This window comes from Leptidea sinapis, chromosome 10 (assembly GCF_905404315.1).
Source record: "Leptidea sinapis chromosome 10, ilLepSina1.1, whole genome shotgun sequence".
NCBI lineage: Eukaryota > Metazoa > Arthropoda > Insecta > Lepidoptera > Pieridae > Leptidea > Leptidea sinapis.
The window spans coordinates 14,655,036-14,799,214 of NC_066274.1; the positions used below are offsets into that span (position 1 = coordinate 14,655,036).

Below are 144,179 nucleotides of genomic sequence, written 5' to 3' on the forward strand. Positions count from 1 at the left end.
AATGATTTCAAAATCAAACATTAATGTATCGACGATAATAAATCTGTGTGTGTAATTCCTCCATTAAAAAACTCCCATTCTCTACACAACATTAAAGTCGGAGTGACTTTTTAAGTAGAGTCATGGTATAAATACTTCTAACTTTGATGAATTTATTGATTTATTGTTTTTACATTATTATTATTATATTTTACTAGGTAACCCTTGCGTATACTTTGCACTAGGACTTCCAATACCGCAGTCTATCTCCAATTTCGGTATTTGCGGGAGTGAAAATAATTATCGATCCCGCGGGATCCCGCATTTAGTAACTAATATTATCTAATCTAAGCGATTTTTAGTAGAGCGATGTGGTCTCTACCTACACCTTTTATGTTTGTGTACTTATTCGAACGTAAATATAATATAATTAAATAATAAATAACTTTTTTGTAAATTGTAATGTTATTATGAGATGAAGTTACTTAGAGATCAAATCAAATTAATGTAAGACAAGAAAAGAGTGGATTTAAAAAATCACACATCACCAACATGTGACTGAAAATGTTTACCTAGAAAATATATGTTTGTTCAGGGTTTCATCCGCCAAACTACTCCTTCAACTTTTCTGTAATCCCACAAATACCGCGGGATCCCGCACTCGTATTATCGCATTACGGACTTGAAAATGACGCGGATGTCACCGAGATCTCGCACTACCGAGATTGAAAGCCCTACTGTGCACTGACTGAAAGATTCTCACAAAGCGATACTAGATGGCGCATCCTCAAAACGTCAATAAACGTGATCTAAATTAACAATACAACAAATAACTTGATTAAACTGTCAACAGATTGCACTTTATTTTGTTTTTTGGAAAATCTGTAATTTCAAAATATTTGTAATATAACGGCAGTAACAGCAACAATTATCTTTATAATTAGCGTTTATTTCATTAAAATTAATAGAGAACTACAGATGTTATGTCGTTACGACCGAAAAAATACATTTCAGAAATAATAACTATACATTTATCATAATTAATTGCACCCCACATACTTTTTTTATGTAAATAGTGGAAGTATATCAGGACAGTGGCGAAATAAATCTTTATTATATTATCTCCAAATCTTTCGAGCCTTCTTTAGTGTTTATTCCGCCAATACTCATCTTTGAAAAATTGGACACGTGTTTCGCCTCTACACGAGGCATCTTCAGGAGATGTTGACTCGCCAAACTCTACGAGCCTTATATTATATATTATGGACGATTCAACAAGATTGCATAATATCAGTGAATAATAAAATTATTGAAAGTAGGTCTGACGTGCTATACAATACAAATGATTTGAGTTTTCTTTAGTGTTAATTCCACCAATATTTGTCTTTAAACAATTCGACACGTGTTTTGCCTCTACACGAGGCATCCTCAGGACGTGTTGTCTCGCCAAAATCTGGCACGAGACTCAGTACTATCGTCCATATACTATTTCCACAATAGACAGATAATATAAGTCTCGTGCCAGATTTTGGCGAGACAACACGTCCTGAGGATGCCTCGTGTAGAGGCAAAAGACGTGTCGAATTGTTTAAAGACAAATATTGGTGGAATTAACACTAAAGAAAACTCAAATCATTTGTATAATTATGGATTTTCGCAAAGTAACGCCTACTTCAATAAATTTGCGCTATACAATGTTCTACGTTGATAAGCTTTCAATAATTTTAGTAACCGCTTTTCATAATTTAGCATGTACGTTTATTCTGCTTATATTACGTACTAATTCATTTATTTTTGCCTTCATAATTATAATACAAATACTATGAGGATAGTACCTTACATTATAACTAATGTGTTCAATTGTCATTTATAAAACAATTCGTAGAAATAATATAATTTTCTATTCATTTATATAGTGCAGTATTTAAAATTTGAACTAACCTTTGAATTACATTGAATTTATTAGAATACTAGCTGACCCAACAAACGTTGTATTGCCGTTATTAAAATCGCGATACAAAAGTAACTGTTGATCGTAGATGGGTGAAATTTTGAAGTTGTATGTATTTTTTAATGCTGATTCATAATCAAACAAATAAAAAAAAAATGGTGTGGACCACCCCTAACACTTAGGGGGATCAAAAATAGATGTTGTCCGATTCTCAGATCTAACCAATATGCACTCAAAATGTCATAAGAAACGGTCAAGCCGTTTCGAAGGAGTTTTACTACAAACACCGCGACATGAGAGTTTTATATATTAGATTTATGACATAATTATATATATTATCTCAAATGCAAGAAAAAGGGTGCCATATTTGAAGCACACGAAGCTTTGAGCTGTATTAGAGTTTATATCCACATCGAAATTATTAATTATTTTATTCACTTTATTACTAATATTTTGTCCAAAATAGTCCCTTGTTAAATTGATGTAGGTTTTGTTCTTCCGGGAATTATTATTAATATAGGAAGCGGAGTATATTTCGGTTACGTCCGTTAGTAGTTCCTTATCATCTTCATCGTCTGAACTCTCAGCTGAACCGAACTGGTTATCGGGACCTTCCATTGGAGTTGAAAAGTCATCACTTTTTGATGAAGGACTTGTGATTTTAATGAAATCACGGGTTATTCCTGCAACCAAGGCATATTATAATTAACTAAACAATAAAATATACGGGTCATCTCTCCTATAAGGCGGTAGAGTTGTTGCGCGTTATATAAAACTGGTGTTGTAACCAGAGTACTGTATAGCGCGTTTTTACGACCTCATAATTCGTAATAATAATAATAATTCACAATTCCTAACAAGTATTTCTAATTGTTTGCCTATTTTTACTATTTTATTAAAGTTTTATTAGTAACACATTTGACAAACGAGCAGTGGCCAATTGCAAAGGTACGTGAAGCTAATTATGATCTGTACAAATCATTATAAATTTCACATTACAGAAATATGTATGTGGGAATTCCCCGCGTTATATGGGGTAGTGCCCGTGTTATAAGGGCGTACATAAATCAAGCAATATGACGCTATAGTCTCTTATAAGGCTACCACATTATAGGGTGTCTAATTATTAAATACTAGCTCACCCGACAGGCGTTGCTCTGTTAAAAAAAAAGAATCAATTTACTATCTAAGCCTGGCGGTGTGCGAGCTGTCTCTCACGGTTAACGTACTGACAGTTATTTCATATAATTTTTAATTCTCTGCGTCTTTCTTTTTGTTAAATGCAAGAGCATGAACCTTATACGAAAAATTAGATAACATTTATAATAAGATGAATGAAATCGGTAAAGCCGTTATCAAGTTATAGCGTGACCAGGAAAAATAGGGGTTAATTTTGATATACGATTGTATACATAATTAATAAACATATATATGTATATAGAATATAGATATAAAGAAAAGCTCATTATAATATTGTACTTTAACGTAATTTATAAATTTTTAATTGTACATCTATTTTTTTTCTCATTTATACGTTTTAATTCAAATATTTTTATTCATAAAAGGATCCAAAATTATTTATTGAACGTCAAAAACTACCACCCATTTGAAATAGACTGCCCCAGACCTGAGAAGAACGGGCGCAAGAAACTCGGCGGGCTTTTTTTAAACATGGATTACAACGTAATATTAATAAAAAATAATAATTACAGAGCCTGAGGGTATTCACTGATTTCCCAGTCCGCGGTAAGGATTAAGGAAATCATTTATGTTCTAATATCATTTACCACACAAACATCTTTTAACAATTGTTTTTGTACATTTTCTAGGATCTTGTTGTGAAAGCATATTAATCGCCCCACAAAAGCCTTACTAACTCGACTTAGTTATAATAAGTTAATGTGCCTATGTACATACTATATATATAACGTTATCAAGAATATATTGAGAGGCAGCAGTTCAGATGTTTATTCTTAAATTTTGCTCTGAATGATTCTTTATAGACCGGAACACCGTTTTAGCATCACTTTATCTACGTGTAAATAGAATAAGAGAATCCCTAATCTTACCATATAGACGAATAGTGCCGTCGACTTCGCCTAGAGAGTTCTTCGCAATACATCTGTATCCTCCGAGGTCTGCTGTCGACAGCCGTCTCACAGTAAGAGTCATTCGACTCTCGAAGGAACTGAGCACTGTGTTGACAACTTCATACTTGCTGGAAGATATCACCATCTCATCTAAGTGTAGAGATAAAAATATTTTAGTAAAATCAAAGAAATTATAATACTTCCAAAGTTAGTATGACTATATTAGTAAAAATTAGGTTTATATAGCTTACAAGACACATACACACGAGTTGGTATATAGATAGTAAGTTTATGAAGTATAGGTACTTCTCAATTTTGTCGAGGAATCACTGACCCCGAAGATACAGTTTTAACTAGTTTCGGGGTCAGAGGTCAACCTCTTTTAATATCACTGCAAAACCGTTTTTCAATGTTCAATGTATTGTTACAAGTAGCGATAAAAAGATGTTAATAATTGGTATTATGTAATAAATATTGTATATTTAGTAATTTAAGTTATTTGCAGTGAGTGTAAAAGAAAATGAAATAAAGTATTATTATTATTAATGAAAGTCCGGTATAAATAATGTAATACGAATTATAATGTCATTTATATTATAGGAACCTTTATATACACTTTCCTTTGAATTACAAACAGCACATTTTATTACACATACATTATATAATATACTAGCTTTTACCCGCGACTCCGTCCGCGTGGAATAGTTACTATGGGCAGCATTATTTATTTGTTAGGATGTCAGATGATGTCATTGTTGACAGTCTCTTTAATAGTATTTTCCTGCGAACTTTTTCATCCCCATGTAGGTGACAGTTTCAAAAATGCTCGAACAAATGATTATAAATTACTTTTTATCAAGTGCCTTAATACAAAGTTTCTTGTTTTATCTCCGAAAATAACGAATTCCCATGCAAGCTTTCATCCCTTATTTCAACCTGATTATTCCCTAATTTACAAAAAAATAGTAGCTTATGTCCTTTACCAAGGTCTAGTCTATTTTTGTACCAAACATAATCAAAATTGAATTCGGAGTTGGGTGTGAAAGCATGACGTTGTTTGTAATTATTAAACCCCTATTACACAGGTCGAAATTTTAAAAACGATAGACTAAATATTTATAAACATCTCATCAAGTACCCAAATACAAATTTTAAGGTGTCATCTTCGACAAACAAACAAACTTTCATCCCCTATTTCAAACCCTCCATATATTTTTTCACAATAAAACGTAGTCTCCTTTTCTAAGCTCAATTCTATCTCTGTACTAAATTTCATCAAAATCGGTTCGGTGGTTTAGGCATGAAAGCCTAACAAACAAACTTACATTCACGTTTAGTGTTAAAAATGTTTTATTTATAATAAAGTGTTTGCTTTAACTATATTTAAGTATATATACTTAAGTATAATAATGGTTTCGCTTACAACTCAACAGTAAAATAACGTAAAGAGAAAAACAGCAGAAGCCAATAATATGTAAATATATTTATACTATGTTCGACAAATACAAAAGAAAATGCTTAATATTTTTGATATTATCATGAAAATATTACTGAGAAAATAGCATCTACTTATAACTATCTAATATATAAAATTCTCGTGTCACGGTGTCACGGGACCGAACTCCTCCGAAACGGCTTGACCGATTCTCATGAAATTTTGAGTGCATATTGGGTAGGTCTGAGAATCGGACAACATCTATTTTTCATCCCCCTAAATGTTAAGGGTGGTCCACGGATTTTTTTTTAAATATTTTGACATTTTTTTTTAATTTGTTTGATTATGAGTCAGCATTAAAAAATACATACAACTTCAAATTTTCACTCATCTACGATCAAGAGTTACTTTTGTATCGCGATTTTAATATCGGCAATACAACATTTGCCGGGTCAGCTAGTATTTCTATATTATTATTAAGTAGTTGTTTGAGTTAAAACTCTGCAAACATTTATAGGTTTCGTTAAAACAATTCAGAGCGCTTAGTCGTCAGAACACAGCCTCAATGTTGGTCGCCAGAGCTTCGTAAGCTTCTACGTCCGTTGTCCGCAAATGATAAAGCGAACCTCCGTTTAGACGAATGCTGCTCATTTCAAATCGTTATTGTAAATCTTTGTACAACGCGTAGTGCATTTACTACTACAAAAGTGCTTCTGAACTATAATTAGGTCATTCGGTAGTTCATATTATTGTTTTTGTTATTCAGTTTTCATTTTCTGTAATATAATTTAACAATAACAATATGCCAGTATTACTCTAGTACATTATATAATTAAGAAGAGTTCGGGAATTAGTTAGCACTTTTATTCGAAATAATAGGATATGAAATCACTTCCCCAGGGCTAAAGCCCTTGAAAATGATAAAAAGGGTAAAAATAATCCTAAAATGAAATCCATTGCAAAAGGAGATTTTAACAAAAAATAAATATTTCAAATAAAAAAAAATACAGTGTGCTTGGGACATAAAAACGAAAGTTTTCACCAAATTTAGATTTAGATTTTTTTTAATCAAAAATAAAAAACAAAAAACTTGGTTTATGTGAAAAAAGTGGAAAGACAAAAATTGTAGATCTTTATATTACTTAAAACTTTGCTATATATAGATATATTATATAAAATATATATATCTTGCACCAATACATTATATATATAGTGTTTGCACCACATTTACACCACATATTGAACGCACGTCGTTGGCTATGCAGTTCTGTAGAGCATTTGAAAATATTGCAACCGTCATCATCTTCCTAAATGTTTAATTATTATAACATCTAAATAGAAATAATAACAATTAAATAAATAAAAATATTATATGAAACTAGCTGACCCAGCAAAGTTGTATTGCCGATATTAAAATCGCGATACAAAAGTAACTGTTGATCGTAGATGGGTGAAAATTTGAAGTTGTATGTATTAATGCTGACTCATAAGAAACAAATTTCAAAAAATTAAAATAAATAATTCGTGTGGGCCGGGCCACCCTTAACATCTAGGGGGATGAAAAATAGATGTTATCCGATTCTCAGACCTACCCAATAAGCTTTCAATAATTTTAGTAACCGCTTTTCATAATTTAGCATGTACGTTTATTCTGCTTATATTACGTACTAATTCATTTATTTTTGCCTTCATAATTATAATACAAATACTATGAGGATAGTACCTTACATTATAACTAATGTGTTCAATTGTCATTTATAAAACAATTCGTAGAAATAATATAATTTTCTATTCATTTATTTAGTGCAGTATTTAAAATTTGAACTAACCTTTGAATTACATTGAATTTATTAGAATACTAGCTGACCCAACAAACGTTGTATTGCCGATATTAAAATCGCGATACAAAAGTAACTGTTGATCGTAGATGGGTGAAAATTTGAAGTTGTATGTATTAATGCTGACTCATAATCAAACAAATTTCAAAAAATTAAAATAAATAATTCGTGTGGGCCGGGCCACCCTTAACATCTAGGGGGATGAAAAATAGATGTTATCCGATTCTCAGACCTACCCAATATGCACTCAAAATTTCATGAGAATCGGTCAAGGCGTTTCGGAGGAGTTCAAATTTTAACACCATGACACGACAATTTTATATATTAGATAATATAATTTTCTGTGAAACAAGAAAACCTATTACATTGAAAATCGTTTAACTTGTACGTGAATAGATGGAGCATTATAATTTTATCGCAAGCCGAAATCAGATGTCAAACTTGAAGGAAGCGATAAGAGCGCCGATGTTTTGTCTAATCTTAATTTCGATCGAAACTTCAGTTTGTTTACTCTCAAATGTTCGGCTTTACATTCGGCACAGATGGCCTTCGAACGAAATTACTTAACAAGGCCACACCCCGCGCCACTGGCTTCATTATAACAAGAAATTTCATCTCAATTAATGTCTAAAATAACACTGTAACACTCTTAATTACGCACGAGTGCTTAATTAACACTTACATGTCAGAGGCCCTAACATAGATTGATGACAAACGAAAATGACATCCGTGTTTCATTCGCTGCTGGATTTGAGTTTGGGTCGAGTTGGGAGTCGGGGAGTGGAACTGTGCTGAACGCCAGTCATTGTGTACGAGTTTGCGATAAAACAAAGGCTTGATCGACGGCTTACCACGCTCTATCGCAAACTTTCCACGCTAAAATATTTTAATAATTAGCTAATTGATCCTTTGATTAATTACTGGATCGTGTGACAGCTAAAATATTATAGTACGTAATTATTCTTATTATTTCAAAAGTAGTGTATACATTTTTATATTACAACATTTATTTATAAGATCAGTGGGCCTACCATGAACTCTTATTGCGATTCAATTGACAACCTAAAATGAACTGCTTTGCTATTTCGAACCACGACGTGATTAAAACTATCTGATTTAGGTTGACGTCAAATCACCTGATTAAGTCGCAATGATGTCAATTGATTGTCAAAAATTATATCAATTGAATTGCAAACTGATTTAGTTAGTTCACTCATTCCTACTTTTTTCCTTCTTTTCAAATTCGTATCGTGATTTTATAATTTTTGCTTTATTTTATAGAATTGTTTTCTTGGTGTCACGGAAGCAAAGACTGTGCATGTTGTGACACCTTAATTTGTTGTACATTCAACTCATTATTTGTTAATATTTGATATATTTTAAGCATATTAGAATGTAACAACTACTGGTTGTCCTATAAATAAATAAATAAATAAATACCATGAGGTAATATTTCAACCTAAACTGGATAGCTTATGCGTCAAAGTAAGCAATTCGAAAAAAGTTCCTACTTCCTTAGAGGAAAGTGAATCGTGTTGTTAATAACTTTTAAAAAATAATGAAAACATAAAAAAAAGGAAAATTTTATTGATGAAAGATGAGATGAGATAAATACCAAAAATGAAAATACTAAAGAAGAGGCAGTAAGGGCCCGGACTATAGCCTGTTCGCAAGAACGAATTAAAAAAAATGTACTCTGTGGTCATGTCAAATCAAACATCAATAGAGGTGTGTTCATAACTCGTTATTTTTACGAAAACACATAAGCAAACATTTAATTTGTAATTCAAAGAACTACATTCATTTATATTACTATTATTTAATAAGTACAAAAAAGGGCTTAATAGTTTATAATTTGACGCTATAAAGCGCAATATTAAAATGTATTGTTAATATTTCCTATGCAAAAAAAAAAAACGCTAAAATATTTATCATTTTAGTTTTCAAAACGCAACGCATATGGTTCGAGTAGGAGAGTCAAACTTATGCAACGAGTGTAGAGCGTCATCTCTTTCTCACACCGCGGACCACAGATAAATTTATTTCGTTCATTCTTAATAAGCGATCCAAGCGCCATTCAGTAAAAGGCACTTCATGGTGCATTTTAGTGATTCAGTTTAGGTACCTAAACTAAATTGCATCGGAATCGCATCGCTTATTAAAAGTTGATGGTAGGCCCTCTGGTCTAGATCACCGTCATACGTTGGATGAGGGCAGCGCATGGTCGATCGTCGTGTAGTACTTTGGGGGAGGCCTTTGTCCAGTAGTGGATGTCTTTTGGCTGATGATGATGATATAAAAATTGAATGTACTATATCTTTTTCTACATATTTAAGAAATGAATGTACTCAAGTTTAAGTGCAAATAAAAAATTTAAAGTTTCATACCTCGAATACAAATAAAAGGAAGCCTCATAAAATCAATTCTGAAATAAAGATCAATTGAGGGCCTGACCTTCAATAGACGCTGTTTCTTTTTATCTATATTCCTTTAATTTTTATAATATTTTTTTTAATAGTAAGCAAGTCTAAATGCTATTAAAATTTATTATCTTGATAAAAAAAATACCAAAATAGATATGATGTGAAGTTATCATTTCAAAATTAAAAAAATTATACATTGCGCATAAGTAAGTAATAGTGCGCAAAACCGTTAATAGCTTTTAGCGGTTTTGCGCACTTCCTGTTCTCTTTTACTTTGTATTGGGTTGAAACTTTGAGTTATTTTATTCTTAATATTTATATTTCATTTTCAGCCATAGAAACCAGGAGCCTATCTAAAGTAAAACTCTTAAAAAAAGTAAAATCCCATTACAAGTTCTCGCTTGAATTACATATACAAGTTTATTCATTTACCTAAAAAAAAATAGTTATTTTATTATAATAATAATTTAAAAAAATAATTGCCGCTTGAACGATGGTATAGTATAATTGAAGATATTAAGCTCCAAATATTCATGTGTGATTTTGAAAATAAACTCCTCTGGAAAAAATAAGTTTTTTGAAAAAATAATTGTTTCTCGCGATTACAGTTGGCACTCGTTTCTCTATAAAAAATCGATTAAATTCCAGACTATGTTCTAGGTATTTATTGATTACATAACTAATGTGCAAGTACCCTAAATATTTCTAGTAATATGACTACGATTATTTATGTTACAAAATATATCCTAAAAAGAAATCATAATATAAAAAACTGGACTGTATACAGTGCAGATCTCATAAAATACTAAATAATGAGTTAATTAAGCTTCCATAACTTCACATGTGTGAATATACAAATGGCACACAAATACATAGATATATTAACATACAGAGCGCGCAATGCGATGTTTAGTGTAATGTGGAACAGCGAGCTTCCACTTCCAGTAGGTGTGAACACTAGGCTCGAGGTAAGTATCGGCCATTCAAGTTGTTATGACTGTAACGAGCTGCCGAGTGTTTTGCAACTCTATAAACTGTGTCACGTAATGCTATAAGGGAAAATGATGCCATCTGAATGCTATGTAATCTGTTGTAATTTTTCTGTGTGTTATTTTTTTTTATTACAGGCATTGCGTAGTTCATCTTTAGGTCTCAGAGACACAGGCGAAGCACTGTGTGCGAAGTTGTTTCGCGGTCTCTATTAGTCGATAGTGTTGCATTATCACCATTGAATAAACAACTAGACTCATAATCCCACTCAAATATTGTTTGAAACAAAACTCTGCCTACGCGTCTGCTAGGCAGAGTTTTTAAAACTGTGCAAAGAACAGCCTATCCAAACTTAAAAATGATGTAGTGTCGTATTTCAGAAGAAGAAGTTTCTTATGGCACGATGCGGTCTTGGCGGATGGGGGCTAGGCCGAATATTTTTTTTTGTCACAACCCAGTCCCAGCGGCCCGCGGAGTAGTGGTGCAGTTAAATCACAAATTGCAATTGCAAAAGTCGGGTTGAAACATTGACATATTAACACATACTTATATATTTTTTTTAACCACATTCTTACAATTTTTTTTCTGAAACTTATCTCATTTGTAACTAATTCATTTTAGTATGGTATAATAGGTGTGTATAGTATTGTATAACTTATAAAGCTTGTAATTAGTTGTTAATTTGTATTACTTTTGTTTTGTGGTTTTTATCTTACCGTTGTTTACCTTTTAACTAAAAGTGTCGTATAAATTGTTGGAAACTTCACTGGTGAAAGTGTAAGTTTTAAGATTTGATAATATTTAAGTATCATAATACTGTTTGTTTTCTATACATGAATAAATAAATAAATAAATAAAATAAATAAATATATAAAATTGTATAAGGAAATACTTAAATGTATAGATAGATAGGTGTAAAGAAAAAAGTTCTAAATTAAAAATAATATAGAAAACATTTGTGAGTTTTTTTTTGTAGTGAAATCTTCTTTAGCGGCATTGGGCACTTTTCTTGGGATGGATATACAATGTTAAACGTGGCCAGATCGAGAATTCGTGAGGATGCAAGATTTATACTTGTAACTAATAATAGTTCAGCTATTTCATCTTAATAATCATACGGTCATTGGACCAGTGGTTGAATCATTGTGATTGCGAAGCTAAAATGTATGAAGCTAAATGCTCAGCCGTGAAGTATTTTTACAGTTTATTCATTTGATTTCTAAGCTTTGTCACTAGCGAAGAATTAGGGAACCCTAAGGCGATATTTATACTTGTATTTCTTTGTTACTTATTATTTTGTTTAATTATTTTGTTTCTTATTTCATCTACCATAAACCTATTGAGTCAGTTTTAGAGATTGGCAAAAACGATGCTGGTAATGAAGAGTCGTTGAAACAATGGATGAAAGTTGATTTTTCTGAGGGATAAACTTTTTGATGTAAAATAATTGCAATCGTTCTAAAGTGTTAAATATTTTATGTAAAATGAATTGTCATTTTTGTGTACGATAGCCCAATGAATGAGTATTGTATTCAACAACATACATTCTAGTACATTTATACTGATAAATAAAGCAATTCGTGCGAAATTATTCCCAAACCATTCCAAAATTTTCACAAATTCAAAACGTTAATGTTCAAGTTATCACTTCTGCCGGCACTCCCGGAGTGCAACCCGTATTTTATTTCTTTATATTATTTTGCTGATATTAATTATTTTATGAATGAAAAATTTACTTGCATCGTGGTTTCGTAAAACCATACAATTGCTTTCTTAATTGGTCTCAGACGCTATTAACTCATGAATTTCTAGTTATGAATTTCTTTGAATTTAAATAAGAAAAGATTACAAAAAGTTGATAGTTTTTGCCTAGACTGATAGGCGAAGATTCTTCCATTTGCCACCCTGATTTATCGTTCATCTGGGTAAGTTGGGGTACAGTGTATATCTCGATAATTATTTAAAGTTGTTTCTTATTTGTGTCACACAAAAATCAACCAGCGCAATGCTTCGATAGACAGACTGCTGACTGAAGCAGAATAGTTTTCAAGTTATTTAAATTATCCGGACTTACCCTATAACTGAAGTTATCATGATGCACCTTATATACTTGTCTGGTTTCTTCCACTAGCATCAAACTTAAGCTATTATATTTATAGCTTATCTTTGAATAAACGTATGATTTTGATTCATTTTAAACAATGAACTTTTTTACCTAATAATAATTTTTTATTAACCGACTTCAAAAAATGAAGAGGTTCTGCATTCGCCGGTATGTTTAATTTTGTTAACTTTGGACTGGGTGAACCGATTTTGATATTTTTTTTTTTTTTGAAAGCTGGTGCTTCCCGTGTGGACCCACTGTATATATAACAAAGAATCGTTAGTAGAATTAGATTGTGTAAAAATACGCAAATATTTTTCTACTTTTTAGTGCATAATCATTTATTATATCTATTGTTTTGGAATAGTGATTTTTAAGTCGGTTGTTTTTTTGTTATTTTTTTTTATATCGAAGTTACAGTAATAATTCAATAAGCATATCCAACCTTATTCATCTTTTTATTGATTATGGAAATAGTTTTGACTCTTTAAGTATCCTACTATTAGAATTATGAGAAATCTAGATACTTCTAGAACATCTTCAATCATAGCCCATAGCCGCTTGAATCACTCGTAAATCATGATTACTTTGTTAGAATCTTCGGGGCTTATATGATTGTTCGCTGACATAAGCTTCTTTACGAATTATACAAACTCAAAGTTGGAAAATCCCACAGAATCTAATTTCTTTCATCTTCATCGTCACACTGAATCGAGGTTCGTTAAAATAATGCGTCTCGCTTGACCGCGTTGACTTAACGAAACCCTTGAGAACTTTACACTCTTGTAAGCTATTACATTAAAGTGATCTCATCTAGTATTGTCACTAAAATATAGAGTTAAGAACAAATAGAGCGATTGATATTCTAGTAGTGTCACTTATTAATAGTTTTTAGATTATGATTCTATATAATATTATGATAAAAACGATATTTCTAATCATAACATTATAAAGATATAATATTTACTCATTTTTTAATTCTAATAACAATAATGAGAAGAATACTTTGAATAAAGTTTAATACAGCTCCCGAGAACGAAGTATATGTTTTATCAACTATTATTTTCTCAAAATTGATTCCTATACAATTCTTTTTGATGTTATTTTTAATATACTAGACACTACTACCGCTTCGGAAACACTCCGAGAGAAAAGAAGCGGTGCAAGAAACTCCCCAGCATTCTCTTTTTTTGCGCTCTTTTTAATGAAATATACAATATTGTACTGTCATTGCTATTGCTAATTAATAATCAAAATCTAGTCCCAAGATGTCCGATCTCATAGAGCTGTGGAGTGGTAATTACTAAAACAATTAAATTTATTTATAGATACTGCCTGAACAGTGGCCGGAACCTTATTATAAAAGTGTAAAGATTTACCCTTAAAGCTATTATGTATCTTATATCTACTAGAATTAAGAGTTACAAGCAATCCCTAATTTCTAGTGTATAATGTATAATAAGGAAAATCACTATTAAGAGCAAAAAGGTGACGATTTTTGTGAACATATATTAAATTTTCATTAATGTACTGACATTGAACAGTCATAATTAACTCACAGATTACTATTATCAATCTCTTTCTTATGCTAGAGGAGCACATACGAGCATATATTCATGTTATTGATATTGATTCTATAAAACTGCAGCCAGAAATTTATTCTGGAAAGTGACTGCTAGGAAATACGTTTGTAGAATGCCAGACAGCAACATGGTGCGGGTGCATTCCTCGTGATAAATGCGGCAGAAGATGCAGAGAAAACCCACATCTCTTCGCACCATACACCATTAGGTAAAAGTCCTAACTGTGGACGTCTAGGGACGGACTCTCGAGGAGTTCTTAGTCTAGTTCAATCCTGGTTCGTATTTTTATCCGTGTTGTCATTTGTGTCTAGGGGTAGGTCTCCGGATAGCCCATAGACTGAAGAATCTCAGCTTCAGAGCCGTTATTTCACGTCAGTTTCCATTATCCAATTCGTTCACTTAGGATGCAACATGACACTACAAATCAAAATTCATTTAACGGCCGTTTTCAATAACCTATCTATCTTTAACTTACTAGACGTAGACAAATCTATCCTTTTACGCTTACTTACGTTTCAATGACCTATTGACAGATGGCATTGGAATATAACAATATTATATAATAACTATGGATAGATAGGATCGTGTCAATAAACGGTGACAGCAATGTATCCGTAAGTTGAACTAAGGATAGAAAGGTTTTTGAAAACGGCCGTAAATGAATATTGCTCCACCCACACTTATAATTGTCAATTATATATAGATTTACTATTGTTATTGTTTATTTATAACAAAAACTGTAAGTATATTATGTGAAACAGCGCCTATTTCAATTTATGAATTATTATTTCTTTCATACATTCAACAAAACATATAAACTGAGTACAATTGAAAATTAACCCGTAAATTTTACGCTACAACTGTTGTGCTGAGAACTTTCTGGAACCGCCGTCGGCTATGCGAAGAAATATGAAGTAAAAGGCTTTAATCTGTAGTGCGGATTGTTACTAATATTTTTTTGTTCCCCTCACGAAGATACTAATCACTTGGTAAGAATTTATCGTTCATTCGTATAAAATTAAAATAAATATTAATCTAAATTGTGGATTTTTTATCTATAATTTGTTACTTGAATTTATGTTGGGATTCGAGTGCATTGATTCCAAAATGTTCATTGAATATCTCTTAAATTTATAAAATTATTCATTACTATTGTAACCCCCGCGCGTTAAGATGAGGATAGGCCGACATCTCATATATGTAATAGTAACATCATGCAGACATTAATAAGATAATCAGTCTTGATGCACAGCACAAGGTTTATCCAACATCTTTATAGATACATTTCCAAGATACTGCACGAGTTCCATTCGTACGTGTATGTTTTTTTTTAAGAAAGAGGAGAGCAAATGAGCATATGGGTCACCTGATATTAAGTGATCACCGCCGCCCACATTCTCTTGCAATACCAGAGGAATCACAGGAGCGTTACTGCATTTAAGGAAGGTGTACGCGCTTTTCTTGAAGGTACCCATGTCGTATCGTCCCAGAAACACCGCACAAGGAAGCTCATTCCAGCTTTGTTGTACGTGGAAGAAAGTTTGAAAACCGCACTGTGGAGGAACGCTGCAACATCCAAATGCTGGGGATGATCCTTATTTGCAGCGCTTCGTACGAAGGTGAAATTCAAGGCAAGGAATCAGGTTGAAAAGCTCTTCGGAACACCCCCCGTGATAAATGCGGTAGAAGACACATAATGAACGTCACGTCATGCGCTAGTCGTTCACAGAGCACTGGGTCCCCGACAATTCTAGCAGCTCTGAGTTGCACTCAGTCAAATGGTTCGAGCTGATACTGGGGTGGGCCAGACCAGAGATGACAGCAATACTCCATGTGTGGCCGGAAGATTTTTTTCAGAATATATTATCCACTAAATGAATTCAATGTCAAGAAAGTAGTGCTCTGCGAACGGCTGGATCACTTGGCGTTGCGTAGAGACGTCGCTTCATTGTGTGTCTTCTACAGCATTTATCACGGGGAGTGTTCCGAAGAGCTGTTTAACCTGATTTCCTGCCGCCTAATTCCACCTTCGCACGACTCGCCACAAATTAAGATATCATCCCCACCATCTGGATGTGTCCTCCACAGTGCGGTTTTCAAGGAGCTTTCTTCCGTGTACTACAACGCTGTGGAATGAGGTTCCTTGTGCGGTGTTTCCGGGACGATACGACATGACATACCTTCAAAAAAAGCGCGTACACCCTCCTTAAAGGCCGGCAACGCTCTTGTGATTCCTCTGGTGTTGCAAGAGAATGTGGGCGGCGGTGATCACTTAACACCAAGTGACACGTACGCTCGTTTGTCGTCCTATTCCATAAAAAAAAAACGAAATAGACTCTGCAACTATAATAATGTAATTTTATAACTTTAGTTGGCATATTTTACACTCGAATAGGTGCTAATGGATATTTCACAGTGAATCCGTAGTGAAGTTTTATTACAATTCCACACTGGTACCGCGTTGTACTTCACTGTGTTATTGAAACACATTTTCGTTTTATGCACCCGAGATTACGGACCGGAGCTTTCGTGACTAGTTAGATTATTGAACCATCAACATTTTATAGATCTACGTTTCATCTGAACTATGTCCTAGATACTGCTCGTAATACGAGTATACCAGTATATTGTATCTTAAGGATCTGTTCATATGAATTCAATTTATTTTTTCTTCTTCACGGTTTGAGATTGTTTTTTTTCTTCATCTTCTTTCAAAAGTTTATTTGTTAAATCAAAATAAATAAAATACCAGAAGAGAAACAGTCGGACTAGCACTGCGAGGGTTCCATATATTTTTTTTTTGATTTTATAACATCTTAATAATCTTTATATTTATATTTCTTGTGTGCGTGTGTATGTCACTGAACTCCTCCTAGACGGCTGGACCGATTCTAATGAAACTTTCTGTGTGTATTCAGGTGGATTCGAGAATGGTTTAGATTCACAATTGAACTACCTCCTAAACGGCTCGACTGATTTTGATGATTTTTTTTGTTTGTTCCAGTGAATTTTAGATTGGTGTGTGTCTTCAGGTGGATTCGAGAATGGTATAGATTCACAATTGAACTCCCTCCTAAACGGCTGGACTGATTTTGATGATTTATTTGTTTGTTCCAGTGAATTTGAGATTGGTGTGTGTCTTCAGGTGGATTCGAGAATGGTTTAGATTCACAATTGAACTACCTCCTAAACGGCTGGACTGATTTTGATGATTTTTTTGTTTGTTCCAGTGAATTTGAGATTTGTGTGTGTCTTCAGGTAGATTCGAGAATGGTTTAGATTCACGATTGAACTACCTACTAAACGGCTGGACCGATTTTTCAAATTTAAGACGTGTATACGTGGACAACGTCTGCCGGGTCCACTAGTATTATATATTTTTCAGATTTGCCTATACTTGTAGTATGAGATGGTATTACATATAGTTCTAGGTCAAAGGAAAATACCTGATAAATTTTGATAAAATTGAGAGTGTCGAAATATTTGTTTTCTGTGACATAAACGGGCATATCTTTTTTAAGTTAACTCACAAGTTTGATTTTTTCACATATTTAAGACACTGAAGACCTGAGTATATAGTTTTAATTTCAACTTGATACCTCCACATGTTGCCGAGATAAAAATGTCTTGACAGACATACATACAGACAAGGAAAATTGCATTAAACTACTTCAGCATTTGTATTGTTTTTGGAGCACACAAATAGTATTCTTAAAAAATATTCAATGTACAATTTATACATTTTTAATATATTATTATATAACGTGTATATATTAATAATTGTCAATACCGACTAAAGCAGACGGATTTTAAAAATTAAAAACAATCATAACAGATTAAAATATTAAAAGTTATTCTTATTTTAAAAACCACATACATTGAAACATCTGGCGGATTGTTTCAAATTACTATAGTTTTTTGGCAAGCGTCGATCTCGGGCGGAGCGAAGCTTGCAAGTAATGAGATATTAAGATTTAATTTACGAGTAAGACATTTAAGCCTTAAGAAAAGTGACCTATTGTGGTAAAATAAGACAATGATTGTTAGTTACACTTCAGTGATCACGGCTTTTACGACTGCCATGGCAACCAACAATGCTTTTGGTAATTATTCATATCTAAAGAATGTCTTCATAGACTTTCATTACGTTTCTATTGAGGGAATCTTGAATATTAAATTAAAATCGAGCGACTACAACGTAAGCGGGCATATCAAGATTTTTGAACGATACGTCACTCAAACGGTTGGGTCAGTGGAAGAGCGCTCGCACGGAACAGAGTGGAGTCCCGCATCGTTGATAAATAGTGTTTACAAATTTAATTTGTGTCATTAACCCAGAAGTGAGGGTTATCATTTTTAACGTACACATTTTGGTAAGAACAAATTGATCCTTATATCAAAATATATACTTTTATCGCATAGTGTAGTTAAAGTAGATAATCTTTGTCTTTTATACTTCATTATTTGAAAAAATATTTGATAAGTTACGACGATGACGATATATAACCGAGTGCGCGATATTATGGTGCGGTCCAGTGGGGGGCAGACGGGCTTGCGGGCGATAGGATGACTGCAGGTGGGGCAGTAATTAATTTTCAACGCCTGCAGTTACAATTAAAAGTTGCATTTTCAGTGAATATCAACACATCGCAGAATCAAAGTAACCTTCAAAGAAGCAGGCATACATTTGGGAATGTCTTGTTTTTCCCAAGGCCTACTCTACATGGCTTGTTCACGCGTTTCTAAATCGCAATATCATAAGTTTATAGGAGCATATTGCAGTAGTGACCTATAACATTTGCATTACCTTCAATCATAGCGTTTATAATTATATTATTAGTGAGACCATCATAAAAATACTTAGTTCAAATAAAAAAAAATACGTACATTACACAATATATTTGTTCGAACACATAAGTGTTATAAATACCTTATATATCTTGAGAAAGGCTGGACTGATTTTCAAGATTTTGAATTTGTTGGATTTGTCTCATTTGAACTCTCAACATTGAAAAATTTACGAAATAATTAAATATTTCTTCCTCAATCAGTATGACAATTTTCTAGAGGCTAATCTTTTTTTATGGAAAAGGAGGACTAACGAGCATACGGGCCTGATGTTAATGATCACCGCTACCGACATTCTCTTGAAACAAAAGAATCACAGGAGCGTTGCCGGCCTTTATTTATAGATATATTCTTTAGATCCAGAGATCTACTGAACCAATTTTGAATAATCTGTTACCAACAGGAAGCCACATTTTTTGTGTCATATATATCTATAGAAAAGACCTATTTTGTACTATTACAGGCGAAGAGACTGGACCTCATGACACAGGGCATCCTAGTGTGAGGCCAGAATACTTGTAAAATTAAAGTTACTTACTTTAAACCAACGTATACTCTGTAACAGATATTTTGTAAATCTATCTAACTAATATGGTAATGTAATAAATTATTATAATTAATAATAATAGTCTTTATTAATAGGTATAAACCCAATACAACGCATTTAGCTTAAAAATTAAATAAAAATAAAAATCAATAATAAAAATTGCCGATGGCATTAAGCTTATCATAATTAATATTTTGTCGTCTCTATTCATGCAAATTGTCGTACCTGTTTGGTACCTGTTGTATCACGGTTATTTTTTCTTCGATTCCCGGTGCACTGGAAGTGAAAATGGAACAAATCCTCCGCCAAATATATGCTACATACTAACCCGAAAAATTAAAAGACATTTTCGTGGTGGTCGGATTTGTAAAGTACGTCGGAGAAAAAACAGTCGAACACTAAAACTAATAATTTAGATGTCAAAATAACGTTTTCCGGGTCTGCTGGTAATATCTTAATATATATAAATTACGTGACACGTTGTTTGTCCGCGACGGACTCCTAAACTAATGAACGGATTTGAATGGGGATTACTTCATGGAGTGCAATTTAGTCAAACTTGAGAGATAGGATAATTTTTATTTCGATTTACCCACAGTTATTTTTATTTCCAATATTTGTTTTGTATAGACATATTTTCTATGAGAGAATTGATTGACGCACGGTTTGACACGGTTTGTGAAGCAATTTCATTGAAACAACAAGGGCGCATATTTTACGAAATAATTCTTATTGTTAAGAAATATTATTGACAAAATATTCATAAAAAACATGATTTTTATTTATTATGTACAGAACAACGTCTGTCATGTCAGCTAGTAATATTACATTATGTGTGTATACTTAGTTTGAATACCGAAATGAAGTTCTGGAATCTCAAAGTTTCAACGTCAGTTCAAACATTTACTAAACTACGTGGGAGTTTTTGATCAAAGTTAGCATTCAACTGAACAGACCAACAGGTTTACTATTGAATTCAAATCAAAGACACGAACTTACAAATACATTCCATTCATTATTCATTGAATATTAAAACAGACGAGACAAAATTTTATATCATGACAACGAGCAATGGAAAGTATTAAGCGAAAAAAACCGTATTATTATTTTAATGAAGGAAAACGGAAGGTTAAATTATTTAAATGCAAATTAAATTTGCAGTAATTACTAGAATTAAAATGCAATTTCTAAACACTATTATTTTTAGAGATATATTATAGTGAAAATATACCTTATGCTGAGATGGTTTGGACATGTCGAGAGAATGAATGAAGAACGATTGACGAAGAAAGTGTATAAGGCCAGTGTGAATGAAAGTGTTGGAAGGGGAAGACTTAGGCGGACGTTTCAAGATCAAATCAGGGACGTCTTGAAAAAAGGCCAGGTCAAGAGAACCCTAAACCGGAGAGCATGTATGAAAGGAATAATGAAAGTGGACGAAGCGAAACAAGTATGTAAGGATCGTAGCAAGTGGAAAGAAGTGGTCTCTGCCTACCCCTACGGGAAAGAGGCGTGATTTTATGTATGTATGTATGTAAATATACCCTAGTAAATACTGCTTTTATTCATTATACGAATATTTTCATTAAAAACTTGAAAAAAAGAAAATTTGATAATTTAGTAGAATAATAAATAATACTGCTATTTAAATTAAATTGATATTAATGTGACCAATGATTTAGTAATGTTTAATGTAAAATTTTCACGTCATAAATGTGGCAAACACATACTTTATAATATTTACGTAGCATCAATCTGACATGTTTTGTTTACAAATAAAACTTTGACTTTTACGATATTAATTTGTGAAACAATATTAATTATCATTCAAGTATTAAACTCCTTATAGATTTTTTTTTTTTAAAATCGACCAATCAAATCAAATATACTGGTGTATTCTAAATTCAAACAGCAAAAGTGCTTTCTAATCACTTTTTTCAGTGAATAAATAAGATTTTTATAGGAGGAATGAATTAAATTTATATTTAAACTGAAACTAGTTATCTTATTCCCTTATATTATGTTAGTTCAATTTATTATTTATTGTATATTTAACTATTGAGACTATCTTGTTCGTCTTTACTCTTATTTTAATATTTTGCCTAAAGCCTTACGATATTAATTTTTATTCTGTATTAATAAAGTACCTATAATCGTATACATAATTATACTTTTATTCCCTTAATCATCCTATATTCGCTAGGCATGACAGCTCAATATCATTAAATAGTAATCAGCGCTCAGCGAGTCTAAAGAAGTTTTCGCTTAAGAAAGTCATTTATGTTATAGTAACCTTTACCACACAAACGTTTTTATGGTTCCGTAGCCAAATGGCAAAAAAGGAACTCTTATAGATTTGTCATGTCTGTCTGTATATCCGTGTATGTCACAGCCACTTTTTTTCAAAAACTATAAGAACTATACTCTAGAAACTTGCTAAGTAGATGTATTCCATGAACCGCATTATCATTTTTACACAAAAATAGAAAAAAAAACAATAAATTTTGGGGGTTGATACTTAGAACTGAAACTTAAAAAATTTTTTCATCAAACCCATACGTGTGGGGTATCTATGGATAGGTTTTAAAAATGATATATGATATAAAAATGATAGGTTTCTAATATCACTTTTTTCTAATCTGAATAGTTTGCGCGAGAGACAATTCCAAAGTGGTAAAATGAGCGACCCCCCCGTCACTTCTAAAATAAGAAAATGATAAAACTAAAAAAAAATATATGATGTACATTACCATGAAAACTTCCATCAAAGATTGGTTTGAACGAGATCTAGTAGTTTTAAGTAGTAAGTAGTTTTTTTTAATACGTATAAATGATGAGAGCTCATTTGCACTGTATGATTTTAAGCAAAGATTTTTTGCCTGTTGCATTTAGTTAATTTAATATCATTTTCCTTTCTATATAAATTTTATATTATGTTACTTGCTGCTACGGAAACCTTCATGGGCTAGTCCGACTCGCACTTGGCCGCTTTTAAAACAGTACTTTCGAATTTCGTAATACATTTGTTTTGAACATTTTCTGAGATCTTGTTGTAAAGCATACATGTATATTATACTAGTTGACCCGGCAAACGTTGTTTTGCCATATAAATTGTATTGATCTTGTGCTTGCTAGTTGATAAGAGATGGCGCTAGTTGTATTCATTAGTAACAATCACACTTCTTTTATATTTTGTATAATTCACACTATAGTTTTATAAATTATAGCCTATTTGTTATTCTGGTGTGTAAGCTATATTATTGTAAAGTTTCATCAAAATCTATTCAGTAGATTTTGCGTTAAAGAAGTTCAAACATACATCCAGACATACAAACTTTCACATTTATAATATTATGTCTAAGTACAGACGTGGTCTGAACTTCTTAGGATCCAGCGAGATTCCCTGAGGTCCTATAAGCTAACACTTCCTAATGAAGTTGAATGTAAAGTGGACTCTTTAGACCAATCATTATAATTGTTAAAGTTTCGTAATATAAGGGAGTGTTGCTAGAGACACACATACAAAATATCATCAACAAACTATGTCTACTTTTAACACTCGCATGTCATTATCTTATAGATGTAACTTATATTACTTATAAATCTGGCTTTACTCAGGTTTGTCGGTGTCGGTACCGACTAGTTTCGAACCATTTGGAGTACCTTCATCAGGGTGAGTGTGGAGGGTTCGCGATAACGTCCCGTCTCTTACTGCGGACTCGGTATCGACACCGATAAAACGTGAGTAAAGCCGGATTTATAAATAATTTAATAATGACTCACGAAAGTTTTAATAAATAACATAAACTTGTTTTTGGAGCAACCCAGGTTTTACTTCTAATTCTTTTAAATTACTTTCGAAGTAAAAATTTTATTATTACATACTTATGAATGACTAGCTAATGCCCGAGACTTCGTCGGCGCACACACATTTTAAATGAAGATATGGCAAGAATTAAAACTTAGATGAAGCCACAACCTGAGAGTTGAACATAGCATACAAGATTTTATCAACGATATCAACGTTGGAAGAGCACTCGCACGGAACGCGAGAGGTAGCGGGTTCGTGTCCCACATCGTTCATAAAATTATGTTTTCAAATTTTATTTGTGTATATTTACCTATCATTTTATATACTGGGTGGCCGTGAAGTTGACGTCCAAAGCTAAAATTTGAATTTGGCTCATTTTATTGGCCAATGTTCTGGGAAGTTTTTAAAAATAGAAGCCACATTAAAAATAATTCTCCTAAACTACGCAAAATCGTAGAACATAACATAGGGGTGATTCGGATACTCATCACCATGAGGCTTTTAAATTTTAGCTTTGGACGTCAACTTCTCGGCCATCCTGTATATAGATTATAGATAAATAACAGGTGTTTACACAGACATACCAACTGACAAAATCTACCAACCATTCATATACCTAGATAATATAATAATAAGAAGATTGACTTATGATATATATATATATATATATATATATATATATATATATATATATATAAATATATTTATATATTATAAAAATTGAAGAGTTCATAGGGAACATACACAGACACAATACGTCGATATTCATACAAGAAAGACTAAAAGGCATAAAAAGGCATATATTTTCTCAAAATTGATTCCTTTAGAATTCTTTTTGATGTCATTTCTAATATACTAGAAACTACTACCGCTTCGGAAGCAAATGGTGCTCTGAGAGAGAAGAAGCGACGCAAAAAAACTGTCCCAGCATGATTTTTGTAGGCACTTTTTAATGAAATATACAATATCTTATTGTCATGGCTATTGCTACAAAAAAATCATAATCTAGTACCAGGCTGTCGGATCACTTAGATATCAGCTATGGAGTAGTAGGATTTACGACAGAGCCATTATTTTAATACAACTTTAATTTTATTTATAGATAATGTCTGAACATTGGCTTGGAATTTATTATGAAAGTGTATACATTTACCCTTAAAACTATTATGAATCTTATGAAGCCTACTAAACTAAGTTACAAGCAATCCCTTATTTCTAGTGTTATAATAATGAAAACAATATTAAGAGCAATAAAGTGATTAATATGTTTACATACTTGACTCCTTAACCCAGTAGTTAATAGATTTTGGTGATGCCTCGACGTAGCACTCCAGGGTTACGTCAGTTCCAAGCGGAGCTCCCACTAACTGATTAGGGACTTGTATCACCGGGTGAACTGCGGAACAAATATCGTCTTCTATATTGTATTTTAAATAAAATTTAAACAAAATTGCTACAATTTTTTTCACAACGCACAACGGCATTTTTAAAATATTTTATTGCGACGCAAACTGATCTGTCACAGACGATGGCAAATCTTATAATGGGAGTGTTACGAAGAGCTGTTTAACCTGATTCCTGCCGCCGAATTCCACCTTCGCACGACACGCCACAAGTAAGGATATCATCCCAACCATCTGGATGTGTGGCGGTCCTCCACAGTGCGGTTTTCAAGGAGCTTTCTTCCACGCACTACAAAGCTTTGGAATAGCTTCCTTGTACGGTGTTTCCGGGACGATATGACATGGGTACCTTCATAAAAAGCGCGTACTCCTTCCTTACAGGCCGGCAACTCTCCTGTGGTTCCTCTGGTGTTGCAAAAGATTGTGATCACTTAACACCAGGTGACCATACGGGTCACCTGGTGCTCGTTTGTCCTACTTTTCCATAAAAAATAAATGGCGGCCGATTGGCTTGTATTAGTGTAAGTGTGTGCGTTGGGTTAAATATTTATACGTTTACCGGCTTGTTTTGGTGCTTCACTGTTATGTAAGGTGACACGGAGTGCTTCTTTTTTTACTCGTCCGTGTACAGCCATTGTAAAATACTCTATTGATTGAAAAGAGTGGCCGTTGAGTTTCTTGCACGTTCTTCTCACGAGCTCTACGTTTTCCGAACATAATGGATAGATTCAGAAATTTAAAAGAAATATTTATATGATGACTCGAAAGCTATTTATTATATGTGATTAAGGAGTTGTTCCAAGATTGTCTTTGTACGTTTACTAGATATAGCATCAGATTACGCTAAAATCTTAGGATTATTATAAATGATTAAATGCTTAGATAATTTGTTCGACTAGATAGTGCCTTTTGCTGCTAAGCAACCGATGAAAACATCTTCTTGGTCGGTTTCTTCATTTCTGAAGGTCGTGTCCGTATTTCAAGATTTTCGTAACGTTGGTCACTAAAGCTTTCCATTCCTTTCGGCCTTCCTTATTGCAATGAAAACAGGCCAGGTTTCTTACTTAAGTGTGCGCGAGCTACATCTTATACTCCCGATTTTATATCATTTTGTGTTAGTGTGTGTGTTCTGCTTAATATAGAGGCTACATGTCGACCTCAAATATTTTGACGTTTTCACAGCTTTCACAGTCTATTTAGACGTATAACTGATGTAAGGTTATTTGTTTGAAGATTGTCCTATTCGCGCCAAAACGCCATATTTTTTAAATAATTGCAAATGTCGCCTTCATTTATTGCTATATTAAAAAAAACACAAACTAGGTGTATTTTAGTGGAATTTATATTCTATAAATCCTTTATATTTTAAACTGATCTTTCTCGTGTCCAACTAACTAAACTACAACGTCGGAGTGGTCATGCTATGATTTAAATGTGTGCAAATAGAATTTTATGTAAAAATACAGACAAACATAAATTCTCTTTTATGAATGAAGATTCTAAAAATATGCCGTGTTGTACTATTAAAGTCGATTTTTGTCAATTTTATTTATTTCAGATTCATATTTCTGCTTAAAGAAGACTCGGTATAAAAGACATGCAATTTATTTTAATGGCCGACTTGATCTTAAGGATTATCTCCAAGAAACTGTACACTTATATTTACTTACAGTGAACCTTTACTACTATTCTCTTGCTCACAGAAGGGGGGACACCATTGCTTGCGATGCAAAGATATGCGCCCATGTCCGAACGGGAAATCTTATTCAACGTCAGCACCTCATCTTCATGTGTGTGAACTAAAAAAATATTGCATATCAAGAGAAATACAACAATCACGTAGGTTTTAAAATAATGATATTTAATAACACGTTATTTAACTCAATTTCGCAGTATAATAATATTTTCATTGGATGTATTTTATACCTATACATACATTTTATTTATAATTTTATTATTAAAAAATAATATTATACTAATAATAATATGACTTAATAATTAATAACGCTATTTATATAAAAAGGTGCCCATGAAGCTGGCAACGTGTACTTTGTATAGCCAAACTTATCCTTTGACAGAGTATCAGATCTTGGATCACCTGTTAAATCGGTTAGACGCCTGGATAGCTCTTTTATGAGTTTTTGTGCCGCTGAACCCCAAGGACCCATCGTCTCCACCAAAAGGGAACAAATATGTATCCATCACCGAGTGATGCATATTTCCTCCGCTTTAGGTTTTCGGCAGTTTCCGCCGCTGCACCTCCCGCTCTAGATGAATGTTCAATATGAGAGGGGGCTAGCGTGTCCACACAAGTCGCATCCCACACCAATGGCTTTCCACGACTCCAAGAAATCAACGTCATTCCATCAGGCCTCTTACCATCATCACGTGAAATTCCATTCGGCTCTAGGATAGCCGGCACGTTGACGATAGTAAAGGCCCGACGCAAGACGTCGTTTAAGGCGGCATGGCGTGAGAGACGGCCCGCACTGCGGCGGCAAGATAAGGCTGTCTACATTGCCTCCGCAACGGCACATACGGGGAACTGTTCTAGGGATACCCAGGCGTAAACCAACTGCGATTGAGAAGCTGGAATTATCGAGAAGTGTCCCTATGTTACTCGAAGGAGTGGCGTTGGTTATTAAAACTTTCGTGAGTCATTTTTAAATTATTTATTAATACAGCTTTACTCAATCATTCTGGAGAGCCCTGGCGTCTACGCAATTCCATGCGAGTGCGGCAATGTAGCTAAAATTGGTGAAACGGGACTCAACATATAAACCAGACTCACCGAGCACATCCGCAGTGTACGTAAGTTAGATAGCAATACATCGGCAGAGGCAGAGCATGCTCTAAACTCCGACACATCACATTATATTAGGTTCGATAGGTTGAAAGTATCGGCTCGTAATAAAACTTTGTATCTCACAAGCTGTTGGAAGCCATAGAAATTGACCGTCGACCTAATTTTAATTGAGACAAGGATTGGGCTCTGCCACCAACTTGGAAACCAGTGTTACAAAACGCGTCTCGCATTAAGACCCATAGTGCCGATGATCACGTAGTGGACATTGTGAGTACATTCTTTATCTTTATTAAAATATGAAAACAACCATTATACAGCTTCTTAATCTATACAATTAACTAAACACAATATAACTAATTATTATTCAAAGTTAACTTTCATTATTATAGGTAACTTAGTGAATGTCATTAAACTGATTAACCCTATCGTTTCGTACTAGTAAAAACTGTATCACGAAAGGATAGTATTCATCGTCCTTAGATCAGCGGTAGGTGCGTGTACTTGAAATTAGCAAACTAATACAAACTAGGTATTTGATTGTGTTCAAAATCGATCAAGTATTATATTATATTTACGTTATGACTGTTATGTGTGTATGGTGAATGTGTCGGGATGTGTGTATGTGTGAAGGGTGATGTGTGTACTGTATTTATGTACCCGAGGGGAAGAAATGCCTTTGTGCCTACTGGTCAAATAAGATTTTTCATTCTGTGCACCCTTGGATACCAATAGTGATGCAGGGTCAGTGATACCGTGCTCGTCATCACCGGCGCATCCCGCGCTCCCCGCCCTGTCCAGCCGCGCACTATGAGCCAAAGTCCGCAGTAAGAGGTGGGACGTTATCGCGAACCCACCACACTCACCCTGATGAAGGAGCTCCAAATGGTCCGAAATTAGTCGGTACCGAAACCGACTAAAGCGCTAGTAAAGCCGTATTAATAAATAATGACGTAGGTATTATTATTTACTACCCGGTAACATTATCTCTGGATATTATATCCTGACACCGATGACGTCACAACGTCGCTTTGTTTCGGTGTGCAAATCAAGCATCACTAAATAATATCCTAATATTGTTATTAATAAATAAACAAGGATTTATTGTGTTGTGATGCTGATATTATAATGATGAAACAACAATCAAAACATCTAGGTTAAGTACAAAGAGAATTTATTTTTTGACAGACCATAAACAACAAAAGTCAAAACGTAACAATAAAAACTCCAAAACATAGCAGTGATAGCACGTAAATATTACAACATATATGTAACGGAAATGAAACTGCAAACCCTACTGACGCAACAGAACGAGCGCGGGGGGCCGAAAGGGGAACGGGAGGGGGGCATTACGTTCCAGTGAAGTCCAGAGATAATGTGGCCATATAGTACAATTAGACATCGTTTTTGATTCACAAATAAATCTTGAAAACAAAATTTAATGAACGATGAGCGACTCGAACCCACGACCTATCGCGTTCCGTGCGAGTACTCTTCCAACTGAGCCTACCGTTCGAGTGACGTATCATCATAAAATCTTGTATGCTTTGTTCAACTCTCAGGTTGTGGCTTCATCTACAGGATCTACTTTACAGTTACCGATCAACCCCAGTATTTATAGAAATATAGATTAGGAAATTGACTTGAGATGTCGGTCTTGCAAATCTAAACAATTTGTTATGGAAGCCACAACCTAAGAGTTGAACAAAGCATACAAGATTTTATGATGAAACCTCACTCAAACGGGTAGTTCAGTTGGAAGCACTCGCACGGAATGCGAGAGGTCGTGGGTTCGAGTACCGCATCGTTCCTAAAATTTTGTTTTCAAATTTTATTTGTGTATTAATCCTAGAAGTGAGGGTCATCACGTCTTTAAAAACATAACAAATCATTTTGATTACCTTTAGATTTAGTACCATTTGGATGTCTCAGGACTATTTCAGAGCCGTCTTCTCGCCTCCACAAGACACGTGGTGCAGGTTGACCTCGAGCTCGACATGATAATTTTGCCATGTCTCCTTCAGGTATCATGACGTCACCGGAAGTCTCTTCACTTACGAAGTCGGGAGGAACTACCACATCAAGATAGCCCATCTAAAAATGAAAATCCTTTTAGAATTAATATAAATCGATAATTTTCTTGATTTATTGATTGTTTTGATTGGATTATCATTGTTCAAAATTAGAATTTCGAATTTTTATTTTAATTGAATTTCGTAATTCTACAATTTTTTTTCTCTTACCTCTGTCACTCTATTTTAACTTGTATTATTTTGTATGTTTTTTTTGTTATTAATAAAGTTTTTATTGATTAATTAAATTTTTCAAAAGTCATTCATCATCGACAGCATGAACAGAATGAGTGGCAACTCCTTTGCACAGGATGCCGGCTAGATATGCAATAATGTGTAAGCATTACTGTGTTTCGGTCTGAAAAGCGCCGTAGCTAGTGAAATTACTGGGCAAATGAGACTTGACATCTTATGTCTCAAGGCGACGAGCGCAGTTGTAGTGCCGCTCAGAACACATTTCGTCAAGTGGCATCATGCCGTGGCGACATCGCCGAAGCTTGCAGTTGCACAGTCGGCTTGGGAATTTATGCCGTTATCAGAACAGAGTACAAATTACAACACAGAGCAATAATTTTGGAGTAATAAAGTGATTTTGAATTGATTTCATTGAATGTCCTATGATTAAAATTACTATTACTCTAAACAATTTGTTATTTTTTAAGTGATAACCCTGAGTGAGTATATGTCACGGTTATCATTTTAAAAATAACAAATTGTTTGGATTTAAAAAAGAGCGACATCTCAAGTCAATTTAATATTATGCAAATACTGGGGTTTAGCAGGTTATCAACTGTAAAGTCGATCCTGTAGAGGAAGCCACAACCTGAGAATTGAACAATTCATATACGAGATATATCAACGATACGCCACTCGAACGGTTGGCTCAGTGAAAGAGAATTCGCACAGAACGTGAGAATTCGCGGGTTTGAGTCCCGCATCGTTTATAAATTTTGTTAACGTAACGTTGTTGTCGTAAACAAAGCTTTCGAGCACCGTCCAATAAATTGATCGCTTCGGATATTTTTTGAAACACATTTCGTCAAGTGGCGTCATGCCGTGGCGACGTCGCCGAAGCTTGCAGCTGCACTGTCGGCGCTGGGAATTTATGCCGTTATCAGAACAGAGTAAAAATTACACCACAGAGAAATAATTTAGGAGTAATAAAGTGATTTTGAATTGATTTGATTGAATGTCCTATCAATAAAATAACAAACTGTTTAGATGTGAAAGAGCGACATTTCAAGTCGATTTCCTAATATACAAATGTTGGAGTTGAGCAGGTTATCAACTGTAAAGTAGATCCTGTAGATGAATCCACAACCTGAGAATTGAACAATTCATATACGAGATTTATTTATTTATTATTTACGTATTACTTTAGACGCAAAACACCAATGGCGTCCACATATAGCTGGTTTGGCGAATAGACTTGGTTCTGCAGCATTTGCTGTAAGGAAAATTCGCCAGCTCACAAACGAAGACACGGCACGTGTCGTATATTTTAGTTATTTCCATACTGTTATGTCTTACGGTATATTACTGTGGGGACACGTTAGTGATATTCAAACGATTTTTGTGCTGCAGAAAAGAGCTGTTCGAGCAATCTACAATCTGTCCAGAAGACATTCGTTGAGAGATAAATTTAAGGAGATCAACATATTAACAGTACCATGTCAATACATATTTGAAAACCTAATATTTGTGCATAAAAATATAGATCGTTTTAAAAAAAACAGTGACATTCATAACTGCAACACTAGAAATAAACATAATCTTGCTCTGATTCACACAAGGCTAACGAAAATAGACAAATCATTCAGAGGACAATGTGTCCGTTTTTATAATAAAATCCCTGAAGAAATTTGCAAACTACAATTAAAAAAGTTTAAAATATTTGTTAAACAGAAACTTTTGAAAAAAGGTTATTATACAATTAAAGATTATATAACAGATAAAAGTGCATGGGATTAAAGCAATGTAAATAATATTATAATAATTTAGCAGTAGGACTGTATTATTCTATTATTTGTATATTTTCTTGACTTCAAAAAGTGATTCGGTTATCCTATTTTGAGAAATAAACTATTTGAATTTGAATTTGAAATTTATCAACGATACGTCACTCGAACGGTTGGAAGAGCATTCGCACAGAACGATAGATGTCGCGGGTTCGAGTTCCGCATCGGTTATAAATTTTGTCAACTTAACGTTGTTGTCGTAAACAAAGCCATCGAACACAATCCGATAAATAGATCGCTTCGGATATTTTTTGAAACACATTTTGTCAAGTGGCGTCATGCCGTGGCGACGTCGCCGAAGCTTGCAGCTGCACTGTCGGCGCTGGGAATTTATGCCGTTATCAGAACAGAGTATAAATTACAATACAGAGCAATAATTTAGGAGTACTATACACGAATCATTACCCGCTGCGATCGCTTACTCGCTAGACGGGAGTTAAATTCAGTTTATCTCCATTACGGTTACTATTATCGTCGTTTTAATTTCAATCATTCGGCCATTGCTAATATACAGGGTGGTTTTTTGAGAAAGGCGGTGATGGCCAAGTTGGAAACTACGAGTCTTAGAGAAAAGTCGTGAAAGGAGTCATGCCCCCGATTTATAAGAAAACAATAACTGCATATTTCTTTTTAATAATCTTGAACTTTTGACGGAAATCGACCCGAATGATTTAAAAAAATATCCTGTATTATTGTATCACTGCACCAATGGACTCTGTCGCTGATAAGGATCAATCTTTGCAATGAAATGTATTACTAAAATTGAAAGGAAATACCAAATTTGTTTGTTTTATTATTTTTACACTGAAGAAAACTCACCTCCTATTCAAACTCATGTCATTAAGGTCGTGTAAACTTATGCATTGGAGTGAAAGGAAACCATTTTGAGCAACTTGTTAGTTAGGTAAAAGTGAGATATGAATAAAAAGATGTAAATTTTTTCAATTTCCTTTCATTTTTAGTATAACATAATATCTTTACAAAAATTGATCTTTATCAACAACAGAGTCAATTGGTTCAATAATACAGGATGTAACCTTTTTTTGAAAAATCATTCGGGTGGATTTCCCTCAAAGTTCAGGAAATTTTAAAATACTAAATATGCAGCTATTGGTTTCTTATCAATCTAGAGCATCATTCCTGACACGACTTTTCTCTAAGTCTCATAGTTTCCGACTTAGCCATCACCCTTCTTAAAAAAACACCCTGTGTATATCTTCATTCTTTTGTTAACTGTTTAATGCATTTTGTTTATGCAAATATACTATAGAAATATAAAATTATTTACTTGCATATAAATAAATATAAATATTTTTACACAACTTATCTTGCCCCAAACTAGACATAGCCTGTACTATGGGTAAAAAAGACAACGACATATTTAATACAGTATACTCACTTAAACATACATAAATACAAATAAACATTCATGACTCGGAAACAAACATTCATATTCATCATATAATTGTTTGCAACTACCGGGATTTGAACCCGGGACCAGCAGGCAGTATTTCGCTCAGTAGGCCACCACTGGGCTATAGGGTCGTCGTATTGTAATATCGTAACACATAGATTTACAAATTTAAATTAAAACTCTGTAACTTTTATCTATTTAAAATAATAGACAGTTATTATCTTTATTATATCTATACATAATTTTAATTAACGAATATATTTATAAGAATAAGCACAAATAATATTTTGAAAATTTTCAATGGTAAAATGTTTCAATGGTAAAATTTAATTTGTGTGATTTGGATGATAATGTGAAAATAGGTAATCAATCACCAATCTTTTATTGCAACAAATATAAAATATTTTTTTTTGTTCTTAACTTTACTTTTACCTAGCTATTTTAATTTATAATGTAGTTCTTACACGTTATATTTAAATGAGTGCGTTTTGATATATCTTTATAAATAAAAATTTAGGATTTATACGAAAGCAGATATAATATTCAATATTTTGTTTTTTCAGTGATAACCGTTACTCATTTATATACATAGAACACAGAAAGATAGTTGATATATTCGTATAAGAGTTATTTTTCTGTAAGGAGCTAGACAGAGTGACATGTGGGGTGGAGCACTGCAAGCTAGTAATATTTGGTACTATAAACTAATACAAGCCTTATGGACTTTAAGCGTAAGTATCAATTTACCGTAATTCTGTATTTTATTTTGGCACTAGCTGTTGGCTAGGCCAATTAGTCCGAATTTCATATGCTTAGATTAAGGATTGGTCTCCTCTGCGCTCCAACTATATACCGCAGGCGTAGTCGCAAAGTGCGGCAACCGATACTACGCCCAAGTGGGCGTAATGGAGCCAGTCTGGAACAGTGTGTGAAGTTAAAGTGCCACATTTTCTGTTAAACTTTGTTAATAATTGAAACTAAAATGCCGGTCTGTGTAGTAAAACATAAAAAAAATACTACAAGAAATAAGAAATACTGGGATCTCATATCATCAGTAAGTATTTTGTATTTTATTAATTTCAATGTAAAATAACACGAAGCTTATGTTACAAAATTTGAAAGATGCCATTGAGTGTCAAGATGCCACGCACACAAGCATCTAATAGATGCCCTAATAAAAAAGCTATTGCTATCGTCCTTGGATAGTGCGGTATCTAGTTGGAGCGCAGCGGAGACCAATCCTTAATCCATGTTCATATGTGTATTATGAGATATAATGTTTATATGTGTGAATTTGGGTGCGCTGGTTTTCATGTCATTCATAATGTGACACTACTTCTACTATCTTTCTGTGTTCTGTGTTTATATGTAATAAATACTTTTTCAGGGCTTAGAATTTTAAAGGATCATTCTGAAAACGTGATCCTGCAAAGGTCACGAAACATCGGGTTAAATTAATAAAAACAAAAATGTTACTTTTACGCAATAACCTAATGTAAAAATACTGTGAAAATTAAATGCGGTTTAACCATTAATAAGTATTTTATATAATTAAATTCATATATTGTATAGATTAACATGTTTGTACACCGAGAAGTATAAATAATGTCTAAAATATATATATCTAAGACCTACAAGACTAGTTGGCCATGACAACAGTAATAAAATATTCTCGAGCGGAATTAATAAGATTCTTGGCATAAAAAAGGTTAAGATGGATGAAAAGTATTACCAGGAAATTAAAAGTCGCTGGAAGAATTATAGCACTTACAAATTCATATTGTGGGCTTGGACTATGAACGAAATGACCGTTGTATTCCTTCCAGTCGATACGTCACATAATGGCCTTTACGTCCACGTAGTTATACATACTGTGGCCGCTATTATTGTGGGCATACCTTTAGTTTATTCTGAGATATGTCTTGCACAGTACACAAACTACAACGTGATAAAAATTTGGGATTTCTTTCCAATCTTTCGGAGTGTCGGATACGCAACAATATATTTAGTGATATTAAAGACAATATACATGATAGTGCTAACGGTATGGTATCTGAATTATACATTCTATGCAGCATTTGATCCGCCGACGTGGTCTAGCTGTGAAGATTTTACGCACGAAAAATGTATGGTGAAGAGAATAAATATATCGATATTCCAACACTGCTTGGAAGCCCAGGCATTGTTCGATGATGATTGTGGAATGAAAACAGCAAGTAGCTGTTTCTTCGACAGAGAAATCGGTGATCATAATACAGTGAAAAGCAACTGTTTTCGTATTTGGAAGTTCGTTATAGCCAGTTGCTTGATTGGTGCGATACTTTTTCTATTTACAATCAGAATTGAGAAATTTCTCAAGCTAACAACGAAATTTTTAGTAATTTTCGTGTGTTTGGTGTTGTTTATATTATTTTGCGTTTCAATGTCATCTAATGGCAGTTGGTACTCGACTAGGATATCTATGAATTGGGGCCAGTTTACCTACAAACATTGTTTCTATATATTTACAAGAGGTGTGCTCTCTTGCGGAACAGGATGTGGTATTATTGGATTTTTGTCTCGAGATGTTCCATTCCGAAGTCCGGCTACAATGACGTCAATCACAGTGACACTGTTTTCTGTATTTGTTTCAACAATTCTTGCACTTGTATTATTTAGCGGAATCAAAACAATGTCTTATCGCCACGGTGAGGAAGAAAATGTCTTGGAAATGGGACAGAGTCCGTTTTTCGAAGTGTTTGCTTCTGTGTCTGAAATAATGAGTTACTACGACAGAACTTCAATATGGGGATTTCTTTGGTATATCACAGTATTTATATGTCTGGTAGTAAATTTGTGGATTTTACTTCTGTTTTTGTATGATACTGTGATAACTTATATTCAAGCTGCTGAAAAACGCCGCAATTGGAGTATAGCTATATTGTTATTGATTTGTTGTATCGTTTCGTGTCCGTTCTACTGTTCGGATATCACAGAATCTCTTTTAGATGCGACTGAGATTATTCAAATCACGAACAGTTTGTTTTTCTCTGTTTCACTTTATTGGATATATGGATATCATAAACACAGTGTCGATATTATATTTATGATTGGTGTAAAGGCAAGTTATTTCTGGAAATTAGCTTGGATTGCAAATCCTTTAATGCTTCTTTTACTTTTGTACATTAAAGTTTCAAATTTGAATTTGAAATATTTTGATAACTCTTATGTTATATCGTTAATATCAATGCGTGTTGATCTTCTATTGTGTTATATTTGGTTAGGAATTTATGTTACAATTCTACTTCTTGGTACCATTTTAGAATTAAGAAAGTATCGGACTAAAATATCTTTACATATGATTTTCTGTCCATGTGACGATTGGGGTCCGTCCGATCACACATTATTCAGAAGTCGTAAAATGTTTGTTCCGGAAATTATGACACGAGAGTTTCTATATCGACAAGTGAGAATTAAAGGATATGGACGAAAGAAGAAGATTATAAAAAAAGAAAGCGATGAAAAAAATTCAATCGATTCTTCAATAGATAAAGTGGAATGGAGTGCACTTACTTCTAATTAAAGATGTTTTTACATTATGTGACTTTATTTTACAGTGTAAGCGATCCGTTTGTACTTTATTGAGTTACAGAACAATCTAAATTGATGCAATGTTACTAAATGTTTATCTAAATGAAATGGCTATTTAATTCCTTTAAGTAAAAGACTCGCAATATGTGACTTTCTTTTACAATCGTATGCGATTCGTTTGCAATTGAGTTACGAAACAATCTTAATTTATAATACAATATTATGTTATTGAATTAGATTTATCTACAGGATGTGTATCTAAATGATATTTAATTCCTTTAAGGCAAAGACTTGCTGAAGTGTACCGCGCGTTATACACCTAAATATCTTGATTATATCTAAGATTGGAAGACCTTACTTCTGCAAGCTTGTATCCCAGTATTAGTGGTTTTACATTTTTAGGTGTTACATTTTTATATATAGGGTTAAGAGGAACAGTGCTAAGTTATTAAAGGCATGCAAGGTATTTATTTACTCTAAATTGATTCTTTTAGAATTCTTTTTGACACCATTACTAATATAAAAAATACTACCACCGCTTCGGAAACAAATGGTGCTCTGAGAGAGTAGAAGGGTCGCAAGAAACTCTCCCAGCATTCATTTTTTGCGCTCTTTTTAATAAAATATACAATATTATACTGTCATTGCTATTGCTATAAAATAATCATAATCTAGTCCCAGGCTATCCGATCACTTAGCTATTCAGCTGTTGAGTAGTAGGATTTACCTACGACAGAGCCATTTTTTTATAAAACATTTTTTTTATAGATAATCCCTGAACAGTGGCTGGGACTTTATTATAAAAGTGTATACATTTACCCTTAAAGCTATTATGTATCAAGAAGCCGACTAGAACTAGTTATAAGCAATCCCTTATTTCTTGTATTACAAAAATGAAACTTATATTTAGAGCAAAATTGACGATTTTTGTGAACGTATATTAAATTTTTATACATGTACTGACAATGAACAGTCATAATATTTATTTCTTTAAATTTTTCTTTGAGAGACTGTCTATAACCAAGCTGATATATGTATAGCACGACCCTCTTTTGCAGAGCAAACGAAAAGATTGTAATCGTGTGCTTTAGTCTACGATTACCCTTGTAATGTTCATCGTTTGCTCACGAGTGAAACAACTAATCTTTCCTATATAGCACTACACCCGGATACGTCCACACGCAACCATAAGCCGATTAGAACTGGCCTTCCGCTGTACTGTGCATTCCTTATATAACACTCAACGTCACACGGTTATTGTCACTGTCGATGTCGTGACAGTGACAATGATAGTTAACACATACTCTGTTAAGACTACATGTCAGTACACTACAACGCTGCTTGTGTGTTTTTACTCATAATACATTGGAATACATATACGAGCAGATGATTCCGCTTTAGGTGAGGTCGGTCATCAGCGCGTTACGTCACTAATTCCCATTTTTATGGAAGAGGAGGACAATCGAGCATACGGGTCACCTAATGGTGAGTGATCACTGCAGACCAAACTCTCTTGTAACACCATGTGATTCCTCCGGTGAGAGCTTCCCATCCTCTCATTTCATGAGCGTACTTACCCGTTAATTTCAAGGTTCATATCCTCGTCTAGTAGAAGTAGATAAATTACTGAATAATCTAACATTGATGTAGAATCTAATAATTACTGGATTGTCATGCTCAATCGAACCTAACAATGTTATATTACTTTTTTTATGGAATATGAGGACAAACGAGCGTACGGATCACCTGTTGTTAAGTGATCACCGCCGCCCACAATCTCTTGGAAACACAGGAGCGTTGCCGGCCTTTAAGGAAGGTGTACGCGCTTTTTTTGAAGGTACCCATGTCGTATCGTCTCGGAAACACCGCACAAGGAAGTTCATTCCACAGCTTTGTGGAAGAAAGCTCCTTCAAAACCGCACTGTGGAAGACGGCCACAAATCCAGATGGTGGGGATGATACCCTAACTTGTGGCGTGTCGTGCGAAGGTGGAATTCGGCGGCAGGAAGCAGGTTAAACAGCTCTTCGGAGTGTACATGTAAGTGTTCCTGGTGAATCTAAGCTTTAGCTCACAAACCTGACTTTTCATAGGGTCGGTATTAATCTGACACATATATTGACCCCGGTCGTCTTCCTGGACGTTCCTGATGTGTAGATTCCACGCGTACTGCCCGTTGTGGGACACTGCTACTCTGTGGTTGTTTGTGATCACATGCACGTGAATTGCCTGTATTGCTTTCGTATCTGCCTTCACCCATCCAACCTGCGAAAAAATCATGAATGATACACACTCACAAAACAGGAAAAGTCCGGTCAAAGACATTCACCTATTATATGGTTTTTAAACTTTCATCATTGCGGAACTTTAACATTGTAATTATTATGACAGGTACTTTATAACACCGCGAATCTCCTCTCGTTCTAAGATTACTTTTTATGTATCACCTTATAAAACCAATTATGCAGGAAATACATTTGTGAGGCGCTCTCGTAGTTTTTAGAATATACATCTTACTGAAATTGATATATTTTCATTAAATATACATTATATAAGAAAATAGTGGGTGATATTATACTCAATGTAAAAAATTGTTAATTCTAAATAATGAAATCATTGTTGTTGTGACCTTAACTATAACTTATAACTCTTATAACTGTTAAAATTTTTTGTTTTGTATGTTGTAATTTTGTAGTTTCAGTTTTGGTTTAAAATATCTTTGTTGTTTTTTGTTTTGCATTATTGTCCATTGTAGACATAATTAGTATTTAATTTATGGAACTGTTTTGTCTTCAAGTTTATTTATATTTGTAAACTTAGTATTGTAAAAGATAATAAACATATTTTATTGATTTGATGCCGATATTTCGATTCCCGCCGTGACCACGATTCATAGAATTAGATCGAAATATCAGCATTAAATCACTTAAATATATATCGTGAGTTCCAGTCATAATAATTACAATAGACATATTAGATATAGACAGACAAAACATAGACTTATAAGACATAAACATATTTTTATTTCACATAACACAAAAACAAACAGTAGAACAAAACCAATAAAATTTGAAAAAAAAAATCCCTTATAAGAATTAAACATATTAGAAATAATTGTTATAAGTACTTTCAATGTAATTTTAGTGAGACTGTAAACCTCTAATTTGTTACAAAAAAAAAACTTTATTAATTTAGGTCAAAAAATAACACGTCATTTAGTTGAAGAATGTTACAGGTGGTAAATTATACCATTTAACACCACTTAATTGGAAAAGGTTAAGCTTTGATAAAAAAAAAGTGTCGTGAAACTTATTGCCATTGCTTTGAATTAATATTTACAGCCCAAGCTGACATTAACAAGACAACAGAAAATGGCGCGTTCTTGTAACTGGACTTTTTTTTACAACACACTAGGCAACTGAATCGTATAAATCGGAATAAATTTTTGATAAATGTTGATGTGAAAATATTCAAATTAAAAAAATATTAAATATAAACAAACAATAAAAAGAATGTTAAGACTTCAATATGTCTGGGACTTACAGACTCATTGCTCGTTTAAAATTTATCTGATTTTATTCTATGCATGAAACTTTAAAATTTGAATCAAAACCTTAAATTGAATTATAAATTTAAACTATTCTTGAAAAACTCAAATATTCTGAGTGGCACTACAATTGCGCTCGTATCTTGAGACATAAGATGTTAAGTCTCATTTGCCCAGTAATTTCACTAGCTATGGCGTCCTTCAGACCGAAACACAGTAATATTTACACATTACTGCTTCACAGAAGAAATAGTCGCCGTTGTGGTACCCGTAATCTAGACGGCTTCCTGTGCAAAGGAGCCACTGGTATGTACTGCTACTCTTGCGCCCATTCTTCTCAGGGATGAGGCATAAATTTTCGAATGCGTTATAGTTTTTGACTTTCAATAAGTTTATTTATATCTTATTTAAACAATTTGTTATATTTTTAAAGTGATAACCCTCACTTCTAGGATTAATACACAAATAAAATTTTGAAAAACAAAATTTTATGAACGATGCGGGATTCAAACCCACGACCTCCGGCGTTCCGTGCCGGTGCTCTAAACCACTGAGCTAACCGTTCGATGGCCGCCTCGTTATAAAATTCTGTTTGCTTTGTTCAACTCTCAGGTTGTGGCTTCATCTACAGGATCTACTTTACAGTTGATAACCTGCTAAACCCCAATATTTGCATATTAGAAAAATTGACTTTAGATGTCGCTCTTGTAAATCTAAACAATATGTTATGTTTTTAAAGTGATAACCCTCACTTCTAGGATTAATACACAAATAAAATTTGAAAAACAAAATCGCATCCTTCATAAAATTTTTGTTTTTCAAATTTTATTTGTGTATATCTTATTTTGTATTAATAATATTTGCGACAATGCAGTGCAGGAATTACAAACTTTCTCATAGGATTCTAATGTTCATATTGGTCCTTAAAGTCTAAGGCAATTCGATAGTATAAATTATGTATACGTACTCTATATCCTCCTAAGTTATGTACAAGACAATGGAATGTAGCATCTCTTCCAACAGAAACTGTCAAGTTACCGATGGGTTCTGCGAATTCTGGTTGAAATGCTTCACCTGTTTAAAAATAAAACATATTATACTAAAAATTAAGACGAAAGATTTTTCACAGCGAAATTCCCAATATATATTTTTGAAGTGATAACTTCTTATGGGAGGGTAAACCGCTGCGTATCATAACGCGTTACAGCGCTAGATTGTCTGACTTCCCTTTCACTCTCGCATATGGCAGAGGTAGGCACGCTCCTCCTCTCTCACTCTAACCAATTCTTATTTTTATAGGATTAAATAATGCTACTAATAATGTACATACATAAAATTCTAAAATTCGAGAATTGTAACTAATAATAAAATATATTTCGTAATCAGTAAAAGATTTAATTAATAAATAAGTAAGCATTTTTCAAGTAAAACCATAGTTTAAGTAATCACTTATGTCGGGCGTCACGAGACGCACCCTTTTTTTAATGAGTTAAGTTAGCCAGTGTTTCACAATAACTCGCATTATTATTTCTTTATTATTACGAGAGATGTGAAAAGTGAATTTTCTTTGGAACAATAGGTGTCCTAAATTATGGAAATTCATTAAAAATTTTTGTAATACTGTTTTTAAAGTGAAACTTTTATTACATCGTCTCAAACTTTTTCGTCTGTGTGTTGCATGTCGCGTGACGGTCGGGCGGCGGCTATAGTTCGCAGCAGCTGACCGTGTAGTGTATAGACTATTACCCATTCGTGCCAGTGCTCCACGCTATTTTGTTTGTTTTTATTATTTCCCATTATCATTCCAATTTTCCAAGTATAAAATTAAGTTTGATAAAGCGATTTTTATACCCTTAATGGCATATTATTCCAAAACTGTTTAGTTAAATGTCTCTAATGTGAAAAAAAGTTTCACTTTTACCGTGGTTTCATGAAACCACATAATCCTTTTTTGTAATTTATATGAAGCAAAGACACTCTCTCCTTTAAAAGTGGCAGCATTATAAATTAATTAACTAATTCAATATGTATGGCTTTTTGTAGGAGGGAGGCTCCTTTGCACAGGATGCCGGCTAGATTATGGGTACCACAACAGCGCCTATTTCTGCCGTGAAGCAGTAATGTGTAAGCATTACTGTGTTTCGGTCTGAAGGGCACCGTAGCTAGCGAAATTACTGGGTAAATGAGACTTAACATCTTATATCTCAAGGTGACGAGCGCAGTTGTAGTGCCGCACAGAATTTTTGGGGTTTTTCAAGAGGCACTGCATTGTAATGGGCGGGGCGCATCAATTACCATCAACTGAACGTCCTGCTCGTCTCGTCCCTTAGTTTCATAAAAAAGGTGCTGTCTGCATAAAAAATTGTTATAGGAATCTTTGAAAAGTAGCGTGGTGAAGGATTGGTGTAGCACCGGTATTGGAAGTGGTAATCACTTAGTATAAAGTTAGACCTGATAATAAACCTAAAATATACAAAATGTTTACAAATAGACATTTTGCATATGATTGGTTTATTTGGACGTATAACGTTTCCCGCGTTTATTTGCAAGGCTGCTTGACATTGGTAAGATTTCAGAATTATCATTTTATTGGCATTGTTGTCAGTGAAATAGTTAACATTATGCATATTCTTGGTTTAATCTCAGGTATAATTTTAAACCAAGTTTATTTGTAAGGCCGTTACAGTTTAGCTAGTTTCGTTTTGTATAGCTTTTTAGGTTAGTACGCATTTAATAGTACTAGAACTAACAGTTTTTGGTGAATTGGTCCGACTACTACCATAAGTTTCTCTGCCAGCAAACAGCAGTTTTATTCTGTTTTAGGACAGCCGTCAAAAAAGTACCAATATCTACGTATCCCTAGACAAAAACATAAGAGAGAACCCAGTGTCTTTCCTATTTCTAATAGTATTATTTTTAAAAAGTTTTACTACGCATCCCGGCATTTTAGTTTCAATTATTAGCAAACTTTAACAGAACATGTGGTACGTCAACGTCACACGTTCGAAACTGCTTCGAGTACATCCACTTGGGCGTAGTATTAGTTGCCACACTTTGACCCATCCTTAATCTAAGATCAGCATCATAATACCTTTATCCAATATGACATCTGGCCGAACCTAACCGCATAACTGTTTGTTTACATTTCGTGATGAAGAACGATTTACTATTCCAAAAAATTTAAATTCTGACGAAGCCACGCGTCATTATATGAGTTATATTTTCGTGCATCTTTACGCGATATTGGCACGGTGAATGAAAATATACCCAAGTATATTATTACAAGCCAACATACTACACTATGAAATATTGATGCATAAATAAGTGTAGCGACACACCTGCTGAACGTACGGCGCCGATACTTTCGAAACTGAATTTTTGTCAGTCGTAGTATTCGGTTGGTGTGACACATCATACGCGCCGAACTATCAGACGGGACGCCAGCGTTTTGTTCATCGCATTACGCGATAAAACATTACGTGGCGTCGTCGTCAGTCGAGTATCGTCACTTTGTGGAGTGTGGTTATGACGTGTTGAATTGAATTGGCCCAAAAATTATTTTATTACAATACTCACTATTATAGAGGGCTTAGAACGACTACGCACACCGAACTTGAGGTCGCGTAACGCGTCGCGTGATATGTCGCTTGCAATGCAAAATAATTTGAATGCATTCTAGCCAGAAATTCAGTAAATGTGTCAAGCAATGATTTGAAGCTCTAAAGGTTGATGCATTCAATATACGATAATTTATATTTATACAGTTAATTCTTTATTACTTTTAATGAAATAATTTATATTATTTAAACACGATTTATACATTGGATGAAGCACCTTACACATTTATTTGTTATGTATATTACAGCCATTGTAAAATACTCTACTTGTTTGTAAAGAGTGGCCGTTGAGTTTCAAATATGTTCTTCTCATGTGTTCAACTTATTTTGGTAAATTCAGTCATTTAAAAAAATATTTGTAGTGACGGTTCAAAAGCGCTTAGCTTAAGCCTAATTCAATAGAGTTTATTTGAGTTTGACTTTGTGATAACATATGAAACATTCCAAGCGTATTGAACCGAACATTCGGTGCTGTACTTTCGGCAGGTGTGTCATTACACTAAGGCTTACCTGCTAGTTTAGAGTCAAGTCCCAACATGAAGACGCCCAGCAGGTACAGTGACGACCAAGAATGCATATTGGCAGTCACGTAACCACTGCATCAGAGCCGAGGTTATCCATGTGATGCTGTTCAAGAATATTTTATTAGTCTCTAATTATATTATAACGAGATAAAGTTTCTGAGCTTTTGTGAGTTATTTAACACCTTTATTGATTTCAATAATTTTATTTTTATTTTCATCAAAATTCAAAAGTACACAAATTATAATTGTACATGTTCTAAAAAAAACAGTAAAATTAAGAAAATCAAGCGTTTTTATTACAATAAATATAATATCTAGATATCTTAATTGCTTTATAGAAAACTCTAATCTATACTATACTGTAAAAAGGTAATATTTGTGAAGTTGTAGGCGGTAATCCCTGAATCTACTGAACCGATTATGAAAATTCTGCTACCAATAGAAAGCCACATTGTTTGTGAGTGTCATAAGTGTTATATTAACCCGAAAAATTAAAAGACTTTTTTATGATAGACGGATTTGCAAAGTAAGTCAGAGAATAAAACAAAGTTTCTTGTGAACACTGCCTTAACGATGAGAGAAATATGATTATTTTGTATATATATTATCAGATCATAATATGATTTATTAATATCACTGTTTTCATTGTTATATTGACGGTATTTCTAGCAAGTTGATTTTTTACTTTTATTACTGGAACTCAAATTCCTCGCACAGTGTGTTGGATTCAATAAATTAAGCGCGTACACCTTCCTTAAAGGCTCTGGTGTTGCAAGGGCGGTGGTGATCACTTTATTCCAGGTGACCCTCGTTTGTCCTCCTTTTCCATGAAAAAAATACAAAGTATGCCTCCGACCTGAGAAGAAAGGGCGCAAGAAACTCAGCGTGCTTCTTTTTTTTATAAAATATGGTAACAATGTAATGTCGTAGAATAAACCCGGTGACCAGTACGCTCGTTTGTACTCCTATTCCATAAAAAAAAAATGTGAAAACTATTAAAACTAACAAATATTTTTTCAAAGATACCTCGCGTGTCAGAGTGGTGCATATTTAATTTACATTGATCATAATATCATCACATTCGAGTAGGCAGTTCCAATTTTTATCTGATTGCGTTCTAGCATTCGCAAGAATTTTCTAGTCATGCTATCTACTTAAAGATTCGTTGTTGGACTGACTAAGTCGTTCATGCACGACTTCATCCGCGTGGAATAGTTACTTTGGGCAGCATTCATTTTTTTGGATACTTTGCAAATAATACATTCTATGATACAACGGATATCCCTTCTCATTGTGGACATTCTGTTTAACAATATTTCCCTGAGAACTTTAATATTCTATTTCATCCCCATGTCGGTCAAAGTTTTAAAAATGCTCGAACAAATGTTTATAAATTAGTACTTATCAAGTAAATAAAAAGGGTCAGAGAAACAGACAATATTGTAAAAATCTTGCAACGATGGCTTTGACAATTAATTATTAAATAACGAATACTACTGTACGGGCTTGAACCCTTTACCTATCGTAGTAATGGAAGAAGAAACCAAAAAAATAAATAACGAATGTCGCAAACGTCAGAAAATTTTAAGAACCAACTTCACCCTGTTACTTTTGTGTTACAGTGAACTGCGCGTATCTTAGAATTTCACTCTTGTCATTTTATAATAACCTAAAGGGAATTTTATAACATAAAAAGATCTACGATTAAATACCGAATACTCTTCTCTGAAATCGATATTTCTCACCATTCATAGTGTACTTTTAAACATAGTAATATGGCTACACAAAATATTACACAGTTATTATCATCCCTTAGATATTTTTCACGTCTAGATAGAGCCTCTTGTTGCTAGATAACCGATTAAAACAGGCCAGATTTATTTCTTTAGTGTGCGTGACAAGCCACGTCTTACACTCGCGATTTCTTTGTCACTTTGTGTTAGTGTGCGTGCATTGCTCAAAATAGAGGTTAATTGTCAACCTAAATTTTCGGCAACGTTTCACAACTGTCACAGTCTATCTGTCTAGTCTATTTATTGACTTTAGATTAAGGATTGGTCTCCGTTGCGCTCCAACTAGATAAGTACCGCACTACCTAAGAACAATAACTTTTTTACTAAGCCATCTTGACACTCAATGGCATACTTCAAATTTTGTAACATACGCTTCGTGTTATTTTACATTAAAATTAATAAAATACAAAATACTTACTTATGATATGTGATCCCAGCGTCATTGTTACCCTTCTACTTCACCCCACAGAACATGTGACAAGTCAACGTCACACATTGTTCGAGACTAGCTCATACGCCCACTTGGGCGTAGCATTAGTTGCCGCACTCTGCGACTACGCCTGCGGTATCTAGTTTGAGCGCAGCGGATACCAATCCTTTATCTTAGATCGTGACGTATAAATGTCATTCATAATAGCATTATATTCAGTTATACATAAATACAATTCAAAGAGCAGAATTTCAAACATTATGCAGTAATTTTCACAATATCTGACATTATTAAACAACATTTTTCATTTCACTTAACATTGAAAGCATAAAAAAGCGATTTGCGAGCTCTTTCCATGACATAAGCGATTTGATCAGTCAATAATGACTCAATGCTGAACCCATCTACCTGTGCATATTTACAATATTCAGACATAAGTGAGCCGTTGTCGTGTATTGATTGCATTTGGAAAAGGAGCTATTGTGAACCGGTAAGTGTTTCACCGAGCAACACGATAATGTTTGAGAAAAATTCTTGCAACACAACCTTATCTCGTCATGAAGGTCTGTGAACATATTGCTTCTGTAACGGTCTCGTTACCACCAAACCTCTATTGTAAAAGATCTTGTGAATATGTAATACATGGATACTAAGTGCTAAGATAAAGTTTATACTCTTGAACTTGAGTTACTAGAAGGTAGTATAAAGTATAATATCCGTACGACCGAGCCTTGCTCGAATTTTTAAAAATGTACAAAATTGAACAAAAAAAGAACGAGTAGGCCATCTGTATTCGAACCGGGGTTTCTGCTTTCCGGATAACCCAATGTCCCATCTGAGCTATTATAGTCTTGTATATAGTGGCGAAATTTACCTTTGTATTCTAATGTTATTCTTAACAGATTCTTATTAAAAAACCGATATTAATACATTTTTTTAAATTGAAACCTAGTTAGATCGATTTATCGCCCCCGAAATCCCATATATACTCAATTTTATGAAAATGGCTTGAGCCGTTTCTGAGATTCAAATTATATACATATATATGTATATTACTAGCTGACCCCAGCAAACGTTGTATTGCCGATATTAAAATCGCGATACAAAAGTAACTGTTGATCGTAGATGGGTGAAAATTTGAAGTTGTATGTATTTTTTAATGCTGACTCATAATCAAACAAATATAAAAAAAATGTCAAAAAAATTAAAAAAAAAAAAAAAATCTTGTGGACCCTTAACATTTAGGGGGATGAAAAAGTCCGATTGAGTCCGATGAAGTCGATGTTGTCCGATTCTCAGACCTACCCAATATGCACTCAAAATTTCATGAGAATCGGTCAAGCCGTTTCGGAGTACTTCAATGTTTAACACCATGACACGAGAATTTTATATTATAGATATATATAGATATATATATATTATTAAATTTTCTCGTTTATAGATATAAGATAAAATTTCTTACTAATAATTTAATACTTTTAAATGATCCCTCACTTGTGGGATTAATTGAATTAAATTTTGGTTCATAGTGAGGGATATCACATTAAAAATAACAAATTAGTCAGTATTGAAAGGGCAACATCTCAAGTTAATTTCCTAATATGCAATTATTGGGGTTAAGCAGGTTATCGACTGTAAAGTAGATCCTGTAGAAGGAGCCACAACCTGAACAAAACATATTAAGATTTACGAAACATACGTCAATCGAACGGTTGGCTCATTTGGACGAGCGCTCCGACAGAACTGAGAGGTCGCGGGTTCGAGTCCCACATCATTCATTAATTTTGTTAACAAATTTGTAACGAAAATTTAATGTCCTACAAAGCTTTATATCTTAAAAATTTATTACTGATCAATCTTCTGAATTGCGTACTGAAAAAGTTTTCGTAGGTATTATGCTAATTTCAATAAGGGATGTGCGATTTTGAGAGGGGAAAGTTTACTTTATGTTAATTATTATTTTACGTTATTGGTGCCAAACATTTTCACTCCTAAAACTAAATTCGACCGATTTAAAAAAGTATTAGTTTTATTTAAATAGATCATTATTTAATTAGATTCAAATCTAATAGGCACCTAAGTGACAGTGTAGATGACAAAGAAAAACTATATTTTCCATAAGACGAATTTATAAAACAGCTACAGATTATATTCTAAAGAAAATTTATTGAAATAGGCGTTACTTTGCGGAAATCCATAATTATACAAATGATTTGAGTTTTGACTTTAGTGTTAATTCCGCCAATATTTGTCTTTAAACAATTCGACACGTGTTTCGCCTCTACACGAGGCATCCTCAGGACGTGTTGTCTCGCCAAACTCTGGCACGAGACTATATTGGCGGAATTAATTTGTATATATATTCTTAAGTAAAAAAGTTATGTTTTATAATAGAACAACACACGCATCAGAAGTTGAATATAAATTTAAATTAATTTATTTAAAATTCTTTATAGTTTTTTTTTTTAAATTGTTAAACAGTTGATTTTATAGACTTAGAAGCTAGATAGTTCCATATTTAAAAAGAATATTTTATACGTTTTGTAGGGTGTGCTATATAGGGTATTATCTATTATAATTGAATAGCAATTGATTATAAAATTAATGGAAAAGTACATATAATAACTGTTTGTCTGCCGATCTATCTTCTATATACATACATATATATATATATATATATATATAAGAGATTTCCACGTATATACTCATATACTATATACTCATCACGATATCTCTGGAACCATTAGAGCTAAAGACTTAAATTTGGTAGGAATATTCTTTTCATCGAGTAGAGGTCAGCTAAGAACGGATTTTCCAAAATTCCATCCGCATTTTTTTTATCATGAACAGAACAACGTCTGTCGGGTCAGCTAGTATATATAAGAGATTTCCACGTATATAGTCACTCATCACAATATCTCTGGAACCATTAGAGCTAAAGACTTGAAAGTTGGTAGGAATATTCTTTTCACCGAGTAGAGGTCAGCTAAGAACGAATTTTCCAGAATTCCATCCGTAAGATTTTTTTTTAATATGAACAGAACAACGTCTGTCGTGTCAGCTAGTATTTTATAAAGCACTTGATAGTCAAATACGATGACTAATTCGAAAGAATATAGTTCCTCAGATCTGAGTAGAATAGAATCCTGGCTTTCTGGTTTCTGTACCCGTAATATCATTACTAAGACACTGTTCAATCCAGTTCATCAATCCGTCTATATTCATCATCATTCATCTAAGCAGACCGTACTTTATAAATTGTAATAGCAAACCTTAGTTGATTGATACGTCTAGATAGACTACCAGTGAGAGGCTTTTTTGCATAGGATGCCGGCTAGACTATGGGTAATAAGTAAACTTTATCGCGTTTCGGTCTGAAGGGCGCCGTAGCTGGTGTAATTACTGGGCAACTGAGATTTAACATCTTATATATCAAGGTGACGAGCGCAATTGAAGTGCCGCTCAGTTTTTTTTGGTTTTTCAAGAATCTTGAACGGCACTGCATTGTAATGGGCAGGGCGTATCAATTACCATCAGCTGAACGTCCAGCTCGTCTCCTCTAGTCTCATTTGCTCAGTAATCTCACCAGCCTGGCCACAAAGGAGCCTCCCACTGGTAAAACGTTGGTTGCGAATTACCCGTATGCTCGTTTGTCTATGTCTTCCTTAAATAAAGGTCCTCTTTATCATTAGGTGATAGAGGTCGGGAATTGGGAAATGGGGGGTGTTTAAGGGTAATAAACGGCTTATATCGATTTACGGCGAAACTAAAAGTCCTATGGAAAATAGTTAAACAGCAAAGTTTTAGGATAAAAAAAAATCTACAAATTTTGATTTTACACTCATTTGATATTTCACTCCTCAAAATTTATGTGAAAAATTCAAATTACAAAAATTTTGGTTTTTTATTTTTACCTTTTACAAAAAAAAAACAATTCCTCGAAATTTGATGAAAAGTTACATTTTTACATCCCAGACGCACTGTAATTCTTTTGATTTGGAATATTTATTTTTTCACCTTATTTTGACTTGATATCGAAAAATAACCTTTAATTTTAAATCGACAACTCTCAGTTCAAAATATCGGTGGGCTTTTTAGCCTTTGTAATCTCTTCTTTTTAATGGTGTAAAAAAATTACAATGCTACGATAAATGTACTCGGAAATGCAAAGAAACGAAAAATCTTAGAGATTTTTCCGATTTTTATTATGTACAATTTTGAGATATTTATTAAAATTTACACTTTAATTACTTGAAAACGTATGATTCTATGCAACATTGATAACAAAAATACCCTTAAACAGCCCCCCCTTTCCATTTCCCGACCTCAGATCGCCCGTAATTAATTTTCCCTTTCATTTTTGTTATACTCTCTTCCTTTTTCAATGGGATTCATAGCATGATTATATTTTTTGGTTTAAAAAATGATTGATCCTGGTCTAATACTAAAGTTTATTTTGTAATCAACATTATTTTGGAACCTTTCTAACTGACGCACACTTGACCGATTTTGTTTGAAATAAGTTCAGTATTAAATATTAAATATACAATAAGATAATAGTAAAAATGTTTTTTTTTTTTTATATTTTACTATTAAAATAAAAATATATCAGATATACTTGATACTCACACTCCGGAACTTTATAATAATAATAATAATAATATTGACACACTTTTACACAAATTATCTTGCCCCAAATTAGGCACAGCCCGTGCTATGCGTTGCAAGAAATATAGATATATTTAATATGATATACTTACATAAACATACATATAAACAGACTCGCAAACAAACACCCATATTCATCATATTATAAATGTTTGTATTTTTTAAATATATTTTTTTATACTTTACTAGCTGACACGATAGACGTTGTTCTGTAGATAATGAAAAAATACTGTTTTATAGGAATTTGCCAATAATATTTCAAAACATCAATAATTATTTCGTAAAAAATGCCCCCTGTTGTTGTAATGAAATTTTTTCACAGCGTTCCGCTGTGAAAAAATTTTGCTGTCAAACCGTGCGTCACTAAATTCTCTCATAGAAAATATGTCCATACAAAACAAATATTGCAAAAAAAATATTTATGGGTCCTAAATCGAAATAAAAACTACCCTATCTCTCAAGTTGAACCAAACTGCACTCCATGAAGTAATCACCATTAAAATCCGTTCATTAGTTTAGGAGTCCATTGAGGACAAACAACGTGTCACGTAATTTATATATATTAAGATATGCTCGTATATCAATATTCCACAAGAGATTCTTCATCTTAAGGCGTACCTACAGAGCTATAATTACCATAATTAAAAATAAACAATAAGTGTTTACATAATTCATAACCCATAGATACATTGCTTCATGTAAAGCGGATGGTCTAATTGTCTAAACTCATCTTGAACCAAAGTTACCGGCAATGCATACAATTAACACAAGAACCGTTCAATTTTACCGGAAGCAATGTTTTGTTACTAATTAACGTGTAGTAAAATTCTTTTTCTAAACATTTCCAATTAATCACATAATAATATTGTTAAATACAATTTCTAAATTTAATTAGTTTTCATGTCATCAGTATTAACATAATATACATATTAAAAGCTCATGTAATGGGTTGTTCTAAGGCAGCATAGCCTACTAATAAGTGCTTTCTACTTTTAAAAATGAAAATAAGTACAAAAAGTCTATTATTATTAAGTACGATAAATTAATTTTATAAAAAAATAACTTGAGATTTTCTAAGCACTATTATTTAATATTCTTAACAAGTGTTTTCTACTCTTGAAAATGAAAATCAGTACAAAACATATATTATTATTAAGTACATTAAATTAATTATATAAAATATAATTTGAAAAATTCTAAGTACTATAATTTAATATTCTTGTTTAATGTTAATGAATGTGAATCAATCTACTGTGTACGATTGAAAGCATAAAACTTATGTTAAATTATGTTACCATTATCGTAAATATTAGGTAAAAACCAATAAACAAAAGCTCTTTGGATTTCTTACGAAAAATATAAAACCACTAAAAGTGATTGTGATTTGAAAACTTACCCATAAATTGATGTATTTTAGATTATGTTACTGCATAGTTATCCTATCGTGGTAAACTTCAGTTTTGCGAGTTAAGTTAAGCACGTGATAAGTTGGGGGTCTCCCTAAGGAGCGTGCGTTCTCTATTGAGTACGCGGTATACACTGTAGCGTAGTACTGGCTCGGGTTACGGATTCAACAAAATCCTCGCATATTCTTACTCCGTTATCGACACGAGAGTTACACAAAAAGTCAATCAACTATGAAATTTTAACTTTGGTAAGTGATAATTAATAAGTGTGAAGACTATATGAGATGCAAGTCTCATATAACACAAGAAATAACGTCTTTTATCTAATTCTAGTAGGATTCATAAGATACATAATAATTTTAAGGGTAAATGTATACACTTTTATAATAAAGTCCCAGTCGCTGTTCAGGCATTATCTATAAATAAATTTAAATGTTTTATTAAAAAAAGGCTCTGTCGTAAATCCTTCATCCTCCATCATGATTATTTTATAGTAATAACAATGACAGTACAATATTGTATATTTAATTTAAAAGAGCGCAAAAAGAATGCTGGGAGAATTTCTGGCGCCGTTTCTTCTTTCACAGAGCATCATTTTTTCCGAATAGGTAGTAGTGTTTGAACTGATTTTAAAATGAATTCGAAAGAAATCAATATTAAGAAAATATATTCGTTTTATGCCTGCCTCATTAAATTCTTACAGTAGTCATATACACATTGTAATTTGTAAATATTGAAGTTTAAAGATTTACAAAGAATTGAACGTACATTTTAAATAGCAGATTATATATATTTCGACAGCAAATATTTAATATCGTTCAAGGTTAGCGAATGTGCCTGTATTGATCCCTAAGCTATTGGAAGCTGGTTCAGGGTTTTTTTATTGTAATTGCAAAGACTACACTAACTGTTTTAATAGTTATCTGACCTTTTTAAAAATTAAGATGGTGTTTCAAACAAGTTCAAGTTATATTTTATAACTAATAACAAAATGGTATTATCTCAAAAAGTGTGACTTCTGATATTAATATCTTTTTTACAGTATTTATTCTTTCTGTATGTATTTTGCCTTGTTTATTAGATGTTTTTGTGCGTGCCATCTTGACACTCAATGGCATCTTTCAAATTTTGTAACATACGCTTCGTATTATTTTACATTGAAATTAATAAAATATAAAATACTTACTGATGATATGTGATTCTAGTGTCTTTCTTATTTCTTGTAGTATTATTTTTACAAAGTTACTACGCAACCTGGCACTTTAGTTTCAATTATTAGCAAAGTTTATCAGAACATGTGGTACGTCAACATCACACATTGTTCGAGACTTAATTGCCGCACTTTGCGACTACGCCTGCGATATCTAGTTAGAGCGCAGCGGAGACCAATCTGATTAACATTAAAATTAGGAAATCGCGTAATTCAAATAAAATCAATGTTACATTTTATAATCTATATATATAAAAAATAATTGCCGTTCGTTAGTCTCGCTAAAACTCGAGAACGGCTTGACCGATTTTGCTAATTTTGGTCTTGAATTATTTGTGGAAGTCCAGAGAAGGGGAATAAATATGAAAATTCTCGGAAAAAAAATAAATAAAAACAAAAATTTTGTTTTTCCTTTCATGTGTTCCTGTCGTTCAGAAATCAAATGGAAAGAGTAGTTTAATATGAATAACTAATTAGAATCTTTATATCGTACTAACTTTCTCAGGAGTTAAAAAATAAACTTAATTTTAGGTAACTATAGTTGGTAGATTAACTAAAGTTGTTAACTATCTATCAGATTATTTTTAAGTTGATTGATAAATCATAAGATTATATTATTTTGACCTTTTTTTAATGTTTATTTTATTATGATTAAGCATTGAAAAATACATACAACTTCAATTTCTCACCCACCTACGATGAACACCTATTTTTGTATCGCGATATTTATATTATTCTGTTCCATCCACAGATCCGCAATAGGGTTGCAAGATGGCAATAGAATACAATAATTGAAGTACGATAAATTATATGTACGATATATTTGGTAGGTCTGAGAACCAGTTGTATTCTATTTTTTATACCTCAATTTTTTTTTATTAATTAATTGGCAATAAAATGTTTGCTGGGTCAGCTAGTTAATAATAAAAAGACAGTACAATATCTCAAAACGGGTAATTAAGTTTTTTTTTTATGGAATAGGAGGACAAATGAGCGTACGGGCGTACCTGTTGTTAAGTGATCACCGCCGCCCACAATCTCTTGCAACACCAGAGGAATCACAGGAGCGTTGCCGGCCTTTAAGGTATCCAATTATACAAATGATTTAGGTTTTCTTTAGTGTTAATTAAAGGATTCCGCTTAAATGTGTTAGAGCAATTAGAAATAATAAAACACAAAAATAACATGTTTACATTGTTGAATGAACAAACAAATTTAGTCCCATCACCTTTGTTACGTGTCTCTTCCGGGGGTAATACGTCACAACAGCCGACCAATCACAGCGCGTCATTTCATGGGACGAGGGTATAAAAGTTAATAAAATTTTGGCGAGACAACACGTCCTGAGGATGCCTCGTGTAGAGGCGAAACACGTGTCGAATTGATTTTAAAAAACAAATATTGGCGGAATTAACACTAAAGAAAACCTAAATCATTTGTATAATTATGGATTTCCGCAAAGTAACGCCTAATTCAATAAATTTTCTGGTATTCAATTATTTTAAAAATTGGTTACAAAATATCGGGCTGTCACATAGTATGTACTAAGTCAATAATTTTTAATTTCCTTATGGGTGTGATGAGCATACTTCTTGCATGTCATTATTTATCAGGTTACTTTATTAGCCGCCTATTTGAGGTAATGGCCGACAACAGCGGTAGAATAATTAGCCTTTTCCCGCTAATTGCATGGTTATTAATTGGAAGAACGTTTAAAGGACCGTCATCTGGATAATATTGACTGGAAGCTGGGTGCTAATCTGATTCAAGATCATATCTTTTGCCAAACGAAGTATTTGTTAGATTGGGTATTGTTTGATATTTTAAGAAGTAATTCCATATTTTTTTTATGGAATAGGAGGACAAGCACAGGAGGTCTTGTTTTGAAGGTACCCATGTCGTATCGTCCCGGAAACACCGCACAAGGAAGTTCATTCCACAGCTTTGTAGTGTGTGTACGTATAGTACGAGTGTACGTGAACAAAGCTCCTTGTAAACCGCACTGTGGAGGACCGCCACACATCCAGATGGTGGGGCTGATATCCTTACTTGAGTCGTGTCGTGCGAAGGTGGAATTCGGCGGCAGGAATCAGGTTAAACAGCTCTTCGGAACACTCCCCGTGATAAATGCGGTAGAAGACACACAATGAAGCGACGTCTCTACGCAACGCCAAGTGATCCAGCCGTTCACAGAGCACTGGGAATATGTATATTCTATAAAAGGCATAAAAGGCATTTATTTTCTCAAAATTGATTCCTTTAGAATTCTTTTTGATGACATTTCTAATATACTAGATACTACTACCGCTTCGGAAACAATTGGCGCTCTGAGAGAGAAGAAGCGGCGCAAGAAGCTCTACTAGCAGAAACTATATAGTCAAAGTCAAATAAACTTCATTCAAATAAGCTTAAAATAGGCGCTTTTGAATCGTCACTATAAATATTTCTTTTAAATTACTGAATTTACCATATTGTGTTCGTAAGAAGTTGAGCTCGCGAGAAGAACATGTTAGAAACTCAACGGCCACTCTTTTCAATCAAACAGTATTTTACAATGGCTGTAATATACACAACAAATTAGTTTGTAAGGTGCTGCATCCAATATATGAGTCGTTTTTAAATAATATAAATTTCATGAAAAGTAAGAAATTTAAATTTAGTCCCATCACCTTTGTTACGTGTCGCTTCCGGGGGTAATACGTCACAAGAGCCGACCAATCACAGCGCGTCATTTCATGGGACGAGGGTAAAAAAGAGCGGCTTCCGGCTCATTTGATTCAGTCTCGTGCCAGATTTTGGCGAGACAATACGTCCTGAGGATGCCTCGTGTAGAGGCGAAACACGTGTCGAATTGTTTTAAAAACAAATAATGGCGGAATTAACACTAAAGAAAACTTAAATAATTTGTATAAGTAAGAAATAATCAAATTTATAAATATAATTTATGGTATGTTGGATGCTCCTACTCACTTAGATTTTACGAAGTATCTTAACTATATCAAGTCAGAATATGTTATGTTACTTAAGATAATTAATTTATGAAGGTAGAAGTATCATAGAATACATTCATAAATACTAGTCAAATATTTTGAAAACTGTTTTTTTTTATTATTTTTTATGGGAAAGGAGCCGTTTTTCTTGTTTGCTAGAATGAATCATTTGGGGTTTTTATTGAATTTATATTGGCTTACGATTAACAAAGAATAATATTAAAAAATAATAATCGCTACTAATATTATGTTTGTTTGTAACGCTTTTACGACAGATCCACGGAACCGATTTTAATGAAATTTAGTACAACGATAGACTAGAGCCTGGGAAGGACATAAAGGACTTCCTCGAAATAAGATTCACATAAAGTTTTTCTTAAATAAAAAGGAAAAAATATTTTACAGGATCCAACACTGGGAGGTAACGTGTTAATTGAAATGGCTAATGGTGACGGTATATGTATGTACATTTTTGATTTATGCTGAAATTATCTTCTTTAATGAACTTTCAAAAATTTTTACAATATAAAAATGATAATAATATCTTAGATTAAGGATTGCTCTCTGATGCGACCCAACTAGATACCGCAGGCGCAGTCGCGAAGTGCGGCAACTAATCTACGCCTAAGTGGGCGTACTCGAGCCAGTCTCGAACAATGTGTGACGTTGACGTGCCATATGTTCTGTTAAACTTTGCGAAATAATTGAAAATAAATTTGTTGCGTAGTAAAATTTTGTATAAATAATACCTACTACAAGAAATAAGAAAGACATCATATATTTTGTATTTTATTAATTTCAATGTAAAATAACACGAACCGTAAGTTAAAATTTGAAAGATGCCACGCACACAAGCATCTTATAGTTAAAAAAGCAATTTTTCAAACCAATCCTTAATCTAAGAATAATACAATGTGTGACTCAATTGCTGAATAAGTTTATTTCTCTACTTTTACAGGCTTTGGGTTATTATATCCCTCGTGAAAATTCTTGAGGTAGTTCCAAGGTGATTCTAATTTGTACCGTCTATACTCCTGGGCATACTCCACTGGCTCGTATACTATCTTCTTAAGCTCATCATCATAACGAACCTCGATATAACCAGTCAACGGAAAATCTTTCCTCAAGGGATGACCAGTAAACCCATAATCCGTGAGAATTCTTCTCAAATCCGGATGATTAAAAAAAATTATTCCAAACATGTCGTAGATTTCTCTCTCCATCCAATTGCAACTTTTCCAAAGGGAATAAGCTGACTCAAGTGGGGTTAGTTCATCTGTGTAAGACAACACCCTTATCCTACTGGAAAATCTCAAACTTAATAGGGAATACATGACCTGGAATCTAAATTCTCTACTGGGAACGTCTAGGGCTGTTGCAGCAGGGCACTGATTGAAGCATGCATGGTGATGGAGTTTCATGAAACTGAGGACCGGGTAGAGGCCTTCTGGTGCTGTAAGTATTTCTAATTCATCCGTATGTTGCATTTGAATCTTTTGTACAAACTTTGGCATGCAAGCAGCAACGTATAAACCGAACTCGTAGAGTTGTTGTCGTTCTTCATTCTCATGTCTTCTAAGAACTCGACTCTCATATTCGATTGGTTTCAAACAAAATGGATTACTAGTTTGCACCTTAGTTTTATCTTCTTCTTTATTATAAACCCTGTAATTTGTATGTATTTTACTTTTGTATTGTATAACTAAACTACGTAATAAATTATTATATTTATTCATTGTGTAAAAACACAGAGAAATGACAATTAACTATTGACGTTTTCAAATTGTTTCATTCTGTGATTTGCATTTGTTGCCAATAACATTAAAGTCATATAGTTTATTGAGGTTTTACTATGATTAATGATAATAATTTGAATTATAATAGTTATAAAATTATCTGGAAGGGTGGAAGTGCTCAGTCAAATAGAATGGACAAAGTTAGCCGGACAATAAGGCTTAGATCTATAGAGCGCACTCAAACTTTGCTCAGAATTTCCTCACGTAAAACATAACTAATAATTGTAAGCTTAGTATAATCTTTTATTTCCTTTTTTAGTCATTTGACAGCTCAAAATTACACTGAGCTTAAACTAAGACACATCACGGGCTAGTAAAAAAATAAGGACTCCGTGTCACCTTACATGACAGTTTTGCACCAAAACAAGCCGATTAACGGCCATTATGAGAATTGTCATCGTGTGTGACAGATCAGATTGCGTCTCAATAAAATATTTAAAAAATACCGTCGTGCGCTTGCTAATATCACAGCGCGGAGTCCTTCTTTTTTTAACTCATCCGTGAGAGACATATGTAATCTTTTTTTCTTTGAGATAACTAAAACGTTTCCCTAGTTAAAACTGTTTAACTTGGCTTAGGTCCATCTTAAAATTAACAAAGGAAACCTTAAAATTAGATCAAATTTATATTAATGTAACTGTTGATATAAGAATATACATATTTGTATAGTACAGTTAACTATCGATAGAAATTATGGATTGATTACAACCCTTATATAATTGGTTTACTATATTGGCAGCTCTGCTATTACATGATTCGGTGATTGTGTTGGTATCAAGGTTTAGTACGCGTTTCGTATAAGCGAAATTTATCATCATTTTCTATGGCGCTCTCGTCTTTTGAACGTAGTGTTTAAATTCTCTTAGCTAAGACAGCCGGATATAAAAGTCAAGTTCGCGTTCTATCACAATCAGCAAAGTTTTGTATATGTAAAGTCTGAGCAAAGTCTAAATTTACTCTTTAGATCTCAGCCTAAGGGTCCTTGAATCGAGACCTAGAGCGAGCACTAGGGTAGGACAAAACCACCACAAGACGCTAGTGGTTGCGTCGATGAAATTGGAACTGCGTAGACGAGGTGTGGAGTACATTAGGCAGGAATAAGAAAGAAGTGTAAGAAAAGGGTTCTACTTTAATTATTGGACCACAATTATGTGCTATCTTCTTGCAGCTCCCCAACAGGTGGCAATGCAGCATATAGACTTCTGTCTGAAGACTAGCATATGTATTTATTGGTTCGTAAACATTTCTTTTGGTATTCACCATATTTCAGCTCCTTACTTGGTTAGCTACTCTATATCGGTTAATCCATCCCTATAAAAATTGATATATTTGAACACAGAGAACGTATTTGCTGTGGTATTATAGCAGGACGTCGTTTGCCAGGGTCAGTTAATACATAAATAATTAATTATTCAATGAAACATGGTAAAGATCTTTTTAAAGTGAAACTTTTATTACATCGTCTCAAACTTATTCGTCTGTGTGTTGCATGTCGCGTGATGGTCGGGCGGCGCCTATAGTTCGCAGCAGCTGACCGTGTAGTGTATAGACTATTACTCATTTGTGCCAGTGTTCCACGCTATTTTGTTTGTTTTTGTCAGTGTTTAATGTAAATGATGTTTGTCAGTGATCTGATGAAATGATAGATATTCCAAAAATTTTTAGTTAAATGTCTATAATGTGGAAAAAAGTTTCACTTTTACCGTGGTTTCATAAAACCACACAATCATTTTTTATCGTTTAATATCGATTGCTTGAGGATGACATGGTTATGTATTTTTATCTTCCTCTCTATCTTTCATTCTATTCTATCTCCTTTCCTGCAGATAAATAAATGTATCTTCTTTTTGATTTAATAGATGATTTAATTAGAAATGTATAGTTTTCATACTTTTCCTTATACTTGTAGTATAAGGAAAAGTATGAAATATATGAATACGGTATTATAATAAAATAATAATAATAATAATAATAAACTTTATTGGCAACATATTTACACTGCTAAAATAGGTCATAGTTTATAATATAATAACTTTAACAAATTATTACTCTGTGGTATTCATTACTTGAAAATTTTATAGTTCTAGGAAATACCCTATAAATTTTGATTCCCTTGAGAATGTCCAAATATACGTTTTTGTGGAATAAACAGCCGTATCTTTCGAGAGACTGTAGACTTAAGTATATCGTTTTAATTTCAATTCGATACATCCATGTGTTCCAAAGATAAACAACGGTCTTGACAGACAGACGTCCAGACAGACAACAAGGTCATCCTAAAAGGATTCCTTTTTTACTTTATGAGGTACAGAACCCTAAAAATATTCAAAATGGCGGAGATATGACTTAGCTTCCTCACTTTTGCAGTCGGTTGAATAATAATAATAATATTGACACACTTTGACACAAATTATCTTATTCAAATGATTTGAGTTTTCTTTAGTGTTAATTCCGCCAATATTTGTATTTAAGTAATTTGAAAATCTGACACGAGACATCTCAGTCTCGAATCAGATTTAGAATTGTTTAAAGACAAATATTGGCAGAATTAATACTAAAGAAATCTGAAATCATTTGGATAATTATGGGTTTCCGCAAAGCAACAAAGTACTACAATAAATGTTCACAAATTATCTTGCTCCAAACTAGGCATAGTCTGTACTATGGGTACAAGACAACGATATATTTAATACAATATACTTACTTAAACATACATCAATACACATAGGTAAACATCCATGACTCGGAAACAAACATCGATATTCATCTTAATATAAATGATTGCACCTACCGGGATTCGAATCTGGGACCTCTAGCGTAGTAGTCAGGGTCACTAACAATTCGGCTATATTTTTTTTTTATGGAATAGGAGGACAAACGAGCGTACGGGTCACCTGGTGTTAAGTGATCACTGCCGCCCACGTTCTCATGCAACACCAGAGGAATCACAAGAGCGTTGCCGGCCTTTAAATATGGGTCGACATAACCCATAAGTTTTGAAGAGTTCTCTCAATTACTCATAGATTCCAATACCAGATCTATTCATCGATGTTATGTTTTTAAAGTGGTAACCCTCACTTCTAGGATAAATTCACAAAAAAAATTGCAAAACTAAATTTTATGAACGATGCGGGACTCGAATCCAGAAACTCCGGCGTTCCGTGCCGGTGCTCTAACCAACTGAGCCAACTGTTCGAGTAACGCATCTGTATAAAATCTTGTTTGCTTTGTTCAACTCTCAGGTTGTGGCTTCATCTACAGGATCTACTTTAAAGTTGATAACCTGCTCTACCCCAATACCCGCATATTAGGAAATTGACTTGAGATGTCGCTCTTGTAAATCTAAACTATATGTTATGTTTTTAAAGTGATAACCTTCACTTCTAGGATTTATACACACCATTCACCAGTTTTGTATTCTTTTATATCCAATTCATGTAAAGCATCAGCCATTGAATGAGCAGGTTGTAAGAAACAAGGTTCTCCACTAAGAGGGAGTTTTCAAACAGAACTTTCGACATATGTCCCACACGAATTTCGCTCCGCATTCGAATCCACATATGCGTATATATTTTGGAAATATCCGAATACTTTCTAACATATTTGTTGTGTAACTTTGTTTTGAAGAAATTCACGAAGATTGGAAATATTTATTTGTTTCAATTTGTGGCCTTAACTTTGAGGTATTTGAATGTATTAAATAAAATAAAAATAAAACTTTGTTTTTAAATTAAGATTTCTTTTCAACAAAAACAAAATTTAAAAAAGCAAGTAAATGACATTTTAAGTGAACAGGATTAATATTTTTTTTATGTTAAATCTCATTAGGTATCTCTTTTGTTTAAATGTAATGTAATTTTGTAAATAATTTAGTTCTAAGACGTCTAATTTTGTATTTCATTCCACTTTTTGTCTGTACATATTACTTTAATTAATGTTAATCTTTTTTATTCATCATGTATTAGATTTGAGTAACAATAAATTTGACCTGTGGACAACGGTGTGGGTTCTCACTAGAAATTAATTAAATATCTACTGGACTTTGAAATTGTTAAATGTATTGTGTGAACTGTTTGTTGTCCCTAAGAAAAAAAAAAGTAATTCTGATCTCTTTGAAGGGAATCATGGCTTTGCTCGTAGTGGCGTCTTGGGATAGGTCATTACCTTTCCTCAGATACTTTTTTCATGACAATAAGGGACGAGATGAGCAGGACGTTCAGCTGGTGGTAAGTGATACGCCCTGCCCATTACAATGCTATGTCGCTTCTATGTATGTTGTTTCCAAGGCGATATATAAATCAATCCAATTTATTTACTTAAATCTAATAAATGACACTCACAATTTTTTTAAATTATACTATTAACCATGTACTACCAGTTTGGAAAAGGTTGAGCTTTACTGAGAAGAAGTAGCAAGAAACTCATTGCCACCCTTTTAAATCAATCTTTACAGTACATCGTTTTAACAATTTATTTTCATTTTAATATATATAAACATGATGCAACAAAAATACTCAAACGAGAAATACTCAATGAAGTTACATAAGTAATTAAAAAAAATGTAAAGTAATAAAAAGACTACCTATAACATAAAAACACGAATAACCTTCAAAAAATCCATTCTGTTTGTGATTTCACTGGTTGTAGCAGAACGTGGGCGGCGGTGATCACTTAACATTAGATGAAAAGGTACCCGAAGTATGGCCAGTATAAACCGACACATTAATGAGTACTATTTCCTAACGAAACTCATTTTTTTTTTTTATGGAATAGGAGGGCAAAAGAGCGTACGGGTCATCTGTTGTTAAGAGATCACCGCCGCCCACAGTCTCTTGCAACACCAGAGTAACAACAGGAGCGTAGCCGGCCTTTAAGGAAGGTGTACGCGCTTTTTTTGAAGGTACCCATGTCGTATCGTCCCGGAAACACCGCACAAGGAAGCTCATTCCACAGCTTTGTAATACGTGGAAGAAAGCTCCTTGAAAACCGTACTGTGGAGGACTCCCACACATCCAGATGGTGAGGATGATATCGTAACTTGTGGCGTGTCGTGCGAAGGTGGAATTCGGCGGCACACTCCCCGTGATAAATGCGGTAGAAGACACACAATGAAGCGACGTCTCTACGCAACGCCAAGTGATCCAGCCCTTCATAGAGCACTGGGTCCGCGAGAATTCGAGCTGCTCTGCGTTGCACGTGGTCCAGAGATGACAGCAATACTCCATGTGTGGCCGGACCTGCGCTTTGTAGAGCGCTAGTATGTGGGCCGGCTTGAAGTATTGCCGTGCTCTATTAATGACGCCCAGTTTCTTTGAAGCCAATTTGGCTTTGCCTTCCAGATGACCACGAAATTGGCAATCGCTCGAGATTTCGAGACCCAGTATTCCGGTACTAGGCGAGGCTTTGAGGGAAGTGTTGTCGAAGAGCGGTGATACGACAAATGGGGTTTTTTAGTGGTAAACGCTTGTATTTTATTATTACAATACAAAATATTAAATCCTTAAGATGATCTAGGTCTGCGAGATATATCTTAAAAGTTCACTCTGCAGATGCTGTAAGTACAATGTTATGAGCTCATATGAAACTGTTACGAGTTCCCGAACTCAAAAATATATTATTCCAGATCGCTCGAACATCGCTATACATCATTCTCGTTCAATATAAAGTTGCCTTTAAGAGATTTTCTCAAATTTATCTTAAAATTAAGAATCTATCAATGCTTTACGCTATTCTGCCGACAAACTACTTACGTAGTTTGGCAGATAGTACTTATGAAATTTGTAATATCTACTTGAATCTATATATATAAAAGAGAATGTATGTTTGTATGTTCCCTAATAACTCCTTAACTTTTCCACCGATCTCAATGAAATTCTTTGTAATAGATTCGTTGTAGCTCAAGGAAGATTTACATTTATAATTTATTAGCTGACCCGGCAAACGTTGTTTTGCCATTTATATTATTTTTAGAAGTAGACCGTTTGTTGGACATTGCTTTATTTTTCTAAAATAAACGTAGCCTAAGTTACTCCTTATTACATCAGCTACCTACCAATAAAATTCGCCGGATTAGACGGAACAAACAGACAGACAGGCAGACAGACAAAAATTGTAAAAAAAAATATTTTAGTGCATATACGGTACGTATATGTATTCATAATATACATTTAGTAAAAAACGGTTATTTCAATATTACAAACATACACTCCAATTTTATTTCAATATATAGATAATTCACACAATATTTTTATAAATTATAGCATATATGTTATTCTGGTATGTAAGCTATATTATTGCAAAGTTTCATCAAAATTAATTCAGTAGTCTTTGCGTTAAAGAAGTTCAAACATCCAGACATACAAACTTTCACATTTTTAATATTAATAAGATTCACACAATATTTTTATAAATTATAGCCTATATGTTATTCTGGTGTGTAAGCTATATTATTGCAAAGTTTCATCAAAATTCATTCAGTAGTCTTTGCGTTAAAGAAGTTCAAACATACTTCCAGACATAGAGTCACAACCGGGGTGCCGACCCCATATAATGATAAAAAAAGATTTTTAATTAGTTACGATTACCTTAAAAATACTTTTACGAGACTGGTTTCAGAGTATGCGATCTTGCCAAAATCGATTTAAATACAAAAACATGATTCGAATCAATAAATGCCAATACTTCCTGAATTATAATCATTTCTTAAACCGCAACATTAAAAGATTGTTGATGCTTTTATTTCCACAAATAAAATTTGAAAAACAAAATTTTATGAACGATGCGGGATTTGAACCCACGACCTCCAGACTGTAAGGTAAGATCCTCTTGATGAAGCCACAACCTTAGAGTTGAACAAAGCAAACACAATTTTTATAACGAGTACCGCTCGAACGGTTCATGGTTCCTTCGGGATTTGTGAAAAACTGAAATTCACGTCGATGAGCTATAACTATACAGATGAAATAAAATTTGAAAACAAAATTTTATGAACGATGCGGGATTCAAACCCACGACCTCCGGCGTTCCGTACCGGTGCTCTAACCAATTGAATGAAGCCACAACCTGAAAGTTGAACAAAGCAAACAGAATTTTATAACGAGGCGGTACTCGAACGGTTAGCTCAGTTGGTTAGCGACACGGAACGCCGGAGGTCGTGCGTTAGAATCCCGCATCGTTCATAAAATTTTATTTGTGTATTAACCTACTAACTGTATAGTTATAGCTAATCGACGTGAATTTCAGTTTTTCACAAATCCCGAGGGATTCATGAATATTACCGGGATAAAATGTAGCCTATTTCCTTTACCAAACTCTTCGCTATCGCTGTACCAACATTCACCGAAATCGGTTCAGAAGCTCTGTCGTAAAAGCGTAACCAACAAACTTACATTCACATTTATAACATTAGTAGGGATCGGTAACATCATAAATACCATTAAAATCCGCTTTGCGAAACTTTACCTTAACATTCACAAAATATTCCCGTATTTATAAGTGCATTTGAAATAGTCCTAAAGTAGTAGGTTAATACTAAAGTAGGGAACGTAACAAAGTAGGATACGCATTAAGAATTATCTCTGGCAACCACGACCACCGCAATAGTTCCATATGAAAACGTGGCCATTTATCTTGTACACTCATACATAAAACAAAGCCGGGCCACTTGATTCAATGTTTCCCAGCGACTCCAGATTGTGCGCCTCTACCGCAACTTCCGGTTTCCGGTGAGACTGCGCCTGTGCGGCAGCGTCCAACTTTCCGGAGATGACGACTGCCTTGTCACTCATGATTAAATCTCGATTTAACTACGAAAATTATAAACGTTTGTATTTGTTATGTTCTTTAATTGATGCACGTTTAATTCATTCAAATTCATTACTAATTTCATTTTTCTGCCATAAGTTAAGAAAATAATTTTAATAAGTCTTCGAGCAAATGTACAAGATTCAGTGTTCATTTCCATAGAAACAAACTTAATCAATAAGCCTTTTTATATTAAAACAGTGCTATTATAAAAGTGAATTTCGTTGCTGTCTTGCAAGTTTAAGTTTCGACTAATGCGTAACGCAAACATAATGGACCCAATTAAGCGACTTGATTGCGGAAACAGGAGCCCCTTTACCATACCATGCATATACCATTTCACATCTATACCATACACATATTATACCATACCTATACCATAATGCATAACTAACATTTGGCCTGTTGCGAAACGATAGCGAACTGAGGTCAATTTAATTACTCATGCAGTGTGACTGTGGCTATTGTGTGCCGAGATTTTTAAGTACGTACAATCAAAACCGTAATAATATAAACTTACCAAAACAAAGACACTCCTTTTGGTAGGTCTCTAGCGCTGATTATTTTTGTAGATAAAGCATACTGTGGTATCTTAAAGCGACCGCACTTTGAACACAAATATCTGGATTCTAGAACATATTAGTTAAAGTCAAGAACATCAGTTTCAATGTACTACTGATAGGAACAGCTTTGATTTTGGTTGGATATCTCGAACATATAATATCATTCGAAACTAAATCTATAACCCTATCTAAATTTACTACGGTAAAAGAAACTCATAGTTTGCTTGGGTTGAATATGGACTAATGGTGAAACTGATTGATTTTATAAACAAAATTAATAAAACAGATGTGTATCACATTATACAAATTAAGCCAAAACAAACAGGGGCTATTTCAACACAATGCTTTGACTTACCAATAATAAACAATAGTAATTCATATAAAATATCATTAAATTTAATTCTTGATAATGTTCTATATGTTCATAAGGACATTAAGGAATTTGCTAGAAACTGTGACAATCATAATGTTAATATGAGGAACAAACATAAACTTGTAACATATATACTTGTTAAGTAAATAAATTTTGTTTAAAGTCTTTTATTGGGCGATGTATATGCTTTTACAACATGATCCCAGAAAATGTTGGTACATTTTCTGGGATCATGTTCACAAATATGTACAAATGTGTTACGAAATTTAAAAGAATTAAAAAAAACGTTTGTGTTTGAAAGGTTATATAAAACATAAATTATATATTTAATGATACCACAGGCTGGGAATGAAGCGGACACCCTCAGGCTCTTAAATTATAAATGTTTATTGTACGATATTACTTTGTTATCCATATTTTAAGAAACAAACCCGCTGATTATCTTACGGTCGTTCGTCTCAGATCTGAGACAGACGATTTTGAATGGGTGATAGTTGTTGACGTTCAAAAAATATAATTTTGAATAAAAATATTTGAATTTGAATTTAAATAATTCACAGAATTAAATACAGACCTAAAATATTTTAGTGAAAAGAATTTGAAAGATTACTTAAACAGAACTTTGAGAGGCATTACTCTTCCAATTTAGGGTTAGCCTTAAAAATTCACGATGAGATTAAAATAAACGAAAGGTGAGTGAGGTGCTTCAAAACTTGGGTAAATCTTTAATTCCAGCCACAAAAAGCCGGTCGAAAGCCTGGCACTTAAACAACGCAAGTATAATTTACAAGTATTAATATTGCACGCTAGGAGAGGATTTGGCACGATCCCATACGTTAAATGTAACAAGAGTAAAACCCATGTAGTATAATGGCTATAAGGAATTTACTTATTGTTGGAAACTTTAATAATATGTACAGTTTGTTTTGGGGAAGATACTTTTCATGTTTTGTTTGTACTTTTAAAAACATGCTTATTTTAAATGCTTTTTTTATGACAATAAGGGACGAGATGAGCAGGACGTTCAGCTGTCGGTAATTGATACGCCCTGTCAATGTTGTGCCGCTCTGGATTCTAGAAAATCCCAAAACATCTGATCAACACTACAATTGCACTCGTCTCCTTAAGACATACGATGTTAAGATTCGTTTGCCCAGTAATTTCTCTAGCTGCGGCGCCCTTCAGACCGAAACACAGTAATGCTTACACATTAGTGCGCTTACACATTAATGCTTGCAAATAGGCGCCGTTGTGGTACCCATAACCTATCCGGCATCCTGTGTAAAGGAGGTACCACTGGTAAAAAAGATAATAATAATCATTATAAAAGCTGTATCCCATTTTTTGTTTTCAAATTTTTGTGTTTAAACGTTTCATTTCGTGGGTAGGTTGCCTAATGAAAGATTAAAATGATCGGAAAACGAATTATCTGATATCGCCTTGAAATTAAATGAAATGAAATTTGTTTATTTGCATCATTTGTGGTTACATAGTCGTTACACAGCACAATTCGATTAATCAAATTCAAATATTTTTATTCAAAATTAATATGAATTCACTGATTGAAACTCAAAAATCTACGACCTATTCGAAAATTTATGGCTCAGACCTGAGAAGAACGGGAAGAAATTAAAATTTAATATATGATTTTAAACTTTATCATCGCGGAAATTTATTAATATAGTAATTATTATGACGGATACCCACGTATCATAAAGTTTAAAGTTTCAAGATTATTATGGAAAAGGAGTACAAACGAGCGCACGGGTCATGTGATGTTAAGTGATCACTGCCCACATTCTCTTGCAACACCAGAGGAATCACAAGAGCGTTGCAAGCCTTTTAGAAGAAATTACGCAGCTTAGGCAACTTTTTAATCCTTGTCCCTATCCTATTCTTATTCTGGTCTACTTAACTTAATCTTCCTCTTACAAGCCGATAAAATCGATTATCGTCGAATGAGGATGACAAAAGGAACTCTATAAAATTTTAATTATTCATTCAACGCAGTTGTAATAGTCTGTGATTGAGAAATCATTGTAACGTCATATTAATAATAATAATAATATTGACACACTTCTTACACAAATTATCTTGCCCCAAGTTAAGCATATAGCCTTTGTTATGGGTTGCAAGACAATGATATATTTAATACAATATACTTACTTAAACATACATAAATTCATATAAACATACATATAATCATACATAAATACATTTAAATATCCATGACTCGGAAACAAACATCCATATTCATCATATAAATGCTTGCACCTACCGGGATACGAACCCGGGACCTCTAGCTTTGTAGGTAGGATCGCTAACCACTCGGCTATACAGGTCGTCTATATTGAATTGTAAGAATTACAGACTTAGACTAAGACTTAGGGTATTTACCAGCGGCATCCTGTGCGAAGAAGGCTTCATACCGGCTAGAGTATATTTGGTACTTACCTACCAACTGCGCCTTTTTCTGACGTGAAGCAGTAATGTGTAGCATTACTGTGTTTCAGTCTGATGAGCGCCGTAGCAAGTGAAATTACTGGGCAGATGAGACTTAACATCTTATGTCTAAAAGTGACGAGCGCAGCTCGTCTCGTCCCTTATTATCATAAGAAAAAAAAATACTCTCAGAATAATTAATAATACGTTTCACCACTTTGTAAAGACAAAAAGTTACTCCTTGTACAAATATTCTTTGATATTAGTGTCAATGCAAACAAATGGAAAATGGAAACAGGACATTTTTAATTTAGACGTCACATTGCTTTTGTGTCCAAGTGTCAAGTGCTGTATTTTTAAACAAGATATCTTATATTAAGGATTTGTCTCCGCTGCGCTCCAACTAGTTACCGTACTAACCTGTGGTACTAACTAAGAACAATAGCTTTTTGATTACGGCAACTATTAGATGCTTGTGTGCATGGCATTTTGACACTCAATGGCATCTTTAAAATTTTCGTGTTATTTTACATTGAAATTAATAAAATACAAAATACTTACTGATGATAATTATGTAATCCTAGTATAGTATTATTTTTACAAAGTATTACTACGCAACCCGGCAGTTTAGTTTCAATTATTAGCAAAGTTTAAAAGTATTAGTTGCCCCACTTTGCGACTACTCCTGCGGTATCTAGTTAGACCAATCCTTAATTTAAGCAATCAATACATAAAAAATGGTTAAAGAACTTTATTCTCATTAAGAACAGAACATATTGACTAACATGAGAAAACAATATAAACATTAGGTATCTTATTCATAGTACTGCGAGTATATACAAAACAAAGTGGGTAGAAATGAAAAAACCGCGTAAACATTATGGTCAACACATGCATTAAGAGCTACTAGATACGGCATGGCACGTCGGGGTAAGTATAGTTTGATATAACTTTTTTTTTTATTTTTTTTTGAATGACACTAATTACGTGTTTGTATTTTATGTCATGTAGAAGAGTAGGGATAGCATTTAAAGTAGATATGTATAGTAAATGTATATGTATGTTTCGGTAAGTTTTGAATTTATTTTTATAGTTGCGTATGTTATTAGTATTAAATTATAATGTTGTTATTAGTATTATAGTATTGTACACATATTAATTAATAATATATGTAGGTTTACATCTAATATAGTGGAAGTACTAAAATTAAGTTGTAAATAACATTGAGTACTTATATTTAATAATTTTAGTAATTTTATGATACGATATTTTTTTCAGATATAAAACTTTATTTTATCTTGCACTGATCATTACAGAAACTTCGGAAACACATACTCAAAGCTTGATAATCTACTTTAAAGTGTTTCTGGCAAATCTGTGGTGTGTGTTTCACAGAAGCCACAGTAGAAAGTATATAGAATAGAAAATAATGGAATAGAATAGAATCTGCAAAGTCGCGCTGCGAATCTGCAAAGGTGTTTAAATTACGTTCAGTTTTCTTTGTGTTTTATTTGCAATTTTCTCAAACGCTGCATTTTTAATAATATTTTTTCTTATTTGCAATTTAATATGCACAATTATGAATCAATGTTCGCTCAGTTATAATGTACTCTAAGCTCTCAGCTGATATACAAATTTTGAAGGAAATAAAGAAAGCAAATATATTTATTTGGTTAAAAAACATATTTACCAACACAAAAGTAATAAACATACACATATACTTTGAACGTTGAAAAGGTCGTCTGCTTTTTTTTTATGATAATAAGGGACGAGACGAACAGGACGTTCAGCTGATGGTAATTGATACGCCATGCCCATTACAATGCAGTGCCGCTCAGGACTCTCAAAAATCCAAAAATTCTGAGTGGCACTACAATTGCGCTCGTCACCTTGAGACATAAGATGTTAAGCCTCATTTGCCCAGCAATTTCACTAGCTACGGCGCCCTTCAGACCGAAACACAGTAATGCTTACACATTACTGCTTCACGGCAGAAATAGGCGCCGTTGTGGTACCCATAATCTAGCCGGCTTCCTGTGCAAAGGAGCCTCCCACTGGTAAAGGCTCAGCTTTAAGTTGTGAAACTACCCACAATGATGGTATTCTGAAAATTAAATTAAATTATGAACAGAAACAAAAAAAATATGCACAAAAATAAAACTGCACGAAAATATAATTATGAAATAATACTCATAGTTTTTAAGTAAACTTAAATAAAACAAGAAATATAACCCAATAGGTAGGTAAATTACTAATAACAAAGAAAAATTAAAAAAAAAACTTGTTAAAAAAATCTGAACGGTAGGTAAATGATATTTAAAATTCGTCATAAAACTTCTTCTTGGGTATCTAATAATTTTTTTTCTAAAATAATTTTCTTTTTGGGTTGATAATTATCAATATAATTATCAATTGTTAATTATAATTAACAAATAAGGAGCTTTAACACCATTTCGATTTTATCTGAGAAATAAGTTAGCTAGAAATAAGTTTAATAAATAGTGGTATTAGAGTTACCCTCGTATAACTTTGTTATTCTCAGGATAAGTAGTTTTGTGAAATGAAGACATGGTTAGCTGAGAGTAAATATGAACTTTATCCTTGGAATAAAACTTATAGAAAAAGTTTGGTGTAATTCGACCTAAATATTACTTTGAGATAATATAATTTTTTTACAGAACCTCGGATTGTTTCGATACCACGGACCCAACGTTGTCATTACTGCAGACGGGACGAGGGCTGACTTTCTTGAAAATAATGCGCTGATTTTTCTCTAGATGTCACTGTCTCGATAGAAGTAGAACACAGATTTAATTGAAATATGAAAAATAGGTACTTTTATAAATATGAAGATACAGACGATATTGAAGATATTATAATAATTTCGATTACAGAATTCTCTACCAAGTAAAACGGCTTATTGGAAATCGTTCCACGAGACTGACAAACAAAATGTAGTTATATATAAAAAGTCTTGTTAAATGTTCAAACTCATTGTTATTTAAAGACAATATTTTTTTTAAAAGTATCGATTTAACAATAAAAATAGATTTATTCTATTGAATCCTTATACATGGGGCACACTAAAAGTTTTGCACTTCTAGCTAATCGGAACTATTTGTATTTCGAATGTTATATTTTTTGAAACGTTGCAACCTTCTTAGTAATAAAATAAAACAATTGGCGGGAAATCATTTGTCAATTGATTTTATCACATATCAAAGTTCTACGTACACAACGAAAATGAAATTAAGTCGAAAAGATTTTAGAGCGATGATTTTTTTATGATTTTAAGAGTTCTCTCCTTCCGAAAGACTATGCCGCTCGTCTTCAATATGCTTTTGGGAAAGAAGCACCTTGCTTGTTCAGCATCGTGAGGCGATGGTTTGTTGAACTTGAGAGAGGCCTTCAAATGCCGTCAACGAAAATAATGTGGCTACTGTTGGTCGGCTAATTGAAGAAAAATCGCGGATTACCTTTGAGACAATTCGAGGACTATTGGGGATTGGAATGAGCCTAATTCAGAAAATTTTACACGATGAATTGAAAGTCCGGAAACTTTGTTGTCGTTGGATCCATCATGATCTGACAGCGATGCCGAAGCAAGGTCGCGCGGAATGGTGCTCACAGATGCTAATGAAGTACGACCACGGACATTCTAATGCTGTTTATGACGTTGTCACAGGAGACGAAACGTGGATTAATTCTATTGAACCCGAAATAAAACAGCAATCTTTTGAATGGGTGTTTGAAAATGAGGACAGGCCAACAAAAGTGAGGCAGGCGAGAAAATTTGGTAAAAAAATGATCACATTTTTTTTCTCAGCTACGGGTCTGCACAATTGCACTTGGAGATTAAAAGAGTGTTAACGCCGAGTGGTATTCTATCATTTTCTTACCCAGGGTGTTAAAAAAAGTTCGCGAAAGACGATCAAAAAGCCGCGTTCTCCTACATCATGACAACGCTTCTTCACACAAAGCCAACAAAACTAAGTCGTTTTTAGTTTCTGAAAAAGTACAACTCGTCATATATACTGCACATAGCCCTAGTCTATTAGCACCCTATGAAGTAAGTATACAAATAAACACAAAAAGTATATTCGAGAGAATACTCAAAATACAGGCAACCTCCGGTCAAATACACTGAATTTCAAAATGAGAAAAAGGAATGTTAATTTGTTAATGGAAGATCTCATATCTCATCTGATTTCTCACCAGTCCATCGCCCTTTGGATACAACGGAACCTTTTTCACAGGATGTCATTAGCAGATTTAATTTACCCTCGGCAAAAACGTATCAGTACAATCTGTATGGGGTGGGCGAAAGACACAGAAATTAAGGTTTTTTTTTTATAGTTACATTGTACCTTATTCAAAATAAAATCTTATAGCTATATTTACAATACTATAATAATAACTAGCTGACCCAGCAAACGTTGTATTTCCGATATTAAAATCGCGATACAAAAGTAACTGTTGATCGTAGATGGGTGAAAATTTGAAGTTGTATGTATTTTTTAATGCTGACTCATAAAGAAACAAATTTAAAACAAAATGTAAAAAAATTTTTAAAAAAATAACTTCGTGTGAACCACCCTTAACATTTAGGGAGATGAAATATAGATGTGGTCCGATTCTCAGACCTACCCAATATGACCTCAAAATTTCATGAGATTCGGTCAAGCCGTTTCGGAGGAGTTCAAAGTTTAACACCATGACACGAGAATTTTATATATTAGATAGTAATAATAATACTGCAATATTTCCGCGTTGGATAGCTAGGCTGATCCGTTGACCGAAATAGTTGCCAGCGCTTGGGTTTCCAGTAGTCCTATTTAAGCGCATAGATAGTACTTAGTACATTCTCTGCACCTCTGGGCCCAACGGGCCAAGTGTCTCGACACCAAACGGCACAAAGATATAAGACTCACTCAGTCCGATATATTTGTGAGGCTTGAAATGAAATGAAATTTTATTTGCAAGAAACATTGTACTAAGGATGAAAATATAATATTATTAATAATCCAATATGCTTCGTCCGTTGTAAAATACTCTATTTGATTGAAAAGAATGACTTCAGAGTTTCTTGTATGTTCTTCTCACGAGCTCAACCTTTTTTCGAAAGTATTAATAAATAAATTGAAATGAAAAATAAGTTATAGAGTTGTCTGCGTCGTGATCTTTACTGACCCAGAATACCTACTTCCCTTTTTTGTATCATTTCGCTAATTGGGCACATTTAACTATGCTTAAAGTACCAACACATTACTGTTAAACTGAAACATGTCGGATTTCACAATGCTGTTATTAATATTAATAAAATAAAGAAATTGTGATTTAAAGATTTAAATATTCAAATGCATTATGTATCCATAAAGTAACAATAACACTGAAGAAAAACAGTAACTAATATACAATTTATCTCCACTTCAAAAAACTTCAGTTAAAATGAAAATAGTAGCCCTCGTGCACTTCTGAATGGCCAAATATTTACAGTTTGAAATGAAAATATATTTACATTTTACAGGTTTGGTTTGAGAATTAAATCTGCAAAATTAATTTTGTAAAATATACTGATATTATCAACAGAACAGGTAAAAGAGATCTCTTTAAACTGTTCTGTGCTATTATCAACAACCGGTATATTTTAAAATTAAAATGTGGTTTCTATTATCATTTTAATAATAATCATTTTTATTCTAATTTCATGCATTTTAGCCTTGGTCTTAATAAATATATAAATAAATAATCTACGAAGTCTACGAAGGCACCATAAGAATCAATCACACTTCTGACAGGGAAATTTTAATAATATAATTGTTACTAAATTATGCGCCTTGGAAAACGAATTTTTACTAAAATTAGACTTAGAATATTGGTTAGAATGTTATGACTGTTTTATTTGATATATGAAACTGACTGCGTTTTTAACGTTTTTATTACAATTTAAGCTCTTATTTAAGCGGAAGACATGTAGTCGGTAGGCTCTATAGAAGGGTTAGTAGACAAGGTAAGTTAGGTTAGCCACCAGTGGGAGGCTCCTTTGCACAGGATTCCGGCTAGATTATGGGTACCACAACGGCGCCTATTTCTGCCGTGAAGCAGTAATGTGTAAACATTACTGTGTTTCGGTCTGAAGGGCGCCGTAGCTATTGAAATTACTGGGCAAATGAGACTTAACATCTTACGTCTAAAGGTGACGAGCTCAATTGTATTGTAGTCAGAATTATTGGGTTTTTCAAGAGTCTTGAGCGGCACTGTATTGTAATGGGCAGGGCGTATCGATCGTCTTGGCGATTTTTGGGGGAGGCCGTTGTCCAGCAGTGGACCTCTTCCGGCACAAATGATGGTGCTGAAAATTATGCTCTTTTGTTTAAATTTTTAATACAAGCCGAGCGGCCGCCATTATGTGATTTGCCATCGTCTGTGACAGATCAGTTTGCGTCGCAATAAAATATTTAAAAAATGCCGCCATGCGTTGTGAAAAAGTGTTAAAACAATAATCTAAAACTATTCGTGGATATATGATTATTTAAGGGAGTTAAAAAATGTGTAACTGGTATATCCCGTAACCGCACACACTAGCATAAAGGTGCTTCACTTGCTAATATCACGGCGCGGAGTCCTTCTTTTTTTACTAGTCCGTGGTTATAACCAAAATTGCTTATTATTATTAAAATGTTTATTGCTTTACAAAATACTCTCCTTTACATTTTAAACATTCTTTCATGCGATCGAACCATTTTTTAAACATGAGGCCACAGATCTGAAAGCATGTTTTCTACGTGCTGATTGAACGCTATCTCTGCTTCTTCGGAATTGGTAAAAGTGAAACCTCTCATCAAATCTTTGATCTTGGCGAAAATACAGAAATCACAGGGTGCTAAGTTGGGGCTATGTGCAGGATGGGTTGTACTTTTTCGGAAGCTCGGAATGCCTTAGTTTTTTTGGCCGTGTGTGAAGAAGCCTTGTCATGACGTAGGAGAACGTGGCTTTTTGATCGTCTTTCGCGAACTTTTTATAACACCCTGGATAAACAAATGGTAGAAAACCACTCGGCATTAACACTCTTTTGATCTTCAAGTAGAATTGTGCAGATATTTCCATTTTCGTTGAGTACGTTGAACTTTGATGTGTGATAAAAAACAATTGACAAATATTAGCCTTCTTAGTATTTTTTTTATTACTAAGAAGGTTGTAACGTTTCAAAGAATATACAATTCGAAATTCAAATAGATCGAAAATATCTATAGTTTTTCAATAGTCGCGTTCGCGTAGGAAGTGGTTACCGGCCCCTGATCCTCGACCTGCAAAACAACAGGATACATCTTAGGCATCGACATATTTGTAAGAAGTGTTTAAACTACAAGCCTTATAAGAAGGCTCATCAAATTTTTATAGCATTTTCTTTGATTCACGCGAGTGTTACACGTTTAAATAAAACACTAAAAAAGGATTAAAACGCATGTAATTGTGACTGTTGTGATAGTTAAACAGACGTTTTAAGACCTTTCTAGATCTCGTTTTCAGCACAGACAATTTAAACAGTTCATTCAGTTTTAAGGAGGACTGCAGATGAAATGAGTCAAGATAGTATTTATCAAAGTTGTAATTATGAAGTTTAGCGCCATTTATTGCCTCGGAGGTGGTATTTGCTGTAGACGGATGGTTTTTGGCCAAATTTACTAACAGTGTCCTCTTCTTTTTTGGTATGTGTAGTTTTGGGTTTTAATTTAGAGATTATGGGACACCAGGTGTTAGATAATAATAGTCACATTTTCAGTTTCAATTTACAAATGGTAATTCAACTTAATTAAACGGTATTCAAATAGAAATGAATGAACTTCAAAAGGAGTATTACATATAAAATACGGGAATTAACGGTACGCGGACGTAGTTTTGGCTCTGAAGCAGCCATGAATAATCCAGCTGTCAGAACCACGCGAGCTAGCTGCTCAATTAAAAACGTACTCTTTCCACGAGTTTTAGCTTAGAATATTGTATAATAACCCAATAAAATACCCCACTTAACGCCTTCAAGGGCCGTCAGCAGTGAAATATGTGCCTCTCTCATTCTCATTACATTTAGCAGAAATGAAATTCATATTTTTCAACACTCTGATATACAATATAACTCTTAGATTTGTCGTCACAGATAATTTAATCATAACTTGAGGAACCTTAAATGAATTGAAGCATATTTATATTATTTTATGCGTCGCTTATTAATAAATGCACTTTACACAAGGATAGTAAACTTTGAAAACTTTGTGCGAGCGCTCTTCCGACTGAGCCGTATCGTTGATAAATCTCGTATGCTTTTTTCAAGTTTTAGATTGTGGCTTGATCTACAGGATCTACTTTACTGTTGATAACCTGCTCAACCACAATATTTGCATATTAGGAATATGACATGAGATGTCGCTCTAATCTAAACAATTTGTTATGTTTTAAAGTGAGAACCCACACTTCTGGGATAAATTATACAAATAAAATTTATAACGATGCGGGACTCGAACCCGCGACCTCTCGCGTTCCATGCGAGCGCTCTTCCAATTGAAGTAAAAGTAAATGTCGCATAGCGTGAAAATATATTAAAAGTTAGCTATACTCAATAAATATTATTAAGTTTTGATTTCTATCGAATATATACGTGAGGTTCTTATTATTTTTTCATCATTATTTGACTTAAAAAGTCACATTTTAATCAATATTACATAAATAGCCGCAAATTAATAATTAAATTACTAATTATTACTAATTTTTATTGATACCAGGTGAACATAAATGAAGAGGAGATATTAATCTGTAATAACAGTGAATACACATACGTGAGGTTTTAATTATTTTTTCATTTTGATTCCACTTAAAAAGTCACGTTTTAATTAATATTACATGTAACAACCGCTAATTAATAATTAAATTTACTATTATGAATTTTATGGGTACCAGGTGAACGGTGTATAAGTGAAGAGAAGATATTAATCTGTATTAACAGTGGATGACCCGTGTCACCTTATATCCTTACGTCAAGCTCATGACTGCCTTCTTCGATGTATACTCCATTGGTACCAGGTGCACATAAATATTATAGTAGTAACACGGCACAAAATGCCTGCGTAACGTCATAACATCGCGCCGCTGAGGGACCATCTCTCACCATAACGAGTGAGTGTAGATATTATATGACATCACAGGAACGTCTATCTCAAGAACTTAACATTTCGGGAATTTAACGACGTATCCAAAGTAGCATTTTTTGGTTAATTATGACCAATTACTTGGTTTATAATTTTAGGACATCTTCAAATAGATTTTTTCGAATGAGACATTACAACAGGTATAAACAAAATAATTATTGTATTGATTGAACTTTACAAATTTCGTTATTAACAAAAAAGATTTGAAATTTTGTTTTTCCTAATGTGGCCAGCACACAGCCATTTCAATGTTAGCCCGTGTATTAGTGCATCTTTCCGTGTATTGGTTTCTTTCTTATGACTTCGCTACGTCCTTTTTGTACTTTCCTGATACGCATTATACTTCTCTCCATTGCTTTTTGGGGTCTTGTACCTCAATTGGGCGGGTCACCGTAGGGCAATATGACCACAACTCTCCAACAACGACGTTGAAGAGGAGGTCGACAATGGCCTGAACTGCTTCAAGTTAAGGATGGTAGGGCCGTGCCGCTTGTTTTTGCTAGATTTGGGGGGGGGGGGGGGGGTCACTGCCGTGTCCTCAGATTTAAAATCAGTTAAATAAGTAACAAGGTATTTAATTTGACAAACCGTTTTTGAAAATACGTATTTGGCATTTGGTTTTGAAAATACTTTTATTTAAAACTATTTCGTATTTCTATTTGAAATAGTAAAGATACAATGCATTTGCATTTTGTATTTAAATACTTTGATCAAAATTATTATTTCACATCACTGGCATATATATTGCAGATTTTTCTCTTATTTATTACAGGAATACATTAAAATACCTAACTTGAGACCATCACGACTTATTGTGACAAAATAGTAGGTATAATATATTTCAAACTATAATAGCTTTGGTGTTTCACAGGATGCACATCTATTCTGTACATTGTTATAACACTTTACATATCATAATAATATTTCATAAGATATGGAACGTTTCCGAGTTACTTATTTCGCCCCAGCAGTTCTAAAAGCTTCTACAAAAGCTTTTTCCGCCCACAACGAAAATTGGCCACTTATGAAAATTTTTACGTCGATTTACGAATACCAAAGAGTGAAGATAACTCATCGACAAATTTACTTACATCTTACACATTCCAAGAAAATTATCAGACACGTATGCTTTGCATGATTGAACTTTCAGTTTCATTTTCTTTTGTGTCTTGCAAAAATTTGGCGATGCTGAAAAGTTTGAACTTGAAATTTCCTCACATATTATATGCTCAAACAAAACTGCAATTCACTAATAATTTGATATTTTACCAGTTGGAGGCTCCTTTGCACCGGATGCCGGCTTGATTATGGGTACCACAACGGGGCCTATCTCAGCCGTGAAGCAGTAATGTGTAAGCATTACTGTGTTACGGTCTAAAGGGCGCCATAGCTAGTGAAATGACTTGGCAATTGAATTTGAATATGAATTATGTCTCTAGGTGACGAGCGCAGCTGGAGTGCCACTCAGAATGTTTGGGTTTTTCAAGAATCCTGAGCGGCACTGCATTGTTATGGACAGGGCGTATTAATTACCATCAGTCTCGTCTGGTCCATATTTGCAAATAATACAGACACTAATTACAATCTGTTTTAAGGTCTTAAAATAATGCTGACATCTAATGAGAACCAAATGATAAGAGCACATCAAATTCAATAAAATAATTTATAGATTTTATCAGAAATAGATTTTGGCTTCTCAAAAAATAAAAAGGGTTAATATTTTTCTCGAAGTATTTCTATTTTCTGTTGTCTTTATTCCAAACATATATTATTATGAATGTTATACTGCAAACTCACCTTGCGAGGGATTTGCCATCGAGCCGATATGACATTGGTGTCTTCAAATAAGCCCGCCACAATCTTATTATCAGCCGATTATCTCAATTGTAAGAAATAATAAGTTTTAACTGTGGAGATGTCATTCTTTGAAAGTATAAGGACCACTGGGTTTTAAGTTAATACCACAAACCAGACTTTGTATTTTTTGTTTGGACTGAATATTACGAAAAGTTTCTAATTTCGTAAAATATAAGCTACAGTAATTTTTTAGTTTCTATAAGTTGCAGTAAACAACAATTTAGTCTCTTAGCATCATCAAAAGGTCTTATAAATAAAATGATTAATTCAAAATGCTAAGTAAGCATATAAGGCTTAAGTAATTAAAATATTGTATTAACATAGTTCCTTGAAACGTGCGCAAATGTTCAAATAAAGCTGACGTCCTGAAGTGAGGTAATTAGATGTACAATGCACCCTTTGTTCTGCACTTAAATTTCTTACATATAAAATTTTCATGTCGCGGTGTTTGTAGTTAATCTCCTTCGAAACGGCTTGACCGATTCTCATGAAATTTTGAGTGCATATTGGGTAGGTCTGAGAATCGGATAACATCTATTTTTCATCCCCTTAAATGCTAAGGGTGGTCCACGCCAAATTTTTTTTAAATTTGTTTGTCTATGAGTCAGCATACAACTTCAAATTTTCTACCATCTACGATCAACAGTTACTTTTGTATCGCTATTTTAATATCGGCAATACAACGTTTGCTGGCTCAGCTAGTATTACAATATCTTTATTATACTCATGACAACAATTTTTACTTTTAACGAACCGGATTAATTTTCAATATATTGTAGTGTGCAGAGAAGATACTTACATTACAAAAAAACTAAATAATAAAAACAACTAAATAGTAATAAACAATTAAAACAGTTATAATTAAAACAATAAAACTAAATAAACCATAATATAAATGAATTTAAATTTAAGAAAATAAAATAAAACAAGAAAAAAAAACAAACTATCATTAAAACTAAAATAGGGTTTTTTAAGTGGTGAACATTTTATTTATGTTGTCATTTAAAAGATGAAGCGGATTGTTGAAAAATATCTAATTTAATAATATATAATCCCTACTCAAAACCTACATAAATATATAAACATCCATGACTTGGACACAAACATAATATTTATCATACAATTGTTTGCACCTCCCGGGATTCGAACCCGGGATCCATAGCTTGGTGGTTAAGGTGACTAACCACTATCAAGCTATGAAGTCTGGCTGCACAACAACATGAAAAGCTGAGTAATTGATAATACTTGAAAGTAATTTCCTGCCAATATAAAAATTTGTTTGATTTTTTTGGCAATGATTTTTTAAACTAAAGGAATGCAGCAATCAAATCGGGGACCCAGTGCTGTGAACGGCTGGATCACTTGGCGTTACGTAGAGACGTCGCTTGTGTGTCTTCTACCGCATTTATCACAGGGTGTGTTACCAAGAGCTGTTATACCGGACTCCTGCCGCCGAATTCCACCTTCACACGACTCTCCAAAATAAGGATATCATCCCCACCATCTGCATGTGTTCTCAACAGTGCGGTTTTCAAGGTACTTTCTGCCACGTACTACAAAGCTGTGGACTGAGCTTCCTTGTGCGGTGTTTCCAGGACGATACGACATGAGTACCTTCAAAAAAAGCGCGTACACCTTCCATAAAGGCCAGCAACGCTCCTGTGATTCCTCTGGTGTTGCAAGAGAATGTGGGTGGTCGTGATCACTTAACACCGGATGAGCCGTACGCTCGTTTGTCCTCCTTTTCTATGGAAAAGAAGCAATTTTAATTTTAAAATGATTCCCAAGCCTATGAACAATGTTTGAAAATAAAATGAATACAAGTATTAATTGTTTGTTATTCCTTATATCGTTATTTAAAACAAGTGGTTAGGTTAAACAAACCCTTCCCTCGAAGCAATAATGTTTGTGTGAATTGTGTACGCCGATAACGTAAACAAACACGTGTTGGATAGTCTGTGCCCTGTTATGGAGGTGATGACACATAACGTGTGATTTCATAACCCAAATATTTTTATAAAAAACGATAGATACCAATGTGAAACATTAAAAAATCGGTGGGAGTTTGGGATCATGTGACATAAGAGAAAGCTTCATTATGATGGGGTTGATAATACGAAATACATTCTCTTATATTTTAATATAATGTAAATAAATGAAATGATAGAGGTTTCATTTGTTTGAGTATAAAAAGGTGTGATTGCAATAAAGTCTCCTAAGTTAAGTTCCTTAAGCACTTGGCTCTAATCTAAAATTATTGTGTTTGGTACTCGCAAACAATGTTGCATAGTTTTTCAAGAAAACAACAATAAGGCTGGTTTCGAAAATTCTCGCGATGTTAAATTATATTGTCTAGTGTATTCTGTACGTCACTATTGACTATTCAATTTGATAGTAGTCACTTACTGCCATTAAGCCGGTGAATGGTGTTATCGATGTTAAAAGTATTTTGGGGAAAAAAGTCTGATATTTTTTAACGTTTTATAATAGTCACTGAAATTTTTTATACATAAAAAGTATTCTCAAAATTGATTCCTTAAAAAATTCATTTTGATGTCACTTCTAACACTACCGCAGTGGTATTGTTAGAAGTGACAAACAACGTGGGCTTCCTATTAAATTAATAAATAAATAGAAAATCTTAGGATAACAATATTTAGTCTATGTTCATCCCCTTAAAATTTTTGATGCAATTAAATTAGGTGAAACAGTTACAGTAATAATTTTCAGTATTCAACAAATTGCAAGCTCTACTATATAAAAATAGAGGATACAACATAAAAACAATAAATATTTGCCTACAGAGTGAAAAGCTTATACCACATCGTTCATTTTAATATAGGAAGCCATGTATTTCATTTTGCATTTCATCAAATTGTGGCTTCACAAACCCACAAATTATTATAACAGCTTAATTTGGTTCAAATTTATAATTCATGTTTTATTTTGTTTCAATACTACTGTATAAGCCGGTAGGTTGTGTGTGTAATTTTAATAATATAAGTTTTCGACGGCCGGACAATATGCGTCTCGCACACCCGCAGAAGCTACCTGCTGACCTGTTTTGGCGCCAAATCCGGCGCCGGCCACTTGAGAAGCTATATCCTGTAGCTAGTGAAATTACTGGGCAAAAGAGACTTAATATCTTATGTCTCAAGGTGACGAGCGCATTTGTATTGACACTCAAAATATTTGTGTTTTTCAAGAATCCTGAGTGGCACTGCATTGTAAGTGGCAGGGCGTATAGATTACCATCAAATGAACGTCCTGCTCGTCTCGTCATGTTACGGGTTGCTAGATAAACAAGCTTGGTTATTGTAAAGAAAAAACGTTATTTATGAAAGCTTCGCACTGTGATATTGCCGCTTTCTCAAAATTGTACGAGAAATTGTGACTATTTTGCTAAACGCGTCAAAATAAAAATACTGCAATTGAATTGTTTGTATTATTTTTATTTAGTGGACACGTTATTTCAAGATAATAATGTTTTTCTAAAAAAAGAATTTAACAAAATAATGTTAACGTTGTATGCTAAACAAAAATGGCCGCCGCCAGCTAAAACCAAAGAAATACTAATATATTTTGTCTTCAAAACCGTTGCGGTTTGTTTTATGGCTCTTAGAACCAAGAGCAATTAATTATAAACCCAGTAAAAAAATCTCTCTGGTGCATTTGTCTAGGGATACGTATATATTGGCAGTTTTTTGACAGCTGTCTTATTGCCGTGTTCACGGGGACACGGTAGCAGAGGACCATAGAAACGCTGTTAAATAGTGTACACTTGTACGCGGCAAACTACTTAACCATTACTATATAGAAAAACTTTCAAAAATAAAATACATAATTCAGATATAAATAGATTTTCCATTATATCATTTCGGAACACCCTGTAAGAAATCTAGAAGGCGCGCGCTAGCGTACGCATTGACACCTACTTTGTGCCGGCTTATGCGATCACGTAAGGTGATAAAAAAATTGTTTCCTAAATTTTTTATTTGTTTGTTTGAAAACTTAGATAAAGGATTGGTCACCGCTGCGCTCCAACTAGATACGTAGATATACTAAGCGTAGTTGCAAAGTGCGGCAGCTAATACTACGCCCACGTGGGCGGACTCGAGCCAGTCTCGAAAGACCCTGGGATCACATATCACCAGTTTTTATTAATTTCAATGTAAAATAACACGAAGCATATGTTACAAAATTTGAAAGATGCCACTGAGTGTCAAAATGCCACGCAGATCTAATTGATGCCGTAATAAAAAAGCTGTTGTAGTGTGGTGTCTAGATTGAGAGCAGCGGAGATCAATCCTTAATGTAATGTTGATTTTTTTTTAAATTTCAACTATTTAAATATTAGAATTAATTTTCAGTGGCCATTATAGGGTCACACGTAGTGAGTGTTATTTACTTAAGGTATTTATTATGTTGAGATAAACAATTTAATAAAGCGAAAGACGTCATTCTTCTTTCTAAAATTTCATGATATTACAATAAATTTAAATTAATATTTGCAGCAAACTTCCGGCTCAGCGAACTAATTTAACGTTCAGAGGCGACTCGAGGAAGCCTGAATTTAAGCATTTCTTACAGAAAACCGGGGCTGGATCTATTTCACGCATATTACGCGGCTGACTTATGAGTTATAATGGCCTGTAGAAACTCAGCACATATCACTTCATTTACTTTTATTTAAATAATTTATATCTCTTTTACTATTGTTGCTATTAATAAATTGTTATTGATAATATTTTAAGGTAAGTATAACTTATTAGAGAATTGTTCCCGTTGTTCAGCAACACCTTTACGTGAAGCTTCTTCCAGGATTTCATGGGCTGCTATGTTTTTAAACTTTTATTATCGCGGAACATTAACATTGTAATTATTATATCGGGTACTCACGATAGTAAAAATAGTATATTTGATGCAGATATTTCGATCCAATTGTATGAATTCTGATCACGGTGGAACTGCGGGGGCGGCGAGAAACACTTGACACTTGACACATTGACATTTGACACATGACACTTTGACACTTGACACATTGACCATTGACACTTGACACATTGACACTTGACACTAATAGTAGGTACATCAATCTGTCCACTTCGCGCCTAGTACGTTTTGGTCTTTGATTCCCTAATTCACGACACACACTACTGACGACGGCCTGTGGTTTCTTCCACATTCAGACAGCCCCTGTACAATGGACTGTCGGTCACGTTAATAAGCGGACAAAAGTGTGGCTCATTGTTGGAAATTATCAATAGATCGCGACAAGTGCATTAAAGAGAGGAGAGAAGAAAAAGGTGAGTCACGGATATTGTACAAATAGGAATGGCCTGTCCAGACTCTTTACAGTTGGTTGTTGTTGCATTTCGGGCATTATTATTATGTATAAACATTATTGTGTTTCGGTCTGCAGGACGCCGTTCCTAGTGAAACTACTGGGCAAATGAGACTTAACATCTTAAGCCTCAAGGTGACGAGCGCAGTTGTAGTGCCGCTCAGAATTTTTGGGGTTATTCAAGAATCCTGAGCGGCACTGCATTGTAATGGTCAGGGCGCATCAATTACAATCAGCTGAACGTCCTGCTCGTCTCGTCCCTTATTTTTACATCTCCGAGAGCTTCTTTGCTTTGGAAGAGGATTGTAAAACAAACATCCTTACTCATATACAAATGAGGACCTATCAGGATTCGAACCAGGGACCTCTTTAGCTCTGTGGGCAGGGTCGCTTCATCATATACGTCGAAAGACGTCCACTGCTGGACAAAGGCCTCCCACAAAGACATTCACGACTATCGGTCCTGCGCTGCCCTAATCCAACCTGTTCCGACGATCTTGACCGGAGCATCGGTCCATCTTGTTGGGGCTAACAACACTGTACCTTCACTTACCACTATATTGATTCAGTAACCTTTATGAAATAATTGGAGTTCCTATATACTCACAAGATAAAAAGCAAAACCATTTCTCAAGTTCGCTTGAATGCTTTGCTAAAATATCCATTGTCTTTGCAACATTAAGTCGAGACATAAGGGCGCCGTGCATCTACGATATACATCTATATGATATTAGTTACATACCGCGGAAAACAATTTCTAAGTATAAGATGTGATAATATTGGAAAATTTTCAGTAAAATCTCAACAGTTGAATCAAATCAAATCAAAATAACTTCATTCATGTAGACCACGGAAATGACACTCTTATAAATGTCTTAAAAAAATTTTTTTTCATATTGAATCTACTGCTACTTCGTAAAGGTTTGAGCTAATGCCAAGAAGTAGCAACAAAGTCATTACTACTCTTTTAAATCAAGATTTACATTTTCATCGTTTTACTAATCATTTCAATTACAATATAATATGTAAAGTGATTTCCGAATATCGTGACCGGTTTCAGGATTGATTGTCAGCTTGGGACTTAAGAATTTCAATCTACCTAAAAAGGAAATATTGGCAGCATTTTTGACATTGCAAATGTTGCCAACCGTTTTCTTCTTTGTTTGTAACCCTAGATCAATAACAGTTTTTGTAAGTGCTGTGGACTTCTTCAAAAAATACATTAATAATATAATAAAATTAAGAGCCTTTATTTTCAATCCTTAATTATGTTCTATTTATTATCATTATTTAGTACAAAGTTATTAAATAATAAAACGACATACGAAATAGTCGAGGATGAAATCCTGATTGTAGAGCCCAGTCGGTTTCGAATCCTGGTAGGTGCAAACATTTATATGGTGAATATGAATGTTTGTTTCCGAGTCATGGATGCTTATATGTATTTAGTAGTACAGGTTATGCCTAGTTTGGGACAAGATAATTTGTGTAAGAGTGTGTCAATATATTATTATACATATATGTATAATGGGAGCTGCAGTTGTTCTATCGCACTATTTATTTACGATTCTGGTGATTGAAATTGTAGAATCCCAGCGGATACTCACAAGTGAGTGCCGCTTGCGCCTCTCTCTCCTCAAGAGAAGATGGCCTTCGATGAAGGCTTAGGTTCACTTGCCTAAAGCCAACCTCAGGTGATGTTTAGTGGGTGGGTTAGTTTAGGTTTTTACGTGAGTCCCACATAACCAACGCAGACTTAGGCTGCGTTGGCAAACGAAACTAATATTTTTTCATTAAATATAAAACAACTTTTGACAAGTATTCACATCCCTTCCTCCGCTTGTCAGAATGAGACAAATGAAAGGACGCGACAAGCACACAGTCAGATGTGAAAACTATAGAGTCACTTTTTTTAAAGGCCCTCAGAAGACAGCTTACAAGAACGTGAACAATTACAAACTAGTGCTATTTACAAGGTATCACAGACGTATCGTAACCTAATGATAATCGATACTTATTTACACCGCCATCTTTTTCAGCTCTTCCGTACACAAGATAGTGAAAGAGAATTGGCGCTAATTGGTAGCAAGAGGGAGATGTGACCAATTTTACAAACCAAATGAGTCAAGTGGCATTTGCTTGAATCATTTCTTCGAGGTGGGTTTATAATATATCAACACTAAAAGTTGTAAGCGGTTAAAAATTCATGCTCATAAAGTGGGATATAAAGTATGATAAAAGTACAAAAATCTTTTTTAACATTAAAAGTATTGAAATCTCTTTTGAAAGTCAATATATTTTGTCAATTTAGTCAAATTAGCCATATTTATAATTTGACAAAAGCTGTCATACCAAGATACTATATTGGTGACACAGTGTAACAGTAGTGTAATACAAATGAAGTGTGTTTCTATAAGGATTTGCTCCGTCTCTTCAGGTGACTTAGTGAAGGTACCATCAGGTTTCCGCAGGGAACCCAGAATTTGTCTGGGTTGACTAGAAAGGACTTTTCTTACCCTGTTTGCCTGGTTTTGGCATTCAATGCCATTGCAGTATTTCCGCCAACTTTCAGATTTTCTATATCTGATGCGTTTTTTGTACTTAGACTTAGTGTCTTTGTAGCTATCCCAATCGCTTTGTTGGCCTGTGTTCATTGCCCGGTTTAAATGTTTCCTCACCTTCCTCCTAAGTCTCTCCAATTCAAGGTCCCCACCATGGTTGGGATTTTGGGTTGTCTGAGGTGGCAAGGGTGAGGGGGCATGTAGAATGATAACAGGTAATCATGATTTCCTTAATTCTTATTGCCTGTTTTTCAATGTTTTCAACTCCAAATATCTTCTCTGGGTTCGTCCCCTCTTTCAGACGCGATTCCATCATCAACTTGTATTCGACGAGGTTCGTTCTGCGGGGGTTCCTTCGAGGAGATAATTTAATAGTGTTTACCTCAAGGTTGAAGAGTATTCATCTGTGGTCTGAGCAGGATGCTTCTCTTGACACATGCCAGTTGGATATAATATTAGACATTCCTTCCGATGCCAGAGTAATGTCAATAATTGTACTGCTCCTCCTATTGATAAAAGTGGGTTCTGACCCTGTGTTTATGATATCTAGGTTAGTAGTAAAGAGATATTCAGCCAATTGCTTACCTCTTTCGTTTGGTGTCTGCATGCCCCACAGCGGGTGGTGTGCGTTGCAGTTTGCAGCCACTAACAACTCGCATTTGGCGGTCTCGCAGTGGTTCACCAGTCTCACGAGTTCATCCGGTGGTGGATCTGTACCGTCGGGCATGTACACCGAGGCGATCACCATCGGTGGCTCATTTGTATTCCTGTCCAGTAATTGTATAGTGCATATATCCCTGGAACAAAAATCTGTTAGTCATCCACTAACAGACTAACACCTGTAGCTTATTTGAAACGAATATACAGGTCCTAGGGTGTTCTGGACCTGAGTCGTGGATAACCTTACCTCCAATATTGGAGAGCTGACATATGCGGCCTCGTCTAACCAATGGCTCCTGGATTAGAGCGAGTGCTGTAGGGTTAACCTCTAACCATTTCCGGAGTTGAGCCGTTGCGGTTTCACTATGGTGGAGGTTTATTTGTATGATGCTGCACTTATGAGAAGGGGATGCCATCTTTGGATAGCAGAACCTCCTCGCCGTCCCCGATGTACAGCTCTTCCAGCTCTTTGGTGCACACAGTGTCATCCTTGGAGCCCGTCGACAGTGTGTCTTCGAGCTCCATCAGGTTGACCAGCGCTTCCTCTGAGGGGCAATTCAAGACGCGCGCACCCGTAGCGGTGGGGTCCTCTAATTGAGCGTCCATCGGTTCTGACTGTGCAGCTTCATTGTCTGTTTTCTCAGCAGAAGAGTCCTCCTGGTTTGTAGACTTGGAGGGAGGGACTTCAATAAATTTTCCCCCCCGGTCACTGCAACTTTATGAATACCGAGCCCAGCATGAAAGATAGACGGCACTCGTGTTCCTTCACTGTAGGGACTTTCTCCTCTGGTACACTGATTATAATGAAGGTATTGTCATTATGATTGGTGAAGTGCGTGTAGCAACCAGCTGTCTACCTCGGCCCAAGAATTTTGAAACCGGAGCATTCCGCCGATTGCTTTGGTGTCTTTCCAAACACCAGGCAGAAGGATGCCGCATCTTATGCGGCTGGGCACTTCTCATATATGTTTGACCGTCAGGTTATCGTTGTTTGATAGTTTGATATCTTGGACAGCATTTTTTAGCCAATCCAGAGTACTCGAATTCGCGCACCACAGTTTCAGGACTCCCCCGTCATAGACGGGTTTGCCAAGAAAGGCTGGCCCATCCCCACCTGAAGCAGCCAGCATGGCGACCATGAGTTTTTCCTCGAGATTCTTCTGGATCAGCTGTACTGACGTGGCATCAATGTGGCCTGTTTTAACTGATGTAATTGCTACAACCAGGTCGTTCTTTGCGGCATCGGCGTATGAGCTAGGTTTGGGCGTGTCGAAAGTCTTGGCCCTTTTGTGGTCTCCCCTCGGAGATTTAGATTCATCTACACGGGGGCGTTTGGACAACACAACGGGCTGGACTACGGCACCAGTTTTGCTGAAGGAAGGCCCTTGGTGGTCGTGGGCCTTCCTGAAGATGGGTACAGTTTGTTTCTTCGCTTCACTAGTACCTCTAGAGGTACTAGGTTGCGGTTCAGGTACCTTAGGCTTAGCAGGAGGTGCTGAGGGCCCAGAATTTGGATCTTTGACTTTCCGCAGACGGGCCGCTATTCTCCTCTGCCTCCTGTTTGGCCGATGGTGTACGGTCTGTGTGGGTACCGATTGCAATTGATTCGGTCCCTCTAGGGGTTTACTTGCTTTCGGCCCTTACGTTCAACAAGGGTCCAACCTGCCTCCAATCTATCGACTGTTTGGACGGACACTGCAGAGGCAGCATCCATGCCCATAGACGGTTGGCTGGGTTTAACCGGAGTCGCACCCTCCCTTTGTTTTGGTGGCTCTTTTGCCAGTATATTCCGTGTGCCATCAGATGCTGAACAATCTCCGGAAGTGTGGGTTACCTTTTTGGATTTCTCCTCCAAGGGCCCAGTTGTGGTACCTTTTGGTTTCCCTCCAGGTCCCATATTGGGGTTTTTTGTGGATCGTTTGGCTTCCATAGTTTAAACCGGGTATGTTTCATTCCCGCCGCTCCCCACCCTCCACGGAGCCCGCACCTGGGGATCATCAACTTGACCATCAGGGCTGCGTCGGGAGTATAGGCCCCAATGGGTGATGCACCTGCGCGACATCAGGAGTTCGAGATGAGTGGCTGGTGGATCGATCCGTTCCACCAGGTCCTCCACCCATTCTTGCCCCGTCAGCATGGTCGGACACCGATCCCAGCCGAACCTCGCCTGTGGCCCTGCCGTTACAGGGACACGAGACCATTACCCACGTGGCGGCTACTCACGGGGCTACCGTTTAGCGTGAAATCAGGGGCAAAGGGAGCGTATTGCGTTACAGGGGTAACTGAACCCCGACCCCTGTCCCGTTCAACTCCCCAGGATTCCGTCATCCCCGCGTATGGCGATCGACTGCGCAGGCCTAGACGCAGGTGGACGCTATAAGATCTTCCGGTTGGCATCCACTAACCGCCGGAAGAGTAGAGCGATATTAGCCATCAGCCAGCAAAAGACAGCCATTGCACAGCGATTAGTGAAAATCGCAGCACAATAACTATCAATCACTGACCAATGTTACCAGGACGCACCGGGGTGGTGAGTGTCGCTCCATTCAGATTGTGGGTAACACTTCTTTACGGAGCGACGCCCCCGCCCACACTTGGAGGTTTCTGCTAAGCGCCCCAACTTAACCGAAAAAAATACACTAATCATCAAATCAAAGTTACAACGAACTACAAGAACTTTTATATTATGTTACTTGCTGCTACGGAACCCTTCATGGGTGAGTCCGACTCGCACTTGGCCGCTTTTAATAACATAGTTAGCTCTTCAAAAACTTTTATACATAACTGTTATGAGTAGTAATTTTTTTGTTCTAATCGATCTACTGATCTCAAATTCATTAGAAGTCCAGTTTGACTATCTCGGGAAGCGTTCAAAATTTAAAAAAATCATGTATCCTATGTCCCTATCACAATTTTGTTATCATTTTTTTTGGAAACGGAAGACAAACGGGCTCACCTGTTGATTGATCACCACTGCCCACATTCTCTTGCAACACCAGAGGAATCACAGGAGTGTTGCCGGCCTTAAAGGATATGTACACGCTTATTTTTATTTTTATATTTATTTATTGGTTACCAAACAACATATATACATGTATTAGTAATTTCAAAATAACGCAAGTTAAAGTAAACCATGATTAATCACGTCAATTAAATGGAAACACTTATGATGGCGTGATATTTAACTTAAATAAATGTAGAGCTATAACTCTAATACAATAGATAATTTTATGTTACTATCACTACTAAGGCAAATACATATAAACGTGTTAATTAAAAAAAATATACATAAATTTAAAACACACGAACTAAAATTATGTTCTAAATATTATCTGTCTTATTCATAATGACTTAGCGGAGATTTAAAACATCGCTAATATACGTTTAAGCACTCGAACGCAGAAAACATGGCCGACATCGATTAGCTGTTCATTAAATAATGTGTTATATAGCTTCCCGCTCAAAGTTGTTGGATATTTGTCATAGATTGACAACCGACAAACTTCAAAACTTTAATTTTTAAAGTTTGAAATTATTTTGACAACTGACAAACCATTGACATTGAAAATATTTCTGTTTCCATTGACAGTTTCTCATTAATTAAGTTAAAATCATGTTTTTTTGTAAGAAATGGCAATATTGCGTACTATAGAGACGTATTAGTTATGCGAGATTTATCTAACGAATATGAATAAGGAATTTTATCGAACGTTCGATAGGCTTAAAACACGTTTTAACTAATATAGTTTTATACCTTCGAAAAGCGTTTTATTATGAATAAGGCAGTATAAGTTTAACATACAATAAGCCAAAACTGATACAAAATACATTAATATGAAGGTGCAGAGTGTCTAAAACTTGTCTAAAATTTTATAGGTATCCATGTCCTATCGTCCCGGAAACACCGCACAAGGAAGCTCATTCCACAGCTTTGTAGTACGTGGGAGAAAGCTCCTTGAAAACCGCACTGTGGAGGACCGCCACACATCTAGATTGTGGGGATGATGTATCTTTTTATAATCTGCTAAGTAGCTAAGTCATGAAAACATACGAAAAAGAAACTCAAATTTATAATATAAAAGAGATCCTTAGTATCCTAATGATCGCATTTTATTAGTGTCTTATATCGATGTGTGCCTATACTTGATGTTCCAATAAAGTTTTGTCTGGGGATCTTACCAGGCACATAATAAAGTATTACAAAGCCACGACCCTCAATGTTACTGATACTTGAATGCGGTTGTATCAGTGGAAAGTCCCTGTTGTTGTACGTTTATTGGTACGAGTTTGCTGGAACGATTCAAGCGAAATTCAACTGGTAAAGTGAAGGGAAAATTATTCCGCATATGACTTCTTAACAAAAACTGATATATTATTATGTAACGCACTATAACTTTAATTGTTTGAGAAAAAATAGTGTATGTTTCAAAAAATTTATGAAAGTATAATTTTTGAATATTCTTATCTTATATATATATAATGAAAATGGTCTTTCTTTGAGACTCAATCACACCTAAACCACTGATCGTATCGACTTGAATCTACCAAAATTCGATGCGAATTTTTTCTTTATTGTATTTGTAATAAGATGAATACAATTTAATATATTTCCTTTTAAAATTCACCTAGCGAAGGGGGCGGGAACGGCTAGTAGAAATATTTCATATCTTCAGCTTAAGCCGAAGCTAAAACACGGGCGTGCGCTTACTAGCCGATGACGTCACACCCCCGGTCATTTAAAAGTCGCGATCTTGTTTGCACGCCCCTGTACAGTAATAATCAAAATAATAAAATTGTCTATCGTAAAAATGGAAAATAAATACTGGCCACAGTGCTTCAATTCAACAGTTAAAACACGTGATAAACTCATTCTGCGGTGAAGCTACATTGTAAATGCCACAGAATATAAAGGCATAAAAGGCATTTATTTTCTCAAAATTGATCATTAGAATTCTTTTTGATGTCATTTCTAATATTCTAGATACTACTACTGCTTCGGAAACAAATGGCGCTCTGAGAGAGAAGAAGCGGCGCAAGAAACTCTACAAGCATTCTTTTTTGTGCGCTCTTTATATACCTACCTTTATGAGCTAGCTAGCTGCGCAGTCTTCACAGGATAAGCTTATTATCTCCTCTTCCTTCTCGTTGCATTGTAAAACACATTGGTAAGATTTTGAATGCACATTGTGTTCTGGAGTTATTCGGCACTTGACGTAACATACGTCTCTCTCTCTTTTTAACTGTAACCCTCTCTATCTCTTCCCGAACTAGAACCATATTATACAAGCATACATACATACATACATATAATCACGCCTCTTTCCCGTAGGTGTAGGCAGAGACCACTTCTTTCCACTTGCTACGATCCTCACATACTTGTTTCGCCTCGTCCACTTTCATTATTCCTTTCATACATGCTCTCCGGTTTAGGGTACTCTTGACCTGGCCTTTTTCCAAGACGTCCCTGATTTGATCTTGAAACGTCCGCCTAGGTCTTCCCCTTCTAACACTTTCATTCACACTGGCCTTCACACTTTCTTCGTCAATCGTGCTTCATTCATTCTATCGACATGTCCAAACCATCTTGCATGCCTTTCTCAATTTTTGTCACAACATTTTTTTTCAGACCACAACGTTTCCTTATCTCACTATTTCTTATCCTGCCACTAATTTTAACTCCTATCATACTTCTCAACGCTCTCATCTCAACTGCATTTATTATGCTTTAATGTTTCTTCTGCCATATCCAAATTTCACTTCCGTACATGAGTGTTGGAACCAACCATTTTATAACATTTTGAAAAAAAAACATACGCAACCTATGTTTTTAATGTACTATTAGAACGTCTTAACCGATTTGATAAAACTTACGGTGTATTTGATAGTAAAATTGTAACCCTCTTGTATTCTTTTTCGTGTCATCATCAATGATAGTTTCATTATTTGAATGTATAAATGTATGGCATAAAATACTTGCAGTATTAATAATTATTATTTGAAATAAATAGAACACATCAAGTACACATTCAAAAGGCAAGGATATTGAATACCATAGAAAGCTAAGCAGCATAGGTATACACAGCAGTATATTTTAAAGAAACATTAAATACCAAATTAGTAGTTACCAAGTATGACGAGATATTTAATATTATATGATACGCACGGAACGCGAGAGGTCGCGAGTTCGAGTCCCGCATCGTTCATAAATTTTGTTTTCTAATTTATTGTAGTTAATCCCAGAATTGAGGGTTTATCACTTAAAAAAGACAAATTGTTACCAATTGATTTGTTTGATGAATCACAAGTACAAAACGTAGCCCATACTCCATAAAGAAATAAACGAGGTAAAAAACTGCCACTTGAAAAATAAATATAAGGTATTAGTTAATAGATACTAAGTATCTAATAATAATATTCATTATTCATAAATATAATAGTTTTCGAAACCATCAACAAAATCATGACTTCTATTCTATGGTTATTCAAATTCCATACCGAAACCTGTTGTTGAAAATTGCATACAGATTCTCTACTAGTACTAAATAAGTATTTGGTATAAAGATAGTGATAGTAATAGATAATGATATTTTATGGGGGGACAGCGCGTACGCAGTCCCCACTAACAAAAATTTCGCGTCCGAGTTATCCGCATTAGGGATAATCGCAAAGGTCAACCCAACCGCAATGCAATGGAAGGGCCCGCTCTGGGGGAACCGCCTTCATGATCACGGTGTCTTCTACGTCAGGTAAGTATGCTTCTAACTTCGTGGTCTTCTCTCGCCGCGCCCACATGGGCGCGGTGGGGGAATGCTGATCAGGACTTTTCGTCCCCTGCAGCAAGGATCACTCGCCGCCCGTTGAAACGGGCGGGTCATTGGGGGTGAGAGTCGTTGCTCTCTGCGGTCGTCTTCTTTAATTTATGGTATGGTTGGGGGAGCGCCCCCCCCCTTTGTGGTCATCTTTTTGGAGCTGAGGGAGCGCCTGTTCCCTCAGCTGAGATCCGGTGATTGTTGCCGGTTTGCGCGGGCCTTGACGATCAGCCCCGAAGAAGAGGGAGGGCGATCAGCCGAGCCGCGCGCAAACACGTCACTCTACATCCTCGTCCCGCACGAGATCACGCGGGTAGCGGCGGCTGTCAGGTGGCCGCGCGTGCCAGGGGGCCAGATCTCGCAGATGATGGAGATCGGACGAGTCGGCACGCGCGAACATGTTGACGGCGAGACGACGAGTGAAGTCGTCCAAGCCCTCGACTCTTAGGTCCCTCTGGATTGTTTGGTTCCTCACGTACCATGGTGCGCCCGTGATGCGGCGGAGGATCTTGTTCTGCACGGTTTGCAACCTTTTCCGGTTAGTTAGATTCACGAGCGCGTACCATGCAGGCGCGGCGTACGTGAGTCGGCTGCGTAGGTGGGTCTTGTACACCAAGACCTTCACCCTCATAGGGAGGCTTGAGGAGAGCACTGGACGAAGTAAGGCCATCGCGACGTTTGTCGACGCGATGGTCTTCGTGACGTGCTCGTTCATGTTGAGCCGGCGGTCGATGGTGACCCCGAGGTACTTTACCGTCGGGGACCACGAAATGTCCTGTCCGTTTAGCTGCAACCTATGCTGGCCAGTGTGCACACTCCCAGTCGCGAGCGCCTGGGTTTTGCCAACGTTCACCGATAGCCGCCACTTCTTGAGCCATTCTGGCAGGGTGTCCAGCTGGCGCTGCATCTTCACGGCGGCGTGCGTTAGGTTGAGTGACGATGTAATATACGCCGCGTCATCTGCATATAGCGCCAGAGTCGCCGACGGTTCGAGCGGGATGTCATTTGTGTATTTTGCGTACAGCAGGGGAGAGAGACAGCTCCCCTGCGGTACGCCAGCAGAGATAATCTTGGAAGCTGAAATGGCATCGTCTACCCTTACTCGAAACCGACGGTTTTCAAGGAAGTTGGCGACTATCCTCACCAGGCGGGGAGGTGTCGAGGTTGCAGCTAACTTGTGCACGAGTCCAGTATGCCAAACACGGTCGAACGCCTTCTCCATGTCCAGGAATACTGCCACAGCTTTCTCTCTTTTGTTGAGAGAAGCGGTGAGGGTGTGCAGTACCCTGGACAGCTGGAGCGTGGTGCTGTGTTCAGCGCGGAATCCAAACTGTTCTTCCCTAAGCTCTATGTAGGGTCTTAGGAGTGACAGCAGGAGAGATTCGAATATCTTAGACTGGGTCGCCAGAAGAGTGATGGGTCGGTAGCTATGTGCTAGTGCGGTGTCTTTCCCCGGCTTCGGGATCATAATGACGAGGCCTTCCTTCCAGATATTTGGAAAGTACCCCGAGCGCAGGATGCCATTAAAGAGTCGCGTCATCGCCGCGATGGTTTGACGCGGCAGATGACGCAGGGCGGCGTTTGTGATACCATCCGCGCCCGGGGCTTTTTTGGGCCTCGTCCGAAGGATGCAACTTCTCACTTTAGTTGGGGAGAAGAACACCGCATCTTCTAGTGCCTCTACCGGCCGTTCTAGATATTCGGCGATCTCTCTCTCAAGTGCTGTCACGTGCGATACGTCGTCAGTTGGATTCGGCTGGAACTGGCGTTCAAGGTGTTCGGCGAAGATGTCGGCACGCTCTGCCGCTGCGTATCTCAAGGTTCCGTCGGGATGACGCAGCGGGCGAGCTGGGGGCGCTAGATTTGTGATTTGGCGGCACAGACGATGAAGAACTGATACATCATCTGCGGCCTCGCCAATCGTTTCCTCCCAGCTCTCGGCGGCATCCTCTTCGAGCTTTTTCTTGACTAGGCTGCCCAGCCTATTAAGACGAGTCTTGAGTGTTGGGCATCTGGTCACCTGCCATCTGCGGCGTAAAGCTCGTTTCTCGAGGATGAGTTGCCGCAGTCTTGCGGGCAACTCCGGCATCTTTCTGGACTCGGTCTCCTTTGTCGCGGTGGCCAGCGACCGCTGGATACTCCCCGTGAGGTCCACGGCGAGGGCTTCGACGTCGGCAGCTGTCTCTAACTTCCGGGATGGAGTGTTGGCTGCCAACTCTTCCGCGAACACCTTCCAGTCAGTGACCCGGCGTGATGGTCGTGATGGTGCTCGCGTTGCGGTGGCGGTTATGGTAAGAAGTACTGGAAGGTGGTCTGACAGAAGCTCATCGATAATAGTTTCCTGAGTCAGCTGGCAGTCCAAGTTCTTGAGGACAGTGAAATCAATCACATCCGGAAGGTATTCATGGTTGTCTGGGTAGTGGGTTGGAACCTCCGGGCCGTGGACCTCGTATCCGTGTTGTAAGGAGTCGTTAAAAAGTGTTCTGCCCGCAGTGTTGGCCATTCTGGCATTCCAGGCAGGGTGCTTGCAGTTCCAGTCCCCGGCGGCGAGAGTTGCTTTCGGGGAGTTAAGTAACTGCCGCACGTCTCCGGGGACGAGCCTTCCGTTTGCCGGCCTGTAAATGGCGAAAATGCGCAAGTCCTGGCCGCTGATCTGGAGCTCAACACCGAGGGCTTGTAGACTATTCAGGTCCACCATCGGGAGCGGTTGGTGAAGCAACCCCCTCCTGACGAGCACGACCAACCCCCTGTACGGACCACGCTCGCCGACTTCATCCTTGCGGTAAGTGATGAAGCCTGAGACCCGAAGTGTGTCCGCCCTCGACATCAGTGTTTCGCTGATGAGGGCGATTTAATAACGCGCATTTATAGCAAAGCCCACAGAATAGGTAAAAGACATTAGAATTGCTATCACGGGTAATTTGTATGGGAACCACTATTGCCACCACAGGCAAAGCCAAACTTAAAAGACAAACATATTTTTAATTATTTTTAGACTTTGTTCGATAGGCATTTGAGGTCCAATCATAATTTATTATTTATAGCAAAGTAGTGAATATACGTGGCAAAGTATTTATTCTAATGTTTAAGGATGACCACGGTATCGCGGGGATAAATTGATGTTTTATTGAAAACAAGATTCAAACCTTTGCTAAAACTAATCTAACCCTAAAAGGTAAAGGTGAAAACTCTTGACGTGCACGTGAAATGATAAGGTAAGTACTGTAGATACCAGGTCCTGTTGCAGTCGTCGTTTAGTCTCGTATTTCGGAGATTTGGCTGTCCTGTAAACTTTCACCACACTCACAGATAGATAATATTGTTCAGAAAGTAGTTTTTTATTATGTTTAGCGGACCTCGAAAGCCCACCCTTCTTATGTTATAATTTTATGTTTCATTAGGAGACGTAGAAGAATCACTCATCAGGCGGCGCCACCGGTTCATAATAGGAAAAAAGCGAAAAGGGTAGGAAATTTAAGCGAGGGTAGTTTGTAAGTCCGTAAAAGGACTTTTTCTACTAAGGGAAGGGTATATTATATCTAGGAACGTAAGCAGCGTAATCTTAAAATTGGGACTGCACCGTTGTAAGTTGTAGCAATAATAATTTCTTTAAATACTTCTTCAGTGGGAGGCTCTTTTCCACAGGATGCCGGCTAGATTATGGGCATTACATATTATATACAACGACGCATTTTTCTGCCATGAAGCAGTAATGTGTAAACATTACTGTATTTCGGACTGAAGGGCGCCGTAGCTAGTGTAATTACTGGGCAGATGATGTTATGTCTCAAGGTGATGAGCACAAATGTAGTGCCGCTCAGAATTTTTGGGTTTTTCAAGAATCCTGAGCGGCAGTGCATCGTAATCAATTAACATCAGCTGAACGTCTTGCTCGTCTCGTCCCTTATTTTCATTAAAAAAATCAACATCTACAAATAAGTAAACATTCGCTTTTAATAGAGTCTATTCTCAAAGTTTCTAGTATTAAATGTATACGAGCAAGTAATCAACTGGATGTAAACGCAGCACAAGTGGTATAGATAAGGTTTTATGAGTTCACGACATTGCTTCTTTTCGTCGAGCAGTGAATATGCGTTTCATTGTTTTGTATAGAAATCCCAATATAATTATGTCTTTTCAAATCCTTTGTACCACATTGTAAATAAAACTTTTTTTAATAATTCATCTGGGTCTACACTTGTATTTATTTTTCATTCTTATATCAAATTTAAAAATATTTTTAATTTAGTTACAATATAATATGTAGTATCTGTGGTATTATTAGCACTTATAAGATTTCTGGTGTCTTATTTAGATTTCTATGAGTTTGAAATACAAGCGAAACGTAAATGTAAACGTAGCGTAAGCATTAATAATAGCTTTAAGGGAAAATGTATACACTTTCATAATAAATTCCAGCCACTGTTCAGGCATTATCTATAAATAAATTTATATGAGCTTCCCCATAAGGCCTCTTAAGAGGAATCTCATTGTCGCTCAGAGGGCAATGGAGTCGGCTATGCTCGGAGTTTCCATGCGAGATCGAATCAGGAGAACCAAAGTCACTGACATAGCCCAAATGATTGTGAAACTAAAGTGGCAGTAGGCAGGGCACATAGTTCGACGGACAGATGGTCGGTGGGGCAGAAAAGTCCTCGAATCGTGACCACGTATCAGAAGACGTAGTGTTGATAGGTCCCCCACAAGCAAGACTGTTGATCTGGTCAAGATCGTCGGAGTCTACGAGGGCAGTGCAGGACCAATCGTCATGGAGATCTTTGGGGGAGGCCTTTGTCCAGTAGTGGACGTCTTCCGGCTGATGATGAAATTTAAATGTTTTAGTAAAAAATGGCTTTGTCGTTAATCCTACTACTCCACAGCTGAATATCTAGAATATATAGTGATCCAACAGCCTGGAACTAGATTATCATTGTGTTATAGCAATAGCAATGACAGTACAATATTGTATATTTCATTAAAAAGAGCGCAAAAGAAGAATGCTGGGAGAGTTTCTTGCTCTACTTCGCTTCTACTCTCTCAGAGCCATTTGTTTCCGAAGGGGTAGTAGTATCCAGTTTATTAGACATGACATCTAATAGAATTCTATAGGAATCAATAAATGCTTTTTATATGCCGTTAATAATTGATTAATTATCTTGAAATTGGGTTTGTCTTGATAATCACTTTGATGTTAAAAAAGACAAGTAAAATTCATAAAAAGATATAAAATGGACATCGAATCACCCCCGTCCGTGTCTGATTTAAATAAAATAACGAGTTATCTGAGTATCTCCGAGCTCGGATGCTGTGTGAAAACCTGAATATGTCACATAAAGGCAGTAATGGATTTCTCATGCTCACTAGGCTGACGGTTTGCGACGGTACTAATACATATTGTACTTTAAATTTGCACCGGTAACGCCCTCGAGCGAACATAGAAGTTTTAGAAAGTTTTAAGCGGATTCAAATGGTTCTAATTTCGAGTTAAGCTAGCATTTAATGATTCTTTTTATACCTCGATTTGAAGGAGATTTTATAAGAAAACTCTAGGAAAGAGCTGTACTCTACTGAAATGTGTTTTCTTCTCCAACTTGAATTTTCCTCAAACTTTTGTATTCTAGATCGCGTTTTAGTGTTGGCGACGTTGAAAATTAAGAACAACAGAATATTTTTAATTTTATATTTATATTTTGACGAATATATTCATCCTATAAATGTAAAACTACAGGTTTTTGAATATATTATATATTACTTCGAAACAACTTCTTTACTTGTAGTCATAAAAAATCTTTTACATTTGAAGGCGAAATTTTGTTGTTATTATTTTTAAGATTAAACATGAGCGGTGTGTTATCACCAGAACTGTGTCTTGTTATAATGTTACCAAACTGAAAATTTATACTTTTAAATAAAAAAATAAAAAAAAGTTGGTTCCATACAAGTTGGAGTTCTACACATTAAAAAAAAAACATTGAGCACCTCCCATGATTTGAAGTTAGATGAAAATATATAAAATGTTTCTATGATATATTAGAAAGTCAAAGTCAATTAAACTTTATTCATATATGCTACAACTAAGCAGTTTTGAATCGTCACTACAAATATTTACCATATGTGTGTCAAAAGTTGAGCTGGTGAGAAAAACATACAAGAAACTCAACGACCACTCTTTTCAATCAAATAGAGTATTTTACAATAGCTGTAATATACATATTATCAAATTAGTATGTAAGGTGCTGCATCTAATATATGAGTCCTGTTTAAATAATATAAATTTCATCTTTTTTCATGAAAAGTAAGGATTATAATATGAATTCAAGGTTTTAAAAAGTGACATTGGACCTTACCATTATAATATCACTGAACATATAATTGACTAACATAATATCATCTAATATATAAAACTCTCATGTCGCGGTGTTTGTAGTTAAACTCCTTCGAAACGGCCTGACCGATTCTCATGAAATTTTGAATGCATATTGGGTAGGTCTGTGAATCGGACAACATCTATTTTGCATCCCACTAAATGTTAAGGGTGGTCCACGCCAATTTTTTTTTTTATTTTTTTGACATTTTTATTTAAATACATACAACTTCAAATTTTCACCCATCTACAATTAACAGTTACTTTTGTATCGCGATTTTAATATCGGCAATACAACGTTTGCTGGGTCAGCTAGTATATTATATATTCTCCATATTGATGTAAAGTTATAACAGTGAATCATAAATTAAAATAAATCGATGCTTTGGAACTGAAACAGCAATTAGAAATACATAATTGAAGCCATCTACCGGGCGATAGATTGACAAAAGAAACCACAACCTGAAACGGGCCATTAAATAGTGATGCTGGCAATCCAAATAGGTGAGCTAATGAGATAGTAGTAGTAGATAAAGGTGAAAAAAATGATTTGAAGAAGGAATAACAAGAGGTCAACACCCAAGTGGTATCCAATTTTGAAACTGAGTTTAATTTGAGATTAATTTTATTTTAAGTATCTTAGAAAAAAATGTGTACGATGGACATTGGATCGAATAAAGGCTTCATTATAATTATTTGTGGAAAAACTAAACTGTATTTTTTTTATTGAACCAACAGCACACAAAAATTAAACTAATAACAAAAATATTATGCGATGGCCGACTGGCAATTAAAGGTTCACACTATTTATTTATTAAACTATGATTAAATCAAAATAAAAAAATTAACTAATAAATATAAAGGTGTGTATGAGTGTATGTGTGTATGAGTGTATGTGTGTATGAGTGTATGTGCGTCTTAAGTCGTTTTCAACTCTTCGATTACAGTATACTTAAAATGATTTCCTTTTTGAAAAAGCTTTTAGTATGGACGAATATATCTGTTGGTAAGAAATGTTTGTATGTAAATCTTTATTATTTTCACAAGAAATATTAAAATATATTCGTTTTTGACTGAGGGAAAAAATTGGCAGTTCCTATGAGGATATACTTTGCAGACATGACTCAAAGCTGAGAACCACAATATCTCTGATAAGATTAATCTCACTTTCTTCATTATATATATTTTTTATTGATAGAGAGGAAAAACGAGCTACGGGTCACCTGTTTTTAAGTGATCACCGCTGTCGACAGTGACGCGCTTTTTTTGAAGGTCCCATGTATCGACCCGGAAACACCGCACACATCTTAATGGTGGGGACCTAATTTGTGGCGTGTCATGCGAAAGTAGAGTTTGGCAGCAGGAATCAGGAGGAAAAATGCGGTAGGAGACACACAATGAAGCCTCTACGCAACGCCAAGTAATCGAGTCGTTCACAGATCACTAATATTGTAACAAATAGCCAAACCAAAAAACTCTCTGTTTCACGCACCACGCTAGAAATCTATTTCAATCAATTTTTCATTAATATTCTGACTATATTAATGACGCTTTAGTGTCTTTGATACTCTTACCACAATCACCTATACCCTCTACCACCAAATTCACCGATATATCCCGGATGATTGCAAAAATAGCTCGACGGATAGATGGCCGTTGCGGCCATTAAAATCCTCAAATGGCGACCACGTACCGGAAGACGTAGTGTTGGTAGGCCCTTTGCAGGATGGACTGATGATCTGATCAAGATCGCTGGAATAGGTCAGATCAGAGCAGCGCAGAACCGATGCAGTAGACTTCTTTCATCTGAAGTGATTAATGACGCAGATTCGACCCTTTTCACATAAATGCAGAGGCTCTTTCTAAGAAAGCTTAAATAAATTTATATTTACAAAAAATAAATTAACTCATATACATAAATAATTAAAAAATAATATATATAATGCTGGAAGAAGGAATGTGATCATTACCATCGGCAAGTATGCTCGTAAAATCTCCGATAAATATCAATAATTTTACCAATTTATTTTAATAGTATTAAACTTGTTAACTGAAACTCTTGTTAAGAGTTTTTTTTTATGAAAATAAGGAACGAGACGAGCAGGACTTTCAGCTGATCGTAATTGATACGCGCTGCCCATTATAATTCAGTGCCGCTCAAAAATTCTTGAAAATCCCAAAAATTCTGATCGACACCACAATTGCGCTCGTCGCCTTGGGATATAAGATGTCAAGTCTCGTTTGCCCAGTAATTTCACATGCTACGGCGCCCTTCAGACCGAAATACAATAATGCTTACACATTACTGCTTCACGGCAGAAATAGGTGCCGTTGTGGTACCCATAATCTAACCGGAATCCTATGCAAAGGAGCCTCCCAGCGATTTTTCATATATATATCTACAATTAGTTGATCGTTTCTCAAAAAATACGAAAACTTATAAACCAAACACAATTAAAACTTAAAAACAAAGGTCGATTCATGTCAGAGAATTCACAACGGCGTAATTTATTATAATTTAGGCTGAACCACAAAAATGTTATCGGGGCATTCAATTAAATCATGAAAGACTTCGGCCAGAGAAATGTTCTTAAAACAAAGGACTGACGAAGCCATTACTGGTAATTAATTGTAGTGGAATTCTTTAGACGACAGAAGCTTTCCTCGCAATTGACGAAGGAGGAAGAATTAGTAATCTTATATATTATTGTTATTGATATAGTAAGGGTAAAGTAAGTAGTTATTCATATCTCATAACGTCTAATATATCTTTAATACTATACATATATTATAAAGAGGAAAGATTTCATTGTTTGTTTGTTTGCAATGAATAGGTTCGGAAACTACTGAATCGATTTGGAAAATTCTTTGTGTTGGACTAAGTATCCCGTAGCACGAATTATGAGGTAAAAAATATTGTAGTTGATGGAGCTTTAGTCCGCGATTATAATAATACCACTCTTATTACAGATAAAATAATGAAAAACAGTTCTAACCTAAAACGGGTAAATCACGTTAATAAAACGATACATGAGCGCTAGCATGGCTTCGAGAGGCTAAAAACTTGCTATTAACTGTCAATTGTACATGAAAAACAGTAAAATGAAACGTAAAAAATAGTCTGGGACAGACTAGACGGCCAAAAGTTGTAATGCGAGTAAAAAAAAACAATAATTATTTTTCTTTTATTTCCCTTATGGTTTACTAACCCAGCAAACGTTGTTTTGCCATATAAATTATTTTTGGTCGAACGTTTCTAGGGATAAATGTAAATGCGTGGGTGAGTGCGTGGGTGGAATCGTGACACGACAAACTATATATGTAAACCTTCCTTGAGCTTCAACGAATCTATTTCAAAAGATTTCATTGATTTCGGTCGAATATTTTAGGAGTTATTAGGGAACATACAAACATACATTCTCTTTTATATATATAGATTCCGTTTTCCTATAATCGTTTCTATCGCAGTTGCGTGAATGTTGGATAGAGAATTGGTTAGGTTATGTTAAAACAATACACGAGCCGAGCGTAGCGTGCCGCGGTAGCGGCCATCGAGTGCCAGAAACGATTGTAGGCGTTTCCCTTTCTTTTCTTCCAATAAAAATGTCCCAACCCATAAAAATTTCATAATTTGAGGTTAGGTTATAATGCTTTTTTCTCTAGAACGGTGCTTTGTATTGTATTAAGAGTATTAGCATTATAATCGTGGACTAAATTTCTATCAATTACAATATTTTTTAACCTCATTATTACGGCTACGCGATACTAAGTATTAACAAATTCTTTTACTGTTGGTAAGCTACACTATCACTGAGACAGGCATATATTATATTTTCAAAGAATTAGGGATCCTTACTAAAACTCCACATATGTAATGTAAGGTGTACAAATATTACCTAAAATATTCTTTACTTCCCGTGCACTGCGAAAAGTATTGATGATAGAATGAAATATACTACGACTTTGCAGAATACATCATTATTCACAAAAAGTGACGGGACGTGGTGTGTGTTCTTTTATTAAAAAAATAATAATTTAAATGTCACTACTACGTCATCAATCCTGTGTGTACGCGGACGAAGTTCCGGGGTATCAGCCATTTTTGTAATTGAGTTTAGAATAACCCCAATTACAACACTGATTTTCAGTCGGTACCTATCAAGTTTATATAAAATTTATTAATGACAATTGAAATGCAATGCAAGAAATAGTAATCAATTAGTTCTTGTGGCTATCAGAAGACAAAATTTCAACCGTATACAGACCAACTTACATCAAGTCTTTTCGATCGATTTATTCTATTTTACAAATTATTAAATCTGAAATCTATCTATCTATATTATATAAATACGAAAAGCGAAAACTTTGTACTTTTTTTTACAGTTAAGTATTGGATAAATAGTGCATAAAGTTATTTTATTAAATACCGTATAAATACATTAAATTTATTAATATAAATATAACACACGCTACTGCTTGATTGATGAATCGGAATACATAACAGAGATAAATTATTTGACAAATTAACCCTTAATTAGTTCAAACTTAAAAATTAAATGAATTATGGTCGAATTTCGACCACTGGACGACCACTAGCACCTATAAATTAATTATTTCAATCGATACAATGCAACATTAATGCAACAGTAATGATTTTTGGAAAATTCACCAGTAAATTGGATACACAACGAAATGCCATTGTTAAAACTCAAAGTTTTATGAAAAATAAAATGTCTATAACATTCCCATTTGTAGTAACACGTTGGTACAACAAAATGGATGGAAAAGCGAAGTTATAAAAATAAACACGACAGTACTCCTCTGTGTTTATTACCGTACATTAGTTATACAGCTTCCGTAGTGTCGTTTCGACATGAAATGGGAACTAATGAGCTTTTGATGTTTTTTTGACTGAGTTTTTATATTTCTTAGAGACTATGCTCGAGATATATACAATATCTAAGTGCTGGTTTGACCTTTCTTTTTTCATACAAATGATTTAAGTTTTCTTTAGTAATTCCGCCAATATTTGTTTTTAAAACAATTCGACACGTGTTTCACCTCTACACGAGGCATACTCAGGGCGTGTTGTCTCGCCAAAATCTAGCATTTGTATAATTATGGATTTCCACAAAGTAACGCCTAATTCAATAAATTTTCTTTCTTTTTTCTTTAAAATACTTTTATATAAATTTTAAATAATTATGTTTTAAAGTTTTTTTTTATTTTATTAAATTTATCTCTTACAATAAAATATTTTTACGTTATTTACTAGTGCCAAGGCCATGGCAGCTATAACTATATATATGACTATAATAATAATAAATCATATGTCTAAACGAGCAATTCTTGTATGTATATACAAAATCTGAATCTCGGAAACGCCTCCAACAATTTTCATAAAATTTTAAAAACGTCCAGGAGGTCTATTACCAAAATCATCAGCCGAAGTTTCGGTCCGAAACGAAAGAACGACGAACTTCAAATTAAATCCCATTACGAAAGTACTTCGGCTCCGAATCGTGCAGACGGATTTCGTTTCGGAATAGACATAAGTAAATTTGAGAATAAGGTAAACGAAAGACACAATGTCTTATCGCGAACTTCTTTCCGATTTTCGGATCCGAAACACTTTCGTAATAGGAAAATGTGCGATCCGTCAACCGAAACTTCGTACTTCGATTTTCGTAATAGGGCTCCAGTCCGTCAATTTGGTCGACGAATGTCATACGAGGTCTCCCGCGACCGACATGCCCACTCATATTTATATCTGCATATATATCGATCCTTAATTTTTAGAAGTTTGGCCAAAAAAAGTGAAACTTCAAATATAATAACACAATATTATCTTTGCATTTAATAACAGTCAAAACACAAAAACAATAGTTTGTTTTATACTCACAGATGTCGAGACCAAACGGCGACATGCGATAAGTAATTAATTAAGAGAAAACAGTTGCATCTAAATATTGCAATTTATATTCTCTTGGATCGCACCGTTCGTGTACTGCATACTCTGGTCCGCTGGCAGGAGTTTTGTTTTACGTTATCTCAACCAACACTGAATATTACATTTTAAGCGAATTTACTAAATTTCAACATTCTACGGGTGATATATATTTTCGTGATATTAAAAATGATTCCTTTAGAATTCACATTGATGTCATTTCAAGTAGGTACTACCACCGCTTTGGAAAATAATGGTGCTCTGAGAGACAAGAAACGGCGTCAGAAACCCTTCCAGTATTTTTTTTCGCTCTTTTTAATTCAATAAAATATACAATATTGTACTGTCATTGCTATTGCTATAAACTAGTCCCTTTAGTCATTTTGATATTCAGCTGTGGAGTAGTTGGATTTACGACATAGCCATTTAAAAAAAACATTTGAATTAATTTTTAGGTAATGCCTGAACAGTGGCTGGAACTTTATAATAAAAGTGTATACATTAACCCTAAAAGCTATTATCTATCTTACGAAGCCTATTAGAATAAGTCACAAGCAATCCCTTATTTCTAGTATTATAACTACGAAGATCACTATTTAGAGCAAAAAGGTGAACATATTTGTGGCCGAATATTAAATTTTACAAGGTAGGTTACGTACACTAGGTATAAGTTATTTATTTATTAAGGCCTAACAAATATTCTATTACCAAAATATAATCAAATCTTTAAAACTTTGCCGTGGAGTATCCGGCAGAGTAGAATAGACCTCCCTCACTCTTTCCGTGGCGTCATAAAAGCCAACTAAGGTATTTCGACGTCCGTAATATAACCAAGCATTTGATGTATCCAATCTTAGAGAAGGAAAACTTGAAATAAACCCGGTATTCTGTCCCACCGTTTAGGGGCTGGCTGTCAAACCCCAAAGAGATCATACAGCCTAGCAAACAATTACCGTGGGTAACATGGCTGTAGGAAATAATACTGTAACTGTACTGTGTTAAATTATTACTAAGCTATCATATAATTATTTAATAATAATAAAGAAATAAATAACACTGAATAAAACCTAATGAAAGTAATTCAAAGTTGAAAGAGTTATGTTTTGATATCTTAAAACTAAAAAGTAGCTTATTTGTATTTTAAAGCCGATACAGCCATTAGGAACTTGTTTCTGATTGGCTGTTCAAGCTAGGAGTGCCAACCTAAGTCTACTAAAGTTTCGTTGGTGCAGCACAGTGGTGATTAGTCACATTTAGCTCGTAGCTGCTGCACCGAACGCACACGTCGGTGCATAGTTAGTAATACTTATAATAATTATTCATTATTTTCTGTTGTGATATATTTATCCCTTCAAATATCTTTTAATAATCTTATAGCGTCACCCCAGTTATGTTCGGACGATCTTAAAAGGATTTTTTAAAAATTATTATTTATTACACAAATCACTAATTACAATAATATTAGAATATGTGTTACTTAGTACAAGTCTGGAGCGAAAGTGAACAATAAAAATATTAAATTAAAGACAATCGAAGTTCAGCGTCAGTGTCTATTCACTTGCTCAATCTGCAACTCAGCTCTTTCACACCGATGGGGCCACGGTAACGCCCCTTGTGAATATTTTTTTATGAAAACACGGACGAGACGAACAGGACTTTCAGCTGATGGTAATTGATACGCGCTGCCCATTACAATGCAGTGCCGCTCAGGATTCTTAAAATACCCCAAAAATTCTGAGTGGCACTACAACTGCGCTCGCCACCTTGAGGCATAAGATGTTGTCTCATTTGCCCAGAAATTTCACTAGTTACGGCGCCCTTCAGACATGCAGAAATGCTTACGCATTACTGCTTCACGGCAGAAATGGGTGCCGTTGTAGTACCCATAATCTAGCCGGCATCCTGTGCAAAGGGGCCTCCCACTGGTAAAATGAGTATGATGTGATTGTATGAGTGAAATGCAAAATATTTTGCATGTACAATACTAAAAACAGTGCGAATTTGCTGACATATTGTAATGTCATTTAACAGTTTCAATTAATTGTCGTATTGTATCATTAAATGGACTTTCACGACAGTCAAAATGGAGATCATCACTGAATCAGGAATACACAGAGCTACCAGAGGAACTTCATCTCCAGTTGTCAATTAAAGTAATTCCACAGTATAAAACAAATGAAAATCACTCAAACAAAACGTTTGAAGTGTTCCATTTTCAAATACCGTAATTTAAATAATTAAAATTTGAATAATTGTATCACAAATGGCCAGTCCACAAAATTTCAGAATGGCAGACGTTGTACAAACGTGAATAGGACATTGTTAACCTATTTAATATTATGAAAATTAACAGACGTTGTCTGGGTACATATCAATTATTATTATCTAGGGAACATTTTACCGTGGAAATTCTTGAGGGAGCGAGATATAACCAAATACAAAATGATGAAAATCATTATTATTATTATCATATCATAGATTATACAATTACCTAAAAACCTTTTCAAAAGAAATGGGGGAGGCCTTTATCCAGCAGTGGACGTCTTTCGGTTGAAGTGACTAATGGTATTAAAATAGTACCTTCGAATAGATATGGTGAGCTGAAATATAGGTTTTGCATAATTTTTTTTTATGGAATAGAGCAACAAACGAGCGTACGGGTCAACTGGTGTTAAGTGATCACCGCCGCCCACATTCTCTTGCAACACCAGAGGAATCACAAGAGCGTTGCCGGCCTTTAAGGAAGGTGTATGCGCTTTTTTTGAAGGTACCCATGTCGTATCGTCCCGGAAACACCGCACAAGGAAGCTCATTCCACAGCTTTGTAGGACGAGGAAGAAAGCTCCTTGAGAACCGCACTGTGGAGGACCGCCACACATCCATGGGGATGATATCCTAACTTGTGGCGTGTCGTGCGAAGGTGGAATTCGGCGGCAGGAATCAGGTTAAACAGCTCTTCGGAACACTCCCCGTGATAAATGCGGTAGAAGACACACAATGAAGCGACGTCTCTACGCAACGCCAAGTGATCCAGCCGTTCACAGAGCACTGGGTCTATTGAATTATTGAATATATTACATATTGGGATTATTGTACAATTCTGAATTCAAATTAACAGCTGATACAAATACCATATAAGGGGCTAGGTGAGTATAAATTTATATTTCCTGATGGTATGACCCTGGTGGCTTTTGTACGGGGAACGACGCTGGTGTAGGACGCAACTTGCGTCGGCTTCTTCTCATGTCCAAGTTATGTCAGTTGGTGCTGGGGCTTCCGCTTCGACTACCGAAGACAGCAAACGTCGCAAATATGTCGGTCTCAATGATTCTTACCATCTTTGTGCCGTTTGGTGTTTGTGAGCGATTTGGCCCGTGGGTCTCAGAGGCGCGGAGAATGTACAAACTACTATCAACCCGTCTCAATAGAGCTACTGGAAACCCAAGCGCTGGCAGTTAATTAGGTCAACGGATCAGCCGAGCTGTGCAACTCCGAAATGCTGCCAGTACTCGTGGTATACTTCCCCGAAATGATAGTTTTAATATAATGAACTTGTAGTATTTTTAATACAGTTCTAATATTTGTTTTGTTTGAATAAATAATGGGCAAAGCGTATCATATACTATAAGGTGACATCTTGCTCGAGTCAGCACCTTAAAAAATGAATGGTTTCGCACATAACCATGTTGCCAGATAGGATCAACTGGAGCTTCTTGATCGACCAGACTTAGGCTCAATCAGGGGTGGATGCAGCACGATTTTCTTCGTTTTTTTTCTTTTTTTAAGCGGCTTTATTCAAGTTTTGTCGGTGTAGGTATCGACAAGACAGTAGTTTAAGACCATTTGGAGGTCCTTCATTAGGGTGAGTGGAGTGTGGAGTATCACACTGCGGATTGCTGACATGGGGAGAATAATAAGAAACTCCCAGCCCATCTTTTAAATCATACAACAATGTATTAAACAGTAAAATCTATCTACAACATACATCCAACTAGTCGAGGAATCTTAAATAAATTGTACTTATGTTAAAATACTAAAATAACACTTACTAGCCTCATTTTTACCAGTGGGAGGCTCCTTTGCCGGCTAGCTTATGGGTACCACAACGGCACCAATTTCGCCCGGAACCAGAAATGCTTAAGCATTACTGTGTTTCGGTCTGAAGGGCGCCGTAGCTAGTGAAATTTCTGGGCAAATAAGACAACATCTTACATCTCAAGGTGACGAGCACAGTTGTAGTGCCGCTCAGAATTTTTGGGGTATTTCATGAATCCTGAGCAGCACTGCACTGTAATGGCCGGGGCGTTTCAATTACCATCAGCTGAACGTCCTAGTCATCTCGTCCCTTGTTTTTATAAAAAAAAATATATTCACAAGGGGTGACGCTATTAGATTATTAATAGATATTTGAAGGGATAAATATATCAGAACAGAAAATAATCAAAAATTCTTATAAGTATTACTAACTATCTACACTGACGTGTCCGTTCGGTGCAACAGCTACGAGCTAAATGTGACTTATCACCACTGTGTTGCACCAATGAAACCTGAGTAGACTTAGGTTGGCACGCCTTGCTTGAACAGCCAATCAGGAACAAGCTCCTAATGGCTCTATCGGCTTTAAAATACAAATAAGCTACTTTTTAGTTTTAAGATGTCAAAACATAACTCTTTTAACTTTGAATTACATAATTTTGTGTTATTCAGTGTTATTTACTTCTTTATTATTATTAAATAATAACATGAAAGCTAAATAATCTAATACGCACCTAGGGGGCGTGGGTGCGCCGGTGATAATGAGGAGCACTGAATCTTTTGCATCACTTTTGGTGTCCACGGGTGCACAAAATGTACCTACCATATCGGAATAAGAACATTAAAGTGCCGAGGATTACATAGTAGACCTACACAACTAGAAAGAAAGAAGAAAAATATTTATTTATAAACACACACACACAAATATCAAAAAATATATACATAAAAACGTGTGGTGCTTAAAAAAGGAGCCACTCAGCATGTGTTGCAACACAAATGTGATGCAACGCTGATCTTCTGTGACCCCCGCGTGACATATAACTTCAAGGGGGGCACCTCGCCTGAACGAAATTGACTTTACTATTTAACATAAAAAACAGTTACTACTAAACTTAAAATCTAGAACAAAACATACAGATCATAAAAAGTAATTACAAATTAGAACAAAATCGTAGTCATAACAAATAATAAAATAAAACAAAATTAAAAGCTCCTAGTCAATTTGAATGCAACTATACAGGTAATACTACAGATTCAGAAACTTTGCACTCGATGGATAGGTACCGCATGACTTAACGGATGAATGGAACCGACTACGTGTAGAGTTGTGCGTGAAATGATGTAAGAATATTATAATGTCCCCGATGGCGAAACCTGTGTTTATTACAATGAACCTGAAATAAAAAGCCCATCGGCGGAATGCATACCTTTTGTGGATTTGCCTATCAAACATAATATGAAGTTTCGTAACATCATCATCATTATCATCAGCCGGAAGACGACCACAGCAGGACAAAACCTTCCCCCAAAGATTTCCACGACGATCGGTCCTGCGCTGCCCTCATCCAACGCATTCCGGCGATCTTGACCAGATCGTTGGTCCATCTTGTGGGGGGCCTACCAACACTGCGTCTTCCGGTACGTGGTCGCAATTCGAGCTTTTACTTTACTGCCCAAATGGCCATATGTCCGTCGAACTATGGGCCCTGCCCACTGCCACTTCAGTTTCGCAATCATTTGGGCTATGTCGGTGAGTACCTCGAAGAGATAGCACTACTGCTGTATCTAAGTACGTGGCGGCCGAGTGAGTGAGAAACGATACACGTCTATAGTAATTAGTGGCGCGAACAACGTGGCGGCGCAACCAGTAAGTAACATCCTGTGTAGGCGTCCGAGCTGGTCGCGCCACCAAATTGGTTGTGCAATCGAACAACAGGTAAATAACTCTCTATAGAGCTGCATATATTTTGTTTCTAGCGGCGACTGGTTGCGCCGCCATGGTGTCCCGGTGGAATATAGCCCTAAGAGAGGGGAATCGCCCATCGACCATAGTGGCCAGCCAAGGTGTGAGAAACTCGAAGGTTACTAAGTCGTATTAGTGCTACTGCTGCTTCTAAGATATGTAATGGTAAATGTAAAATTGAACTTCTAAAAGCGCTTACAAATACTTGAAACCACACCTGACTTCCGGAACATAGCCCATGAGTAAATAAAATTTTATTAATAATAAGAAAACTTTCACACAATTTCAAACAAATAAGATGGAGTAAAAGTATTAGTCATTTGTCCAAGTATTATCATTAAGTTCAGTTTTAAAAATAATGTGATTATCTTATTATTGAGAATTAACAGAACCTAAACATCCGATAAGTAGCCACTAGGACGTCATAAATCGTTCTTATTTTCATCTAACTGTAAGCCTTGGATTGTTTATCAACACAGTCCAACAAAATTATTTTGATTGCTTCATGTCATTGACAACATTCATACAATTTACGCGTTTTGTTTTGCAAATCAATGTATATATTGTTACTAGCTGACCCAGCAAACGTTGTATTGGCGATATTAAAATCGCGATACAAAAGTAACTGTTGATCGTAGATGGGTGAAAATTTGAAGTTGTATGTATTTTTAATGCTGACTCATAATCAAACAAATTAAAAAATAAAATAAAAATAAAAAATTGGCGTGGACCACCCTTAACATTTAGGGGCATGAAAAATATATGTTGTCCGATTCTCAGACCTACCCAATATGCACTCAAAATTTCATGAGAATCGGTCAAGATGTTTCGAAGGAGTTTAACTGCAAACACCGCGACATGAGAATTTTTTATATTAGATAATTGTGATAATAAGATACTTAGTTTAACAGTCTTATATCTCACTTCCCTCGCGAAACTGTTAACATGTATGTTACTATGTATATTGTTGACGATAATAGTATTTTTAATATTCTTTCATTCATTGATTATCAATAATGTTTGAAGTGAAACTTTTGTTATGTTGTGATTTGAAACTCGATGAAACGAAAAAGCGAGACGATAGAGACACAAACAGATACATTTATAGGATTCAGTCGGCGAGAGAATGAGATAGAATACATTACGCGTTCTTATGTCTAAAAATTATTTAAAGCGACAGTAAAACGAGACAGACACAGAAATTCATAAGATTTAACGTGGGAGAAAATGAGATAGGTAGCATTACACTGTGTACGATCATCAAATTCAAATTCAATTATTTTTATTCAAAATAGGATGTGACATCACTTATTGAAAGTCAAAAAACTACTACCCATTCCAAAATGAATGCCTCAGGCCTGAGAAGAATGGGCGCAACAAACTAAGCGGGCTTTTTTTTTCATCAAAAATATGTTATGTTACAATTAAAGTAACATTTACTGTACAATTAAACTTATTATTTAATAGCCTGAGGGCGGTCGCTCTATTCCCAATCTGTGGTAACATTAAAAAAGTCATTTATGTTAATAGTAGCCTTTACCACACAAACGTTTTTTAACAATTCTTTTAAATAACGTAATACTTTTGTTTTGAACATTTTCTGGGATCCTGTTGTAAAATAAAATACATCGCCGCACAAAAGACTTGCTAACTCGACTTAGCCGAGTAGTAGGCATTATAAGCGTCTGTTCCTGGTGTTAACATTATGATTATGACAGTTTCTCGCAAATTCACTATGAACATACATTACATTATCAAGAATATATTGAGAAGCTGCTGCTAATTGTCAAGATGTTAATTTATTTGAATTTTGCTCTCAATGATTCCTTAGGGCCTAGGTTATAAATAGCGCGAATAGCCCTCTTCTGCATCACAAGTATTGAATTAATATCGGCAGCGCTGCCCCACAGCAATATACAATAGGACATAATACTATGGAAGTAACTAAAGTATACAAGTCGCGGAGTATCTATGTCAGTTAATTGTCTAATCTTTTTAACCGCGTATGCTGCAGAACTAAGTCTGTTCGCCAATCCTTCAATATGGGGGCCCCATTGTAATTTGGATCATCGTTGAAGAAGAGATTGTCTTATATAATATGCCGCGAGTATATCTTAATATATTCTAAAGTCATGCGCATGACGTTGGAATATAATAAAATTATATAATGAAAACAAGTAATTTTAATTACATGTTCCGATTAATTCTTAAATAAATAACTTTTGTGAAATTGATTCCAGAAAAACAATTGTTAGAAACAAATTGTAGACAGTTAAATTATTAATAACATTGCCCTCTTAAGCAATATTAATAAAGTTTATAGTTGTATTTAAAGGTAAGCGACGAATGATTTTTTTTAATATCTATTAAGAATATAAAACTATTGTATTAAAAAAAATATTATTATTTATATATTTTTTTTCATGGGACAAAAGTACCCAAATTTGAGATTTTTCGATTATTTAAAAATTTATATCTCTAAAAATATGTTCTTTATCGTGAAAAGTAGTAGGATTTTTTTATAAAGAAAATTGTCCGGTTGCTTAATCACAATTCCTTGCAATTGTTTAAACAATATGGCACGGGGTTGCCCCATGGTAACATGCATTTATATCCTCAGTACGGCAATTTGAAGAGGATCGCATAAAAAAATTGGGATTAAATAGTTTTCAGTACTCATGTGCCGATTCCTCCTAGACAATACAGTCAGTTAGAAGTTCTTTTGCGTTTATAAATACTACAGTAAATTAATCTATTTACACTATAAAAATACGTCAGCAATTCAACACAATAAACAAATTTCATGCAATAGTTATTATCTGTCGCTTTCGCAGAACATACGAAAGCACCCTCTAGATTTAAACCCCACTCGTTGCACTGTGGCAATGAATTTATACCCCGCAGACGAAATTAAACACAAACATATTTATCCACCCGCCAGACTTTACATATTGCTTAGAAGTGTGCTTAATATTAGCATTTTCTGGCAACTACGCGAGGCTTATAATGAGAGATATTATTCAATTTATACAATGTTTGAAAACACAATCTATTTATTGGTTTAGCATAAAACTAATAAAGAATATTAATGTTTCATTTGTTGAAAGCAGTCGTGTCTTGTGAAACGGTCGGAAAATATTCAGCTTTTTTGTTTTTTAGAAATCGAATTCACTCTATTTTATACCTGCGTCAATTTCTCAATAACTCAATGTCTATTCACGGACTAGTAAAAAAAAGGAGGACTCCGCGCCGTGATATTAGCAAGGGAAGCACCTCTATGCTAGTGTGTGTGCGGTTACGGGGTATTCCAGTTACATAATTTTTTCTCCCTTAAATAATCATATATCCACAAATACTTATATAGTATTGTTTCTACGCTTTTTCACAACGCACGACGGCATTTTTAAATATTCTATTGCGACGCGAACTGATCTGTCACAGACGATGGCAAATCTCATAATAGCGGCCGAGCCGTATGCGTGGGGCTATGTATTTAATAATAATAATAATAATAATAATAATAATAATAATATGTCATTTATATGAGATTTATTTCAGTAAATTGAATAAAATAGAATAACATGTACTTAAAAATAAAATTGTATACATCACAGTACTTAATAATTAAATAACTTAAAACTGTCCCAAAGAGGGGTTCGTAGAAAAGGTAATGTACTGATAATACTATTTCCGGTTAATGTATCGTGACACCTAAAGCCAGTATTGGAGTATAGGATTCTCTGGGGGCTTAGAGCATACACTGAGAATTTCGTTTTCGGAATCGAGAATGCGAGACCAAAAAGCAGCAACTCGTGATCTTATCACTGCGAAATAATCGGGGACTCTGGCGTCGGCAAACATGCCTGACGCACTGCAATATTTGGACAGTCTCATCAGAATACGGTATACATTATTATACTGCACTCTGATGCTGCTTCATGCAGTTTTAGTGCAGTTGACCCAAAGCTGACACGTGTAGAAGCATTGACAATATGCTTTAAACAGTGTCAGCTTCGCCTCAGGACTGCACCGTGCTCGCGTTCTATATCTTCGCGATCACACAAAATCTCAGTTAGGATATGCCCCAAGTACCTGAATCGGTCCACTCTATCTATGGACACACCGTCTAAAAAGACCATCGGAATTCTCTCCAGACCTTTCTTAGCCGGAAACACCATCATTTGTGTTTGTTTTACATTATATTTGAGGCCATGCTGCCCTGCATATTTTTCACAGATAGCCAGCAGTTTCCTGAGGCCTCTGATTGAGGGACTTAGAAGCACCATATCGTCAGCGTAGCTGAAGTTATTCACGCACGTTTTCCCTATGTGACAGCCAACTCCGACATTCCTAAGTTCTACAGTCAGATCATTGACATAAAGGCTAAAGAGGTCCGGAGAGGTTAGCCCTCCTTGACGCATGCCGCACTCTAATCTAAAGTCATTAGAGATGGCGTCGCCCCATTTTACATAATTTGTTTGGTTTTCGTACTAGTATCTCAACAGATCTACAGTTTTTTGCGGTACATTCGACCAGGTGAGTTTTTGCCATACTAATTGGTAGTTTACCAGATCAATAGCTCGGCTCAGATCTAAGAAGCATGCGTATACCGCGGTGTCCCTACGTGTGTAGTAGCTAACTGTCGATTTGAGAGCAAATATAGCAGAATCCGTTGAGAGACCGGGACGAAAACCAAACTGCGCCTCATCAATCTTTAAATTACGGTTTACATCCGGATAAATGAATCTCTTCAGTATTTTTCCTATAATTGTACCTAAGGAAATTGGCCTATAGTTTTTGAGACTGGAGAGATCGCCAGTTTTATTTGTAGGGATAGGAACCACCACAGTTCTCATGAGGTTTTTTGGCAAGTAACCTGTATTTATGCAAATGGTAAAGAGCTCCGCCAATTTACTATAAATTTTATCACCTGCATAAAGTATATGTTCCAGGCTCAATCCATTAAAACCTGGAGCCTTTCCCCTTTTCATTTTAGTGGTAACACTGGCTATATGGTCCGATGAATAACGAAGAGGTTTACATTCAGTACTACTATCATTACCCGGCAATGTGCCATATTCTGCTTTACGAGTAGACAATGGGTCCACTTTGAAGTGGTGCGAAAATAAGTCGGCAATGAGTTTTGGTTCATGCTCTTTATCAACGCTCGCAGGTAAATTTGATCTATAGTTCAGACGTTTCGTGGCCTTCCAGAATTTTACGAAGTTTTTATTTGCCTGATGCGAGGCTAGAATATCCATCTTTATCTGGTCCTCGTTATTTTGGCACCACTTCAATTTATTTTTAAAATTCATACGACTGTCCGCCATTTTATCGTAAATCGCACCAGTTTACGGCTTACGACACCATAGCCAATATTTCAAATAATATCTCGCTTTTTGGTGAGTCTCACGGACGTGGTAGTTCCATCCCAAAACTTTCTTATGTAATACGGGTGCATCGTGACACACACTCTTTTTGGCAGCGTCTTGTAAAACCTTAACATTTACACATTTACCGGCTTGTTTTGGTGCCTCACTGTTATGTAAGGTAACACGGAGTCCTTCTTATTTACTCGTCCGTGTGTCTATTAACCTTTTTTGATCTACGCCACAGTTACACATATTATGTAACAGTATGGAAACTACCTACAAACGTTTGAAATGCCCCTAAGCGGTTTTCGCGGTCAAGACGAGACGAGTGTCACGTTGTTATTTTTTTCCGAGATCTTTTTAAAAATGCAAGCGCATTGCGTGGTATACGGCTGTTTGAACTCGGCTCCAAAAAACTGGAGTTATCGTTTTTTAAACTATCAAGTAGTATAGTATAGTAAGATTGATTTATTTGTGATATATTGTCAAAATATAAATCCAAGATGGCGGCTGCATTTACAATGTTTGCGTCATGAGTTTTATTTTCATGGTTTTTTAGGGTGCTCAAACTTATAGTGCTGTCAAAATGTAAATCCAAGTTACATGAAATTATCAACTTTTTCATCATGGGTGTTGTTTTCATGATTCTCGAGGGTGTTGATGCTGATAATGTTGGACTTTTAAATAAAATTGTGTGTTCACCTTCGTCCGAGTTGTAAGAAATGAACACGAAATTGAACTTTTTGTTAATGCAAACCTTTTATGATGAAAATTACTAAGACAATATTTTGTTATATTTTTCAGACATTCGCAATGGCTTCGTTTTAAAGTCACATCCAACGCCTTGGATCTCGAAATAGGTATCCATATTTCTAATTGACACTCCTGAAAATCTTGAATATGATACCCATATTGATTTTATTGTAAGAGTCACATCCACCATCTTGTATCTCGAAATAGATGTTAATTGTTCTTAATGAAACGAGCCGCCGTATTCAACCCTTGCACGACACGCTACGAATTAGGATATCATCCCCACCACCAGTCTAGTTTTCAAGGAAATTACTTCCACGTATTACAAACCTGTGGAATGATCTTCCTTGTGCGGTGTTTCCGGGACGACACGACATGAATACTACGATAAAAAAAGAGCGTACGTCTTCTTTAAAGACTGGCAACGCTCCTGTGATTTCTCTGGTATTGCAAGAGAATGTGGGCGGCGGAGATCACTTAACATCACGTACAACGGAGCATACGGGATGCTCCTTTGTCCCTTCCATAAAAAGTCATTAGTTGACTTATATATATTGTACACTAAAGAAAAATATTTCATCATATTAATTTAATGCATTGAGTCCAATAAAAATCTCAGGATTGTGAAAGCTATCGAGCTATAAAGGACGCCATCGGTATCCATCTTTGTTCGCTAGCTTTCGGTCTAATTGGGGTCGTTATCGAAATCTGGTCCCGTTTGTTACTCGACTTCTATTTGAAATCCAATGGCAAACATTACAGTTGCATACAATTTCTATCAAGCTACAATTTGATTGCTGAATTTTATATTTATCAATTTCAATAGTGACTGATATATTAGTTTGATAAACGATAAAAGTTATTTGAAAATGGACATGATACTAGCGACACACAGATTATCAGTTACAATCCGCGGCTGAACATGCCTCCCCTGCATGGGAACGGTCGGTACCCGCAAAGCTGATCGACATAACTCTGAATGAGTCCTGTCACTTATAATAGGTTGTCTGAACCAGCTGGTAGGAAAAGCTCTCCCCTGAGATGCGAAGAGCAGTCTGTAGCTCAGTAGAAAGAACAAAGCAGACACAGGATAGACGTCACCCACTATTCAATCCAGCCAGTCCTAGATTGTGGTGAGGTAGGTATTTGTAAGATTCTTTACCTGCGTTTAAAAATAATATTACGAGATTGTTAGGCGCCAAATGACTGATGTTCTTCTTCTTTTTTTTTCTCTCCAAATTCGCATGTATCTTGATTTTATATTTTTTTTTTTATTTTATATTACTTATTGTGTTCTTGGTGCCACGGAAGCAAAGATTGTGCATGTTGTGACCACAGGCGAATAAAAAAAGAAGACTCCGCGCCATGATATTAAGAAGTGAAGCAACATTACGCTAGTGTGTGTACAGTTACGGGGGATACCAGATAACACAATTTTGTTCCCATTATTTGTAATAGTATTATATAGCCACGTTACTTGTAACTCAGATTTTTTAATATCTGATAGTCAGATTGTTTTCTTAAATAAAAATAAATATCGTCATATTATGAGTAAATAAATAAATTACATAAATAGCTTGAAAGTAAGGATTGCGGGTTTGTTTCCTGTGCCCGTGTCTTGTTTGCAGTATTTTTGTTTTAACTGATATAAAACTGACAAACTAACGTTTCTTATTTTTAAGAATACCTACACAAAATTCATTCTTAAATTTGTTTTTTTTTGCCACTGACGTGGTATCAAATAAGTAGATTTTTAGAGAACAAACAACTACGTATGTTCTTTATAGTGATTTGGATGCTAAGTTATTACACATCATATAGTAACAATTATATAAAGGGTAAGGGATCTTAAGTTCAGTTCTCGGTACAGCGTCATCTTCCTAGAAGGACAAAATTACAATTCATATTTTTATGTCCGTGACAAATGCGGTCTGCCATCATTCAGTCATTTTGTGTAGCCACGTCTCTCCACAACGCCAATAAATGGAAATTTTCACAGAGTACACGAAGAGCTACTCGAGTTGTCTGCTCAAACATACTCATAAACATACAATACTCGTTATGTGGCCAGAACAGCACCTTTCTGTTCCGTAGTATTGTTTTTACAAGTTTTCACAACGCGCGACGGCTTTTTTAAAATAATTTATGGAGACGCAAACTGATCTGTCACAGACGATGACAATTCTCATAATGGCCGCCTGTCGGCTTGTATTATTGTGAGTGTGTGCGTGGAGCTATGTATTTACACGTTGATCGGCTAGGTTTGCTGCTACATTGTTATGTAAGGTGACACGGAGTCCTTATGTTATTACAAGTCCGTGGTTATGACACCTTAATTTGTTGTACATTCAACTCATATTTTTATTTTAATAAGCGTATTAGAATGTAACAACTACTGGTTGTCCTTTAAATAAATAAATAAATAAATAAATACTCAGTGCAGCCTCTCAACAGCCGGCTAAAACTACGCGTCTTGGTATGTGGAAGTCACGGCTAAGTACCTCAAACCCGAACATCAGCGTGAAGGAGAGCCTAGCTGAAGGATACAACCTAAGCTGGCCTATCTGGCAGTCGCTCAACCGCCTCAGAGCAGGGGTGGGGAAGTCTAGTGCAAACTTCGCGAGGTGGGGCTTCATCTCGGGCCACGATGCGGAGTGCATCTGCGGTTATCCGAGACGGACATTGTGCACATGACTGGGTGGCTTTTTGGGCTTCCCGTATTTGAGGTGACTGTCGACTCGATAAAAAGAAGAAGAAGATCACTCACAATAACATTAAATTTCCTTTAACCAATAAGTGTCAATTTCAATTGAAGCCAGAATTTTGCGATAACAGAACTGTGCTTGTCACGAAGAATGTGGTACGTTATAATTATGTATTTTACAGCTGTTATAAATTTTAATTTAAATCAGTTATAGCAACTGTACTGTCAAACCTGACGTCTGTCAAAGTGATGTCTGTCAGAGTACACATATGTCTACTGTGTCTGGTCGGCCATTGTTTTCCGTTTTGAGTCGCGAGCTGTTTACATATACGTGTGATTAAAGTGGATTTATAATTATTAAAGTATTTCATTAAATAAATAACATAAAATAAAATACCAAAAGTACAGCAAACTCTAGCGATTTTGCTCTGTACATCATTCACATGACAATCTGAGCATAGATTCAGATTTAATTCAAAATTTCAGGGCGCGGAACGCTAATCCACTATTTTTAGTAAAGTGCCTAGCTAAATAACTAAGCCTAATTTATCCCACATGTGCTATCTGACAATGGAAATCCCATCAAAAATAATCCAGCAGTTCCCTAAATTATTTTCGGCACAAAACAATAATAATAAAGACATTTTATTTCGTTCTAAAAATCAATTACCATTTGAAAAACTAAGCATCTTATGCTATAAAGTTTTAACTATAAAATGTCTCTTAGTTCGGCGTGCCGATTGGCAAAGGCCTCCTCCAACGATTTCCACTCTTTTCTGTTTTGGGCAACTCTTCTCCAGTTAGATCCTGCTGTCAATTTAATTTTATCTGCCTACCTTGTGTCTTCCTCTTTTCAAGAAAAAAAGAAACTCATAAAGAGGCACAAATTAATAGGTATTTTGGAATAAGTACACTAATACTTAATAAAAAGCCATTATTTCGATATTACACACATATTCACTAAAATATTTATTTTCATTGTATCTATAATATCTCGTTGGGTTCACCTAAAAATGCGCTCCGAAGCCGCGCCGCGCTTACCCCAAACCTGATTCTCAAACGACAAGTTTTGAATTATACATGAGACCTCGAAAGTGATCGCTCAGTTTAACTTTAAGTATCTACTCTTTAGCTTTATCAAATAGAAATTTTATAAGGAAAATAATATATTCTTCTGTTTTGCCTATTAGGAACCTATAGATAATATTATATAGGAAAATAAAAACAACATACAAAAATCCGTAAATATAGAACAAACAAGATATTACTTTAGGAACCATTACCAAGAACAGTGCTGGGCAAACTTATTAGCCAAAGAGTCAATGATGAACATTACAACAATTAAAAAAAAATTGGGAGCCATATATACATGTTTAGTAATTTTTCTATTCACTTAGTAAGTAGTGCACTAAATAAAACTAAATGTGCCTGCATCATCTTGAAAAGTATGAGTCAGTCAGGTTTGTATATTTTTGTTTTTAATGTAAGGTAAGCATAATTCCATGATCTCATCAATAAGACGACTTCTCAGCTAACTCTAGATAGTGTTTATGCTTGAAAAATATTGTTCGCATATATAATTATGTAGAAGCGAAAAGGGAAAGAATAGCAAACGCGAGTTTTTCCAGGTGATAGTAAGGGTTAATAACGTTCCAAGCGTTGAAAATTATCAAGTCTTCCTTCTCCAAGTCATTCAGAGCAGACCATTCTTGCTGTGAACTAAGATCACATTTTTCCGTCTCCAATATATCCGAATCAACACAAAGACGTTCGAATTTAAAGCGCCATATATACTTGTTTTTTGAATCCAGCAAATGTATTGCAAAGCTACTATTGCGCCATGCCCACACTTAAGGAGCCAAAGAGCCACATGCGGCTCTGGAGCTGTACTTTGCCGACCACTGATAAAAAACAAATAAAGTTTTTCCTAGTCACTCACCTAGAATTTTCAGGGACAAGGGAAAAATTAGGTATGCCACAATTGTATAATATTATCCTTACATCCTTACATACCTACCTGATGTCCCGGCCAAAACCACGTTCTGTACCTACGTAAATTAAAGTGAAGTTTTGCCATGATTTATCCATTAATTAGAATTGCATTAAATTTATTTAATTTTAATAGTAACACGGTGTTTTTATTTTTTTTAAAAAGAAAAAAACCAAGACAACTCATTAAATTATTTATTTTTTAGACTAGAGCAGTCCACTAAGTATCCATGTTATCCTTACATATATTTTAAGTATTTTTGTCTCTACTAGCCTCCATTAAATCTCAACGTCAGTCTCTAATAACTTAAATGCGTATGTGTTTTAAACTATTTTGTTACATAATTTCATCCAAACTACGTCACAGCCGTACCGTCATCTTCTCTTCACTTCTTTTGATAAATTTGCAGAAAATTCAGCCGTTCTCTGTGCTCTTTAGACTCTTAAGAATTCTTAAGATAGTTGTACTTCGTCAACTCCTTTCCTCCGTTTTTTCTTTTCCTGAATATATTCGAAGAACATGTCGGGTATCCACATTGCCAGGAAAATAACAAGTAACGCATTTTGTGCAGTTATACAAATTATATAGCTGTTAGTATAATCTCGGATCCAGCCAAGGAAGTATCCTGTGGGTGGAACTATAATCCCCATAGTCAGCATACCCAAACCAACTGCAGCTGCAACCTGATCCATTCTACACTTTTCTGATATGGCAATATTCCTGGCTACTATGATCATACTTCTTCCAAAACCATATAGTACAGACATCATAAGAAGAACGTACATGTTCGATTGGTATGCTAGAACTGCAAAAATAGATCAAAATTAAAATACAATATGAGGATTAAGATTATTTCATGCGCTCAGTAAATTTTATCTATTATCATATACTAGTTACATTGAAAGTGTCCTTCACAAAGGAGTATTATGACTTTAATCTTCTGAAAAAATATATTATCAGATAGGTACTTGAAACAACAAGTTGCAAGGGATCATTGTTTTCGAAATGTATTGATAAAAAATTATTGTAATTGTTATTGACATAAGCTACACCTTCTTTATCTTTATTTACGACAGTCGTCAAAAGACTAGCACAGTGGTCATTTCTTGTCTGTGACCGTCCACTTCATCATTATTAATGTCAAGTCATTTTACATTAACTTCCAAACTAAAATCAAATTCTAAAATTCTTTCTTCACTTGGTTGTACGTAATATTTCTGTGTTTTAAACTACAATTTATTTATTATGATAAAATTTGGTAAAAAGATATATTTTTGTCCATACTTACACTGTCTTACAACCAACAGCCAAATAGAAGTTAGAATAAGCATCATTCGAGCTGAAATATTGAACTTAGATTGAACTTGTGGCAAGGAGAGTCTTCCGATTATATCTGCAAAGGCTACAGCTGACATGCAATTTGCAGTTTCTTGTTTAGTCATTAATGCTTTTTTCTGTGAACAAAAAAGCTTATTAACGATAGAAGTTTGATTTTATCTCAATGATGATAATTTGCATCAATTATTTAGCACCGTGAAAGTTAAAATCCAGTTACCAGTAAAATCTACATAAAAACTTACTTGTAAGAAAAGTGGGTATATCATGCTAAAGTTCTGTATTGATACTACAGTTAATGACGTGCCAACGACCACATTAATAAATCTAGGACTAGATAGTAGTGAAATGCCAAATAAGTCATATAGTTTTCTGAGAAGCGACTTATTTTCCGAAGGTGCATCCATTTTGAAATCTGTAAAGAGGAAGAGCTCTATTACTTACAGTTTCTTAATGTATCTAGATTTTTGCTATAGTTGTTATTTTAAGAAAGTCAAGTGTTAGTCAATTAATTTCTTAAACTTACTCTTTATGCCAACTGATTTACCATTCTTCTCAAAAGATAAATCTTTATCACTTTGTGATATCCTTTGAGTAGGATTTTTCTCTACTCCATTTTTACTTATTACATTTGGCTCTGTTGCACGTCTGTTGCTTTTATACTCCAAATTGCCATTTTCTGTGTAATCTTTGTTTTTGCTTGATACATTATCTTCTAATAATCGAGCTTGCTCATCAATTATTACTTCTTCTTCTATTTTCTTCATATGCCACTCTACAGGTTGAATTAGCATAGTACCACATATCTGGAAATATAGTAGATTTGCCGAAATAATCCAATTTTCATACAAAATCAACGTTTTATATGACTAGATAATAATTACATTGTTCAACAATTAATGTCACTTAAAAAATCAATAATCTTTTTTTATAAAAATATTTGTATTTACCCCGTGTAAACTCAAGGATGAAAGAAGTAAACATGCACCTTTGAACCCATAACTTTCCAAAAGATATCTAACTACGTGTGGCATAAGAGTTTGTCCAATACCAGTTCCAGCCATTGCAAGTCCCACAGCTATACTTTTCTTCACTTTGAAGTAACTGTTTATGGCCACAAACGATGCATTTTGAATAAAACCTAGGCCAGTACCTACAAAAAAAGACACAAATCTTCAAATATTACAATTGTTGTTGATTCAGATCCTAGTTGACTGATTTCATTGATTTCTTACCTAACAAAACGCCATACGAAATAACAAGATGGATTATATGTGTAGAAAACGCACTCAAAAATATTCCAGCTGTACAAAAGAAAGCGCCTAAAACACAGACGAATCTGGGTGAAGTCAACTTAACAATGGCTCCTGCAACTGGACCTCCGAAATTTGTAACGAATAACATTGTGCTCATAACTATGGCTGCTCCTTTTGTATCATGTCCCATTGCTTCTAAAGCATCTCCATATACTAAACTGAACAGGGACAACATAGACTGATTGAAAATCTAAAATAAAAGTATTCATTACTGAAAAACTGTACACAATGGTTCATTTTCTTTTGTTTTGATCATAATATACATATTCTCGTACAAAAAATAGCAGGGGTGATGGCTTTGATAACATTATTGACCCTAAATAAGTTTATCAATGACGTAAACACCGTTATGCGTGATGATATAAAAAAAATATATCACACAATATTTTTGTTATATTTTTTTCATACAAATACTTACGTTACTTAATCCTGTTCCCAGTAAAATCATCCAACCCCAGCCTCCATCTGGCGGTATTAATTTTATTCTTTTCTCAGTTCTAGGAACCGACGCCAAATTTTTCGTTGACATTTTCTATTTTTTTTTCTTGTCATATAATTTATTATTCCCTGAAACAATAATATGTTGTATAAATACCTTGTCTAAAATAGCAGCACAAATGGGAGCATCACATTAAAAAACGTAATTGTAATGCTAATGAGATGTGCAATTATTGTTCGCTTGATGTGAATCTTTGTTTCTCTGTGAATCAAAATCGAGGTCACGTATTTGCAATATTGTGTTGAGATAATTGATCTGTATACTAACAAGCCCGTTTATTGACATCGGATATTATTTATGATTCTCAGTTTGAATTATAATTGTATATAAATTATTCTGGTAAACTTTGTTCAGATGCGCTTGTTTGACTTGAGCTGAATTTGCCATAACAAGCGCTATATATCCGATCATATTAGTCTCCATAAAATATAAGCCCACAAAATAAACTGCCAAGCACACCTAAGGAATTTTTTATTTTAAATTTCATTGGTTTTTCAACTGGTTTTCAATGGGTTTGACTTTTACGAATATCTAAGAAGGAATTAAGCCTTTATCTAAGAAAAAAAGTAAATAATTTGTCGCTCTTTAAGGTTAAATGATGTAGAATATGCGTGCAGCTGCTTATTTTTTTATTTTATTTCGTAATCATTAAGTAACATAAATAATTAATTTTAATTTAATTAATAATATTGTGTAAAAATTTTCACAAGAGATATTGATCTTATTTATTTATAATGATAATAAATATTATTTAAATATGTGTAACTTGTCTATATTCATCGATCATTTAATCTTTTGAACAGCTCTCGAACTCATCACAATATTTTATTACAATTAGGCTTAAAATAACACAGTAATACCAAATACATAGGTTAAATCAAATTCTTATTGGACTTACTTAATTTTTTCCAACTTTGGAAACTTCTGATTTTATATCCTATACAGATAATATTATACTATAAAATTTAAAAACTGAAATTTAACTAGTTACCAACATGTGTACCAGGCATACAAATTTATTTAAAATTCCCTTTGCATATAGCAAATATTATAAATAGTCCCCACTGAATTCCTGACATATATAATAAGGAGTTTTCTTCTGTCGACATTTTTAACTTATCACGTTTGAGGTTCAAAAAATTTATATTAAACTGTTTAAATTGCAGGAGTTAATCATCAGTATATTCAGGATAATTTATTCACATATCTTCACACCATTTATATCCGTAAAAACACTCACATTCACTCACACCACACAACCTACCCTTCAGTTACCATTTCAGTAACTCAATATGGATACGATTTCTTCTTTTCTTACTATTAAATTTTGTCTTGTAAGTATTTCTTATTTTTTATGTTTTTGTCTTAAACTACAATTGTTGTCACATTCTATTAAACTATTATCAGTATTCCTTTTAATTGGCATATCTATTCTGTTTTATTGTTTAAATACTCTCTTTATTTTATTAGCTGTAAGGGACCATAAATTTATAAAAATAAAGAAATTATTTTTTACTCGATTACCATCATTATCAATTATAATTATTTAAATAAAAATTTAAGAAAGTATTAAAAAAGACACGTTTTTTTCCGGCTTCCGCAAAAAAATTGTGAGAATTGTGGAAAAATATTGAATGCAGCAATAATAAATTAATGGGTGCCATGATTATTCACTTTGCCATGACGTGGTGAGCACTGTATAGCTTACCACAAAATAAATAATAGGAATGTCACGATTTTGTTCGATATGCGAACACGGAATTTTTATTGTTTTAAATCTATAAGCACTTGTATCAACGAACATTAGGTAACAGAATCAGGTGTTAATTTGCGGAAATCAATAGCTAGTTAAAACGTAATAAATCATGACCTTTAGTGATTATTCAGCAAAGTTTCCCAAAACTCGTGCGATGCGCCTCTACACGAGGCATCTTAAGGACCTGAGCGTTGTGTGAGTACAAATACTCTCGTTCCAGTTTTAAAACACTTGTATTTACATCGTTACCGGTATTATGGTCAGATGGTGTATGACTGACTAATCAATAACTTGTCACGACTAAAACTAGTTAGTGGATGAACAATATGCTATTATTAGAACGTCTGAGATGGTTATTATTATTGCGAATTCATGTCTGCATTAGCGTTAAGTATTTACTATAGTCATGCTTCAGTAAAGGATTTTTATTTACACAAAATAGTCAAGGTGATTATACAGCAGTCTCACTCAGGATTTTTGATCAAAACCAAAATTCTAAGTAGTATTGAAATAGAGCTCGTTATTTTGAGACGTACGATCTTAAGTCTCGTCAGCCCAGAAAGGACCATGGGCAAAAATATATGGACTCCATCTCCTCCTACTAACACACATGGAACACACATGATACCAATGTGTTCTTAAAGTGTCCACTTTCAAATCAGTGGGAATATATTTAAATAAAACATTTGGTATTATATGTCATAGTCAAATAAACTTTATTGGCACGAGTAACCGTTTTAACTCTACAGGAATTAGAAGCCATTCGTCACCCTCCGTATTCGCCAGACCTTGCTCCAATTTTTCATCAACCGTGTCCACGTCAACCATTTTTATCGTGATTCGGACAATTTTCTACGTGATAGAAAGTATTCTTCTCAGGAGGCAGTACAAAATGCTTTTCACTTGTCGAATCTAGATCACCACAGTTCTATCGCAAAGGCATAAACCTTCCTATTATATGATATGTATAGATTATAATGGTTATTATTTTGATCAAATAAATATGTTAAATCAAAGAAAAATAAAACAAATTAAAATTTCTCAGTACGCAATTTCATACTTTAACCCCTAATATTATTGAAGAACAATATATTGATATTTAAAATTTACTAAACGATATTTTGGAGCGTAGGTAAAGAAATCTGTACGGAGGTTTTCTTTATATATTCACCAATCATGAAGCTATAGTCCGGCAGCGCATTTAATCTTTTTGTATTCTTAAAGTACATCACATTTATCACGCTACTTAAATAAATATATGTTTAACGATAACGTACATCCTTGATATTATCCTTATCTTAATCGTTCGTTGTAACATTATTATCTATCCAAAATTTATTTTCCGTAATATTCAAGTCAGTCGGACTTCTTCTAACTCCACAGCTGTAGTAGTACACAGGAGTAGAAGGAGAATTTTAGGGCTAAATCCTGTATCCTGGCTGGCTATTTCACGGACTTTTATCTGAACCACATCCTTATTTTAGTTACAAAATATTTTCTTCTCTGAATGTATCTTCAGTACACCTTCAATTTTCTTCTTGGTTGTCTGGTATCATTTAATGTAACGCTATCCTCTGTATATTACGATAGTACTAGGCATCCTACTGTTCGCCGAAACTTGTTTGTGATTTTCAAAATACTAAAGTTAATGTCCCCTTCTTCTGGGACGTTTATATATCTAGATAGTCTATATATTGTATACTCGGTATCACAGCACTAATATACAAAATTTAAAACAGTCGTAGTTACAAACTTAGTTGTAAAGGGACAGGCTTGACTCTTTGAAAACTAACTTGAGGCCAGAATATCTCTTACGCGAAACTAAGTAGCTATATAATTTCTATTTTTTAAACTATAGTAAGATATAGATTATTATTTATTTTAATAAAAAAGAAAAAATATATAATAAACAATAATAATATGTATAAAATAAATGATAATAAAAAGAAACAAAAAAATGGATAACATTGCCATTCGAAAGGGATTAATTTTGAATTTAAAGTTATTTCCATGAATTTCAAGAAGATTACCGACTACTGTACCAAATAAAACTCTTTTTTATAGTCCTTTTTAATTCGTTAGTATATTTCGTGTATATAAAAAGCTATCGCAATTTTAACAGTGTGATACTATGTTTTGCAAGCTAAGCTTTAGTAGCATATTGAGGTTTACATCCGCTCATTGAAAGAATAGCTTTTCTTTCCGTGATTTACCAAAACGAACATCATGGTTTGCTATAAACAGACTATTGCTGAAATCATACTGAGCGAAGGGTTCTTTATCTACTCACTATGGTGGGGCTGTCTTCCGTGCTAAGATATCTTGCACGCTTATATTACGTTGAGACGTGTGCAAAGTTTACCTGATAGCAAGAATTCTTGAAAAACCAAAACTCTAAGCAGCACTGCGATTCAAATTCAAATATGGCTTAAAATCACTTATTGAACATCAAAAACTACCACCCATTCGAAATAATATGCCTCAGACCTGAGAAGAACTCGCGAAACTCAGCGGGTTTTTTTTTTTATAAAATACAATGTTATATCGTACAATTTGTTATGTTTTTTAAAGTGATAATCCTTAATTCTAGGATTAATACACAGATAAAATTTGAAAAACAAAATTTTATGAACGATGCGGCACTCGAACCCACGTCACCTCGCGTTCCGCGCCAGTGCTCTGCCACCTGAGCTAACCCTTCGAGTGACGAACCGTCATAAAATCTTGTATACTTTGTTCAACTCTCAGGTTGTGGCTTCATCTACAGGATCTAATTTACAGTTGATAACCTGCTCAACCCCAATATTTGCATATTAGGAAATGTACTTGAGATGTCGCTCTTGTAAATCTAAACAATTTGCTATGTTTTTAAAGTGATAACCCTCACTTGGATGACAAGACTTCGAAAAAAATTATTGAATCCAAATTGTATGAGATTTGTAACAGTGCCATTATCGTAAGTAAAAAGAACTTATTTTGGTGGCACGCATATTAAAGTACATGTCTACCGTCACGCTTAAGAAAGAGAGGAGAAACTAGAATCGGGAGCATCAACTTTGTTTTGACGTATGTTAGTGTAAACTTCACAGGCTAGCCATCGAGGACTGTCGATACTTTATTCACTTTGAATCTGTGAACAGTTTCTATCTGTTATATTATTATACAATAGTTGTAATCATATTGTAGAAGTATATTTTTGTGTGTTTCAAAGTAAGTTTTTATTATATTATTATCTGTTTGAGCAAAATTAAGTGTTCAAAATGCAAAGACCTCCTCTATAGAAACGAAGACATTTATTTTGTTTTTTACTAAAAGTAATTTAAGATATTCCAGGTAATTCCTATCTTAATCATTTTATTTTATAATTCTTTTATTAAATTACATTATTTTATTGCAGAGAGATCATGCAGACAGCTAAACTTTCAAAGAATACAAATTATATTGAAAAGTTTTATATTAATTACTCTATGAGCGGCTTCGATATGAGCTTGAGTACTAAAACAGTTTTATAGCTTCAATTACTGGCAAAGACTGATATTTATCATTCACACTAATGACTCATAAGGTGCATTCTCATCATCATCAGCCGGAAGACGTCCACTGCTGGAAAAAGGCCTCCACGACGCGGATGATCGGTCCTGCGCTGCCCTCATCCAACGTATTCCGGCGATCAGATCGCCGGTCCATCTTGTGGGGAGCCTACCAACACTGCGTGTTCCGGTACGCGGTCGCTATTCGAGAATTTTTTGCCCCACCGGCCATCTGTCCGTCGAACTATGTGCCCTGCCCACTGCCACTTCAGTTTCGCAATCATTTGGGCTATGTCGGTAATTTTAGTTCTCCTACGGATCTCCTCATTTATGATTCGATCTCGCAGGGAAACTCCGAGCATAACCCTCTCCATTGCCTTCTGAGTGATCATGAGCTTTCTTATAAGGCCCATAGTTAACGACCACTGGTTGAAAATCTTCGTCTTCAGACACTGTGGTATTTGGGACGAGAAGTTTTATATTGGTGCATTCTTAAGCAGACATAAGTCTGGCTTAAGAAGAGTCGATGCCTGTGCAGCAACGATTACGCGGTGATGCCCGCAACAACATTGCAATTTGTTCTATATCTTTGATTACCTTTTATTATTATTTTAAAAAAGTGTAATTATTTTGAAAATTCATGTATATTAAATTAGTTAAATTATATCTAAAATGAAAATATGGTGCTAGTGATTGATTGGGTAAGGAGATCTTGAATATTAAAAAGAGCCTACAAAAATGAAATTAGTTTTTTTTTTTGGAAAAGGAGGACAAACGAGCGTACGGGTCGTCTGGAGTTAAGTGATCACCGCCGCCCACATTCTCTTGCAACACCAAGTATATCACAGGAACGTTGCCGGCCATATGCCGTACCCATGTCGTTTTGTCCCGCAAACAACACACAAGGAGGCTCGTTCTATAACTTTGTAGTACGTGGAAGAAAGCTCCTTGAAAACCGCACTGTGGAGGACCGAAACACATCTGGATGTGGGGATGATATCCTAACTTGTGGCGTGTCGTATGAAGGTGGAATTCGGCGGCAGGAATCAAGTGAAACAGCTCTTCGGAACACTCCCTGTGATAAATACCGTAGAAGACATACAGTGAAGCGACGTCTCTACGCAACGCCAAGTGATCCAGCCGTTGATAGAGCACTGGGTCCCCGACAATTCGCGCTGCTCTGCGTTGCACGCGGTCAAATGGATCGAGCTGATACTGGGATGAAACATTTACTACTAATAATATATCGAATAGGAAACTTCGCACATACATTGGTACTAAAACAAAATTATGAACTCGTTTAATATACATCAATCATGAGTAAATCTACATACAAAATATAATTTACTACAGACGAGTTGCAACCTAATACAATATTATACATTTTAAACACACAATCATGTATTTCAATAGAACAATGCAGTGCATCTAAAGTTTGTTGCAGCAAGTATCCAAAAACTACGCTTCCCAGGGGAAGCACTCGTGACTAAAGTTATCACATATTTTAAATTCTATTAAAGTTTACGTAACAAACAGATGGAGTCTCCAGTTACGCGGTATTGCGGTTTCTATAAATGATGTTCACGTTTTATTCCCATGTTCTTTAAAAACAAAACATAAGAAATCGAAAACATGTTGCAGTACAAGTAATGTATATAGTTATTTTTAATTGCTCATTTACGTAAAATCATTCGTTCCTTTGTTGAAAGATAATCAAGTAACCAAAATTTATTTCTCCAATAATTGGAGCAATAAAATTGGAGCACAATTATTGTGCTTAGAATGTGTGCCCCCGAGTTGACATTGCTAACGCGTTTATTCCGGAACTCATATTCAAAAGGTGTAGTCCCTGACTCATGGAAGTTAGCCCTTGTCCGTTAGGATCCGTCAAACTACAGGCTTATACCTATTACCTTCCTCCTCCCAAAATCATGGAGAGCATAATTAATCGCCAGCTCATGAAAGTCAACAGTTGATCAAGAACTGACAGTACGGCTTTCGCCATGGTCGGTTGGCCGGCGATCTTCTTTTATAATATTATTTAATTTATAACACAAAGATGGGCGGTGGCTATCGAAAGCAAGGGGAAGGCCTGGCAGTTAGCCTGGATATAGCGAAGGCCTATGATCGTGTTTGGCACAAGGTGCTTCTCTAAAAACTTCCATCATTTGGGCTTACCGAGAACTTATGCAAGTGGACCTCCAGCTTCCTCACTAGGCGCAGCCCGTGAACGCTGGAGTGCCCCAAGGCTATGTGCTATCTCCTACACTGTTTCTTCTGCATATCAATGATATGTTGGATTCCTCCAACATGCATTTCTATGCAAACGACAGCACTAATGATACCGTATACATGGGCCATGCTCTCTCGGGATCCCATATCCAATTTAAGCCCCAGAAGACTCAAGTTTGCGCGCTTACCACAAAAACAAATTATCGTATCACCGCTCTTCAACAACACGCTCTCAGGTTCCATCCGAGCGTTCTTTCCAACTGAACCAACTGATCGAAGAGGTCGCGGGTTCATATCCCGCATCGTTCATAAATTTTGGTAACAAATGTAATTTGTATAATTAAACCCCAAAGTGAGGGTTATCAGTTTAAAAATAACAAAATTGCCCAGATTCATTGTTGTGAGGAGAGTATGGTGGTTAACACTCACAACCTTGTAATAGCAATTGTGATCGTAATTCCTAAAAAGTGTAGTTTTTATTGAATTGAACAAGGTCGGAACCGCAATTCAAAGTAATTGTGATACATTATCCGTACGATTGGTATCTCTCTTACGATAAACATTAAATAATTAACTTGCTCTTGTATCCATTTACGTTCACATCCATTAATATTCTTAATTGAATATTTTATTCATCAATTCTTACTAATTATTTGCTAACAATTTATAATCTGTATAGAAATATTGTAGATGTGAATAATTTATTAATGGTAGGAATGTTTTCGTATAGTTAAATTTGATGCACATATTACATTGGAAGGACTTGATTTTCAATCATTATTCTTTATACTTATAGGCACTTAGTGTAAGTTACAATTGCTATGATTTTGTTAGCTATAGTCGAAACAAACTAGGCATCTCAAATTAACTCTCTCGGTTGTTTGAGAAATTATTAAATTACTTTTAGCTTTTTCAATAAATAACTTGTTAGTGTGCGGTACGGAACTCTATTACTAAGACTCCGCTGTCCGTCCGTCTGTCAGCAGGCTGTATCGCATGAACCATGATAGGTGCACTGTTGAAATTTTCACAGATGATATATTTCGATTGCTGTTATAACAAAAAATAAAAAATATACATGAATTTTTTTTAAGTGGTCTCCAATACACATTCGTAGTTTTTTGCTCGATTTTGCGGGACATTCATAACACATAGGTGGTTGAAATATTCACAGAATATTTAGTTATAAATTCACTTGAAAAATTAATAATTAATTAATTTAAATAAAATTAATATTAATGTGGGGCTCCCATAGAACAGACATGATTGTTTTGTGGTTTTAACAGATGGTAATGGTAAATAAAGCCTTTGTGCGCGAGTTCTACTCGCACTTGACTGGTTACTTTTTTTTTTAAATAAGGGAAGAGACAAGCAGGACGTTCAGCTGATAGTAATTAATACGCCATGCACCCAAAAATTCTGAGCGGCACTACAATCGCGCTCGTCACCTTGAGACATAAGATGTAAAGTCTCGTTTTCCCTTTAAATTCATTTCTGATTTAAATGATGTTTTCGTAAGTATTTCTTTTAGGGTATCATTCTATTGAATTTTATATCTCTAACCATATTAACTGTCTTCATATGTTATATTATGTTCTTATCAGTATTCAATTAATATAATCAATGTTTAGTATCTATTGCGTGTTATCGAATACAAAAAATTGTTATATCGATCTTGGATTTGAATAGTGACCTTCAGTATTTATGACGACTGATAAAATAATAACAGCTGAAATATAATTAAATTAATAATTCATAAAACATTTAATATTTCTACAGCTGTGTATTTGAGTGCATGGCTGATGTTAAGGCTAATAACTATACAGCGTACTTAGGCTCTGCTCAGACTATACTTATACACCAGTGGTAGGCTCCTTTGCACAGGAAGCCGGCTAGATTATGGGTACCACAATGGCACCTATTTCTACCGTAAAGCGGTAATATGTAAATGTTACTGTATTTCGGTCTGAAGGGCGCCGTAGCTAGTGAAATTACTGGGCAAATGAGACTTAACATCTTATGTCTCAGGTGACGAGCCCAATTGTAATGCCTCTCAGAATTTTTGGGGTTTTCAAAAATCCTGAGCGGCACTTGGTGGGCCATGGGTAGGGCGTATTTTTTTAAAATTAAAATAAGCGACGAGACGAGCAGGACGTTCAGCTGATGGTAATTGATACTCTCTACCCATTACAATGCAGTGCCGCTCTGGATTCTTGAATAACCAACGTCCTGCTCGTCTCGCTCTTATTTTCATAAAAAAAAAAAAACATAAAACTCTGACCTGAGTGTTAGCTTAGCATAACCGTAATAGTTTCAATAGTCATTTGACAGCTGAAATTATAGTGAGCTTATACTAAGACAGCCCAATTCAAAAGTTGAGTTCACTTTTTATCACACTCGGCTAAGTTAGCGTAAGTAAAGTCTGAGCAAAGTCTAAGTACGCTCTTAAGCAGCATAAGAACTAAAGAAATCAAAGGTACAGAAAATTAAATGAATAATATTAAAGAAAATCAAGATCGTCAATGAATGGGTGATAAATAAAAGATTGTATGGAATTGCGTATATATATCATTCTGTTTCAAAGTCCAAGGATCGATTTACCTACACAATATATTTTTAAATGATGTACTTCACAACGTCACATCTTAACAAATTTCAGCATCTTAGCCAATATTATCCCATTTTAAGAGTCAAAGTCATTTAAATGTTTATGCAAGAAATGCTTTTCAAATACACATTTGAATTGTCGAATACATTTTTACCCACCGATATGTACTGTTGCATTTTATGTTGAGAATAATGGACAAGAAACTTAACAATTGCTTTTGTTATGATACCATAAAGGTGTGATTGGCACTTTTTACCAGTTTATAGACTACGGACATTAAAAACTCCAGGATGCTTGAAACAAATAATACAATTTCTAAGGTTTTAATTACAAGACTAAGCAACTGAATACAATTTGAGACCTTGTTTCATTCGGAATGTTGTTGGCTTACAAATTATACGTCAATTTAAATCAATTATTTGGCAATCCTAAAAGAGTGCAGTTTGATGAAGCGTGCTTCAATGTGATAACGTAAACCTGTTTCATTCTGCCGCCTCTACCTTAATACTTATAATAACATTTAGCAAAATTGTTTTTTAAACGCTCGGCCTCACATACCCTGTTATTAATGATGTATACAAGTTTATCAAATTGGCAAATAAAACATTTACTATTGCTATAATTAAATTATAAAATTAATTAGCAAAATATAAGATTGATTGACAAAATTTGTCGCAAATAATATTAAAACGCCAATGAGCCTTTTCAACTAAACAAAACAAACTTACCAAAATCAAATTTAGCTGTGAGCCGAGTCAATCCAAACAATACCTGTTCACCGAATCACTCATATTACATTATATCAAACAACCAGTCGATACGACAACACATCCATCAATGAGATGTTAATGTGTTGAGCTCACTGAGTAACTTATCTTTTGCTATCACAGCGTGGTCGGCCGAGTATCAACAGCGTACCGTTGGATATTGTTAAAAACAACCATAATTCGAAAATTTTCAATCAATTCCAATTAAATTAGCTCAATAAAGGATCATATTGCGAAAATAATATTCATAGGAACACTTTCCGCGGAATCCCCGAGCTAATAGATGAGTCAATATTAAGACTATTGATACTAAGAGTTGCGTCAGTTTTTTGCTATTGCTTTTTGTAGCGTGATTGGGAATTTCCTAAGATTATGCAATACAATTTTTATTACATGTACAAAATGAGCATTAATAATTGTAAATTTGCACTTAAATACAAATTCTAAGTTGGTTAATTCAATGAATATTGAATATATATTTTGAAGAAAGAAAAACAATTAAGTTACTTGATTCTTAATTATAATATTTAGGTACCATTATATTATGATTAGAGTAATAAACATAATATGATAAAAAGTGAAAAATTTATAAGTAGCAAACATTCAAAATCCCCACAAGATGGATCGACGATCTGGTCGAGATCGCTGGAATACGTTGGATGAGAGAACAGCGCAGAAGCGATCGTCGTGGAAATGTTTGGGGGAGGCCTTTGTCCAGCAGTGGACGTCTTCCCGATGATGATGATGATGAAACAATCAATCAACAAGAGGATAAGGTACATATTTCGACGGACAGATCACTGGTGCGGCAGAAAAGTCCTCGAATGGCGACCACGTACCGGAAGACGCAGTGTTGGTAGGCCCCCCACATGATGGACCGATGACCTGGTCAAGATCGCCAAAACACGTTGGATGAGGGCAACGCAGGATTGATTCTCGTGGAGTTCTTTGTCCAGCAGCGGACGTCTTCCGGTACCATCATCTGATGATGATGATGATGACGTCCGTTAGGAAACAATCATGTAGTCAATCGTGTAGTGATTAATTTCAATTTCAATTATGGTCTATTATTGATGTTGCGATTGCTGTGCAACTCTGTATCTAGACAAGTGAATAAACTGAGGATATTATTTAAAGCAGTCCAAAAATTTTCGGCATGAAGAAATAATTTCGAAGTGAATTAGTATGTCAGTATAACGTGCTCTCTCGTAAGACGGAATCGATTAAATGACAAGAATTTCGTAAATGGTTTTTGAATTTATCCCAATTAACATGAAACAATAAAAAGAAGAGGCCCCAGCAAATGGCCTTGAGGAACCCTTGGGGGCATTAGGATAGATGACAACGTGTTTTTAACTCAGAACAACTGGCTGACAGCGATTATCACGTATTAAGATATCCACCTTAAGAAGTTCCCTGGTATTCCTACACGTAGAAGCATGTCAGAATATATTAATAAAGTCTGTCAAAACACTTATTTAAATTAGTGTAGGCTAACGGCCGTTCCCAATATACTATCTACAGATAGAGATAAATTACTACCTTCTACTGTCAATAATTAGCTGACAATAATCTGAAGCTGTCACAATATACCCGATAAGTCATTCTTTTCGCCTTATATTGGGACGCGTGAATTGAAATTTCCATACAAACTTCTCTCGCTGGTAAGCTATATGTCGTCCCATTGACAGACAGCGTGTATATGGTGAATTACCGTCGATAAGTATATTGGGACAGAAGAGTCAACGATAGTTACGATTTTTATCTCAAGTAAGAGATAGACTGAATATTGGGAACGGCCGTAAGAGATTTACTTGAGAAGGTTCAGACATAACACGTGATAGATAATCATTACATTGCAAGAGATTTTATGTGCACGATATACATTTTTAAAAAGGAATGTTAGTACGGATAAAGATTATGTTCTTTGTGTGAATGTGAAGATTCGATCTGGGCATACACAATTTTCGCTAAGATTTTGCAAACAAATAAAGCTTTATGACTGGTCTGCGATTTGCTATTCTGACTCCTCTTTTGTTTACGGGAGTAAGATGTAAATGATTTCGATAGCGGTATTACAGCTTAGATTAATTAGCGATGGAATTATTTTGAGTGGGTAAAGTTAAGCTACACAATTAACAATGAATATGGGTGCGATATTATCAGAATTTGCTGACTTGTTTAAGTCCAGTGATTACAGTACTTTATGTACATCCTGTGATTCTCATTCACTAATCTCTATATTGTAAATAACAGCTGCTGGTGGATCATATTGGGTATGACTTTCAGTGTGTGAATGCTGGTCGTTATTTGAGTCGATAATGAACATTGATTGAAACTACTCACCGAACTTATCAACGATTTCGGGACCTTGAGCGATTACCATAATACATCACTGATGGGTAGGTGTACAATTAACGATAACTCTTTATGAAGGTCCAGGAGGCACGGGGAGTATCTTGAATATGGTTTTGAATGTTTCTAATACATGCTTGCTATTAAGTATTTTTATGTGTGTTATTCTAAGGTGGATATTTACGAGATGGGTGTATTGTTATCCAGTGAATTTGTTTGCAATAGGCTAACTCCATACCTTGACATACCCAAGTGGCACTTTGTGGCACAGGTAAAATAATTATCGTTAGAGAAATGACAACGTTAAATCTATAATTATTACGTGCAGCCTTTGATAACCAGTTAATATCATAGAGTTCCTCACGTATAGGCTCATAATCAGTATTGTGATAAAAAAAACCTTGTGTATGGAAGAGGCCCTATGGTGTGGAATGGGAAAAAGTCTACTGGAACCACTATTGACTTGGTGTGATATTTCAAGAAGTACTGGAGAGCCACATGATCTAACCGTGACGTCGTTCTTAGAGATTGCACAAGTTTAGTTTATCGGACATATCTATTTGGTGTATGCCCGAATGTTGTTAGGTAACAATAATACGCCATTTTATATAGCGACCTTGTAATATTAAGTTAAAGTCCCCAATAATGATAACCTTGTCTAATAGGTTATCTAAAACATTATTTGTCAAGTTTTCTACAAACTTAGTAAGTTGATATAGCATATTATATCCTGATCGTATTGAAGACAGATAACACATAAATTTGCATTTTCTAACGTTCTTGGTTTTCTATCTATCCTGTCCTTTGATTTTTTGCGATTTTATGTCACTGTGTAAAAGTGGAATCCTGGTAACCAGTAATACAGGTATTTTATTACCTACCACAGGCACCAGCGATCCACGGCCCAAACTTTTGTATCCCCTATATTTTTGCTTTTGCTGTATTGTAATTTTGGTTGCTAGTGAAAAAATAATGATATCATTATTATTGTTATTTTTCTTATTTTTAAGTGTTACCTACAAATCTTCTGCAGTGGATGAACTTTCCTTTCTGACCCTAGCTTCGATATCTCAGCGAACTCCTTTATAAGCTCCTCCTCTGGATGTCAAATCAATTACTTGGATGATTGATTTGTCAAGCTGTAATTGTGGTCCATTTTATAATGTATCGATCTAAGAAAATTTATTGAATTAGGCGTTACTTTGCGGAAATCCATAATTATACAAATGATTTAAGTTTTCTTTAGTGTTAATTCCGCCAATATTTGTTTTTAAAGTAGAGACATAGAAAGACACGTGTTTCGCCTCTACACGAGGCATCCTCAGGACGTGTCGCCAAAATCTGGCACGAGACTGAATCAAATGAGCCGGAAGCCGCTCTTTTATATCCTCGTCCCATGAAATGACGCGCTGTGATTGGTCGGCTGTTGTGACGTATTACCCCCGGAAGAGACACGTAACAAAGGTGATGGGACTAAATTTGTTTGTTCATTCAACAATGTAAACATGTTATTTTGTGTTTTATTATTTTTAATTGCTCTAACACAGTTTATAAACGCCGGATTCTTAAAAATCCGGCAGTTATAAACTAAGTTGTGACACTTGTAACGGGGTATATATAGGTCAAACAGGTCGAAATTTCGAAATTAGATTAAAGGAACATATTGCCGCATTTAGGAATAATCATCCCGAAAAATGACACTTCGCGAAACATTTAATTGATACAGGTCACTCACTCGGAAACAGTAATAATTTTAATATTTCACATACATGTGAAAAAGGATTTCGCTTAAATGTGTTAGAAAAAAAGAAATATTTGTAGTGACGATTCAAAAGCGCTTAGTTTAAGCCTAATTTAATAAAGATTATTTTGCCTCGACTTTGACTAGTAAATTCTAAGTCTATTATGGGTCTTAAATTACAATTAATAATTTTATGACGTCGTGTTAACGTCACGTTCATATTTATATGTGGCAAGGTTTCTCCCTGTTTAAATTAACGGGAGTTAAATATATTTACACTTTTTAGTCTCTATATTATCCGATATTTTGCACTTATGCGAATGTAAAATATTTATCGATGACTTACGTAACTAACATTTTATAACGTGTACTCGTATGAGTCTTATTCGCTTTCCGTTTATTACTTAAACTGGTGCAACTAACGATTCTTAATAATAATTAG

At 35.0% G+C, this 144,179-nt stretch overlaps 3 protein-coding genes and 1 non-coding gene across 5 annotated transcripts; all 4 read right to left on the minus strand.

The window, feature by feature from the left end:
• Positions 1-516: 516 nt before the first annotated feature.
• On the minus strand, positions 517-52,943 carry LOC126966650 (lachesin-like). The gene is made up of 10 exons (XM_050810811.1): positions 52,853-52,943; positions 44,552-44,668; positions 41,392-41,498; positions 38,957-39,142; positions 29,707-29,899; positions 26,673-26,801; positions 24,876-24,995; positions 4,000-4,170; positions 2,377-2,613; positions 517-551 (listed from the first exon to the last, which is right to left on the minus strand). Exons 2-10 carry the CDS (start codon positions 44,616-44,618, stop codon positions 517-519), a joined length of 1,245 nt encoding a protein of 414 aa, XP_050666768.1. The 5' UTR covers positions 44,619-44,668; positions 52,853-52,943.
• A 5,040-nt stretch (positions 52,944-57,983) lies between these two features.
• Positions 57,984-58,807, minus strand: LOC126966344 (NADH dehydrogenase [ubiquinone] iron-sulfur protein 3, mitochondrial-like). The gene has a single exon (XM_050810342.1). The coding sequence runs from the start codon at positions 58,796-58,798 to the stop codon at positions 58,001-58,003; it is 798 nt and encodes a 265-aa protein (XP_050666299.1). The 5' UTR covers positions 58,799-58,807; the 3' UTR covers positions 57,984-58,000.
• A 37,447-nt stretch (positions 58,808-96,254) lies between these two features.
• On the minus strand, positions 96,255-96,415 carry LOC126966653 (U1 spliceosomal RNA). The gene has a single exon (XR_007729768.1). It is a non-coding gene; the product is annotated as a U1 spliceosomal RNA (small nuclear RNA).
• Positions 96,416-125,778: 29,363 nt separating this feature from the next.
• Positions 125,779-139,710, minus strand: LOC126966320 (monocarboxylate transporter 5-like). 2 transcript variants are annotated; one of them, XM_050810308.1, is made up of 8 exons: positions 139,603-139,710; positions 128,668-128,816; positions 128,169-128,439; positions 127,884-128,086; positions 127,460-127,739; positions 127,179-127,348; positions 126,887-127,052; positions 125,779-126,403 (listed from the first exon to the last, which is right to left on the minus strand). In XM_050810308.1, exons 2-8 carry the CDS (start codon positions 128,776-128,778, stop codon positions 126,051-126,053), a joined length of 1,554 nt encoding a protein of 517 aa, XP_050666265.1. In that variant the 5' UTR covers positions 128,779-128,816; positions 139,603-139,710; the 3' UTR covers positions 125,779-126,050. The 2 variants fall into 2 exon arrangements, with proteins under 2 accessions (XP_050666265.1, XP_050666266.1); XM_050810309.1 differs by lacking the exons at positions 127,884-128,086; positions 128,169-128,439; positions 128,668-128,816; positions 139,603-139,710 and having other exon boundaries at positions 127,460-127,869.
• Positions 139,711-144,179: the final 4,469 nt, after the last annotated feature.

What these genes read in the sequence shown, in the direction of transcription:
- LOC126966650 (XM_050810811.1), bottom strand. Translation starts at nt 44,618, where the DNA reads ATGCATTCTTGGTCGTCACTGTACCTGCTGGGCGTCTTCATGTTGGGA. An exon ending in ATAACTTAGGAGGATATAGA is followed by an intron (nt 39,143 to 41,391) that starts GTACGTATACAT and finishes ATTTTTTCGCAG; the next exon opens with GTTGGATGGGTGAAGGCAGA. An exon ending in CGGCACTATTCGTCTATATG is followed by an intron (nt 2,614 to 3,999) that starts GTAAGATTAGGG and finishes CCTTGGTTGCAG; the next exon opens with GAATAACCCGTGATTTCATT.
- LOC126966344 (XM_050810342.1), bottom strand. Translation starts at nt 58,798, where the DNA reads ATGAATAAATATAATAATTTATTACGTAGTTTAGTTATACAATACAAA.
- LOC126966320 (XM_050810308.1), bottom strand. Translation starts at nt 128,778, where the DNA reads ATGTCAACGAAAAATTTGGCGTCGGTTCCTAGAACTGAGAAAAGAATA. An exon ending in TTCGTATGGCGTTTTGTTAG is followed by an intron (nt 128,087 to 128,168) that starts GTAAGAAATCAA and finishes CTTTTTTTGTAG; the next exon opens with GTACTGGCCTAGGTTTTATT. An exon ending in TAAATCAGTTGGCATAAAGA is followed by an intron (nt 127,349 to 127,459) that starts GTAAGTTTAAGA and finishes TCCTCTTTACAG; the next exon opens with ATTTCAAAATGGATGCACCT.